This window comes from Erithacus rubecula (genome assembly GCF_903797595.1).
Source record: "Erithacus rubecula genome assembly, chromosome: 5".
NCBI lineage: Eukaryota > Metazoa > Chordata > Aves > Passeriformes > Muscicapidae > Erithacus > Erithacus rubecula.
Window position 1 is genome coordinate 7,014,431 of NC_136687.1, and position 114,280 is coordinate 7,128,710.

Genomic DNA, 114,280 nt, shown 5'->3' on the forward strand with positions numbered 1-114,280 from the left:
TACAGCCTGCCCTGGTAATGGTTTCATGCTTGTGTCTAGACTGTAGCACTGCCAGGGGCTGCATTTTCACAGCCCTGTGCCATAAGAGCACCACTGACCATTCCAAAAGGAAGTGATCTGAAAACCTTGTTTCTCTGTAAGCAAAAATTGAGATCTATCCCAGCACATACTGTGAGGAGGAATGCCTTGGCCTCTGAGCACTAAGTTGTCTGGAAGAGCAGTGGTGGACAGATGGCTCAGATGAAATTTCAAAGAACCTGAGGCAAGAAATCATGATGCACTTAAAGATACACACTGGGAGGGCTGCTCTAAATTGTGGTTCTTCTCTAAATCTCTTGCAGATGCTAAAATTACAAAGCAGGCTTGAGACCTTTCAGTGATGTCCAAGTTCAGTTATCAGAACCAAAGGGTTCAAAACTTTCCCATTCCTTGATTGTGAGAAGCAGACAGAGACTTCCTCAGACTTCTCCATACCTTCTGAATCTTTTCCATGCAGGTTTCCTTCAGACCCAGTTTTTTCTGCTGAATTCTGTCATACCACTAGTTTTTGCAGAAGAGAATCCACATTTCAAGTGAACTGCATATCAAGAAGTATTTCCAAAATTGATTTTTAATCCAATGGCTTTATGAACCAGACAATTTGATGGCTTACTTCCTCATTTCTCCAAGGCAGGAAAAGGAAATATCTGAAGATTAAACACTTAGCCTACAATGTGAGGTCCATGTAGGCAGCAAAAAGATTTAAATTCCACTGTTTCCTCCCTATGAGTAATGTGTTTAAATGAACCACAAACAGGACAATGCTTTAAGCTGGCAGATTTGGAAATTAGAAAAAAAAAAAAAAAAAACCACAACTAAAAAAGGAGCCACTGTTGTTGCTAAGGATGAAGGTCCTCGGAGTAAGGAGTAAAAAAAAAATATTGGCAACTCTTAGGTAGAGAAGTATCAATGAGCAAAAAAAAGCAGGAGGTAGAGTGGGAAGGGGAGTGAATAACACCTGCTGTTAAGATAATTTATTGAAATAACTGAAATAGGATGAATCTAGAAATGAGTTTTAAGGCTAAGACATCACATAAAAATAGATTAAATCCCCACCCTTGAGTCAGAAGATGATGGAGGGGAAGCAGGGACAAGAAAGCACATTCCTGTCTCTGTACCACCAGTGTGGAGCATGAAGAAGGATATGGAGGATCCATAATGCAGGAGTGAAAAAAAAGATGAAAAGCCTTCCAGCCCAAGGGCAAAAGGCAGGGATTTCACTGGGGTGTACCTATGGGCAAAGACATATTTAGAAACTTGAAGCATTACCTGGATTGAAGACTAGAGACAGAGACCAGGCTTTTCTGTGGGATGCAGTAACTTGGAGGCTGGACAGTCATGCCTTTTTTTAAATTTTTTTTTCCTATCTCTCAGAGCAAATATTGATTAGTTCAAATGGAGTGGCCAGCCCCAAGAGGGATCCTCAGCAGAACATCCTGTAATCTGGTGATTTGTGTGTACATTCCTGTGGGTGGTGGATGTTGAAAGCCTTTCAGGGAGAAAGGTTTCCTACACTTTGTAGATAAAAGGTCAGGAGCAGCAGCAATGTCCATTGCTCTGACTGCCTTTTGAAGGAAGGAACAGACTCCTCAGTGGCAGAACAAAAAGCCATGGGTATCAGTCACAGGGGAGTGAATCCCAGAAGCTGGCACTTAAACTCCAGAGGGGCAGAACCAGTTCCCTGTGCACAGGTTTTGGGCTGGTTAGGTGGATATTGAGAGGACTGGCAAGCAAGGCTCAGGTCTTAGGCATTTTGTGGAGTGCTGAGTGTACACCTGCTCCTAAAAATGCTGTGTGAAACCAACAGTCTGCCAGCTCCTGCTACTCCTGTCAGGCTGAGTAATCCTCATGCTAGCAGCTGATGAAAAGAAGGGTCAGAAGTTCATTTGATCCAAGCTGGACTTCCAGATAAGCAAAGATAAAGTGCCCAGCTCAGCAGGTCACTGCTCCCTGCATGGCAAGGATGGACACAGCAAGAGCACGAGCAGGAAATGAAGGGTGGTGGGGTGGGTTGGGGGACACAAACACACTTTTGGCCAGCCTCAAGGGTAAGGTGCACTTGTTACACAAAAGCCAACACATTCCTGATCATGCCTCTCCAGTGCTGAGGCTTTCAAAGGATACATGCTCATGCTTTCCTTTGAGTAAGTCACAGGTGTGTGGTTTCACTATTTTCAAGCTCCCAAATGAACTGACAGTAATAGTTCTGAAGAGAGTGTTCAGTCAGCAAAAATCAAAGTGAGATGCCTCACAGTGATGAGCTCTACTAAATGCACCAGGAGTATTTGGGATTATGAGCCTTTATGCCTATTTTGTGATCTGAGCTTGCAGGTTGCAGAGGCATGTCTTCCTCAAAATTGAAGCAGAGGGGAAAATCACTTCTGAAGTCAAAACTCTGTACCTTAAACATATTATGATATGTGGAAATAATATTTTAAGAAATTCAGTTGTTGCTCAACATTGAAAGAAATCCAGTAATTTCTCATGGAAGACTGATAAATACAAACTTTGGTCAGTCTTGAGCTGTCTGCCAATTGATCTGGGAATAGTATTTTCTGTCTTATGACTTACTGATCTTGTGTGTTGTTTCAGAGAAAAGACCTTAATTTGTACATTGCTGTGTTTAAACAACCACAGAGTTCTGTGTATGTTATATACGTATATATGCATATATGTTTTACACGTATATGTTACATATAAAAAGGGCTACTCTGGGTGAGGAAATGTGTCAAAACCTCCATCAGCTGAGCAGCAAGTCACCTACAAAGACACTGATAAAAGTTGCATCAAGTTTCAATTCACCCAGCAGAAGGTGCCTCCTTAAGAATTATGGAGAGGAGTCCTGTCTCCAGTCCTCAGGCAGGTCCCAATAAAGCTCAGCAGCACATTGATGCAGCTGTTCTTGTGTGTTATCCATAAGGAATTGGCAATGAACAGTCACTGGCAAGTAGGAAGATGTGTGGGGAGATGGTGAAACCATAAAGTCTAGAGAGTTTGAACACTACTATTTTTTTTTTTTTTTGCTTGATCAAAATATCAAGATCCTTGAAAGATCAGGGGCAGGTCAGAATTTAACTATTTTGTTTCAGTTTGAAGAAAAATCCATCTGCACTAGCTGAGACAGATTTCATCAGAAAATCCCAGTTTTCTCCATACCAATAAAAACCCAGTGATTAAAAAACACCATTATGGACTCTTTCTCTAAGGTTAATAAGAACCTGGCACTGTCATCCAGGCAGAGTGCAGAGCTGGACCAGGATTCTAGCTGGGAATGACCCAGCAGAAAACCAGGGTGCTTCACCTCTGCTATTGGTACACACTCACAGAATAATTAAGGTTGGTAAGGATCTGTGCTGGTTCCTTCTACTCCTGTCCCCAGGTGCCAGCTTCAAAGAGAGGAACAGCAGGGAGCTTTATTTTCTGTCACACAGTGCAGAGTCTGCCCAAAGTCTGCCAGAGCTAGTAACACACACTGCACTGGGGTGCAAGCTGAGGGTCTGGTTGCTGGTGTCACTGCAGAGACAGTGGCAGCTTTTCTGTGGCTGTATGTGCATTCTCTGAAGGCAGAAGGTTGAAAATGATCCCAATGAGCTGCTCAGTCTCTGACCCTGGACTGAGGAAGCATAAGTATATTATGGCACGCATTTGTCAATCCCAGAAATGCATAGTAATAAATACCTGAAAGCTCTATTCAAGTCCATCCAAATGTTCAATTATCACTAGCATTCTTTTTAAAGACTTGCTTAACATCTTCCCTAGTTATACTTTGTTGAAATTTAAGTCCCTCTCTTCTCATTCTATCTCCAGGGGACCTGTGGAGCAGTTCACTGACACCTTTATGGCAGCCTGTCTCATACTGGATGAATTATTTTGGATTTCCCCCCAGTCTTCTCAAGCTTAAATGATTTAAATTCCTGCAGCCTTTCCTCACAGGTGATATTGTCTACAGCTCTGATCACTCTTGTTGGTCTCCTATGGATTCCTGTTGCTCCATCTATTTTCTGAAACACACTTCTGAAAATTGGGTAGGGCATTCAACTGAGACCTTGCTGGGGCTGAAGCGAGTGGAGGGATTGGTTATACCACTTTTGATCATTCTACAAACATCTTCAGACCCCCAGGTCCTTTCCTGAAATTGATACCTAACTAGCTGTTCCCTACATTTTAGGGAATATATTGCCTACATTTGGGTAGCAAACAGGTTTGGTTTTTTGTGAAGTTTTGCATTTATCCTCACTTCTTTATATTCATCTTATTCCATTGTGTTAAAATCCTTTTGAATTATAAACTTGTTGGCCAGAAGGATTTAAAGTAAGATTTCAATTCTACAAAAGCAATATAAACAGGGTTCAAGACCTTCCCAGGAAAGAAATGTATGATTCATTGTCAGAAAAATATTTGGTTTGTGTGCAATGATAAATGTCCACCCAGACTGGAGGTGTAGGATGAATTAAAGAGGTTTTTATTAACCTGATTTCCAGGGAATGGAAGGTGTTAAAGGATATAAATAATGCTAGGAGAAGGTTAAATTTTAGGTCAAATATGAGAAGAAGTGAAAGGACCAAAAAAAAATTCAGCTCCAGAAGAAAAATCAAATATATCACAAGCCATAGTATCAGAAGCAGCCAGAGAGTTTGAGTACAGCCCAACATTTACAACACTTTCTTAACCTCATCTGAGACCCACAGAGGCCCCAAGGGAAGATGTTGACTTCTCCCAGCTCATATGTTACAAAAGCTCATTATATTTAAAGGAAAACCTCCCTGGGAAGCTTATTTAATTTAACATCACGGTTCAAGTGAATGGATGGGAAGATAAACAGAGATGGGGATTGCTGGCAGGCGAGTAGGGTGGCTCAGCTTTCAAACTGCTGCAGAATTTATTCATTGTGAAGAAATGAAGTTCTTATAGGTGTCTTTCACAAGCAGTTTGGAGTCAATCATCATCCTGAACCAGCTCTGGGGCAGAGCTTAGAGGGAAAAAATTTCTGGCAGAAGTCCTGAGGACACTTGTCTTCTTCACCTAACCAGATACCAATAAAACATTTAGGATAAATCAGCAATTAACTAATTTCTGGACTCAGCTGGATGTGGACTAATGGATCAGTGCAAAGAGGCCAAGTAACCCAGAGAGATATTTAATTTTGTCTCAATTCTGTAGAGAAAGGCAGTGTAGCTGGCAGCAGCCACTCGTGGGGAGGATGGAGGTTGATTCTCAGGAGCCTGCAAGTACAGTACTCTGCTTAACACACAAATTGGAAAATGGGATTGTAATCTGATGCACCACACTTCTGAATAATTAGATGTGAGAAATTCAGTGTGCACAGCAGATGAAGCTGCCAAAAATGTAGGGGGGAGTGTGGAATCAGAGAGGATTTCTACAGTCAATTTTTGATAACCTAGAAAAGTTGATCATGAAATGAACAACTACAGTAAAAATTTGTTAGCCAGAAAACAGTCTCCAAAATGCCATAAATGCATAAATATCATGCCAAAGGGCAGAGAGGAGTGAACTGAGGACACAAAGATTAGAGGTAAAAGTATAAGTAAATTTTTTTTAAACTTGTGGACAACTAATACTGAGATTTTTACTAGAAATAATAACAGTATCTGTAAAGTGGGATGAAAGGTTAGCAGTGGAAAACTGTCAGTGTAAGAAGAAAAAGTCGAGGAAGAAAAAAGCTAAAAATTGTCCAACTAATTAACCTTGAATGGAGGAGGTGACATGGAAAAGTGCACAAAAAATGTGCAAACGTTGGCTGGAAGCTGGACCTCCACAATTCAAAACACAAGCAGACAGCATAAAACATTAACTGGACTTAGAGCAGATAATAACAACATGCTTGATAACAAAAAAGAGATTTCCAGAAACAGGTGGTAGAAGTGCACTTCAAATATGTCTCAAGAGAACTCCAGAGCTGACCAGTGACAACAGTCTGGCTGTTGTCTCCAGAAGGGATGAGTTGATTATTAGGCTGAGGATGTTTCCCAGCAAGGCAAAGACAGGGCACAATTGAAACTTATTTTAAACCCAGAGATGCACTCTCTACTAAAACCGTTGCAGAATGGCAGAAAAAAAGATTCCTTTCCACTCTCTGAATGTTTCTGACAACTTGCTAATACCAAAAGGAAGGATGCCAGCCAAAAGTGAGCCTGTGAGCCAGGGAATATAGTAAATGCTGGCACAGAATGAAGCAACACAGGTGGGAAGGCAAATCCCAAAACATTTCTGGGGCTTCTTCTGCAATGGCACTATATTCTTAATATGGTGCAGCAGAATGTTTGAAGGGAACGTCTGGTTTGTGTTCCACACAGGTGATGGTTGTTGTGTAACTGAGGAATGACACAGGACCAAAATTCAGGTGGGATGGGACCTCAGGAGGTTTCCAGTCCAACCTCCTGCTCAAACTAGGGTGAGCTATGAGGTCACAAAGAGGTTACTCAGGGATTTGTCCAGTCTGGTCTTCTAATGGTGAAGCAAGAAAAGATGTTTCAGGCCACTGTGGAAATATATCAAGAAACTGTAATACAACTTTCAACCTGTTCTTGAACTTTTAAAAACAGATTAAACAAGAAACGAGAGGAATAGGTTTTGTTGACTCCAACAGAATGAAATTAGTTTCTTTTTAAGGGCTTTTTCTTAATCATTAACAGCAACAAAACTGTCCTGGGTGATCTAGGAGATTGAATCTCTTAATCTACTCTTACTTTTCAAAAGCTCACACCTTTTTTTCCCTTCCCATGTTTCAAATATCTTGCTCACATCAAATCTGAGGCCAGTGTTTGAGCTATGGTTATCATCCAGTTGGACAGCACTGAGGATTAGTCCTGCTATCCCACAGTTGAATGTGGACATTCCAAGATTTGCAGCAGGGAAGTACTGGTCATGCAAACACCAGAAAACAGCTGAGCTGTTCCATTTCCCACAGACACTGACTTAAAGTATTTTCAAATAGTGCTCTTTCCCCACTACTTCACATGACAAACAAAGATTTACAGATGATCTAAATGAAGATTTAGGCATCAAAGACATGCCTGAAATTAAACCCAGACACAAATCGGTTCAAAAGGGTTATTACTGTGTTCAAAGAAACAATTAATGAAACTCCTGCTCATAAAGGATATCTGAAACTAAGTACAACCTCTGCCTGTCTGTTCTGTGATTTCCCATGCTCACTGGTCAGTACTTTTGTAGGGTTCTGTAATTCCAACAGAAAGGTTTTTTCTTGCTCTTCCAGTCCCTTTATGTAGGTTTGAGAGGAAAAGGGAATAATTTTAGAAAGCAAATCGAGAGCTTTAAGGATGTTAAAGTACTCTTATGATTGTTCCTGCTCAAGCTTAACCATGTTTTAAAGCCCCTTTCACACAGAACCAAAATAACCTGACAAGTTATTTATTATAAAAAGGGTCTTGAGTTCTGTGGTGTAAAATCATTGTACACCCAAAGGAATTCGAGGCAGTCATCAAATACTGAATATTTTCAGCTATATTTATTTGAGAGGAAATCTGTGGTCAGGACTGGCCTTGCTTCCTATAATGGCTCTTTAGATTCAGATCTCGACTAAGGTTTGGAAAAACTGCATTTTATGATTGTACATAGATCAGCACACAAGCATGGTAAAACTGATGCCTTGTCCAGAGGACCTTGTTGGGAAATGAATTGCAAACACTACTCTTTCTCAAGTGGAGAAAGATTCTCAGTTCCTTTCCTGGAGAATCTGGAGCACTGGAATGATACCCCAAGTTCATGGATGTATCCTGCAAGTTGGGGGAGGACAAACTTCACCAAGTCTCAAGACTTGGTCAGCAACAATTCTCCAAAATGATGCCATGTTGCCTTTTGCTCTCACACCAGTGAATGAGCACTTAGACATGTGTGATAAAGTGGTGCTTTATTGCTTGGCCTTCTTCCTTCCGTTAGCTGATTCTTTGGGAATTTAAAACCCTGAAGAAATTTTGACACAAGGAGAATAAAATATTAACTTTTTCTGCTTGTATGACAACCTACACAAAGTGCACATGTCTGGGGAACTGTGACTGACAGTCATTTGTGAAGGGTTGTGTTTGAAAATTTGTATGGTGACCTCTGCATTTCTGTAGCTTCATATTTGAACAGATGCCAATTCACACAAGTGGACTGAGGTTCTTTTTGTTCTTAAGCATGTTTTTGGTTTTTGTTAGGCTGAAGGGTATTCCTAGTGCTGTTTGGGGCTTCAAAAATATTCAGCAAAAAGCAGAAGGAAACTTGTGCAACCTCCTCTCTGGAGAGGAGGGATCAGGGCCCCTGCTCACAGGCACCATGGCACAGCCATGCAGGCTGGATCCCCCTGCCAAAAAGCTGACCCCAATTTACATGCAGAACGTTCTGACTTTGATTGCATGATCAATGCCAGTTTTATAAGAATCAATTTTTAGAAACTACTGACTCATGTCAGCTGACAGGTGAAGTATGATTAATAAGCAACATAAGAAAACAATGTTTAATAGTTTAATGGCTGTAAGTGCAAAGTAAAATTATTTAATTTTACAAATTTTAAACGCTGCAAAGTCTTTACACTCATACAGTTCTAGAATTTAAATTGTATTACTATGATAATTTGATGTCTAATGCTGAAACATACTGAACAACTCTTAAAAGTTTTGTGCTTGACTTCAACTTCTGAATAATTAGTAGACTTCAAGGACAATTTCATATTCCCCAAGCATAGAGACAGAATTTGTAAAACAGTAATGAAACAAATTTCATTTGAAGAATAAACTCTACAGAAAAACAAATTAATAATAAAAAATCCAAACATTGAAGTAAAAGCCTGAATCCTAAAAAGGATAAGGCTGAATCCTAAAATGCAACAATATTTGTCATCAGTAATAAAAATAATAGATTAGCCAAAACTGTGATACTTGGTCTAAAGTATGCTAAGGATATAGTGCAAACTAATTTGAAATTAATTGAATGGACAACAATCTCATTATTTTTAATACATTTCGGCTTCTAGTTTTATTTACCTATTTTGCTTCAAAATTCTAGATAAAAATAAAATTCATTAACTCCTTTTCTAAGTCTGAGGAATGGGACATGCAATATATGTGATGAACACCAAGCAGCTACATTCTACTCACAAAATACAAAATAAGCTGAACACAACAGTTTTCTGCCAGCTTTCACTAATTTTTACACAAGTACTTCACAAAATATTTAACATTAAAGTCCAAACATCCATGTAACTCAAATATATTAGTGATGCTCCCAAAGGGTTAATACTGTCTTGTTTCATTTCTTGCATGTAGTAATTTAGCTGTGAACAAAAGCAGCTCCCCGCTGGATACCTTGGCTAAAGGAAACACAATGAACTGGTAAAAACCAGTTTTATCTCACTGCTGTTGCCTAGGGCTACAGACAAAATGAAGTAAAAAAATTCACATGCAGAGTATTAGGTGCTTATGAAAGATCCAGCAGCGCTGTTGCCTAGTGATTCAGCCAGGAATCAGCACAGGCCAATGAGGTGTTTGGGTACTGAATAACATCCCCAGTGACTGCTTTACATCTCCTGCAATTCTGTCATACACCCCCATGATTTCCCAGTGGTGAGAATCACTTTCAAGGGAACCTGTCAGGAAAAAAAAATAAATATTTAAACAAATAAACACATCACATACAGCAAGATTACTATTTTTGCTTTTCCCTTTGGATGTGATGCTGCTCTAGATTACATGCCTATCCAATGTGAAACGTTCTTCATTTTCATTAATACTCAATTATTGCTATATTCTGATAAAAATACTTTAACAATTTTAACTAACCTTTAGTTTTCAAATTGCAAATACATGTTATTGAATTGCAAAGAATACACTAAAAAAAATTCATCTTATGCTTTTAAAAGAGCTACAAATGATGATTTTGATGTTTATCATCAGCAATTTCATCAGCAATGCATAAAAATTCTAGGATTTCTTATCCCATCCCTTTTCAAATTCTGGGGTATTTTATTGTTGCTTTGGTTTAATTTCAGTTTGTTTTGCAGTTCCTGGTTCTCTTGTACACAGTAGATTTGTTGACATGAAAGCTGCCTCATTAGCATGGAATATATTTTGGGGGAAAAAAAGCTACTTCAAAGATAAAGCATCCTTTACCTCAAAGAAGAAAAATAGATCTCTTTCCATTAAGACTATATGTGTGCTCTACTTTAGTGACATATTGTCTCTGTATTAAAAAAAATATTCATATTAACAGAGCACATAATACATATTTAGCTGAAATAAGTCTGCTGAAGGAGAGCAGGAGCATTTCACAAAAATCTTTTCATCTTCAATATCTCTAATCCTAGAAGATATTTTCCTACTTTCCTATAGAAGGGTAAACAACATGAACAAAAAACAGGCTTTTTTTAAAGATCACTCTCAATTTCTTCTCTGAGATCAAACTTTATGTTTTCTATCTGGCCTCTGTCATTGATCTCTTTTTGGTGCTTCAAAGGAAGGTGAAGTATCTTCATGCTGGATGCAGTCTGACATGCTGCACAAGCAAAAGTATGTCAGGACTCCTATGGTAATTTGCTAAGAAAAGGAGACCAAACAAGGGTAATGAAATGTGTATCTCCAAATATTTCTACTGCCTACTAAAAAGTCTTAATCTTAGAAAGCCCCAGGACTTATTGTCCAAGAATGGGTTTCTTTTCACCTATTAAGTTGGTGTTTAATAAAAAACTGTTTTCATGGGAATGATATATCGAATCCATATGTTTAATGCATTGAGATGGATTTGTCAGTGTGTGACAGTAAAACACTTTAGACAGAGGTGAGTAACAAGGTATATGTCCCATTTGTCCATAGGACATTGAAACCTTCTGCCACTTACTGGTTAGTCTGAAAAATGTAACAATAAAATGATATTCTACCCTTGTAACTATGAACACTCTCAGTAACCATGTAAACATTTGTCTTTCTTAGAAACCTATTATAGTGCTCATATTTATTTCATGACCATGACTTCCTCAGACAAAGTATGAAGGTTGTTACCTTTGAAAATGCACTAAAAACTCTCCTAAAACTATCCAGAAGGGACTATAGTGTTGTTATTCACTTTATATGCCACCAATAATACCATATTTGGTTACTTTTAAGAAGCATGAATACCACAAGTATCTAATACAGTGGTTAAAAATATTTAAATGTAATATACCTTGAAAAACACTCTGGTTCTTCTTTTTTTTTCCCCTCCCCAAAGGAGTTTGTAACAAAAGAAGAAAGGCAAACACAGTTGTACAACATAAACAACCTACAGAAATGCAGTTTGCAAAGTCTGGGAGTATCAGTGCAAGAAATTCATAATCCCAGTGTGGTCAAAAAGTCTCACTGAACCATATTTAGTGAACAGGAATGTAAAACCTTACAAGGGTTAAGTGAACAGTGAGGGGGGAAATAAGTATGGGAAGCAGAAAGAGTAATTTAGATCTTGGATACCCTTTACTATCCTTTCTCAATTTTTATGGGAAGGATGGGCTCCCTAAGGACCATAAAGAGTCTTGTAGCTGCAAGACCTCCAGAGAAAGCATCACAAACTGGCTGCAATGCTGCAATAGATACAGAAGATCTGGAGGAAGAAATACAAAACAAATTATCAAGTCTTTTTCATCTGTTTCCATTACTGTGAGTCTTTCAGTTGCAACCATCTCTGAAATAATTAGAATAAAGCTGTTACTGTCCCTGAATCTTGTTGAGTGTTACTGTTGAGTGAGTGACCTGGCAACACCAAGTACTTCATTTGTCAGGAAACTGGAAACCCTTGGGCTGCTGCTCACTGAAGTTTAGGGATTCCCAGGAGCTTTAGTCTTTTACCAAGCAACAAATGCTGAGCAGCAGGCTACAGTGATGGGTACCAGTTTTGTAGAGAGAAAAACATAAATATTTTATAATGTAATTACAATTAGGTCCAATATACATAGCTGTGTAGGTATCTGCTCACTCTTTACAGATGTTGGTCTGGTAGATGATGTCCTCTACCTTTAGCAATGACCAGGAATTTGGCTGCTTTGTATGTCAGGCATCCACACAGAAATGTTAAGTAGACACATTTTGTAAGTGAAAATTACTGAAGAAAGATCTTTTGCAATATTTTTTTCAGCAGTAATGAATGCCTGGCACATCTAGAAAGACTATTAAAGGGACACATTTCTCACTCTACCACACCCAACAGAAGTTTCATGGCAATGAATGAAATAGATTTTTAAATCACCATATGCATTGCTATGACAATCTCACCTTCCAAAAGGGAGTATAATTTCTTACTTACAGTTATTTTCCTTTGGAACTTATATAGTAATTTGAAAAAGCAATTATGGCAAATATGAAAATGAAACTCTTGAAGTGAAAAGCAAAATAGTTGTTTCTAGATTCCTAACACAATGATGATGATGATGTACAAAGCTAAGTATGCCTGAGAAAGAAATGGGAATTCAAAATTGTCCCTACCTTCAGTGGCACTTCCAGGGCTGTGGTTTCCTGCAGGGACTCCATTGTTCTTTTTACCAATGCTGTAAGATAAATTTGAAAATCTATACCTTTATTTTCCATGCTAGAATTATACATACATATATACATGTTATACACATATATCTAAAAAATAGGTTTTTATATTCTGTTATATAATACCTGCATTTCTGCATTAAAAAAATTCCATTTACAACTTTTTCAGATTATTTTAAGTGATATTTTATCTCTTGTGAACAGTTTAATTTTTTTTTTAATTGAATTTTAGGGTAAAATTTGCACAATTATTTAATTTATATAGCTCATATATAAAGAAGTACAGCACTACTATTTGTCATATAAAGGTACATAGAGCATGTGTGAGTGCTCAGTTTTCAACTTCACTACTCATAACTATCTGTTTGATGACATTTTATATATTTTTATTTTCTTGTGCAGCATAAAACACTTTAAAAAATAAGCTAGGAAAAAAGCCCACAAGAATCTGAACTTTTAAAAATATTTTACTTTTCAAAGTAAAAAGATCATAGCCAATTTTTTTTTTTTAAGTCATCCCTGTGGGATAGTGGAGCTATCAAGACTTGAAACAATTAAACTTCAGTATAATTCATGTAACTTAACAACTCATCATACTGTAACACTATGCTCACTATTATTGTGCAAATGCATCTATAATTATGCCAAATCAATCTTTTGGGATCAGATTTGCCATCACTGGTCCTGCTAATTAGTGTTTTGCTTGACAAAGATTGCTGCTTCAACACATACTGTTCCAATAAAAATCAAAGAGAGATTCAATGGATCAACAGCTTTTAAAAAGGAAGACATTTCTGGCTGGTGAAAGTGAAGCAGGAATACCAGGTGGCCCCAGAACCTGCAGTGCCCTGACAGGATGGATGATTAAATAATGTATGTTGTCATGTGCCTCACAGAGCTGAGAAAGAGCAGGGTCTGTGATATGAGCTGGTAACTGCTAGAGTGAAACCCACATGATTACTGAGCAGCTTCCTTTGAAGTTATCCCTCGCTGCACATCACAGCTCTTTGGCAGCTGAGGTTACAGGAAAAGGAGTGACAAGAACTCTAAGAAGCTGAGGATGTTGTTGCTCTGGCTGGTGCCAAAACCTTTTCTAATGATGCCAGCAATGAAGAGCAGTCTGCAATGTTTCATGTCATGTCACTGACACTGAGGCTGGCCTGATAATAATGACGAGGATAACCAGCTTCTGCCTGAACTGTGCTCAGACCATGCTGGCTCACTCAGATTTGTGTGCTAATGAGCTGTCATAAGCTTTTCCATGAAGTCCAAATTATGCAGTGACTCAAAGCACCAGTAGATCAAGTGCCAGAGTTGAGAAAACCAAGACATTTGTGGCATATCTACGTACAGCTACACCTGTAGACTTGGTTCATGTTTGATTTGAAGTAATTCATGGTCTAGTGTGGGACAGAGCAACATTTTTGGAGCACAGAAACAAACATTGCAATCCACAGATTGTGAAAAGAGAAATGTTGGCCTAAATAATTACTCATTTGTAATCCAGTCCAAGTCAACAAGCCTATTAATAGAGAAGGGTTGGACTGCCTCTGTCTTGAGAAACTCACTCTGAATTCCAACAAGCTGTCAGCTCCAGGAGGTCAGCAATGCAGCAGGTGCTGGGGCACCCCAGCCAGGTGGGATGCCTTCAGAAGGCTCAGTGTGTTGCCAGTCAGTACTGGGTAAACATTTTTTCCAAGCTATGACTGCACAAAACTTTTGAGAGGATAGCACCTGAATTCCACACTTTCCGTGCAGAATCACTCAGCTCTGTATGTTCCACCAGACACTTGTGAAGGGCACACTCAACTCTGTGCAGCTTAACATTCTTTGTGTTGTTAGATAAATAAACAGCAATAGAGCATTTGGGCAATGAGAGGAATAGGTCTTCTTGACAAAATGAGTTCCAACAGACACTAAAGATGGAGCATGAGTCAGCAGCATCACTTCCTGGGCTGAAATATGTAAGTGACATGACAAAGACTTCTGCCTGCCTATGCACTGAGTGAGATCTGTTTTCCCCAAGTTCTCTAGACCTCTGAATTTGACTAGCTCTCTGCCATTTAGCTGTTATCCCCAAAAGGGGATTCATGATGGCAGCAATGACTGCAACAGCTTTCTCTGTTGGTTCACACACTTTTCGCTCTAAGGCATCTGGCACAATCAGAATTCTGCTGCATTCTTAAATACTCCTAATTTTAAAATGCACAGATTAACATGACCACATCAGTGAACAAATCCAATGGTTCCTCATTCACTTTGACAACCATTAAAAACCTCTCCATGGATTGCTTCATTTTCTTCTTTCCTTTTTTTCCTGTCAGTTCAGCTCCCTGTTCTCTTTCTCATGTCACACTGACTTCTTCTCTACCCAGAGTTTAGTAAAGCCATTCATTTCAAGTAATCTGAAGTTGTTGTGCCTGTATTTCAGCCTTTTGAAACCATTCCTTTGCAAATATCAAGAAAAAGCAGCTGGATTGCTATTCCTGTTCAGTGGTCTGCTAAGAGTGCAAACAGTGAAGAAGGAAGGATTTAAACTACATTACAGTCTTTGCACAAAAATAAATAGGTATAGTAGCTGAATACATTAATTTAAATTTAAAGTCCTAGATTTTGGAGAGACAAAATTCTGGAATAGTCCTTAGTGGGAGTAATTTTTCATATGAAGATGATAATTTATAAAAGAGACCATATGGCATGGGGGTATGTAATCACAGGAGAGGTCCCTTTTAGTCCCATGTACATAATATCCGATTCTCCCACTACTTTCTCAAATCTCCTTGAAAATTTCCCTCTTTCTCAAGACTTAGAATAAATAGTTAGACTACATCTTCAATATAATCAGACAACTATATCTTCTTTATCTCATATACATTTTAGAGTGTAGTCACTAAAAAAAAAAAGAATTACAGTATTTAAATAGATCTGTCTCTACCATTCTTATTTTTTTGCTTCTTATCCAAGATTTAGACTGGAGACTTTGGGGATAATGATTACTTCTGTTCAGTCAAGAATCTAGTATATCTGGGGCACATAAATTATTAATTTTAAAATGTTCCTTTACAGCCAGCCATATACTGCAATGGCATCTGTAAAATGCAGTTCTCCCAATCTTTGCAAGTTACCTCTCAAAACCCATAGTCAGCAATTAGGAGAATTGTTGATTATACTCATTTTGAAATGCTTTGTAAGTGCTAAATATGCAAGTTAAAATATTACATATTTAAAAAACAGTGACAGCAAAGTTAAAGATTATAGTGGAACTGAAATTTTAACATATGTTTTAACATATATTAGATTTTCTTGATACTGACCAGAAAAAATATGCTTATTGAAAGTGCTGTGAATAGAAACAAAGATAAGACACGCATGCCTGCTGTGGAACAAAAGCTTATTTGTCCCTATCAAACTGAAGACATTTTTCAAGTGCACTCACCTATGAAATTATAACTCCAGAAACATGTCAAAGCTGGCCAGACATATGATCTATGGAACAGGGATTTTTTGCAAATTGAAAGCTATCTAGAGGCATCTTTAGTTTATGCACTAGTGTTTTTCAAGTTAGAAAACAGCAGCTCAGAGGACAGAAAATGTCACTAACTTGTGATGACCAGTTCATTCTTTTGTTCTTCTGTTACTGCAGTCCCCTTTTGAACATGGGCACATTTTTATGCAGCTACCTCAGTACCCAGTAAGCATAAAATTGTAGCAGAATAAAGTGAAATTTCCTGTAATTTGTATGTGAGCCAAAAATGTGTACTGGCAGATGTTAAAAAAAAAAAGTCTAAGATCCTGTTCTTAGCAAGTGATCTTAATACCAACATAAATAGGTTTAATTTATATTGAATTTCGGTGGGTTTTTTGGTTAGGTTTGTTTTGTTTTGGGTTTTTTTGGGGGTTGGTTTTGTTTTTTTTTTTACTGGCTGTTACAGTGTAATTTAAGGCAAGTACTTCAGCTGAAATGTTTTATACCTGGTAAAATATCAGAAAAGCTGTTTCTAATTCTACATTGTACATGTACCAAAAATAAGAACAGATGGAGAAATTCTTTAATTATATCAATACTGTATAATAATAAATGAGTTCTAAAAAAACACCTTTAAAAATTACTCTAATGCACTGTGATATTGAACACAAAGCACTGAAATACACATATTTCTACAAAAAGATGTTATTTCAAGTACCAAGTATCATTAATTTAATTATCACTAATGGATGCAATCAGGCAGACAGAAAGGCATGGAAGAATCTACAGTAATTGCCACTGGCAAAGTTCACCTTTCAAACCCACCAGCTATTTATGGAACACACATTAGAAGCCAAATTCTACAGTTGTAACTACAGGTATCCCTGTACTGTAAAAAAAAAAAAAATATATTTTTGCTTTTCTTCACCATGAAGTGTATTCCCCCCTTTAGCTGTAATGTGTTCAGCATAATCCAAGGGCAAAGAGGCATTTCAAACATGGCATGGAGTGTCAGAAACAGTTCCCAGAAAATGAAAAATTGGGTTCTGCCATTCCTAAATACTCTCCAGAGTCTCTACACAGACTCACAGTCTGATCTGGGGACAGACTGTCTACCTGATTACACAGACTTGAGGACTCAGAGATGCTGAGCCTTCTCAGATCCAAGAACCCAGTTTTTGGCATTCCCACAATATCATCTGCCTTTCTGCTTCCTGGGCTGCTGGAGAGCTACAGATGTGAGGAAGCCAGACAAGCAAGCTGGCCAGAAACCAGGCAGATTATTAATGGTAAAGCTGAGAGTCTTCTGTCCCAAGCCAAATAAATTTCTGCCAAATGTTTTGATTTGAACTTCCCAAGCAACCTCTAATAGGAAATTAGGATTTTAAAAAGCTCTTCTGCTGTCATGTTCTTGCCCTAAACACAGAATTGAGGGAAATAATATGCCATATCTTTGATGAAAATGGGACCATTCAGAGTAGTATGTGCTTCATTGTATTTCAAAGTATGTCAAAGCTTGGGCAGTCAAAACCCTATTATAAATAAATTATGTTCTGCCTTGTCCATTCAGAGTGAGCCATATGTGTACTATAAAATTGTGGGTGATGAATTCTTTTTGAAGAAGGTATTCTAAAATACAGGTAAGACCTTGTGATGATCCACCTCATGCAGTACTTTGTGCAGAAGTAGATCTTGAAAAAAAAGAACACTCATTTGTTTGCCTCTTGTTTATTAGATTCAAAACATTCCAAATCATCTGTGCATTATTAGATGCACTATAAAAAATTTCTCTATATTGAAAATTCTTATTGGAGCATATGAAGTCCTAAGCAAGACTAAAGAAAGTGCCAGTATTATGATTCCTTTTGCTTCTAAGACTCTCCTGAATGGCAATTTTCAGCTGCCATTCAGGAGAGTCTTAGAAGCAAAAGGACATTTTAAAGTTATGAAGCAATTCAAAAGAGACTCTTCCATCAGGGAAATCTGCTGAGAAGGCTTATATCCTGCACTATGATCTAATGAAATAATACTATTTACCTTTATGTTCTTTATTTAAAAACCTTAGAAATATTTTAAGTTTCATGTCCATTCTACAAACAAGAGAAAGGAGGCATATATTTGTTGTTGTTTTCCTGAAAAAGTAGATCAGGAACATGACTGGAATGAGAATGCAAACACACTGAATAGTAGGCCAGTGCTTCTTGGATCACATTAAATGCAGGAGAATAACACAGCACTCCAGTGTAATCCATTAAAACCCTCAAACACTGCTCTTTAGCTTCAAGTCCACGTCTTTCCCTTTACTGAGCTTTGTGACTGTACAACTGAGACTTCTCTCTGGATCATTAAACTGCAGGCTGGAAAATGCAAGTCAGCAGATTCTGTAATTTAAAGTTTCTGAATGGACAAAAGCTCATTAGATATGTAAAAACAAAGCTGACAGCTAAAGAACATTGCCAAATAAAAGTAAGAAGAGTAAGGATTTTTGAAGAAGGTGAAAGAGCTTTAGGTAAAGAGATGAAAACCATACTTGGACTTTCAAAGCACTTAAGTGAATTAGGAGCACACATCCTCCTGACACTTCTTTGGTTTAATGCTCAGGTATCTAATCTGTTATCTCACTTAGCAGATCCTGAAATAATTCGAAAAGATTAGGAGAAAAGAGTGCTCCTATTTAGTTTCATCTGAAAGGAATCTAGGTCAACTGTTCTCAGGCTGTTCTGTGATGTGAACTGAAACCATTCACACCATGGACTGGGACAATACCAAGATCTGCTTCAGTACTACCTCTGCCTGGAAGTGGGATTCCAGTGTGGATACACCCTTTTTCTGCCTATTCACATCAAATGAAATCCTCATTAATGACTGAAGAATGGCCAGCTCTGTACCCTTTTAAGATACCTTGGATTAGCTCTTCTACCAGTAGCAGAACTCTGCAAAACACAGAGTGAGGGAGGTTGAAAGGAGCCTTTGGTGGGTCCAGCCCAGCTGCTCAGAGGGCCCAGCTCGAGCTGGTTGCCCAGGACCTTGTCCAGATGGCTTTTTTAATTCTCCAAGGATGGAGACTCCACAAGGGAAACTTGTGCCAGTGCTCAGTCACCCTCAGTGTTTCCTGACCTTCAGAGGGAACCTTTAGTTTCAGTTTGTGCCCATTGCCTCTGGTCCTGTCACTGGGCAGCACCCCCTCCTCTATGCCCACTCCCTTAAGACATACACATTGGCAGGATCCCCTGAGCCTTCTCTTCTCCAGTGATAAACCAGTCCCAGGTCTATCAGCCTGCCTTCATAGAACAGGTAATACAGATCCTTCATCATCTTTGCTAACCTTTGTTGCACTTGTTTCATTCTTGTATTGGGGAGCCCAGAACCAGATGCAGTACTCCAAGTAAGGCTCTCCCAGTGATGAATAAAGAGGAAGAAAATTAATGCCTCAGGTTGGTCTTCTGTTTTAAGATTAAGACAAATTATCACTCTTCTGTTCTGATGGGAGTGAATCTGAAAGTTCCTGTAATGCAGAATTTTCTTTTTTTTTCTTTGAGTCTTAGGGCAAAGTAAAGACAAATTGAAAACTCAATCTTCAATCAGGAGAATGAAACAAACTTCCATCTTGAACACTCAAGTTTGGCAGCCTGTGCTAAGTGCAATGACAATTTCCAAGGTATCTCAGACATCTAGACTGCCCAGGTCCATTTTCTAAAGGTCATCTTAGCAACTTCAATTACAGGGTGGTAACTTTGAAGTGCAACAAGGAATTTACAGGTATGTTTGTTCTGCATCTTGCAGCTAGACCTGGAGATTAGCAAACTAATTACTGTGCAGTGCATACATTAAACTTGAGTGTTTGAAATGCACACTTTTTGCATTTTCAGAAAAAAGCCTCCAGTCATCATGTTTCCATAGTGGGATAATGTATTGCTATTATTCACATGATACCTAAAGGTTTTTTCTGTTACACTTGAAAAGTACTGACTTTTTCCAATTTGCTACAAACTCAGACTAGTAATGGAGATATGAATTTGACCCAATGGGGGCAGAATCTATGATTTTTTATAAGCATAATCAACCATGAATCATTTTTATCTTTTGGGTATAATATTAGCTCTATACTTTATGCAAATTGATGCAAAATAAGATAATGAAATCCTTCTATGCTGTCCTACAGATGTCTTTCAATACACTACACTTCCCAACTCTGAAATTATGTCACTTTTAGACATTGCCTTTTCTTAACAGATATTGCAAACTCCAATATATTGTATTAAGGTTTTTAAAATTTAAGTCAGAATTGAATTCCTGTATTTAGAGGTCAAATGTTAATATATTAACTTAATTCATTACAATGCCCTGAATATATTGAGCTGAAATATTTCCCAGGTAGTTTGTTTAGATAAGATAAGAGCTTTAATGCTCCAATTTTGAACTAATACTCACAAGAGGGATCAGTGATGAAATGAGACTAATATAGCAAATTGCACTGTTCAAATGAATGCAGCACGGAAAGACAAAATTAATTTTTTATTAAATGATTGTGCTATAATGAAAGATATTTCTTGTATTGGTTCACTTAAAATATTTGTAACATTATACTAATTGGTCTAGCCAAACATATTGTTGGGCTTCAAACTAGACCAAGTTTGTGAATAAACACTTGGTGCCTACAGGAATAAACCCACGACTTACTGGAGAAGAGGCCCAACATCTGCTCTGTGCCCTTGCTTGCTTGCTAAATTTGTACCAGATGCTGAGACAAACTCTGGCTTAGGGAGTAATGTCTGGAAGTAAGCCAGATGAGAGGATAGAAACACAGGCATGAACTTTAACTAACCTTAACCTTGAGAGTCATAGAGGTTTCTTAATATAAAAAAGTAGTAAACTAACTTAGAAATTACAGTATGGTATAATCTTACATGAAGAATTGAATACTTCTTTATGTAATAGCCTCCTATCTAAAGTACTTCAAACTGGTTTATTTCCTTCTAAAACCTTGGAGGAAATATTATTTACTTTTAGAGGATTCACATAGTGGATGATGAAATCTTGATAAAAAAACTAAATACAAATAACCATGGCAATGAATTCCAAATGAGTATATCACATTTTATCTACATATGAACCAGTGGTGGGAAACATGCAGAAAAATCTGCTTAGTATACATTTTCTTAACTGTGAGAATCAATGTGCTTCTTCTCACTACATTAGCTCTCTATTCTCTGAGAAATCACAGGATATAGAGAGCAAAAATGGGTAGGAGGAAAAGAGCAAGAAAGATTGTATTTACCTGAGAATTCCTGGATTTGAGAATCTTCTACCTCAAACAACAATTCATCATGGATCTGGGCAATTAACCTGAAAAATTTCAGAGACATCAGATAACATATGCAAAAAAAAAAAAAAAAAAAAAAAAAATTAACAGTGCTTTTCATTCATGGATAAGTTAAAGTGAAAATAAACATCCAAAGAAAATTTAAAAAATCACTAATGGACTTAAGAATTGCCCTTCCCTATATTATGAAAACAAAAAGGCTATGGCTGTAAACCCAAATTGTGCTTACCAATGTATAAATGTCATTCAGGGATTTGATGACATGACAAGGTATTACTTAAAGCCAACATAATTTGCAGAAAAATGCAAGAAATTATGGAGACAGACTATGTTTTGTTAATATAGTTTGTTTTTTGAATTGGATATAAAGAAGAAAGTCTTCCTCATGAGGGTGGTGAAGCACCAGAGCTAGTTGCTCAGAGAATTTGTGGATACCTCATCCTTGGCAGTGTTCAGGTTAGATGGGGCTCTGGGCAGCCTGGTCTAGTGGAAGGTGTCCCTGCCCAGCTTGAACAAAGTGGTCTTCATGGTCCCCTCCAACCCAAACCATTCCATGATTTAAATTAAATATCACTTGTAGACTTTTCTTAATTCGTTTTCTTAATAATGGCAGTTATTCAAGTAAATAATTCTTTACAAATGACTGAAACATCAGTATGGTTATGACTTATAACTTCTCACAGCTTCTTAAGATAGTTTCACGCTGCCTTAAATTACAATGTGACATTGACTAACAGTGTGGTGAGCTCTAATAATAGATCTTAAATTATTAGTCACTTACAACACAGTCAGAAGCAGAGTGAAACAGATTAACATATTTTTAATAGGAAATTAGGACACAGGACACAAAAAGAAATAGATGAAAAGACCAGGATCATCTATAGCAAGAGAATACAGCTATATGAAAAGCTGTAATTTCTAATTCAGGGAAATTAATTAAAGCAAGAGTGTCCTCATAACCATTGAAATGACATGCAAAAGGTGTAAATCAGAACAGTGAATATTAAGGATGAATAAACAGTCAATCAATGGAGTAAGTGAAAATAATTGTATTTATTAAACCAGTGTAATAAACACACAATAGATTGGTTATTGTTTGTTCCAGAGTAGTGTCTCATGCCTTCAGTCAGGTTTAAAGCACCATATTTCGTAAGGAAAAGTCCTTTCTTAGAAAAACTTACAATCAACATAAAAACTTCATCATAAATTTATCAGGATTTAAGAATGAAAGAATTGGACTTTCAAAAGCTCTCAGCATCATAACAACTGACCACCTTACGTCCATGCTAAAAGTAAAACAAGAGGAGCAGGGTTGGACCAGAATTAAGTGCTACCCTATGTGTGTCTGAAAACCTGTGAAGGCAATGTAAATTAACTGAATCTTCCTGTCTGGACAGCAAAATAGACCTGATACAACTCTACATGCTCCAGCTCCCCTAGTGAATGCAGCCCAGCTGCTTTAGCTTAGCTCCCCATGTGAAGGACCTGCCTCTCATTCACATCACCCTGAACAGCACAGCCCATCAGCTCCACTGCACTGCCAGTTAACTCAGCACCTGCACAGAGCTGCAGCTACACCTGCCCCATCTCACACTTGTAGTGATTAATTCAAAGTTCAGGACCATGTTCTGTCTGCTAAATACAGAACTAGAAGCTGACATTGCTGATTCTCTGTCTAGCTCTGCTGCTCTCCTAACCAATGTCTTCAGATAGAAAATGAGAATAATATTTCTGAGATGTAAGAAATGAGTATTTCTAATACACTCCTATTTTTAAATGGAAGATATCGAGGAAGATTTAATCAACACTAAGCATGATTAGCTAGACTGAAGCCAATAGGTGAAATAGTAAACACTCTTTCCTCCTTAATGTTCATCAAACAAGATAGATATATTTTGATGATGTTTTATCTCTTTTTCTTACATATTTCACAGCAAATAATGACTTCTGATCTTACAGTACAAGGCCACCTGTATTTTTTTCAGGCTTGCTTAACTAATAACACTTACATGCAATATGCTGTTCTACAGAATGAAGCATTCGATTTGACATCAATAAAGATGAAAGAAAAAAATCAAAGCAATTTTTACATTCAAAATATACAGTTTTCACCATTCCTCTCCATGCACACCCAGCCACTGCATAGTCTGAGTGAAAGAAGTTTGAAAAAGCCCCTATACTTTTGCTTAATAGTTTAATTGAATCCCCTTCACTTTGAAGGAATATTGCAATAGCAAGCTCCTGTCATTATCTTGTGCTAAAAGGTAATGCCAACTGGATTAGAAATTGCAAACCAGACAGAGACTAGTATATTTTTAATTCTATTGATGATAAGAATGCCTTTGATTTAGAAACTACTATTTTATTAATTATGTTCTTGCCTAACTAAAAATTATGATGTGTACACATATGATTTCCTTCACTGAGAAACATGACTTGCACCTGAGCATGACAGTGGTGGGGAACTAGAAGCAGTGCTACAGCCTGACCCTTCAAATGCAGAAATAATTCTGTGACTGCCAGTCTGAACATGGCTTTAGACACCACTTTAGTGTGCCCAGCATACAACAGCCATCTTAAATTACTATGCTGCACTATAGAATTTTAAAAAGAAAATATTTTTCATTTTTCTTAACACTACATTGATCATTCTTCCAGTTTCCTATAAAGCAACACAGAGACTAAATTCTCAGGCCTCCAATGGATCCACCCAGCTATTACTATGACATCAGAATCATATTAATGAATTATATATACCAAAACTAATTAAACTGTTCTCAAAAGATTTTTCATAGTATTCTCTTTATGAAGCCATATTGTTAGAGTATACTTTTCCCTAGTACCAGGCCAGTTGTCTAATAAAAGAACTAATAAGGATTTTGTTTGTTTGTTAAATAAATATATTCCAGATCTGGACTCCTCTGTTCCAAAGTACAGAATTGCAAGGTTTTCCATGACTACTTCAAACAGCTAGAAATAATTACAGTGCTGCACTGACCTCAACAAAACATCTGTTACCTTATCAGTGAGCAAATGTATTTTTCTTTATCATTAAAGAAAACAACTTTCTGTCTAAACTCAACAAAGAGCACATGCTGCAGGGTCCACTGTAGGTATATTCATTAGAAGAGGCCAGTGTATGAGAGGGGGAAAAAAGGACAAGATTTCATAGCAGCCTTCATCAGAAGGAGGTTTTAACAGTGACATGCAGTGCTTCAGGATGTTACAATGTGCCAAGAGATGCTCAAACTAATTAAATTCATGCTTCTTCTACAGGCAAGGGACTAAGACTGGTTCTGACCTAGATGTTCTGAATTCACACTTGGAAAACCCCAGCTCTGTGAGTTGACTCTGTGGGAGTGCCACCTCCCAAACAGCCACCTGAATTTTGACAGAGATTAACCCTCTCTACATTTGATACACTTTTTGCATCACCAAGGTAATTTTTACTGCTGTTAACAACACATACAAAGCATAACATGGTTCAACTTTCCAGATTGGTCTGTAGGAAGATAATATGAAATATAAAACACCAACAGTTTAGTGGTGGACTTGGCAATGCCAGGTTAACAGTTGGACTCAATGACCTTAGAGGTATTTTCCAACCTAACTGATTCTATGATTCTCTATTACATTGAGCTGCCTGTTTTAAGAATTTGAATAGAAAATAAATTAAAATAAGGCTTTAAAATGGGCAACTGGAAAAGCTTTTAAAAAAAGGGTTTGATCATCATATATAACATAGCAGGACTCAATGATTTTAAGGGTATTTTCCAACTTAACTGATACTGTAATTGGTTAAGGAATGAAGATTCTGACCAAGAGTCAGGCTGACAGCCCAGACTAAAGTTGAAGATGGCTCCTGTTGCAAACTCCTACATTTTCAGAAAAAAATGGTGCAGGACAAGGTCACAGGTCTGATTCTGACCTAGAGGACATCCATGTAAAATTTCCACAACAAATGATGTATTTTATTTCTGACTTGAAGATATACTGAGAATTAAGCCATATCTGAACAAGAGATTTCCTAAAGCAACAGGACCTTCTTTGGAGAAGGAGCAAAGAAGATGAATTATTTGAAATCCATCAAAACTCAATGGTTTGAGTAAAAATTCTAGTGAAAAAAAATCCTTAATACATCATGAGAATTTAAAACAATGTTAGTAGCTAAGTATTTATATAAGAACATAAAAAATATAAACATTAAAGAGTTACTAAAAGTAACTGCTTTAAATAGGGAATTAATGATCACTTGGTACCATAATAAACTTTGAAATACTTTTTAAAAATATTTTCTAAAATATTTCTTAAATTTTTAAAAAAATATTCCTCATTTTCTATTCCCACAAGGTTATAATCTTATTTTAAAAAGGACTTTGTCTCTGCACTGAAATGAAGGTATCAACAGTATCATATTTTATATCTCAAATATTAATATCCTTGTCTCTCATTCTATGTTATTCCCCTTTTTTGATCTAATAAAACAAATCTATAAAATAATAATCCAACTTGTAACACCATTTGTTTTGAATTTAAAACAAATAAATGCCTAATGGGAGACTTCAAAATTGCAGATACAGGAGTACGCAGTTAAAAGTTTTGCATATAAGGTTTAAAAATAAACCCATAAAGCATAAAAACTGTCAAATGTCTAGGAAAAAAAAGAGATAAAAACAATAAGGTATTTTGAAATCAGACAAATGGGGAAACATGAACAGAAAACAAAACCCAAGCCACCAAAACCAAAAAACAAATGGAAATTTGTTTCAATATGTTTCAATTTTTTTAATGAAAAAAAGAATTTAATCACTTGAAAAACTGACACATTCACACTTAATAAATTAATATTTAATAACATAAAATATTGACTTAAAAGGCACATAATTAAACTTTGCCAGAAAAAGCCAGAATGGCTGCTCATGTAACAAACACTTGCAGGGATTTCAACAACATTTAGAAATGATGACATACAATGATTTTGTGGGATGACTTTTACATTTCAGAACTTAGACTCATCCCTACAAGCAGAGGAAGATAAAAAGACAGACAGGCCACTGTGCTACAAATCTTACACCTCCCTCCTGAAGCATCTGCTACTGGCCACACTCAGTGATAATGGACCAGATGGAAGCTGGATCCAATTCCTCCCAAAAATATCTATGCTCTCTATTCTGAAACACTATTCATTTATTTTCTGGTACTACTAATGCTACCTGTTGTTTAATTGTGCCACAGTTTCCCCACAGAACCTACAGATTCCAGTGGACAGAATGCCTTTTGTCATGTAAGTAATGAACAAGATTATTAGCATATTGCAATATTTTGAAGAATTTACCCTTTTAAAAAAAATTTGCAGCTGCAGCTATGTGGGTTTCTAATGTTGTAATATAAATGTTATAGCTCAGGATACATCATGCCTGAATAGATGTTCCTTGCATTAGCTTTAAGTTACCTTTTTCAGTGTTTTCATGATAAAGATCAAATTATATTAACATTTTATCTATAAAAATTCAGCTAGCCTGTGAAATAGGTTTTCTCAGCAGCTACATCATGAAGAGTAGAAAACTGAACAGATGGCTAATTAAAGATAATAGGATTTTTGCATATGTCCAAAATGTTTGAAAACATACCAATCTAAAAGGTGACCTACAAAGGGGTTTTATAAATGAAATACATTTATTTGTGTTGAATGTCTTACATAAAGGAATAGTGAAAAACCTGCTATATCATGCATGTGCTTTTTGGCTGTGATATTTCAGCATATTAAATATACTTGGTTCTTTCTATAAAGAATAACTTACTCTGACTTGCTCTGGATCACTGAGCATGAAGTGTTCAGGTAACAGCTCACCATCTTGTGGATACTTGCAAAATCCTGCTTTGAGGAAAGGCTGAGGCTGCTTGATGAAAGTGATGATTTTTCTAAGTTACAGCTTGTATAGAAATTCAATGTTATTTGGCTACTTTGGGAAGCAAAGAGCTATACATTGGACAACAGCTATGGAGAGTGCAATATGATCTCAGAAGTTTCCTTCTGCTACAGAAACAAAAGCATTTGCCTGTGAAACAGCAATCTTATTCTCCTCTCAAGCAGAAGCCAAAACTTATTTTTTCCTTGTGATTCAATTTCTCCAGTATAAGGCTAAGGATAAAAGTTAACCATCTTGCTAGAGTTAACACATTAAGGAAGTTTGGGCATATACTGAGTGAAACTGTGTGCAGAGCAAAAATAATTTATTTGAAAATCCTGGTAAACTGCTAGAGAAGAGACATGAGTAAAAACAGTTCTTTAACTCCTGAAGAAACAGATAAGTGGACATAAGATTTAGGCCCAGAATTAAAAAAGATCAACACACATAGCAGCAGCACTAAGAATTTTACTTAATGTATTTGTTTGAAATTATGATGTAATCAGGAAGTTGGGTTTATTAATATGCCCTCTTTTATGGATCTGAGAGAGCACAAGCAGTTTATAAAATAATAGTTATTGAATCCCAACACACCCTATAAACTGCCTCTGGACACTAGTGTAGAGCTAAAACAAGCCACTTTCAAGAAATTAATCATTTGTGATTTATCACATGACTTGTATTTGGAAAAAATCTGGGTCACATAAAACAATACTTGTTGCTGGGACAGTAACAGTTGTTTCTAACTACTTTAGCCATAGAAGTGAGTTGCATTCACAGCTCACCAGCACAGAAAATCATTAGGCTGATTAAGGTGTTCATTCCTTGAGGAAGATACACAAAACTCCAACATCCACTGCTATTGAAAAGCAGCTGGGACCAACCAAGAAAGTAAACCTGTTGCTTTTATCTGCTGCTGGTTTCTCCTTTTCAGATTACTCCTTTATATCTGGCCTGTGGTTGAACCTGTCTCTTTAACTAGGCTCCAAACGTGCTGAGAAATAAAGCTGTGTGTTTGTGGCACAGGTCCAGTGCTGAAGGAACAATAGTTTCATGCAAAAGCAGAATTGGTGGATTCACACCAAATTGCTCAATAGTTCTGTGAACTTGTTAAAGTTCATGTGCAAGTTGTTGAGATATGCAGAAGTCCATATAATAATACCAGGCAAACTCTGGGTAACATCAGTGTTTCTTCAGCTTACAAAATGAAATATGTACAAGCATTGCTAAAGGTAGCAATTCTTCCACAATTCACCAGCATCCTTCTTTCTTATCAAGTTTCCACTGCAGTGATGTTTTAAACACTGAAAATAACTACAACTGTTCATCTGAGTTCACCAAGTTTACCTTTGCACTTTTATCAATTCCATGAATCTTTCTTTCAGCTGCTACTATATGCCTTGATCTCATTTCAGAAGTTTCTCTGCTATCATCTGTCTGCAGGAAACATTGTGTGGAAGTTCTGTGGATTGAATCAGACAGGTAAAAGCTGGCACTTCAATAATTTATGCTAGCAGCATATTTTCAGTGAGCAACTTGGCCAGCAGCAGCAGACAAACATCTTAAAAAAGATCCAGATAGTATGGGAGAAGTCTGAAAATTCTTGATTACTTGTCAGCACCACACAAAATGCAGAGATATTAACACTGATGCCAGTAGTAAACCCATACTAGTATTAGATCTGTATCATATATATTACATTTCATACTACTTTTCCTGATTTGTGTAAAATGCTTTCAAGTAACCTATTTCAAGTAACCTATTGACTTACAACTGCACAAGATGCTAGGCTAGTATTTGAGTTAAAAATTAAAGAAACATAAAGAGAAAAATGAGACTGCTAGTTGACAGAATTGGTCAGTCACAGTGGAATATACTGTTTCATCAAGAATGCCTCTCTGATGAAGCATCATGAAAATGTAACTTCATCACCTTTCCTGACTTCCAAATACAGTACCTTATGTGCAAACAATAACTGAAAATCTACTGACTGCCAGCTACACAAAAAGGAAGCTTCACACTATTGGGTCAGAGCTTGCTCACTGCTGAACAGCCTCCAGCACAGGAACTATGAATGCAGTGTTGTGAGTGAAGATTGCAAACATACCTCCAAAATAACACTAAAAACTGTAAGAGTTTATTTCAAATTATTTTTTTCTTTATTTCTAAGATAAAGAAGACAAAATGTTGAGTGTTAGACAAAACCTAGCAATGCTTAATAGGATACTGTCTTCCAGTGTAAATGTTCATAATCACTTCTAAAGCATGTAAAAATGATATTTCTCTTTGATATGCTGTTCAAAGTGAAAACTCTGTTTCCAAAATTAGAAATTCTAACAGCGAAATAAAAATACTTACAAGGGGATGAAGATAGAAGAAAAGAGAGTAGTGTGCTATCTTTGGAATGAATATGATCTGATGGGATGATAATAGGAGATTGATTCTACTTCTCATTTTGGAAGAGCTACTGTACATTCCCACAGTTACAATAGCACCAAGTATGCCCGTGCTTCCTTACAACAATATTTTTCAAAAGGCTTTATAAAGGATGTTAGAATCATTATCCTGACCTGACTGATAAGAAAATCAAGCAGACCACTGAAAAAATAACTAACTGAATGTCACCTGGCAGACAAGCAGAAACACAATGTTTCAAGTTTCAGTCCCATATTCTTTTGGCAAGATCCTTCTGATGTTTTCAAATGCCACTCTCCAAGCAGGGAAGTGTTCACAGAATTTACAAAGGCATTGACTGTGCTTTTCTGACAAGCCTGGCCTGTAAGTACCTACTAAATATTACAGCAAGAAGCCATTATTGTCCACTAAAACACTCTCCTCTAGCAAAACCATCCAGTTGTTAATGGCTGGCAGAAGTTCAAAACCCCTGTTTAAAGCAGTCTATCCTTTTTAAATGCCCTTGCAGTGTTGGTCTTTCCCAGCTGTGACATTAATGATAGGAACAAGCAGGATAGCCAGTGATATTTTTCTGTTATTTGGTGTAGCCATTCCCCTTTGCTTTCACAACACCAGGAATTTCAACATGTACAGCTCCAATGCCTCTCCATGTCCATTATCTCCTTAGTCATTTGGTGACATTACTTCTTTAAAATAAATCGTTTTGAGAAAGAAAAACCCAAGTAAAATTTTCTGTCGAGAGTAAAAAACATTGACAAGCTTAATCAGACATGACATTAGTAGTAGAAAACTTTGGCTTTCTCAGAATTACAACAAACAGCCAGTTGCTGAACCTGAAGACCTTTGTGCCAGGCAGGAACTACAGAATGCAGTATGTTCTTTGCCCTTGCACCACCTCCACTTGCCTCCTCCACAAAGGCTGTTGGCTGCTCCTCCATCACTCATCTAACTCAGTTATGCCTGCTACTGATGCAGAAATTTTCATCCATGCCACAGCTGACAGATTCTGGGCTCCTCATTCAACTCAGGTAGTAAAATGAATTATAATCAGTGCAGACAATCTGCCTGAAAGTGTACAATGCAATATGTGATAGTGAATCATCCAACATTTAATACATAAATGTATCAATGTGTGAGTGCACACAGGATCTCCACCAAAGAACAATTTCCTTTTTCAGATTTGTAATAGTGGGCTACTTACTTTTCTTTTTTAATAGTACAGTGGTATTTTGCTTAAAAAAGTTACACGAATATTTAAGAGTCACTCAGGAGTTATTTTATTTTTAGCATGAAATGAGTCCAACTACTTTGAATTTAACAAATTGAGCTTTTATTTGTAATTAGAAATTGTATTTTCAAATATTGATCAAATGTTTGATCAAAGACAACACTGCTGTGTGTAAATCATACACACACTAACACACACAAATTACTTATAGGGTTAGATAATAGCTAAAATTGCAAATATATTTGGAAGGACAAACCCTATTTCTTTGTACTGAGCTAAACACCCACGGAAGTCCTCAAAGCATGATTGCTACAGCTAATTATCATCCATCTTCTATTGTAGATGACAACAGAAACATTGATGTTCCGCTCTACTTGCACTACTCTGCTTTGTCTGATCTTTTACTGAACCAATTCATGCTCTATTGGATTGTTTGCTACAAAATCTTTGCATTACCAAAGATGAGAAACCAGTTATTTGGGTTTTTTTCAACATGTTTGACTACAAAGTCTCTTTCTATTGCAGCAAATAATAATTCTCACTGGTTGTCTGGACCAACTTCTCCACAGGAAAAGTAGACTTCATTATTTCTGCAACTGGCAAAAAACTCTTTGAGGACATTCTGTGATCTCCCACCCAACTCTGAGCAGTCATAACAGAAGAGAATCATGATGACCGAGCTTTTCTTTAAAGAAAAGCCATCTATGCAAGAATAAAAAAATGTTCATTTACTTTGCTTGAGCACTGGTTTCCTGATTCCTGTTTTTTTTCCCAGCCCATTGAATGTTCAATTCCCACTGTACAATACACTCAAATACAGGAAGGATATGATCAGTGGGCTTGATTTCAAAGGTTCAGAACCACCACTGAATTAGATCTGACTGAGTTTAAGTGACCCCTGGGGCACTTCAACGCCTTAGGATGCATTTACAGATCCAATCATTTAAGCACAAAGATACAACTTTAAATGTATAAAACCATTCCACATGTCCTTGCTTATGAAAAGATTCAGAGGTACATATGGTAGTTCTAGAGCTGCTTAAAACACCAGACATATTAATTTTGTTTTAAAACCAGTTTTGCAGTCATTCATTACTAACCTGGCTGTTAAAGTTGGAGAAGTGACAACAGAGGCAAAAATCTTCACCATAGCCATTTTACAAAGATCAGCTGCAGAGCCTATGAAAGAAAGTGTTCTGTTTTTAATTTAAAGCATGCAAAAGAAAAATGTTCTTCTTGGGACTATGGCATAGGAACAAAAAACATCAGAAGATTCTGAATTATAAGAATTTTCAAAATTAGCAGATTCAATTAATGGAATATGTGAAACAGATTATAAGATAAATAAATAACAGAGGAAGTAATTACATGTTAATTAAAACTAGAAAATAACAATATGAAATTATGTGCTAATTAAAGGTGAATTTGTCATTCATGGCTATATGTTGAAAAATTGCTTTCTATAAAAAAAGGTATGAAATCATCTATCGCTAAGCTTTAATTAAAATTTACCTATTAATCAATTGAAATTTAATGTCACAAAAGGTCAGAACATTGTTTCAGTGCTGCATTTCAATTTGGAGCTTTAATTTTGCACTTTTTCACATTTCCATGTGTATGTAATGTATATTCATTACATTACAGTGTTAAGAGCAGTGGTGCATAAAACAGTCATCAAGAGGCAGAATAACTCTCCAGGCCTGCATTTTGGTAAAGGGCTTTGTTCTGATCCAAACATTTTACACATAAGGTTTATCTGATAAAATACAGAAACAATCCTTTGAGTACAGGGTGGAAGCCATAATCCTCCTTGTCTCATTAAACATCCTAAATGTCCTAGATCATGTTCCTTTTTACAACCCTGTAACTCAATGATTTCTGAATTTTTTCTTCCAAATGATTCAACTTTCAGAATAGGGGCAGAGAACAGTAGCCAAATGTCAAGAATACTCTGCTGCGAGGTAATCAGAGAATCACAGAATATCTTCAATTGGAAGGGACACACAGATAGCATCAAGTCCAACTCCCCAACTCCCTGCTCCCTGCAGGATTCTAAATCTGAACTATATGATTGAGAGCATTGTCCAAACACTCCTTGAACTCTGTGATCAGTTCCCTGGGGAGCCTGTTCCACTGCCCAACCACCCTCTGGGTGAAGAACCTTTTGCTAATATCCAACCTAAACCTCCCCAACACAGCTTCATGCCACTCCCTCAGGTCCTACAGCTGTCACTGGAGAAAGGAGCTCAGCACCTCACATCACAAGTTCCGATTTAATAGCACTTCACAAAAAGGGACAACTGATTTAAAAAGTAAGAAAGGATGTGTCCTAAATTACAATGTAAAGATGTGCCCAAAGGTAAGCATTCTATCACCATCTGGTGCAACCAGGTGGGGCAGTGATTCTTATCTCTGTGGGAGATATCCTCTGCTAATGGGCCATCTGTTAAAAACCAGATGGGGCAGTGTTCTTTATCTTTCCCAGGACCCATCCTTCCTCCAAGAACAAGAATCTTATGTTAATGGGCCATCGAGTCCCAGTGCATGACTGATAAAATTACATCATCCCACTGGGAGATGCTCCACCCAGGGGGAGGAGCCAAGCCTTTCCTACCCAGATAAAAAATGAAATTTAGAACACCAAAGCAGCCCTTACCCACTGGTTTCCAGAGAACAAGATCTACCAAGATCACTGCCAAGATTTCTACAAGATCACTGCTTTGAGAAGACCACTTAATCTGGATTGCTATCACCACGCTAACTAGCAAAGCGTCAAGTTGTGTTCTGACTCTGTCAGTAGTTTTTCTTTTGTACTTTTGCATGCATTTTATTTTTCTCTTTTTCCCTGACTTAAAGTCTCTCACTAGTTTTAATTTCAAAACCATTACAGGATGTTTCAGCAAAGATCAGATAAATATTTTCTTAGTGATTGAGAGAATAAAACTATACTGAGCATTCAGTCCATCACAAAAGAAATGTTCTAGATATATTCTTTACTAAATATTGTAGAGTAATAAAATTTGAAAGACTTCTCAAAATAATTTTTACTGAAATATGATTTTTAAAAGTATCTTATTTTAAACTTTTAAAAAAGAAAATAATTATAAATAAATAGTTAAAGATAAAATGAACTATTTGCTCTATGGGGATAGGTACAACTGAATAATAAGTGAAGAGTAATATGCTGTACATTGGTTAAAACTATTGAACAGGGAAATATTCAAAAGGAGAAAAACCACTATGAAAGAAGTGTGAGAAACCCAATTGTAGTAATTCAAAGCTACAGTTCTACATTCCTCTCAATACTGTCATGCATCTGAAGTGTTCTGCTATCAGTTGCTGCAACCATAATCAAAATGTAAATTACTTAAATTAATTAGACTATTAGGTTTAACTTAAAAATACATATTAAATGCAGTTTAGTACACTAAATATGATAAAAGGTTTTATCATCACTTAGAAAGCTTTTACAGTCTTCAAATATTATCTCCTAGCTGAAATCTTAAAATTAAAACTTCATGGTAGTCTAAAATGAACTTTTTTATAAAATTTGGGAATACTGAATATTTTAGAGTTTTTAATCCTTGATTTACCACACCTTTAATATTCCATTTTGAGTAACAATGACATTATTTTGCATTAGATTTTTCCTCCAGTATCACTTGAACAGACAGTGAAATCTGACCATTTTATTATTATAGGTACATAGAACTGAATGTTCTATAGTGCTGTCACAGCCTTGCTCCAGCTCTTGGGACAGATGGACACAGCAAATGCTGCTCACAGGGATGTGTCTCTTTATCAGTGCTACACTGTGTGCTCTGCAGGACTCACAGAATGAGAATTAGAATTCTAGATCTGTAGGTTTCTTTGCAGAGACAGTATTTAAGGACTATCAAACACGACATAAATACTTAAGTAATTTTAAAAATTAAACATCAAAATGAATAATATTTGGAGAGGAAAGTGATACTTTCAAAAGGCAAATTCAAATAACTTTAAAAGGAGCATGTCATCACCATGCATGTCTAGAAAGCACTTTTTCCTTGCCTGTAAATTGTACAGTCCAAATTGTACAGTTTTAGGATAACTCAAGGAAAACTCTGTCAGCATCATCCAATTAAAAAAATAATTCTTCTAAGGGACAGCTTGATAGGAGGGATCTCAGTTTTGGGCTGACAGCTCAGGTTTTTATCCCTTTGGGTGGCTAAATTCTGTACACCCCTGAGCCCCAAGTGATTTAAACAGAGTATGTTATTGCATCAGATTAACTAACATGTGAGCACAGAATGCTGACTTTTACATTTCCAATCTATATGTTAAATGTTTTTCTGTGGGAAAAACACCTTTTTTCTTGACCTCCACAGAATTAAATTTGAAAATTTCTTTAAATAATGAGCTGGATTTCAAAACAAATAATAATAATGCACAATTATTGTAACATTCTCTATTTCTGAAACTAAAGCTATCTGGCAAAATAAAAGTTGGAATCTGTAAGAAACAGAATCATAGAAATCCTTCTGGAGTAATAGACTATAAAAATCATAAAGGAAAGAGTTCAAAGAAACAATGCATCTGAAGAACAAAATTCTAGATATTCTCCCTATACATAGTTTGTATCAATACCTACATTTAACTATCACAGAGCACTCCACTGTGCTAAAACATTTATACTGTTACTGTTACTATCATTATTATTATATTATTCTGTTTACTGGTAACTTCAAAGGTAGATGGAAAATATATATAAGAGTAAAACACATGCCTCCAGTGGACCACTGGAATTTTCATTCTGAGATTATCAGAGTTGTTGCCCACTAAAGCCAAGCAGGGATGGAGACAGGTGGGTGGACAGGAAGGTGGGGAGGCAGATCTTTACCTTGAACAACAAAATTGACAGCCTGCCTCTCTGCTTGAGTGCGTAGCTTGTAATCCTGTGCATTGATATTGGCCAGTGGCCTTTTGCGTCCCATTATGGAAACCACATAACCTTGAAGGGTTTAAATAAAGATTACTCTTATGTGATACAGAGAGGTTAAAATTAAATTGCAAAAATTCTTTTTGAAGATAATACAGATATTTGCAATTATGTGCTGCCTAAGTCAATTTAATATTTTGTTCTCTGAAAATGGTCAGAGCTTGTTTAAACCTTCAATGCTTATTGTATTTTTGGTTTAAGAATTATTTCATTCAGAGAGTTGATACATGTTATACAAGGAAAACTTTTGTTCTTTAAGGCTGTTAAATTTTTATTAGGAATGTCTACTGATAAACCAGCAAACTCTCTCTGTGGGAGATTAAACTATAAATACCTAGCAGAATTAGCTATCTATTAGCAGCCGTAATTAGAGCTTTCCACACCATGAACAGTTTACTTGGGAATAGTAAAGAAAAATCAATTTGTAGAGTAATTAAATCAGTAATGAATATTTCCCAGAAATATAAAATAGGTTTTTTGGGGGAAAAGTTGTGGGTTTTTTTCTTCAGTTTTCTTTATGTAGTATTTTTGTGTTTCTTTCACAGCCAAGCTTTCTTAACCATAGTGTGGTAGGATTTTTTAGTTTAAAAGGAACATAAAAACACAGTTAAAGCTTTATGTTAGGCCTAATGATGTATTTTGCTAAAAAACCCCTATTTGGAGGGCATGTGAGAGGAGTTGAGAGAGGAAAAGAGATGTGAGGATCCTCTTGTCAAAATAACACACACAAAACTTAGCTTATCTTCAAAAATAAACGTCTATTCTTATTTTGAGGAGAATGAAAAATCATCCATGTTAAGAATACAACTTGAAAAAAAATTTTATTTGTATTTCTGATCACCTTGACTACCCACAAATTGCCATTAGATATCATGGAAGTTCAGACTGAGCAAGCACAAGTGGTGAGGAGACCTCTTCAAACAAAAACCTTATTATGGACAACATATATCCAGGTTTGTGTGCAGAGGATGAATTAATTCAGCTTTCTGTGAATTAATGCGTTTCCAGGAGCACTGATACCAAAAGTACCAGCTTTGAAACAAGGAACAGAACTATTTGAAGTTAGAGTATTCTTTGGCAATCAGTCTTCCCAATTTAACTAATATTTTCCATGAAGAACAGTATTTAAAGATGGAATTCTTGAAACATTGTATTCTTAGGTAAAATTAGACTTTCTGTAATATCCTTATTCCTGTGAGGTATGACTCCTAACTGAGCAGCATCCCCAAACAAACACCATCATCCATGTAACAATGGCAGAGAAGGTGCCTGGTGCCAATGATTAATCTGAAAATGCATGCCTGAATGAGGTCCTAATGTAGCCTTTTCAATATTTCAATAATTTCATAAAAAACGACAGCAGTATAGTAATATATACTCTAATAAATATCTTCCTCATAAAAGAATTATTTATATCCTCATCATGTCTACATGGAGTATCAGACATCCATAACAAATAATATTAGTCAGGGAGGTGCTCCTCACCTTTGAACTGCAAATAAGTTAAGAAAAATTACCTTCTAATGAGCTCAATAAGTTGGAATGTTTTTGTTGGAACGTTAGAATCCAGGGTGGATTAACAAGAAAAATATTAAATAATATTGATCTGCTTCAGATTTCTAAAGCTTGTACAACCTAAACAGATTGCTCTTCTATCTTTAATGGTTAAAAATGGTTGATAGGCAGGAGTGTAAGAAGGAGTATGAAGTAATTAGACAAGTGTTCTTTGATGACTTTAAAACATTAGTCATGACATTCCTGTTTACTTAACTCATAAACCAGATTCTCTTGCACAGAAGTCTGTTTATTGAAATTAATTCACTTTTAAGAAAAGAATGCTAAATTATTTTAAATATATCATAAACATATCATAAATGTGCAATATTTTACTAGGCATGTTATGCTGGGCTTAATTACAACTAAAAACGGATGTTCGGTAACTTCACTTTTCTTGAGAAATATTAATAAACAAAGGAATGCAAATATGTGACACAATGACAGTTCATACTTCCAGTAGATTTTGAGACCCTACAAAGTACAAAAAATGAATCCTACCAATTTTCATAACTATAAGTGAATTATATGTTTCTGTCATGACACTTACCCACACAGTGATGGATAACATTATATTGCAAATTTACTATTTATTTCTAAAAACTGTCTTAGTACTGCATGCTCTATTAAGAAACAAAATAACTCGATTTTGACAGTTCTGTTAATTAGCTTTTAAAAGACAATATTTCAAGCAGCTAGGTTTTCTCAAATTACTGCACTCCTAGGATTCACTAAATATAAATGAATATGTAGACTAAAAACAAATTTGATGCAAGAAGAGTTTGCAGCTGCTGGCTCCAGAAGGACTCTGCACACATCTGTCACTGCAGCTACCACCTGAACTTCAAGAATATAAAGTCTGATTGATGCAAAGAAAAAATAAGTTTAAAAAACATGCTGTGTAAATTGACTGAACTTCCACAGTCCAGCAGCCATGTACCCAATTTATTAGATAGAGGATTCCTTGGGCTTTTTTTCTGTTGGAGTATATTATATCTCCAAATGATGCAGTGGAACTTGACATTAAGTGGGGTTCATTCTGAGAACAGATGTCTAATTCTGTTAGTATCTTTCTGAGAAAAGGCAGACTTAACCAGCTCTTTCTAGGGCTAAAAAAGAAAAAAAAAAAAATCCAACCCAAACCTGATTCACCAAGAAAGGATATTCCATATTTTTTTGTTGTCCTGTAACTATATGAATTTGGGTCAAGCTGAATCTTGTCTTCACCACTGTCACACAGTGCAGATCAGTAAACAAATGAAGTCACAGACTTTGAGTTACCTTTATTTCGGCACTGTTCAATGGTTTTCTTTGTAAACTCATGTACTTTCTTGTATTTTTCCATAAAACTCTCTATAAATTGACTGGCTTGAACTGGAGTAATTCCCAAGCAGTCAGCGAGACGTTCTTTACCTGGTGATACAGAAATTATCTCTACTATGCAATAAAGCAGAACAGAAAACCAGTACATACAATAGCACTGTTTCATGCACAATTAGTGGAATTAGTTAACTTGACTTACCTCTTATGAAAGAGGATGCATCTGATACACTAAAATCATATTGCAACAAAAAAAAAGTTTAATCCTGATCTTGAATGTTTTACTGAAGTTACTGGATTAAGCATATAATTAATAAGAAGTAAATAAGAAGTATGCAATTAAGAAATTCTTAGTCATAATTTATATCTCTAACATGGTTGAAATCTCTTTTGTTCACAGAGCTGTTGCTTTAAGTATCATTTTACTAGTTCAGTGCTGCAATCTCCAAACTTTGAAGAGCAGAAAACAATTTGAAATTAACTTTAAACAAACACAAATATAATGACAATATAAAAAAGGATGGAGATGTTTGAGGTTGAGTTTAGCTAGAAACTTTAGAGTTTAGCCTGAATTTAGAAAGGATGTTTGGAGTCTGAGTCCCACAGATTTCAGTCTTAGGCTCCTCAATGTCAGTAGAAATCTGGGTACAAGTTTTGAGATAAAAGGGTCAGAAAAAGAAGAAAAATGGAAAAAGAAAAAAACAGCAATAGTGTTTCAACAGAGAGAGAAAGCAATAATAATAACTTTTGGACAGGATATAGGTGCACAATATCTGTTTTGCTGGATCTAAGAGCATTTATAAGAAAAGGCAGAAATAACCTGAAGATACTACAGAGTGTGAAAATATAAACTAAGAGCTACAGTTTAAACTCACTTATAAATCAAACAGTTCCAGTAAAAATAAAACATACATCAATATGGCTAATATGAAGTTTGAAAGACAGATATATTTATGTCTGCTGCACAGCAACACAAAACCAGCACTGTGTCTGTAAAGAACATAAGCTGAGAGGAGACATCTCAAGGCACCAAAGGCACAGAATAGTCATTGTCACGGTAAGGCTGTCAAGAAAAATTGTCTAGCACTTTTAAAAGAGAGAGGATTTCAGCCACCTAAATGCCATCACTGTCAGGCTGATGTGCATTTCAGAACAATTCCTGGAGCATTTTGTTCTCAGTCACGCCAGGATCTGCACTAAGATGCAAGAACACCAGTCTGGACAAGGTGCTGGAGGAAAAAATTCACACAGACATCCAGGATGACATTTGCTGAGCTATTAGAGATCTGTACTCTTCTTTTTTTCTTTTTCTTTTGTTTTTTTCTTTTTTTGACATCTAATTAATTTGGGTTTTCTTCATGGGTCAGCAAATGACAAATCTGTCTGATAAAGCACACATTGCTAACAGCTAGAAGACTGCTGTAGCTTCCTTAGAGAACTGTAACATCTAGGTTTGTCCATGTTATACATTTAAAGAACTATTAATACACAGAACAATTGCATAAAATACTAGGAAAATTAAAGTACAATATTAGCAAGGACGTCTGAAAGGTCCCAGGGAAATGCAGTCCTTGGGAAGCAAAAAGAGGGGAATGAGCAGCCACATAATTGTGTCAGATCATGCTCCACAATGCAGGAGCACAGGACATGCAAGGCAAAGCCCAGGAGCAGATTGAACCTTCTCTGAGCACTCTTCTTGAATTATCTGTGCCAGGGGAATTACTAGCAGCAGCCTATGAGTTTCAGTGTTCTCCATTCTGCAATATCATCTTTCAAAAATGAAAATAGCATTAGTTTCCATTTAAACACTGCAATAGCCCTCTGCATCAGTTCAGGGCCTGAACATACTGCCATTGACTAGAAGGAATTCCACAGTTTACAGATGTTTGAGTTGCCTTGTTTCTGTTCTACAAGATGACTAAGGCAGAAACAAGTCAATTGAACTGCTCCAAAACAACCAAAAACACTTATAGAATGTCCTGAGCTGGAAGGGACCCACATGGATCAATTCCTGGCCCTGCACAGGACACCCCAGGAGCCAAACCATTTGCCTGAGAGTGTTGTCCAAATGCTTTCTTGAACTCCTGCCAGGCTTGGGGTTGTGACCACTGCACTGGGGAGCCTGTTCCAGTGCCCACCACCCCTCTCTGGGTGAAAACGTTTTCCTAATAACCAACCTTCTTCTTTATTATCCTTCAGAATTAAAGAAAAGACTTTGAATACATGAACCAAGTGTAACCTAAAGCTAAGAAAACAAAAAGAAAAAAAAAAAGATTACTATTTACTATATGAAAGGTTTTCATTAACTCCTGTAGGCATAATATAGGCAAGCTCCTCATGAAAGTGTTTTTGTAGTTTTCAATCATAAAAGAAGTATTATTAGCACTCTTCAGTTGTATCAAAATGTCTCCTTAATGAAAAGTGAGCTGTCTTTTGAAGGGAGACAAACAGTGGGTGGAATTCAGTCCATCAATTTCAGGTATTTAACAATTATTTTTTGTCAGCCCAGTTTCCATCTAAGTGGTTTAATGATATCATTTCATGTCTTAATTAGGATCTGATCACATTTCTAATGAACTGGAAATTTCTTATTATCTTTGAGGTGCTTCAGCTGCCCTTGCTTGAGAGAGAGGGACACAAAGCAAACAAGTAAATGGAGACACTTATATCAAGCACTGCTGCACTGAAATCTTTGGTGCCTGGTTCAGAGCAAGTGAGGGAGTGCCAGTACTGTGCTTAAATGTAAACATGGAAGTTCTCTATAGGTGAGTAGACAGACATAGGTTCCACTGAGCCCCAGGAACTGAGACATTTTGGACTATGTACAGAACTACAGGGCATTCAACTGGTGGTGATTCATCTGATTACATCTGGTATCTGCCCGTGCCACCCACACTGAAGGGGAGAGATAGGAAATTTGCATGGACCAAGGGGAAGGGGTGATAATGCTGGCATTCTGTAAAATAACCCAGTGATGAAACCCTTCAGATGAGAAATCAAAGATTTGATTCCAGTCTCAGCACAGGCAGGTCTAAATTTACAGTGCAGGATGTTAGTGCTGGGCTTTTTAAATACAGATTTTAAACACAAAGGTTTTAAATGCAATACAGCTTAATGTAAAAATGCAGGTGTGTATACATATATGTATATACTCTTATAGGTGTGCATACAAACTACACACATACCTAAACATAAAATAGATATTCTGGAGACCTGAATTCGATGCATTTCTTGCAAACTGAATGCCATAAATGATAAATGGAATACCCTGGCTGATTCTGCCTTTGGTTCAAGAATTCAGTGCAAAAGAAAGGCTTAGAAAGCATTAAAAACCAGGAACCCAAGATGCAACATTAAGTGTTTCCAAGTTACATGAAGCCTGCAGCCCAGGGCTCTCACTTCCTAAATGACTTTTTCAAAAACTCATCCTCTGTAGAGAAAGTCAGTCAGCTGCTTACTGAAACCAACCCACAGGAGCTTCAAGGCTGATGACATACATGCATCTATCTCCCCAGAAAAGGCAACTCTAAGCATGTATGAAGCATAAGGAGAGTTGGGCATCATTTAAGAAATCGCAGGCAGTTTTGGAAAGTACAAAGAACATCTTGACTTATCTAGGACCTGGTCAGGACTTAGGCAGAATGGGTAACAGTGGACTTCTGCAAGTTTTCTGCAGTTGTGAAGAAATGGCAGCAAACATTAAGACTCAAAGTAAGAGAACACTTTTACACTGTGAGGGTGAGCAAGCACTGGTACAGGTTGTCCAGGAAGGTGGTGGAGCCTTGCAGAGCCCTTTCTCCAGCCTTGAAGATATTGAAAATGTGGACACAGTCCTGGACAAACAGCTCAAGGTGTCCCTGTTTGAACAGGGGCTTGGATGACCTCTGGAGGTCCCTTCCAATCCCTGCCATTCTCTGATTCTATAAAAGTGTTTTAAAACAATATTGGAGCTTCTTTAATTTCATTGCAGTTATTCTCATCTTTGTCTATATAGTGAGAGAATACAAAGTCGACTCAAAATTAGATAAATGCTTCAGTTGTATCAGCAGTAAATAAACACAAAATCAGATAATCTTTGTACATGGCAATGTACATCAATATAATAATTTTTATTCTGAGTAGCTGATTTAATAATTTGGATAAAAATATGAATGTAATATTCTGAAAAAAATTTTACTCACCTTTAGAAATTCAGTCTACTTATATAAATTATGAATAAAGTATAAAATTACAGCAGCTGAGTTTTTTTCTAAAAATGCCTACCTGCTCCATAAACCACTGAGTAAACTATACGCTTTGCTTGCTCTCTATCAGCATGTTTCACTTGGTCACTTGGAATGCCTTTCCTAAACAAACAAAATTCACACATTTTCAGTTAAAACTAAGTTGTTATCCCCAGAGAAAGCTTATTTTAAGTCAATAATCATTTAATAACTACAAAATTGTAAGATATGAATAGACACACTTAAGGGCTTTTGTTGTCAGCCAGGAATGCACAACTATTTTACAAATTTTCATCATGAAAATTCACAGTAAATGAAATTATTTATTTTAATTTTAATCTTCTCCTTTCCTTTTCAATTAAATTCTTGGTTAGGAAAAATCCTACTACTGTATTACTAGTTTTTCAGATTGAGAAGGATTGAATAGTGGCTCATGAGATAAAAAATCATTATTTCCAGCAACAGCATTTCTTCAAGATGTGAGGGTCTACAGACTCTAAGCATAGGTCTGACCTAAAGCTTGTTTAAATAAGATTATTATCAGGGCTTCAGGAACAGAAATATCCAACCTTTTCAAGAAATGACTGACACAAGCAAGCACTGCTTGCTCCATATGCCTTACAGAGCTCGACAACAGCAAGGCTCCATAAAACAGCAGCAGTGGCTGATTCTGAACTCAAGAGAGAATCCAGATTACTCCCAGCCCAGTGCCCTCCTTCCCAGTTCCCATTCTCTCACCTGACATTAAACAGTCCTACAAAAATGCTAATTGATTTAGCAATGTGAAAAATGAAAAGCTACAACTCTGCAATCATCAAGTACGTGCCACCTATAGTTCTCCTTATCAAGATGCAGCTTCAGAAAGAATACTGACATTATTAACAACTGAAAAGACTGAATATTGATCATTTGGTTTAAATGGAAGGGTGTTGGGGGAAATCATATATTCACACTCTGAAATCAAATACCTACAAAAAATTGTATTTGAAACAGGGAGATTAATTGCTATCAGAGATACTTGATATCTGCAGCATTTGGGAAAAAGTCTCCCCACGAGACTTTCCATTTTTTTAATTAGTCAGGTTGCATTTTTAAAAGCAAAGTTTTCTATGATTTGCAATGAAAGCTTTTTTGTCATGAAAGATGATTCATAGTGAAGGTTTTAGCTGAGAAGCTTTGAGAAAATGGTGTGTTTCTCTGCATTTTCTTCAAGGAAAGTCCTTCACCACTATTACGATACTCAAACTCCTAGAAAATCAGTAGATTTTTGCTTGCTAACCTCATACACTGATTTTAGCCAAGCCTATACTCAGTGCTGGTGTAATTAGGTATTTGGAAAGATAAACAGGCAGACCCTGAATGAAATTAGATTTAAGCAAGCTTTTATGGCAGTACAGATTTTTTGAAGAGGAAAAATAAAACTGAATTTCAAGCCTTCACTGGGCAAAAAGTCTTTGGTTTTGCAGAAGTTCACATTGTTCCTTTGAATACTACTAACCGCTCAAAGATGAAACAAAACTTTTCACTACTCAGTTTAGTTGAGAAACAAGAATAATTTAATAGTGTTTCCACCTATAATGAAGACTGTCCCTACTGAATCATTCTGCTAGTTTGTGACTCTTATAATTTACATTCTTAGCTGTGGCAGGTCAAGAGTTATAGATCCTTTGAACACAGTAGGTTGAGATTCCCAGTTGTACCTGAATACAGGGACAAAGTAGCTATAGGAGCTAATAAGTGCAGAATTAGGAAACTGGACATCATTAAGGATTTCCTGAAACAATCTCCAGCAGAAAGGCTGCAGGAATTTCCTGTAGAACCTGGCAGGGACCCACACAGCCACTTGAGAAAGCATCGATCCCAAGGGAAAATAGAATCTGGTAAGAGAGCAAATATTACCTGAGGACCTTCCTGACACACAAAACTAAGACTGGGCAATGCTGAAACTGGGGAAACCCTAGAAAATGTAATAGTGCTTTCCTAATACTGCACAATTTGACCTAGATGATTAGACAAGACAAGAAGTGGGAGAACAGCAGCAGAATTTACTAGCAGATTTACTAAGTCAGAGGCCAGAGACAACTGAGAGGTGGTGGGTACATCAGCTGCTCACTTCTCTGGAAAAGAAGGGAGACAACAGAAAGGACACAGGGTAAGAATCGTGGAGACCTGCAGAAGAACATAGATATTTATCAGAGCATGGTACTGAGGGAGACACAAGGTGAGACTTGCTGGGAGGGACTGGTGGTTCTAGAGAAGTTTCAGCAGTGAAAGAAGACACTACAACTGGATTATGTGCACAATTAGAATCACTGCTAGAACTTTGATTGTGATTTTGCATTGTACAAGCTTCATTTTGGAGGGCTGACTGGAAAAAACAGAAATGGTCTTACTGCTGTAATCATGACTGGAAGTGTCAGCAATCACTGTATAACCTTGCCTAACACAGTTATTGGTGCAGATGTACAGGCATCATGTATTTGTGGCAATCCAACAGTCACTCAGAATTTTCTGGTCTGTGATTAGTCAAGAAACATATGGACAAAAATAAATTGTAGAGCTTTATCTCAAATATTTTCTTCAATATAATGTTATAAGTAAAATGGTCAGTCAACACCTCCAAGTGTGTCAGTGGGAAATGTGAGCACTGGACAGAGAGGCATTACATCTACCACTCAGAGTATTTGCAAATTTATGTACCACATAAAAGAAAACATAATTATAAGGTATGAAATTGCCATATCAATCAAAACTGCTTGAGCAAACAGAAGTCATTAATCATAACTATTAATTTTTTTTTTCTAATAAATCCTTTTTTTCTGTATTGACAATGATTGGCTTCTACCAGTGTTTGATTTCTTCTGTAATACAGAGAGGCATTCCTGCAGTTTGAGACAAAGGCTGTTTATTCCTTTGAATCACAAAAATAAAGGGGAGGTGTGCAGTTTCTCAGAATTGCAGCAACCATGTTAGAAATCCCCAGTGGGCTTTCTGCTTTATCCTGTTTCCTTTACAAACTAATTTACATTTGTGGTAATTGATTTGTTTAAATGGGTACTGTGAGAACCTATTTCAAGATATAACCTTTGTTTTGCCTTTGGACTCATCATGGATATTGATAAAAAGACATTTTTATCTGCATACTCGCAAAAGAAATTTTTAGCAAGCCATTCAGTGCATGCAAATACTCAGTGCTGAAGTGTGGTAGGATCTTTAGTGGAAATGCCTTTTTCTTTAATAAATTGGAATCTGAAAATGGAAAGTAAATGGGCATAAAGTAGTCTTAGCTGCTGGGCAGTGACACTGAGGCAGCATATCCAGTTCACCCAACACTGTCTGGACAGCTGGAATAATGCAATGTTTTAGAAAACTATGCAGGAAAAGAGCTCAGGAGGAAAAAGAATTTGCTGCAGATTTTTTTTGTGGAAACAGCAAAATTTCTGTAGTCCTGCAGGAAATAAATATGCAGGCACTAGTTCTAGCATGAAACATGTTTTTACATTTTATTCTCCTTCTCATTACTCTCTCTCAAATATGCTGGGAAATGTTCAACTTCATAATCAGTATTTTCACCATCTTTAAATCTCCAAATGTGCAGTATTTCACCTCCTACATTCCTGTCCTTGCCTGCATACTTGTCTCAGATTATTTCCACATCTCTCATTTGTTTGTCCTTTAGTTTAGTACTGATTGCAAGTACTTTGCCTTATAGTACTTTATTTGATAGACATGTCTTAGGTAAAATAAAGAACAGCCCTCAGTGCTGGAAGACATGTTCAGGTTGGCAAATCTCAGTATCCTGGGAAGGAGTTAGCAGATCTAAACAATCTGGAAAGGTCTGTGAGGGCAGCAAACAACTTGCAGCCAAAAACTGTAGGATATCTAACAAACACAGTGAGAGAAGAGATACCTAAAGTCTTTAAAAAGGTGGCTCTACTAAGAACTGGGCTGTGTGTCTAGAAGGGAATAGCTGTCTAATTCTGAGAGCAAAAAACATGGAGAAAAAATTTCTAGCAAACAGTGAAGAAGAATAACATGAAATTATGATTACAAAACAAAGTAGAGATATGAAACAAAAGGAAAAATATATAATTTATTACTTTTGCAGAGAAGAGACTGAATATTATCATAATTTCTCCAAAATTCACTACACATTTTCATTTATTAATGGGGTCTAATAGACATCTCAAAGGGTTTGTACTGAATTAAGTCTGAAGTCTTTAATATATATGAACACAGAATTTCTTTATACCCAAGAAAAATAAAGCAATCATATCTGTAATTTCAACAAAGTTGACTGTAAACTGGAATAACACATTTAATACAGAGTAGACATCTCAATGGATTAATTTTTACCTACAGAATACTAAAAAAAACCCAACATTAATTTTCATATACAGGTATGAGCTCACACAATATAAACACACGTACAAAAAAAAATATTTAAGAGGCCACAGGGCATAACATATGAGCAATGGCAAAATAAAACCTTGAGAACAGGTAGAAATGGGAGGAAATCAGTCCTAAAAGAATGCGATAAGACATTCCAGAATTTCTGGGAAATGCTGTGTGGTGACGGAAGTCAACAGTTTATGCACAGGAAAAGGCAGAACAAACTCCCCAAACACAATATCTGGCAGGAATGCCTTGCCTTGATCTGCATTGCACTCCAGCCAAGCTAAGTTCAGTCATAACAGCCACAAACTCTTGGCTGCTCTCAGGCACCTGCAATTAATCCAAGTCCAAGCTGTGAATTGTTGATGTGGGAAATGAGATGGAGTGGCATTAAATTCATTTTATATGTGGTCATTAATGTCCAATAAATGAGCAAATGTATGAGTGAGTACACATTTGCTCATCTGACAGCTCTCACAGCTTTTTTTATTTTCATCAGTGAACTATATAAATCTCATTTTCCATCACCTGTTGCTGTTTAATAGCAGATGAAAGTTCTATATTCTGTAAGTTTGTGCCTGGAACTTTGTGTTGAGATATAAGACAGGTACAGATAATTTATGTAATCAGTAAAATCAGAAAAGCCTAGTTTTACAGCATTATGACCATTGGGTAAATCATGTAGGAGGCAAATTCTGAAAGCTCACTTTTTCAGTTTAACAGACCTTTTATCTGTGGCAACCAGAATAACTATAGCAATGTACGTATCCAAGACATATGGAAAAAAATTGGCTACCTGTAACCCAGTACATTCACTGCTAATGCAATGAGCAAGAATAAACAATTTTTTTGAAAGCTGCTATTCCATGACTCATGGAAAATGCTGACAAGGCTCAGGCATGCTTTGTCTCAGACATTTGTAAGGTAATATGCAGAAGCAAACTTGGAATTACTTTTGCCTGGCTAATCTCTGTTACAAAATATAGAAAAGGAAGAAGCTGGGAAACAGTTTCCCTGAAAACACTGTCATATCAAAATGTATCACTACTTTTGCCTTGTATCAATCAAGAGCCAGATGTAAGATGCATACAATTAGCCCATCTTTTTATCATACAGAAATTTTAAATGTATGGTTTCTATGCTTTCTATAACCACAAGGTATTTACACAACAATGTTCAAAACAAAAAGCAATGAGATTATCTTTCACATAAGAGCATGAAGACAGCGGGATGAAAAATTAAATTTTTCTAGACTGCCCAGAAGAGTGGAAATACAGTTAATATACATTTGTAAAAATAGGGAAGAAACCTCTCCACAGAGAAGCTGTGTAGTCCCCATTGCTGCAGGTGCTGACAGCCAGGCTGGATGGGCTCTGAGTAACCTGGCCTAGTGAAGGTGTCTCCTGCCCATGGTAGAGGGTTGGAACTATCGAGTCTTTAAGGTCTCTTCCAATACAAAACATTGTAGGATTCTAGGGTTCTATGAAAAAAAGCATCTATAAAGACTAAAATGCAGACTAACATCTTGCTGGGATGAGCAAGAAGCTTTGTTGTGAAGGGAGACAGCAGGTCAAGAGTAACAGAAAGATAAACCTTTCTGATGTAACCTAAGTATATAAAAGTTTGGTGTTGCATTTTTTCATCTACGTCATTTCTAAACACTTCTCATGTCTGACTCAGAGGTTATGTCAAATGCTTGCATTTGCAATTTTATCATGTCCTGGGTTGTGTAAGTGAGATAAAAGGTTACAGAATGACACAGAGGAACTCCTCACACCACAGGAAACCAGAGCCCTCAGGTCTCTTCCTCCTAAGCAGAAGGGCAATACATAGTATTACATATATATATATACACATATATTTTTATCCCTAACCTGGCAAAAGGAGAGGCAGAGCTGTCTTCCAGCAGCCACTGCACATGCTGGAGGATCTCTGGCATTGATCTCCTATGTAAATATAGGTGTCATGTACTTAAACACAGAGAGGGGAGAGTCACAACACATGATTCAGGAGTTTGACATGTTGTTTTATTTAGTAACGAGGTTTTTTAAAAAGTTTTTATTTGTGTTCAACTTCTTTGAATGAAAGAGTACAGCTGTCAGTTGATGTCATCCTTCCCAGACTACAGCCAACTCTAAAACGTTTTTGTCACTGTGTCTCTTTCCCCTTTGGGTATGCCACCTTCTCAAACTGTGTTTTAATTTATTTTATATCTATTTAGCACCAGGAAAATCTTTACAACCTCTACAAAACACTTTTGCAAGAATCCAGAAGCATCCTTTAGTGTTTTAAAGCTCCTTCTAGTAGTTAATTATAAAATAATTTATTTTGTCTGAGTAGCCTCCATAATCCACTGCATGAAGATTTATTTTGGAAGTCCTCAACCCCCTTTTAAAAAGCATGTTATCTAACTTCCATGTATTTTAAAGAAGATAAAGACATGTCTTTGCAGGTTGCTATGACGGTCAAAAGTCTTCTGTTGTTACATTTTAAAGCAGCAGGGAGCCAGATTAAGCAATTGCAACAAGGGTATGTCATAAATTATAGCTATCATCAGTAACAATTTGCTGAGAGATTAATTTGGGACTGAAGTGATCCATTATCTTTATTAAGATATTTACTGGCATCAGGTATCAGATACTGAAGAGATAAATTAGATAGTACTTATTTTCAGTGCCCTTCAACAGAAAAAGGCCACTTTAAAGATTTTTCTAAAAAAATGCACAATTCTGGACATATGTCAGTTGGAACAGAAAGTCCCTGACATTGACATAGGTTTTTAAAAGAACACACCTTATCCTGCAACCTTCACCTTGCCTCTCCTTCACCCCTATAGGAAACAAAAAAAGGGCCTTCACCTGACATATCTATAGTCTTTATTTATTTCTGAGCCACAAGAATAATCTTATTTTAGGGTGTCTGGGTCTGTGAGTACAGAAGATAAGGAAGCCAGAGTAACTAACTCCCCGTGCCAGGTGCAGGTGTGAGCATTGACAGTGATGGGCACCATCACTGAAAGAACAAACAAATGTTAATGCATTAAGGGGTCTATGCAAACTGGAATGGCATAAAATTTCCCAGAGGCTGTTTGTATAACACAAGAGGCATCAAATGCAAATTAATGCTCTTGGAGTTCTTTCTTTACTTATCACAAATACTTTTCAAGCTTTTCTTCAAGCAGATTCAAATAGTTAAGATAAAACAGCAGCCATTTGGGGAGATGACACAGGCAGCTGCAGCACAGCATCAAATAATTATACATCTTGGACCTGTAAAAAGTCTCATAAAGAAGTAGAGGGACCTACAGAGCAGCCCTTAGATAAATACCAGAAAGGAGAATCAGAAAGAAGAGAGTTCTTAGCATAGAATCAAAAGATGATGTAATGCCATGTCAGATATTACACAGAACAAAACATGGAGCTATCACATTGTTCCAACAACAGAGAGTTTGCTCAGGAAAAACAGGCATGGAAGAGAGATGTTTCTCTATATCAAACTGCATCCACTCAATACAGAAAATAAGAGACAGACTGAAATATCTTGGATGGGCAATCAAAAAAGGAAGAAATCAGTCATGCTTTATATAAGGGTCTTGAACAAATTCTGCAGAGAAGGATAGAAAACTTCCTACCCCATCTTTTCCTATCTTTATAAACACCTCTTTCAGCTTAAATTTCTACTATGCCTTGGGTCAACACTGAACTAAAGGCAAAAGTAAAAGTGAAGAAAGAATTTCCGTGACTTGATTCTTGATTTCATCAGAATTTAACTTGACACTAGAGTTGAAGTTGAGTCAAATGAAATAAACGGAAATATTTTATTGAGCTCTGGAGCATTCTAATAAAACAGCATTTTATCAGAGTCACTCTAGAAGGACATGACTGTTTGGAGGTTAGAGTTTCACACAACAAAATCTTTCTATGAAATTAGCAAAGCCAAAAGCTACCAGACACCACAAAACAACTGAGGACTATCCAGCCTCCTCAGGGCTTGCTTTCTCTCTAGTTCCTGTGTTAGTTGTGGTAGTGGCAAGTGTAAAACTTTATTTGTCATTTACTCTAGAAGAATAAGAAAGCTTTAATGTGCAATAATTATAAGCTTCCAATGTGACATAAACTTAAGCTGTCTGCTTAAAGTTCTAGTTAACTGCCTGGTTTATGTAAAGCTTCTATAAACAAAAGCTATTATACTGCCTGAAGACTTTATTCTCTTTGCTTTATATGCCAGTCTAAACTAAAACTACAGCTGCACTTCTACAAGGCAGTGCAAACTGCAAGGTGAAATTTCCACAGGTTGCCATATAGACTGACAGAGTGTGAAGCAAGACAAGCATTAAATTTCATTAATGTCAACTATTGCAAATGAGCTTTCAAAACATGTAGAAATCTCTTTGCAGCAAAAAGTAACACTGTTAAAATATTCCACACCAACACCCATGAGGTGTTGAACTTGGAGCTTAAAATGTTTTAGAACTCTGATTCTGAGAAGACAAACTGAATATCTTCCCTTTTTACTTCATACAGCAGCTGCAGGAGCTGCAGGTGACAGCCTCACTCACAACTTTTTTACTAAACAAGTTATTAAATCCAGATTCATGAATAATACCTGTACATAGCACCTGTCCCTAAATATGTGACTTGATTTGAAAGAGCATGCCTTCCCATTCAAACTGAAATTGTGTCTCTCTTAACTGCATATAAAAAACAAATTACTGATTCCACACTTTTTATCAGTATCACTCTAAATAAAGGTGCAAGATGAGAGACATTTTAGATATTGATCAGAATAGAAATTATATATATATTGCAAAAAATGCTTCTTTAGAATCTATTTCACCAAAGTAAGTAGAAGCCTTGAAACTAACTAAAACTTGTAACAGCATTATAAAACCAGACAAGTAAATGATAATGAAAGAAATGTTTTATTAATCCTTAGTGACTGTCCTAGCAGGCAGCACTGAGCTTAGGACATCCTGATTTATGGTGAATCAATACAGGCTGAGTTACAGAACCAAAGTTCAGAGCTGAAGGATCACAACACAGTCACACATTCTAACAGAGACCTCAGCAGAGATGCTCAGTTACAATTTAAGGGGCTGCCATGTAACACACAGGAAAACTTTTCCCCACTCTCTTCAAAGGATTCTAGAAGTAACCCTAAATACTCCCCCCAGTGAAGAATAGTAGACATGATTATAACTTGTCTTAACACAGAAAAAGTTTCTTTCACCATTTTATATGTGCTCAGTGGCACAGAATGTCTCTTCTTCATTGCAACTCCAAAAATCAAGATTTTGCAATGAATGAAGTGAAATGAATTAACTCGAATTCATTTCAGACTTGACATTAAGGTCATAAAAAGGGGATAAATGAATGAACCCAAGAGATCAAATGTCTTAGAAGATTAGAAGTGTATGAAATAGCCTGGATTATCTAAAAAATCTTTAGACAAACAAGAAGCTCTAAGAATCCTAAACTGGTATAGCTCATTATTGAGACAAAGAACAAAACTAAGAGATCTCTGCTTGGGGGAGAGGGAGCTGTGTAACCCTGTGGCTGCATCTTGTAACAGGGACAGGAGAGCTAAAGCTCTTCCTGCTTCCTTAGTCAAAATCCACCTGGATAAGCATGATTATTTAATTATTCCTTAATCACCTAACAAACACACAGGTGACATCTCTTGATTAATAATGAGTTTGTTCAACCTTGTTGATAATATTTTCATAAAATTAATATAGAAGGACAAATGTTCATATCTGTTTAAAAAACATTCAGCTACAGATGAGGTGCTCACTTCTCAGAAATCTATTTATCTTATCCCTGACTAACTGGCCTTTGTTCTTGCTATTTGACTAGGCAGCCTAACTGAATTCCATAGCCACTATACCATACAGTTATATGATTTAACCTGAAAAAATACTATTTTGTGGAGGATTAATCTTTAATCTATTTAATACAAAGAATGTATTTGAAACAAAGTTGTATAAAATGAATACAGGCAGGTGTATATATATTTAGTCAGCCTACCACCAAGCATTTGTGCATACTTGACCTTATCTTTTTCAAACAGACACAGTTATCTTTTAGTATAATTCAGCCCATGAGGACTTTATTTTGATTAATTTCAGGAATATCCAAAATACCTCTGCTTATTTCCTGTGTTCTTCAGAACTCAGCAGGGTATCAGCAGATAGAGCTATTGTCAGGAAGTATCCTGAATTGCCAAGAGGCTGGAAAAACAAGAGACCCTATTTTGACACAGTTCCTACCAGACCAACTGCCAGTATGCAACAGTTTGGCTCACCTGGCCACCACTGGATATAATAAGCTCTGTGAATCCCCTGCTTGGCAGGTGGTAAAGAAATAAAATTCTACACTTCCTGCAGGAAGACATTCTGTGAAGAACAAATCAAACCTTTCTGCACTGTTGTATTTTTATTCAAGGATGGCTGAACTTATTTTTGATAAAAAAGACAACCCAAAAACATAACAAAAATCCTTTTCTCCTTTCAACATGTTAATTCCAAGTAGATCTGTGCTTTGCTTCTCTCTAGGCTTTTTCTTAAGTAATTTCCAAAATCAGCATTTCAGTTCTGTAATAAAACAGTACAGAACAGACATTACCATAATCCCACAGAAATACCAGCTCAGGAGAGATGAACTTTCTTGTTTAGAACATTTTATAAACAGTCTGCAGTACCCAAGGTAATTGGAAATTAATGCTCCTCTGATTATGGCACAGATAATATAGGTGAAAGACCCTTCCATGTATTAAAAGCATCAACCAACCAAGCCTACACTATAAAAACTGAAATAAATGCTTTTCAAAATGATTGGTGGTAAAGAATTTATAAATCCCTTGGAATTCCAGGATAATTACACACTTCTTTATTTTAGATATAAACTGCCATGGCTACAAAGACATAATGAGATATGTCCTCTTATCTGCAGCCATTTTTTCTTAACTCTCTGAAGAGACACAGACTCAGGTGAACAATTATTAAGTCTACTTACTAGGAGGTGAATTCAATACCTGGAAGAAGCACAGGTATTCATGCTGTTCTCCATCACCACACAAAAGAAAGCATTAATAGCATGAATATGAGAAAACAGATGACAGATGAGAAAGAAGGGAGTATTTTGTGGTTTGGATTTTACAAAACTTAGAGCTCAATGTGAAACAGGAGCAACTAGACCATTATCAAATTCTCCAGCCTTCTTTCAAACACAGCCATGAGTGCAGGCATTGCACACAACTGCCAAAAATTGTCTTTTCACTGGTATAATCAGAGTAAATACCACCCTTAAAGAGTATCCACTAATTACCTTGTTACTTTAATTTACCATCAGTAAACGTGTACAGATTAAATTACAGTTCAGAATAGAAATTGATACTTTAAAAATAATGTTGGAATGGCAGCAATTACCAGATAATTCAGATTATTATACCTTTTAATACACAACACATCAGTATATTGAACAGTATTGGAGCTATTCCTCTACTACATAGTAATATGTATTTTTAATAGAGATTATTTGAACTTCTCCACTCTCCTATTCTTTTAGCTTTTAGCATTTAAGGAAAACTCATTGCATACAGGCAAACTTTTTGTGTGTTCTCTGATTCATACTCTCTGATTTCCATCTGAAAAAGAATTAGAGTACAACTGTCTAACATGTTATCTATTAAAGGCATTTTTCTGAGGCATAGACCAACTTGGATATCATTATGCTGGATCTACAGACAATCTATAACACAGAATATATGACAGAAAATACCCAGGTAATTTATCACTGCATGGGAAAGTTTGTGCACAGGGACAATTATCTTTCTGCTCTCACACAATTGAAAATACACAGTTTATAGTAGTAATAAATGCATGCTTGCAAGTAGATCATTAATTTACTAAATATCTTTCTTAATTTCTCCCCTTCTGAAACAGCAAATATCATCTAAAGAAAAGGCATATTTACCATGAGAAGATAAGACCAAATCAATACAAACAATCTATAAATATTATTAAATCTCAGAGAAGAAATGTGATCAAGAGAATGCTCTTTGTTTCATATGTTAGTATTATCCCTAGAGACTACAAATCATCTGGGTATTCCCCTTCTAAATTTCTGGATATAGGAGTATTGGACTTCCACTTCAATCCATTTGCAACAAATATACTTACAGGATCTTTTCCTCTGAACTTCTTGGTTTATGAGGATATAGAGTCTACATGTTTTACCATCTTAGTTCATAGTTATGATTTAGAAAGGGCAAAATGGTCTCATAAATCTGCTAAGCCATTTATGACAGACACATCAGTGTTCTATTTCAGGCTTGAGAACATAAAACATAGAATATAAATATAATTTGCAGATATGAGGAATATTTGTAGCAAATACTGGATCACAGTGACAACATCTTCAAGCTTAAATTGAGCTTAAAATGAAGCTTGTTCAGAGCCATAAATAACAGAGTTGCATTTGCATGGCCAGGCTGCCCCTGGGACCATTGATGGAGGGCACCACTGTGCTCTGCTGGATGCAGCTGAACTTGTCACTGCTGGGGATCTCCAGCTGTCTGAGACACATTCTAAAGAAACAAAGGAAAGGACTTACCCACATACTTTAAGTAAGGATTATTGCTCCAATCATAGGAACCTTGAAGTAGTACCATCCCAATTCAAAAAAGCACTCAGGCAGGAAAGAAGGCAGAAGTCAGATAGGATGAAACCACATACTATGGTGTGTTTAAGTGCTTAGCTAAATCAAAATACTCCCTGGTTTTTGACTCAATGTGCTCAGCATGGGTATATACTATGATGGAGGAACAACAACCTACTGAGAAGGGTGACAAAAGAACAGTTTGAAAGAGATTGGTAATCATTACACCTCAAATAAAGAAAGTCTGCAAAGAAAGTGCAGACTACCTAAAAGACTAAACTTATTCTTCAAAATCTATTTTTGAAAGTTATTTTAAGATATGCACTTCAACAGCATTTTAAAAACAATGACTTATTTTTCATTTATTTTGTAAAAGCTAAAGAAGTGAGAGAAAGTTCAAGCTGAGGTTTGCTGTCATTTGGATGTCTCATGGCAGTTGGGTCTCTTGGCTGGCCAGACAGCTGCCAGGACAGCTCTCATCACCTTCAGCACCAGGATGATGATTTGGATTTAAAAGGATTATGACTGTCATAGGGCATCAAGGCAACATAGCACAAGGTGAACTTGCAGGTAGCTAGAATCCATTCTATCATGAATTTTTAAAAGTTTAGGCAAGCCTTGAAAAACTTTGCCATGTGTTCAGTTTGTCACTGACATAATGTGCTCTTGGTGTTGTTGTAATAGCACCTGTCTTTAAGGCCTTTTCTTTGTAGAATATAACAGAGGACTCACTGTAGGATAATTCTGGCAATACCTTACAATCATCATCACAGGAGAACAGAAGGAAGCTGAGTTGCTCCTGAAATAAGCTGCCTCTGCAAGCTCACCAGAGCAGCACAAGATCCCAGCTCAGCCTGGCTGGGAGCATTGCCTCTCACTAGGCTTGGTGGTTTGGGTAGTGTGTTGCATATGACTGAATTTTAGCATGAAGTTAATACATCCATTCAGCCCTTTACTACCATGTACAGACAGACAGGGCTCACACACACACATCTCTACCTGCTCTGCTGACCAGGGTAAAGATTCCATACAAATAAGGTTTAACAGAAACATGGATCCAATAGGGTTCCAAGAGAGATGCAGCTCTAAGGCACCAGAGATAGGCTGAGTCACAGCACAGAATAACTAACCAAATTATGAAAGGAAAGCTTTTATACATAGATCTTAATTTAATCAGAAACTCATGGAGTTGACCTCTTTGCAGAAACTGCCCACCCATGTGCATTTCCTGCCCAAAGCTAAAAAAAGCCTGTGGAAGTTTTTAGAAAGGTTGGATTTCAAATAGAAGGCTTTAGTCTGAAGGGCAGCTGAGGAATGGAGTTACGTTTCAGTGAAGAATCCATGAAGTTTAGAAAAAATAAGTGAATAAACTGATATAAAACTTGGCTGGACTCTGGAGTGTGGCTCAGATTTCTACCCAAGATTGTATTTTCTCTATTTATGATTTAATATTCATCAGTCTAAGGATTTTTAGATACAGAAAACCTGCTAAAAGATACCACCTGATATGCATTCAGAAGCTGATATGCTACTAGATATTAACTCTAACTTAATTTTTTGTCTTTGGAGAGGGAGCTTCAGAAACTAATCCATTCTTTATAGATCTCTTAGAGGAAAAAAATATTTTTGTAAAGGTTTTTCCAATTGTACAAAATATGTCAGGAAAGATTTACAAATAGTAACAACATGCAATTCCTTCAAACAGAACAAAACATTTGCTATGCTCATTGGTGTATCATTGCACAGATTTTAAAGGATTAAGACCCAGAGAAAACCAGATGACCAAGAAGAGACAAAAGGTTTGTTGTTAATTTTGTTCTTCTCATAACTCATTCTAATACCAGTGAGTAGAATCAACTACAATAAAGTCAATTGAGTAATTTTTGGCCCTAAAGATTTTATTTATCAATAGCAGTCTATGAGAGACTAATAAATATCCAGAGTGAGAAAGGATTTGTGAAAACTGTAATTTTTTATCTTTTCTTTGGTGCCAAAGAAATTAAGGACAACATTCAAAAATCCAAGATGACTTCAGTACGAACTGCCCCAACAGAAGGAATCCAATTTTTCAGAGCAAATACAGATGTCTACATTTAAGCTGGCCACCCCAGACCTACTTTGTTCTCAATGGTGAGAAGTCAACACTTTTATTGTGTGATTGATCTTATTACACAGGGCATATCAGCACTTGGCCAAATGAATCTCTCCAAGTATGTGACAGATGTCCAAGGTCAGATGAGATTAAATACGCCCCTTGTGTTTCTGTGATTCATAAGTCATCTAACAGACTCAATAGAAAGTTTCTTCCAAGCATTAACTTTACTGAAGCTTAAAAGAGTCAGCAGAATCATTATGTAATAATTTTGTAGACACACCATGACAATTCTGTCTGATAAAAATATTTGCCTGTAATATTTCGTTAAATTTAAAGTTACCGTGTAGCAACTGCAAGAGGTTGACGGCTGCCAAGAGCCATGAGATTGCTGAATAGAATGGTATTTCTGGAGCAATGCCCAGAGCTGAGACAAAATTTGACTCATCTTCATGCATACATTTCCAATAAACCATCAAACTAAAATAAGGATTTAACTCCATCATGAGGCTCTAGCAATATCATGTTAGAGCTAAGAATTTATTACAGGGTCAAGAGAAGCTTCTAAGAAACTCTAAATGAAAGGTGATCTTTCCACAGATGTATTCAATGGAATCTTTGTGGTCTTGAGTTTTGCACATGCCTGGAGCACTGATTCAGTTGTTAGTAGCAGGACAATTACAATGTGAGCTCCATTTTGTTTCTTTGTATGACTTCAGAGAATATTAATAAATATGCCTCAGAGCCAGGCTGGATGGGGCTTGGAGCATGCTGAGACAGAGGAAAGTGTTGCTGCCCATGGAAGGGGGACTGGAACCTAAGGGTCTTTAGGTCCCTTCCAATCCAAACCATTCCAGGATTCTAAGATTCTGTGAACTACGGAAGTGTGTAGGAAATACCATGTTTGGGAAGACTGTGCCTGTAAAAATTTAGAAACTGTAGGATGAGAATTGAGCTCAATCAATCATAGGTATTTTTGTTTTCATTTGCAGCTAGCAATCTTCCAACTAAAATAGAGATAAAAAGATAAAAGAGAGGGAAGACAAAAAAGAAAATAAGCAAATTGCATAATATTTACATGAACTTCAGACTGTTGAAATAGCTTTATGCTACAGTATTTTATTAAATCTTTTTCTGACCTGTCTGTTGAAAACCATAAGTTCCTTGACATTTATCCTGCCACTTACTGAATGCTCATGCACTTTCCAGTACAAGGGAGCCCCAGTCTCAAGTGAGATTTTCAGCCATCACCGTGATACAAACAATATAAAATACCTTCAACAGCTGAGTAAGTAATATTCCATCTTTTTTTGATAATTAATCTTTTAACTGGCATACTGAAGAGATCAGTAAATAATTATATAGATATGGAGATTAAAAAAATCTACCTTTTTAAAAATTATTGGGGTAGCACTTTTTCCAAGTCATTTCAGAATATGGAAACACTGACCCTATTAGTTCAAAAGAAATCCCATAAGCTCTAGCCTCTGTTTCTTAAATATATGTAATTTGATTCCAATACTTGTATTGGATATCTAAGTAAATATCAAAAATGCTTGTACTTTTACTGAGAAAAGCTGTTCTGCATTTTTTTCAGATGGATGACCTCTCTAACTGCTGCTCTGGATTTAAAAAAAAAATTGGTTAAAAATAATACAAGGAGAAACTTATCAGCAACCACTGTTCACAATATATCATTGCATTAGTTTTAGCCACAAGGCTCATGCTGCTCAGTTGGACTGCAGCATTTTGATATGTGGTAATTAACCACAGTGGAGAAGAAAAGGCTCAGAAAGACAGAAGGGAATTCATGGTGTTAAAATAGCATGAACAACAGATACTGTAACAAAATACTGTCTTTTGTTATTATTATGCAGTAATACAATATCTTAGGTTATTCTTACTATTTTGTCTAATTACTATTAAAATATGCAACATTTAATCTTACCACTGAGAAGCCAGTGTAGCAAAGATATCAGTGATTTCAGGTTGTTGGAACAGTTTCAGAAGTTCTGGTTCACATGATAAGTCAGCAAGGATCCTTAACTCAATATGGGAAAAGTCTAGAAAACAGTGTTAGAATGCATCTATTGCTCTAAAATAAAAACATCTGCATTTTAAGCAGACTACCACAAATTAAAATGTAAGCCTGGAGAATTCAATCACTTCTTTATGCTCAAAAAAGACAGATGCCTGTAAGAAGCTCACCCTGAAGATGTTATATTCCAGCTATGGATCACAAAGTGTCTCAATCCTTCATTATCTTCAAGTGCCAGTTAATCTTATTAACTGTTTCTACTCACAAGGCTTAAACATCATCCACTTCCAATGCATAATAAGGAATACACATCATGTAACAATATTAATTGCTACTAAGGGATTTGACAGCCTTGTAAAATATGTCATTAAAAAGAGAGGGGAAAAGACATGACAGAACTGTGAATATTAATATGTATGAGTGCAATAATTTACTCTCTCTCTTACCTGCTGCTAAAAACGTACATCCATTTTTTGAAACAAATAACGTTCTTGGGGAAATAGTTATTATGTCCTCTTCTTTTCCTAGAGAGGAGATACACATTAAACCCCAAACATCAGTTCAGAAACCACAGGAGGTTTTACACCAAATACACTGCTGACACCAAAGAAATGTCAATGTAAGCAAACTAGCAGAGCACCAACTGCCAGCATCACAATTATTTCACCATATCAAATTTACCTCCACCATCCTTGCAGTACTGCTCACTTCCATTCTTAAATCCAAACCCTTCCCTAAACACAAGCTCTCAAATATATACAATAACTAATATTATTTACAGATCACTTAATAAAGGATACATTCATAAAGAAGGGTCTATAAAAATAAGCAAAAATATGCATTTTTGTATCTTTGAAGATGCTGCAGCAATGTGTTAATAACCAAATTCTGAGTTACAGATGGTAGGGGAATATAATATTGAGAACATACAGCTGTCTTAGGAATCCAAATTGTAATGACAGAAATGCCCAACAATATAATTAAACACTAACACAAGGTACTAGAAACTGAGTGCATCCAGGGTATATCACTTGACATAGTGTAGGAAGGGATGGTGGTTTGAAATGCAACAGAATCTGGTCAGCATAAAAGTGAAGAAAATTGAAAAAAATGCATCTTGATACAGAAAAAACTTAGAAATAAATTTTTGAGAAGCATATAAGATAATTAACAAAATCTCCAGAAAGTTTCATGTGCTAGAGTTATGCCCAGCACCTCAGGTTTATGCTGCCCCTGTTGGCACAGTTTTTTATAGCAACTTTTAAAAAATACTTTAAAAATGACTCATGTAGATAAAATAAAACTACTGTCAAAATTTTACATTATATTCCATAGCCTCCTGTTTAATGACCTGTATTATTTCCAACACAGAGAGTGAATAGCTGTGAAAAGGCAAAGCTTGCCCTTAGCAGAGACCCAAGCATCACACTGAGCAGCAGCTGCAGGCACTCGAGAAGGAAAATGTGTGTTCCAAAATCTCCCTTATATTTGAGCCTGCTACTCTGGGTTTCTCTCTTCATCATTTGGCTCATGGTTTTCTAGACTACACTTTGATTCTCTCTGAACCATCTGCCTTAAATCCACTTGCGTTATCAAAAACAACACATCTGACTAACTACTGGTGTTTAGTTGTGAATATGATTAAAATGACCCAGCCTAAACATTGACTCAGGCAGAGCCTTATGAGCTAAACATACACAAAAGCATCCCTAGGATATTTAAGGTATTTAAGATGCATAATTTCATTTGGAAAAAGTGAGGAAAACAAAAACAAAAACAAAAAAAAACAACTAATAGCTTCTAACTATTTAAACCAGTGCTGAAAAACCAAATCTTTTTTCAGGAGCAACCAGAAAAAGTAAATGGCTTAAATGCTAATGTATAACAAAGCATCAGTCATCTGATATTTAATATTGGACCTATCAGTCTGCTTCAAAATACAATACCACTCAGCAAAATAATTAGATGAAACTGCCTTTTCATCTTAATAAAAAACAGTTTACCTTTTATGTACTGTTTCTTTGTAACTGTAACTGGATGTTTAGAGATACCTTGAATGTTCTACAAACAGGAAGAATAAAAATGCTTAGTAAGTGTAAGTTTATGAAAATAAGTTTAGGAACAGTTTATTACCAGCATTAGTGATACTAGTGCCAACAAGTTTTTCCAATATAGTAAGAAAAAGATTAACCACTTTGCTTTCCAAAGGAATCTTCACATTCTGCATCTGCAGATACTTTTTAATATTTGCTCCTCCATGAAAATTAGAAGTTTCTAAGAACATTTACTCACTTGTAGCCATTCCAGAGCCTAATTTCTGGATGCATCATAGAAGATAATTAGTAATCCAATAAAAATAATTTTCTTCTTATTTTAATCTGTGTCTTTTAGATATAGTACATTACTTCTGAGAAAAGAATACATGTGAATCTTGCCTGCAGGCTAAAGGAACTGAATATTCTTCAGCCTCTTGGATTTTTTCTAGTATCTATTCCTGCTTTTTTGAAATGCATGATAAAATATATAAGGAACCCTTTATTGTCTTCAGTGCATCAGTTCAGGTTAAAAACTAGAGCTAATTTTATCAACCAACATCCACGACTAGGTTCAGCAGCAGATTCTTTTTTTCAAGATCTGGGTTCATACACCTCCAGTATAGCATCAAAGATGCACATGACAAATCCTTTCTGTTATTTTGTGTCATTATTCCTCTTTATCTAGAAAAGCAACATATGACAAGAGAATGTATCAAGCCCTGATTTTGTCATTCCATGTAATTAATTTGCAAGTGGTTCAGGAATTAGATGTACATACTAATATTATGCAATACTGAAAGTTCAGAGAGTGGGAATAGTGCTATATAATTTCCAAATCAGAATGATCATTTTCTGTGCAATTTTCAACTCAAAAATTGTTATTTTAAACTTAAGAGGGATGTAATCAGACAGCAAAAGCTATTGAAATTTAAAGCAGAAGCAGAAGAACAAAACCCCCAAACCACAACAGTATCACTCCTAGTCTTAGCACTACCCTTAAAGATGTACAATTAAATGTATTAAAGTTGAACACCTGCCACAGCACCCTAGAGAGAGAGAGAAAACTACCACATAACATGCAGAATATTTTCACAGCATAGATTAAAACTAGAAACTCTGCTCTCAGTCCATCAATACCCAGAATAAACACTTGCCAGCTGGAATATTTTATTCTTTAGCTTCTAGAAACACCTAAAAACACAGTTGTGGCAATGCTTATGGTAATGCATATTTTAAAATAATTTTTTGAAGCAAGTGGTTATTCAATCTGTACACAAAACTAACACTCCTGTTGGCAACTATTGATTTCCACCAATAACAAGCTGGGGAGAAGTAGTGCTCAATTCATATGAAAAATACGCAGTCTAAGTGGCATGGAATCCAGTAGATCCTCAAAAATTCAGAAAATTTTGTCCTTTATTATGTACTTGGACATGAATGAATGTGAAAGCCTAATTTTACACACATTTAAAAAAATAAATTTAATTCTGTCTTACAGAATCATTCTAACAGAGGATGTACAGGGGCTTCTCATTCAGCTCTACACTGGTATTGTGAAATGTACTTAGGTAATTTCCAGCACAGGTGAAAATTGTTCATAGTTACTCTCACTGATATTTTAACTCACTGGTTTCAAAATCCTGAACAAGTGAAATTTTTTTAAAAAAAGTATTGCAGAATCTATCAACAATGTAAAAATCAATCAGTACATTGCTATCTTGTTTTTATTGACAGCATATGTACAAAGTCTACTTTCAATGCAATTTTAAAAGTGTTACTCATAATTCTGGAAAATACCAATAAGTAATTACAAGTGCAAAATGTATTTTCACTTATAAATTAGCTAGCAACTCATAATTTGACTAGATCTTCAGAAAAGAGGTAACTCAAGAAACATGAGAGTTGTAATGCTCATCTTTAAGCTATTAGAATAGTTTAGCACATCCCTCTCATCTAATTTTAGATTAATTAATTTTAGGCAAGTTGTTGGTTGACACAAGCTGTGTAGAATCCCTCCACAGCCAGCCAAGACAGGAATCTGCAGTGGACAGTTCAATCCACCTGTATAAGGCACATACTGACAAGTTGTCCTAAGGTACCCCTGGAAGGGATGTATTCTAACATTTAGATCATCAAATTTGATGAGATAAATTTACTCTAGATATTTAATGGAATAGAGAAATAAGGAGACAATCTCACAAGTGTCTTCCAAATATCAAGTTCTCTGTTGTGTCAGGTGACTGTTTTATTTTATCAGAAGTAGAAAATTAATGTGGCTTGGGCACATGATTATAACCATTTTGGGCTACATAACACAGCCTGCATTTTTGCTTTTATGTGTACATTTCAAGTATTTCTGCAAAACCTTCACAGATCCTATCTGAGATGTGAATCTTATCACTTACTGTTAGAAAAGAGTATTCATATCTTTTGTTGGAAATAATAGAGAAACAAAATTGACTCAAAAATCATGTTCAAACAGACAAGAAGGAATGCTTGAAATAGTATGGTGGAAAAGCTGGTTGTGGAAGTTAACTATTACAATACTTCTGTTCATTGTTTCTGAGTGAAGGTAAAAAAATGGTTAAGCTATTCTAGTAGATGATTAACAAAAAAATCCTAGCATTATTTAAAAAATATAAAAACATATAAAAACACTATCATCATAAAAATGAACTTCCAGAGGTTCCAACTGATAATAAGGGTAGATGAAGCCAAAATCTCAGCTTCAACATGTCTGAAAGACTGTGATGATCAGGGGAGATTTTTGGAGAAAGCAACTGCCACTCCTATCTTCCACAAGGACAAGAAGGAAGAAGTAGAAACTACAGGCCAATGAGCTTCTCCTCAGTTCCCAGGAAGATGACAGCACAAATAATCCTAGAAAACATCTGCAAACATATTAAAGTCAAGTAGATGATCTAGGGTAGTCACCATGGATTTAGAATGGGGAAATCATGTTTAACCAATGACAGCCTTGTGCAATGCAGTAAGCAGCTCTGTGGATGCAGGGAGAGCAGCAGATGTTGTTTACCTTGACTCCAGCAAGGCTTTCAAAACACTCACTCATAAAAGCCTCAGAGAAGCTGATGAAGTACAAGTCAGATAAGAGGACAGTGAGGTGGACTGAAACCCAGCTGAACTGAGGGTCCAAAGGGCTTTGGTGAGTGGCACAAAAGCCAGCTGGGGGTCAGTCACTACTGGAGCAGCCCAGGGGCAAATAAGGCCCAACAGCTCCATCTATGACCTGGAAAACAGGACTGATGTAACCTCAGCAAGATGGCAGGCAATCCAAAATCCTGAGGAGTGCTTGACATGTCAGATGAGTGATTCAGAGGGGCCTCAGGCATCTGGAGAAACGGCCTGTCAGGGTCCCACAGAGTTCACAGTGTGGAAAGCAGCTCTGCAGAAAATGACCTGTGGATCCTGGTGAACATGAGCCAGCCATGAGCCTTTGTACTCGAAAGGCCAACAGCATCCTGGGCTGCATCAGGAAGAGCATCCCAGCAGGCCAGGAGACTGATCTTTGTACTCTACTCAGGATGCCAGATGGGCTCCATCTTTACATGCTCCAGGTTCTTCTCACTGATGTCCAATCACAGGACAAGAGGTGACAATCAGAAATCATTACAGGAAATTCCATTTGAATGTAAGAAAAACTCTTCTGCTGTGTCAGTGGTCAAACAGTGGAACAGCCTGTCCAGACAAGTTCTGAAACCTCAACCCTTGGAGATATAGACAATCTCTAGCAGTCCTGGCAAGGAGGCTCAGAACTGATGGACTCTGGATATCTCTCAAAGATTCACAAACACAGCTTCAAGCCTCAATGTTCTAATCCATAAGGAAAGTCACCCTATGCAAGGAAAGTAGAATTATCAATGAAACAACAGCTAATCAAAATCAAACAAACAGACAGTTCCCTAGTTTTATGAGTTTCTTCTCTGTCAGTTCAACTCTGTAGGGTTTTCTATTTTTGGTATCCAAAATTTTACATCTTCATTTGCCACTGACTTTTTTATTGTTTCCTAGGTTAAAACCAGTTTATTATTTCAGTTCTTTCCAAGGACTATTGTATACAGACACATTGGATCAATTACCTTTAAAGTCAGTGTTGTTAGATTTCACCTAATCACAGAGGCTGCTGATGCATTTTAATTATTTCTTACTCTACATCAAGTAGGGTTGTTGACCATATTTCCTATATTCTGATCCCCCTCTCAGTTTTTTATATAGATTTTATTTTTTATTTTTTTATATAGATTCAGCTAACCTCTAACATCTCTCTTCCTCCCCATTTACATTTTCAGTAGCATAAACTGCTATTTTGAACAAGTAACCTCAGTCAACCCCAGTGACTCTCAGAATAGACATCCATGACTGTATAAAAAAGCATCAATTTTTATAAGCATTTTTTTTACTAGAAAATGGCTCATTAATCTATAAGTACCCAGATCTGCATTTCTAAACCTCTATGGAATATGCTGTTCTGAAGACCTGCAAACTGCAGGGAGGGGAACAAAGCAATATAACAGGTATTTACTAAAATAAATGGGAATGCACAGAGGTGGCTGCTGATTATTCAGTGGGCATTTGATTCTAATTCCCCCACTGTTCCAAGGTCTTACTTAAAAATAAGAACAGAGACAAAACTTACTACTAAGATAAGAATATCCATTCATAAATGTAAACAGGATGGATATGTCATGAGGGAAGTTAAAAACCAATCAAGGAGTTAGACCAAACAGAGAAGGAAGGAATTAAACCAGGTGAAGATATCATGAACCCATCCTTTGATGTGGTGACAAATCCACCTGCTGTTAGTGAGGCACAGTGCCAAACACTAGAGCAAAATAAAAGATTTAATTTTGTTTTACAGTGGCTACCAGTGCCAACAAATAGCAAAATCTAGTTGCATTTCTTGTAACTAATAAAATTTACTGGGACTGTGATCTTGTTAGATTTAATTGCTCTAATAGATGTTACTTCAGGAAACCAATTATTTCCTCATACTCAAGAAATACACAGACTTTTTTTCCATTTGAAAAAAATTCAGAGCATCAAAATTCTAGCTACTCTAATGAAATGTAGCACTTTAGCAAAAACTGAAGCATTATAAGTCAAAAGTTTCTGCAGATTGTCTTAGCAACTTCTTCTCCAGAAAGTTTATTAGAATAATCAGGCCAAGACTATTCACTGTGAACATGAACTCTACACAATAAAACACAAAGTAACCTTTTAAATCCATGGCATTTGTTTGATGACTAGCATTGTAATACTTTTAGAGCAGAATTAAGACTTTGGTCTGTAAGACCAGACTTCATTACAATGCTAATAGATAGGTGGATGACAACTCCTTTGAGCTTTATATTCCAAATTTCTAATTGCATTTTTTTAATTTCTACTTGCTATTTTAAAAAAATTCTTGTTAATCTTCACTGTTCCCTCTGGTTTATGTACTTCTTCAAATTTTTCTCACTTCTTTTCCTTCATTTTCAGTTGTCTTTTCTTGCTCTCTATGGGACCACACCTAGTGACAAATAGTACTCTCACTTCTCATTTAATCAGTTTGAGAAGGCATGTAAGCACAGGCTCAGTGAGCTGCTTTCTTAACCAACACTTTGCTTGCTCCTTTTAAAAAGCCAGAGCTATTGGAGAACTAGCAAGGAAAACTGCACCCTGCCCAGAAGAGCATCTTTGCAATGCAGAATGAGAAGTCTGAGTCCTGAGGGCACTCACAACATCAAACTCACTCAATTTATCTGGCACCTCCAAAGTTAGAGACAAATTACTCATGAGAAATTACACAGCAAAAATAATCAGCAGCATTAATTTATAGTTCTAAAGGAATAAACAGCTATTTTCTGTGACTTCTAGATGAAACAGTTTCAAGACAGTCTGAAGATTTAATTTTTAAAATATGGCATGCCTCTCAATAAACACAGAAAATAGGAAAATGAACAAGGTCACTATAGCAATGCCAGCCTGGTATGGATGTGTACATGCATTCCTTAGCAAATCTTGACTTGTCTGCAATTGCCACCTAGTGGCCTGTGGAAAATAAATGACATCTATTTTCCTTGTCAAAACCACAGAATCATGCAGACCTCTGGAGAAGGATTCCTTCATTTTTACTACTAGTTTCCACTTTTCAGCAGAGAACAATCAACCAAAGCTAAGGCACTCCCCTCTTGCCTTACCCAGCAGCAAATAATTGCCAAGCTTTTAGACATCAGACAAGTAGCAAATTTAGAAGTTATTCATCCCATTCCCACAGGCTTAATCAGCTTGGAAAGATGTGAACACAAGGAAGGAAAGGAGGGCAACCAAAATTCATGACTCCCAACTTCAGAGAGTAGGCCCTAAGAACACTGTGTTTGATTTCCTATAACTAATTCTCTTTCTGCCATATTCCCTGAAATTTAGATCTGGCAATAATCTCAGGTAATAAAGATTTAGCAGCACATGAAAAAGGTTTTGATGAGTGATTTTTAAAATGGAAAAAAAATTTTACTCACTGATTTGATTAAAATCTGTGTTCTGTGACAAATTATTTTGTCAAATCATGGATTCAGCCCAGATTCTTGGCTTTATACTGACAGATTACTCACCTTTACACAGCAAGCAAGTTTGTATAGATACAGCTCTTTACATCTTTCAAGAGAAAAAGATTGGTTTAGTTTCCCATTTATAAACTGACTACATTTTATTACTTATTTAATTTCATTTTCCTGAAAGATTATATATAGAATACTAGCTCTGTTACACTAATATTTATTAATATGGGAGGCTCAAACTCTGGGATGAACTCCAAGGAGATATGACTTTGTTTTGGTGAAAAAAAACCCAATGCTAAGGCATAGAGATAATAGGCCTCTGAGATAGTAAATGATAGTAAATGTAGATGAGATGCATATTATAGCTTTAAAGTAAACAGTGTCAAGGGAATATTGTCCAAAGATACAAATACCAGACCTCTAATCACAAAAATTTAAAAGATCTCCAGGTAGGATGAATTTACTGTAACAGTTGAAACAGGTTTTTTATGAAAAGGGTAAAAATCAGCATCTCAAAAAAGACTGTTCCACATACTGAGCAATTTACTAAGCATATGTTAGAAGGGGATTCATCTTAAAAGGCTGTGAAGGAAACCTAAATAAGTAATGTCTCTTTGCTCCCAATGAGAAAAGGACAGTTCTGGACTTGACAGAAGTGGTCCTTAACAGTTCCCAAGAGTCAGAGACAAGGAATGATCATGCTGGGACGGGAGAACTATGGACAGGGAGGCCACATGGTGTCAGCAAGATGACCTGTGTCCTATTCTGTTCACCTTCAGCAACCCTTACACAAACCATTTTTTTTCCCCACTGTTGTTCCCAGCTTGAGAGAGCACATCCATCTCTAAAACTCTGCACAAAGATTACTGAGGTTTTATGAAATGTTGCTGAGGAAGTGAAGAATGGACAAAGCTTCCACTTATTGAATAGAAAATAAAAATAATTGTCAGCAGAAAAAAATTAATAGGAATGTAGAGCTACTGAGATAATTTTCCTGAGTTTCTTTGGAATGTCAATGACTAAGCTTTGGAAAATCATTACCACATGAAAATTGGTCCATCTAAGACAAGAAGTCTCTTTCAATCTACTTAACTTTTTATCTTCCCCTATAAACCATTTTTTAATCATTCTTCATTTCTGGTATTGTCAGACTTCGCAAATCTTTTAATTTTTTTTTAGATGCAAATTGGGAGAAGGTTGTACAGTAGAAGAACAGTACATAGTAAAATAAACTATTTAAATACTATTGCTATGTTAAAACAATGAAATCTACGCTGAGATTAAGACTATTTTGTCCTTGCAAACAGGAATTGAACCCTCAGAGAACTATAGTGACACTTTCCCCTTTTGAGAGTTTGTAAGACAAGACATTATTTGTGTGTCTGAGACTTTTATTTTAAGTGTCCTGTCAGAACATAAGCTCTGATAGTTGCTAAAGTGTGCATCTAAAACTCCCTCTAATGGAGTGCTTCATATGAAAACAAAAAAACCCACCAGCCACAATTTATAAAATCTTAATCAATTCACAAGAGGCTCCAACAGAAAACTCAGTAACAAATAGACACTGAGATATTTAATATAAGGATCACATATGTATTTGTGCACATTGCTGAAGACTCAGTCTGACCAACTGTCTTATGGATGAGGACAGTAAAAATTACTCCAGCAGGACATGGGTTCCATGAAACTCTTCAGAGCTTCTAGAGGTACAGTGACTGTGACCAGTGGAGACATCAGGGGATGCTGCATATGCCAATCTCAGGCATAGGAAAAGTGCCCAGCCAGGAGGTGAAATGTGGATAAAAGTAGCAGAACAACAACTACAACAGAATATGAGTGAATGTCACTAATTATTTCTTGTAAGCTAAACTCTATGCCAATATTACTCTTAAACTATTCTCAGATTACATGAAATCAGACTTAATAAAATTCCAAGAAACACAACAAAGTGCGTAGACTTACGTAACAGAATACTTCAAGTAATAGATATTACTATAATTACTTCACTCTAAATCACCTTTAAATTTGTAAGGTAGTGAAAGCTACATTAATCAAAACAAGTTTTTTAGCAATCTAATTTTGATTCTTGTTAGCTCTGTGCTCCAATCACATTCATATTATAGTAAAAAATAGCCTGGCAGTAGCAGTAGTTGTATTCCAAGATGAATTTCTAAAACACGATCAGAGCTTTGGTTTTTACCTGGAGCATTCCCAAAAGATTGCTGGCAAAGGCCATTTAAAGGATAAAATGAATCAGCATATAATCAACAACCTTAATAACACCCACTCAATAGCAGTAAATGCTCAAGTGCTGACAATTTAATTTATACATACTGGATTGAAATATATTATCTTCTAATTTTAAAGAAGCAAGTGGAAGTATGCAGTGCTGTCATCTCTCTAGCATGGGAATATTTTAGAGGAATTTTCTTCCCCACATTTCTATAAATCTAAGATTCTCTGAGAATTTCTTTTGCCAGAAAGTAAAGGACAGTGAAGGAGGATTTTAGCCTTTATAGTCAATATTTCATAAGGTGCTAAAATATTTTTCCAAGTCGTATAGAATTTTCATTTTTGAGCTATCAATTTTGATTGCTCTGTTTATCTCTGCGCTTACATTTAGCTTGTAGAAGAAATAATGACAAATCACCTTATCCTGCCTAAATAAAATGCAAGTATCTTTTATGCTGTCACTGCAAGGAAGCAGATTTATACCAGCTGCACATTACCTTTCTTTAAATAACACACTGAACAAATATACAAATATATATAAAGATAATCCCAAACAGAGGAGGACAGGATTGAACTGCTTGTTTTACAGAATTACAGCCCAGATGATGCTTTCCTCTGACAAGCTTTACTGAGCCAAATCCTGCCATAAAATGTCCATGTATTGGATACAATCACTCACCATGAGATAAATCAATCTATACAAATCAGGAGCATTACAGCAGAGAATGTCAAAGATGTGCATATATCATAGAAAAGGACACTGTAGCCCAGATGCTGAGAGAACAAAGGTCTATAATGAAGAAATCTTGTTTCTGTATTTGGGTATTAATCAACATGATGATGGTTCTGGAGCATCACATATGAGTGTTATGATATGAATAACAGTGACTTTTCACACTACAGTTGTCAATCTAATTCCTAAGAACTTCTATTGCAATGTTAAGGTAGCATAAAATTTCATCCTGAAAATGTAATTGGACCAAAGTCTTGTCAACATGCCCATTCACTCACTTTTAAGTACAATTTTCCTGTCATAAAACTTCAACTGTGATGAGTGAGGAAGAGGAAATACAGAACTTCTGTCTCCAACTGCAAATATAGTTTCTTGAAGCCTTCATTAAGATTTTTTAAAAAACTGAGCAGCAACAAGAGACTATAAAAACATCATAACTCTACTCATAAAATGAGATGCTATTTTAGTGCTATTAGTGCAGTCATAATCACCAAATGACTCAAGAGTATTGGAATAAACATACTGAAAAGAAATATGGCCTGAAAATATGTTGTGAATGCAAAAGATGCTCAGAGAACACCAATCAACCACAACAATCAGCAAGCACACTCTGGCTTTCACTAACAGCACATCAGCTCATCTGAGTGACAGGGGTTTGTACTGACTAGAAAACACAGCATTAAATGGCTTTAATTCAAAGGCCCAAGAAAGCACAGATATATTCTCATATCCATTAAGCCAACTCATCCTTGTTATAAGCAAAGCCCACGTTAGGAAAGGCTTACCTAAAAATTATTTTGTTACCCTAGATGATATTTCAGAAGACTTTAGACAAGATGTTTTATATGAACCTGCAATGTGTCTGACATGTTTTTATCCCAAGTGCTTTCTAATAAAGTTACTTTAAAAAAATAATAGAAGACACACTCCAAGATCAATGAAAATGTAAGGCCCATACCATTTCTCCATTTTAAGTAAATAATCTACTCAGCTGGACAGTGTTATGAAAACAAGTTTACCAAAGTCTTATTCCTATCAGTGCAGTTTCAAAAGCAGCCAAGGCCTTGGCTCATTTCTGGGGAGGGGGTTAAAAAAAAAATGCAAAATGCAAGCATATCCCTGCTCCCAGACTTGGTGTCTGACTCCTCACATTGCATCAGCCTCTGCCAAACCTTCTAAAAGCTGTGAAAGAAAGGGGCAGGGATAAAATAAGCCAGTGTAGAATCTCATCACTATTGGAACACCTTGCAGAACATCCTGTTCCTGCTGGAATCCAATTGTGACCACAGACTTCAAACTTTCAGAAAGAATATTCACAGTATCACAAATCAGCCTACAGCCTTAATGAAGCCTTGGACAAAATGCCTGAAGTTTGGAGCTGTCACAACAGCTTTGGTATCATGGTTCTGTCAGACCACCCTGCTGGGAGTGCACATGGAGATGCCAAGATGTAAAACCTCTTGGGATTCTGCTACAAAAGGGAGACAAACAAGCAGCATCCTATCCACACTGTCCAGAAACAATCCCAAAACTATGCCAAAAACCACATTTCCAATTTATCTCAGAGAAAATTAAATTTTTTTTTCATTCCAATAAAACAGTCCAGAGGGGAAATAACATGGATACAGTATGGATAGTCAGAAATACTATCTTTGTTAAATGGGTATTTTACTGTAGGACATACTAACTTTGCTAAGTTAATTGAGAGAACAGACTCATTTTGGATGGCAATTGCTCAGAGGGGCCTCTACTTGAAGGGATTGTTTCTCCCCTTAGAATGAAAACCAGATGGGTAAATTCATTATTCATATTCCAAACACTAATTGCAACACTCATTTTCTAATAAACAAGCATGCAATTCTCTATTGTGTATTCACCATCAGAAAATCTTCTATCTGTTGAAGAGATTAAGATATATGCAATATTTCAGCCTCTTTATGATCCCTCCTTAAGCATACTAACATTCAAAATGTACTAATTAGTTTCTCTTTCAAATTACATTCCTGATTTACAAATTATAGGCTAACATGTTTCTTTGACTTGACAGGTTAAATTATTTTCTTTGCCTTTTTGGACAAGCTGCAAAATCATTTTTCCTGAGGAAAATTTCAGCATTCCTGAGGAATGCTTTTTTTTTTTCCACTTGCTCCAAAAAGGTGAAAATTTTTTATTTATCTTTAGCATAATTTTTTGTTACTAAAAGGAAGGAAATGCCCCCTGAAGCCCACCACTTTATGCTTTTCAGTTTAATGATGCAAACATCTTCTGAAGTAGAGAAGCATAAACTCATTAGCAGCATTTCAGCTCTCTCTGCTGCAGAAGCCTGGAGGAAAGAAATCTTAATACAGAATATCTGATTCTAGCACTGAAATTTACATCTTAAACCAAATTATAACATCTAATTTTATGCAATCTTTATACCTCAAGTTAGGATTTCTCTCTTTTCATTCTGAAAGGGGCTTGATCTTAATTGGGTTTATGCTCTTTCACTTGTGTCTTGACTTATTCCTGCTTTAAAACATGAGAGGCTGGAAAGAGATATTTCCAGGTGGGTTTGGAGAAGATAAACAAGTTTTTATGAATGCCATAAATATATCTAATAGAAAAGATGCCTAAAGCAATAAATTAAAGAGTATCCTAATGTAGACAAGACTAATACATTTATAAAAAAACTATTTGAAAATAACACAGTCAAATAATAAACCTAATTAAATTCCCCAATAGTCATAAGCAATCCATCATAGAGAAAAAAAAAACAACTAGCATATGGATATATTATAAAATAATTTTTAGGGTTTATATTTACTTATAGGTTTCATATACTCAGGTTCTCCAAAAGTAGCAAATAGACATCTACAATGCAATAACAGGAGAATGCAAGATCAAATGTGCCCCTGTTCAGCAATAACACATTAACAGTTATTTGTGAAAACCACATGATTTATACAGCACACATATTGTAGAGGAAGAAACCAAATGAAAAGAAATTAAGTGCACAGTTAAACTAAAATGGAGAGCCACTGAAGTAAAGTGCTGCTAAGAAACTCCCTCCAAGTTGCTACAACACAAAAGTTGCAAAAATTCATGTGAATAAACTCATCTATTGAGAAAAACCCACATAAAGCCAAAAATATACATCATCCATATATCAAATGTGGAACTATCTGAAAGAAGATGAAGTTTATCTGAAAAAGAAATTCTGCTCTGTATCCAATGTATTGTCATTTCCCCTCAAACCTATAAGTTAATCCCTTCTGGACTCCATTAAATGCCTTAAAGAACAGAGGACAGATAGACCCATTACCTTGACAAAGCAAAAGAAAGAAAAAGAAACCTTTTTTGGAACCCCATCTCTCAGAAGCACTGCAGAATATGGGATGTTTTTCCATTTGAATTCTCACAGTATCTGATTCACACTTAATCTTTTGCTTTAATCACTAGTTAAAGCATTTTAAAACAGTTAAAAATAAACTACCTCAGCAAAATTTCAGCTAAAATTTGACATAATATCATAGTAACCACAAAAATATCTCCAATATTTATGATTGCTGGCAAGAATCTTCCCAATCCTTTAACACTTAGCAAAGTGACTGCAGTATATCTTCTATATCAATAAATGATTCAGAAACAGATGGTATAAGTTCCATAAACATTTCAAACAAAAAAAGCCATGCCAATGTTTTTCCTTAGAAGGAAAAGCCAGCCTTAGGCAACCCTGGATGCTAATTCTGGCAGTATTATTTTGAAGAAAAACAACCTTTAAGAAAAATAGATTTCATGTCCTTTTTACTATGATGGGCTAAAGGTAACTTTTTGTTGTATGTGGTTTTTCAAGACATCTGTCTGTTCAGCTCTGACTTGGAAATGCCTGTCCATCACATCAGAGAATTCAACAAACTGTGACCTTCATGATCATCTTTTCCTCTCACTTTCTCCCATCTGGGTGCATGAGAAACAAGAGTGTCAGTAACACTTCCCCATTCTGTTGTTAATTCAGAATCCTAAACACTGATTTTAACTCTGCAAAAAGCATAAGCACTTCCTATAAATTGTTTGATGACAAATTGTGTGGAAATATGTATCATGAGGGTAGGAAGATGCAAATGAAACAAGAACTGTGAAGAAAGGTGAAAGAAGAGCTAAGGAAGTTACCAGTATGGTGAGGGTGAGAACCCCCAAGGACAGTCTTGTGCCAGAATTCCAAAGTCAACATTCCAGGCAGGACTTGCCAGGAACCACACTAGAGCATCCATGCAAAGTGGCCACAGCTGGTAAGGTTTACATCTCTGCTCCCACACAGGGCTGTGGAAGACCATGGCCTTTCTCCCAGACTGAAGAAAACTCCTGATGCCATTTGTACTTCTGAAACTTAAGGTTAAGTCCTGCACAGAGATAAGCAGTACCCAAATCTGCATGGATAGGAACTGACAACACTTTGGAGCCCAAGTTAAAAGGACAACAGCCTCACAGATTCTCTCCAGCCTTTAGGAGACAAGTCCCATCTCTGCATCTGCTCCCAGTCATCCATAGGACCAGAAGCCAGGTCTTTGCTAGAAAAGGCCATGGTCAAACTGTGACAGAGGGGAACACAAAGGTGAATCTGTACAGCCAAAGGTCAGTGGGCATCATAAACACCAAGAGAATAGGATCATAGAATACATTCAAGTAAGCCCTTCAAAGGCTACTTGTGGGGGGAAAAAAAGAAAAAAAAGAGATAAACCAAGCCTGTAGCAGTCCAGAAAGTCAAACATAACATGTTTCAGGCTCAACCTTCTACATGGAGATCACTATAGACAAGAAAAGATGCACAAAGAGCCCAAAGGGCACAGCCATATAAGCAAGACTGCCAGAGCACCAGCACTGCCAGCTCAGCCCTTTACTGCTATGAGGCCTGAAGCCAAATTCCAGAAGAAGAAAGTTTCCTGTTCTGTAATACTCACCTTCCAGGGCTCACTGATCCTTTACAAGGAATGCTTCATAAACACAAAGAATTCATGACAAGGAAGTATTCAAGGTACATGCATGGCTCACAATTGTACTCCTCTACTTCAGATAACAATGTTAATTCTGATCATAGATAATACAAAATATGCCTAAGAACAGATGTCCTACAGTAAAATACCCATTTAACAAATACCCATTTAACAAGCTTCTTCTGTCCACCATTTAGATACAATACAGCAACTGTTAGACTTGCATGAAAACAAACATTTCCTCTGTTAAAAATATTACATATTTTGTACAAGTAATACTAATTTTTCATTTCAATTAAAATGCAAATCTTCAAATATGCTCACTTACAGGATGTTTGGCTGAAAGTCTGCCAGTCACAGTTCCTGTTTGATTCCAAGTAGAGGAAATAAATCCCTGTAATCAAGTAAAGAAAAAAACAAAAAATAAAAAAAGAACAAAGACACACAGCTATATTTTATTTAATATAAGTACCAGTAATAAAAATTCTCTGCAATCAAAACAAGAATATATAAGTACTTTTAAATTTTCCTTGTATAAAAGTACTTAAACTGTAATCACTGCAATAATTTCACATCTTTTTAGGATTTTACACTTTATTTCTACCTTTTTCATGCATGTTCGTAGTCCATCCACATAAGTTGATTTCATCTTATGAACCTAAAATACATGAAATTTTAGATAAATGTTTACTTATAAAAATAAAGTATTCTGCAAATTAAAGACTCTAATTTCCAAATGCACCCTGTTTGTAGACTTTTCTTTTTTAAAGACAGTTTTATCCAAGTAAATAATGGATATATACTCACTGATAGCTTAACCTATTCAGGTAACTCAGGTAAGTGCTTGGTTATAACCTAAATACATGGTTTTGTAGGTACTATTAAATGAACTATTGGAATTTATTATTTTACATCTTATATCCCCAGATCAATAAATTACGTGAAAACTACACACAGCAAAAAACCCACAAACAAATTTTAAAAAATCAAAGCCAAACACAAACCCACACTTTGAAATTTTTTATTTATTTAAATTCTTGGAAGCTCATTCACTGAAAACCTAATGATTAAATGTGGAAGCAGACTAACCAGATAGTTTTGGCTTTTCAGGAGGCTTGTCACCCCAAAATTCCCCATAAACAATTATCTCCTTCAGTTTATGCAAAGCATTTCTTCAGAACTCAAAAAATAGATGTTTTGCCCTAAGTATGTCTTATAGCACTACACTAATTTAAGTGAACTTTCCCAATTGTCTTTGCAATGTTGTACAACTTGCTTGCTAGCTATAATCTAACAGAGTTAAACATTCAAATTTAAAAAGTCTTAAGAATACTGACTTCAAATTAGTATTTGAATGAACTTTTACCAGAGCCAACTTATTTATTTAACTATGAATATGCTATCTATCTTGCTAAAGTTTGCTTCAATGCAGCCACATTCTGTGAAATTATCAGCTCACCTGGCGGTATTCTAAAATTATCTTAGGCAAAGGATGAAGATCTTGCAATTTATTTAGCTGCAAAATCAAGAATGTGAATTACTGACATACTTTTCTTGAAGTTATATGATTAAACAAGCCTTAACAGAATATATCTTTGAGAAAGAAATTTTCCTGACTTGATGACAAGTCAGGAAAAAATACTGGCTGAAGGATGATGTCCTTCAATCAATCCCACCCCAGCCCCAAGGAAGCCTTTGTTAGGAATGCTGGAGATTATTTCTTCCCATTTCATTTTCACTCCTGTCCCAGACAGGGACAAAAAGACACATAGACATAAAACCTTTTCCACAGGAACTTTGAAAACACTGGAGTGTGATGTGTGTGTGTTATTTATGGGCCTTTGTTTTTTGTGCTATACAGAATCAGATCAAGAGAGAACATGATGAAAGTAGACAAAATAATGCATATATGCACACATACATATATATACACACACAGTCCAAGAGGAGAATTTCATCTGATCTTGCATTAATATAAGTTCCAGGAAAACTTCAAGGGAAATTCAAATTGCCAAATTAAATACCAATAAAATAAAGCATGTTTCTGACTACTTGATTTGAAAACTGCCAAAAATTCTGTTGAGAAAAAGAATTAAGTTATTAAAATAGAAATTAGATATTTTTAAGTACAACAAAAAATACCTGTAACTACCATAGTCCAAGATGAAAAACAGATGAAACTGTACTAGACTGTATATCTAAACACACAAGGTTGTGGGGCTTTTTTCTACCAGAGAGAAACAACATCTGAAGATTAATTGTCTACTATTAATCTCCTGGAAGGTTTTATCCTACCTTTCTCTAAATAACCAAGTCTCAGCAGTTTCTGGAAAGAGAATACTGGACTACATAAAAGCATTGCTTTGATTATTGCAACAAATCTTATGTTCCCACAAAAAGGTGACATGAATTCTATTTCACTGATCCCTCCCCTTTCCCAAGGCTCTCTGGCACTGCAAGATTGTGTTTGATCTATGAAACCTCCTTCTCCTTGAGTAGTGCGTGGGTTTTATGGTTATAGTGTTAAAGTTACTGGAGATCATACTTGGTAGTTCAGACTGAAAAGTGGAATTTCCTCCTTAAGAAATAAATATTTCCCTTCTACCTTCTCAAAAGATGTTATGTTCAGCAATGAGTTGTGCACTTAAAACTCCTACATACAGTAGAGCATTTCAATTGTGGTACCAAATTAGAAACAGGTGCAGCTGCAGAGAGGCTTTTTCTCTTCTAAAAAGAATCTCCATTTCTATTATTATCTTCACAAAATGATTTTTTAATGATCTGACAAGAGGATCAAGAGCACCCTCAGTCAGTTTGCAGATGATACCAAGTTGGAAGGATACCAAGGATGGAAGATTTTACCTGCTGGAGGGTGGGAAGGCTCTGCAGAGCAATCTGGACAGGCTGGATCAGTGGGCCAAGGTCAGTGACCTGAGGTTCAACAAAGCCAAGTGCTGGGTCTGCCCCTGGGTCACAACAACCCCTGCAGTGCTACAGGCTGGGGCAGAGGGGCTGGAAAGGGCCCAGTGGAAAAGGACCTGGGGGTGCTGGTGGAGAGTGGCTGAACATGAGCCAGGTGTGCCCAGGTGCCAAGAAGGCCAGTGGCACCTGGCCTGGATCAGCAACAGTGTGGCCAGCAGGACCAGGGCAGAGACTGTCACCCTGTGCTCAGCAGAGAATATTGTGGTCTGTTTCGGACCCTTCATTTCAAAAAGGACATAGAGGTGCTAGAGTGAGTCCAGAGAAGGACAACAGAGCTGGAAAAGGGTCTGGAGCACAAATCTAGTGAGGAACAGCTGATGGAGCTGGGGATGTTTAGCCTGGAGAAAAGGAGGGTCAGGGGAGACCTTCAGTAGTTGGCTTGTTTTTCCCTACCATGGAGTGCAACTTTCTTTTCTGGCACTAGTACAATACAAAAATAAACCAAGATCATTAGAAAAACTTTAGACATATCACAGTTTCACTGGAATATAACTCAAGTTTTCCTAAATCATGCAGCTGGTTTTAAACCCTTCTTTGTCTCACCACAACTTCCGAGGTGGATACGAGCTGTTGGATTTCAGTTCTGTGAAGTTTCTCACACAGCGTATGCAGCTTTAACTTATCAAATAGTACCTAAAGTAAGAAAAAATACAATAAATCTTTCAGTGTTTCAAGTGTTGAAATAGAAAGGAAAATTACTGGGTGCTTAAACTTAAACAGAAAACAGGTTATAAGGAAAATAGAGAATACTGTAGCAAAGAGAACGAACACAGAACTGAAAATCTTAATTTTTGAGCTATTGAAGCAGAGATATATTTACTAAAAAAAAAAAAAAAAGCAGGATTTGTGCACATACATTCAAATACAGATTATTCAACATTGTCATATTTACAAAAAAACTGATATGTCCTTCATATGAAGGAAATAAAATCAGAAGGGATATCAGAGAACAAGATCATTAATATACAAGAAAATAAGTCAGAAGTGGTAAGGATGTGTGTGCTTTACAGTTTTTCTGCACCAATAAATCCATAGAATGGACACCTTAAGTAGAAACAGCAGTACATAAAATACCTCTCGGAGCTGACAGCTGCTGGTCAATAGGAATCGTTCTCCAGCAACCTCGTGAGCCTCCTGCTCCAGCTCTTTGAGCCGCAACTACAAACCAGGACATCAAAATTATTCTGTTCACATCATTATTTTCTTCAATATCTGCTACTTCCAAGGTTAATGAGAATAATTTAAAAATGGAGTACTTGATATTGCATAATCGTTGCTGTCTATCAACATTTGGTTGAGCAGATTGCTTATATACTCCTTAATTTATATTGCTTTATGATCTGGGAAGGGGATTTATTGTAGTAAGAAGCACTAACATTTCTGGTTAAAGAATTTAGGTTACTGAAGCCTATAGAGATCTGTGAGAAACACAGTTATGCAAATTGTTCTGATAAATTAGTGATCTGTCAGACCAGTATGATTATCTAGTCAAGTTTTATGTTATGGAATGGGATTCTCTTGTAGCTATTTTTATCAAGGAACACTCATTTAAAGAGTGTATTGTTCACAAAAAGAAGGAGAGAAATCTATCACTTCTCAGGAAGATGATCACTGACAACTGTAGGTTCAGAAAGAGTCATTGCCATTTTTACTCTGCAATACACAACTCAAAAGGACCTGTGCATTTTGCAATGCAATTTCAGTTCTGGGCAAGGCTGAGGAAGCAAATACCTCTTTTTAACTTGTGCAAATAAATAGGGAAGTATTCTTTATAACAATATACTAAAACCAGCACACTATTACATAAAATGCACAAAAGTTCCTTCTCCTTTTAATCAGCTATCCTCAGTAAAAGCACAAAGATGATGCTATAGAATTTTTAAGGAAAAAAAAGTAATAAAAAATTTACCCCTAGAATCTCTGATGTTTTTTTCAGTTCTTGTTTGTTCACATATATTTTGTGTGTTTCCATCACTGTAAATACAATTTTAGGTTAAGAGCATTTATAATTCATTATTTCAATCTTACATACTTCTTAGACTGCAAAATGGAAACTCAAACTCACACAGATGTTATGAGGCTAAGATAACAACATTTTATATTCTGGGGAATTACATTTCACTTGAGCATAGTCAGCAGCTGTGTAAAAATAGTGGAGATTCATATTTTGAACTGAACTTTCATACCTGCCAGAATTTTGATAAGTGGAAGCTCTAATGTGCAAAATAAGTTCCACAAACCTTGAGCCTGTAAAGTAAGATATAAATCCATTCTTCAGTACCAGCAACTTTGATCTCAAAACATATAGAAGTGTCATTAGGTGAAAGTATTTTCCACTGAGCAGCATTTCACTTTCTGTATATTCCCTTTTTACATGACAACACTGTTTGTGGCATGAAATACTACTTAGTGTAAATTATAGTATCTAAATGCTGTCACTTCTTTGTGTGGGGAATAGGAGTTTTGCAATAGTAACCATTTTGTACAAGAATGCTAATAAAGAAATATATATACACCTCTTTTTTTCTTAACAGTTTATTTTCAAAGCAAGCTTTATTGTAATAGGACACACAGTCATCCCTTCTTTGTTCACTTGAACGATTAAGCAACCATTCATAATTCATAACTTTGTTTTCATTAGGGAGAAAATAAGAGTTGAAAGGTTTATATCCCAAAATTACTCACAGAGAACAGAAATTCTGGGCTTTTTGTAACCACTGAAGCAGTCTGACTTGCCTAAAAACTCCTGTGGGCCAGATTTCAGCATTTCTGTGCCTCTGGTGTTTCCCTGCTGCCTCCCTTCATGGATTGTTTACCATACTGCTGGGCCACTTGGATATCCACATTAACATGGCTCCATTACCTAATGGTCAAAGTCCTGCACCTGCTACCAGCAACTTCAAAGATAATCCCTGGGAAATTATGATGGCCCTTCCACCAGAACCTGGGCATATCCCTAAATTCTGGCACTTTTCCAGGTATATGATCATAGGCAGAAAACAAACACACACCCCCCCAACAGATTTCTGTTTCAGATGCATCTGAACTGCAATAAAGGATAAAATAGAATAAAATAGTTCACATGGAAGATACCTACAATGACTTTCTAGTCCCACTGCCTGGTCAATTCAGGCCTGACTAAAATTTAAAGTATATGATTAAAGGCACTGTCCCATTCTTAAACACTGACAAGCCTGGGCCATCAACCACCTCTCTGGGCAACCTGTCCCAGCATCTGACCAGTGCTTGCTTAACACAAACTGGAACAAAAGATATGCTGAGAGTTTTCATAAATAAGGAAGACATAGAAAGAATATCTATACTATGTTCTACCTCTTTTAGCACTTTTTAGATGGTAATATACAGATTTAAAATATTAAAAGAAAAGTCAGTATTCTGAACCTCTTCTGTTCTCAGAATCTTCATTTAGTTACATGTAGCAAAGGGAAATTTTCTCCTAAAGATTAACCTTGACACCATCTCCTAGAAAAAATGGCAAATTTGATAGGCAATTTATTTTAAATGTTGACTGACAATGTAAACCACTAAGGACTGAAGCATTCTATTATTCTAACTTGAATGAGAAATACATCATTAACTTTCTCTAATTCAATACTTACACAGTTTTTCCTGAGCAAATTCTTTTTGTCTTACCTTTAAACCTTGAGCAAGGTCCATCATTACATTATAAAGCTTCTCCAAGTTCACACCTAAGTTTTGATACTGATATAAATAAATAAAAAATAAATCAATAACTTTATTGCTAACATAAAAATACTTAGAGTATTATCTTTTTTAGAAGCAAAATGTGTTTTTCTGTATACCTTTTGTTAACATTTTAGAAACATTGTTAGGTCTGTCAAACCCAAATCATTAACACAGCCCTGAACATTCCAGATTTTGCCTGTTCCTGTATTTACATTTTGTTTCAAGTACAAAGAAATGCAGTATCAATAAGCAGCCTTTGACACTGAAGTCAGAGTTTCCTTACTAATTGTAAAAGTGAGGAAAAATTCCTTGCATTCTTTTTCTCATGTAATATTGCCACTTTTGTGCCAGAACTGTTCAGTTCCTTCCCTTCTCTTCCAGAGATGTTCCACACAGCACCAGATCACCTCCTCCAACTGGCTAAAAAAATTTTTGAAACATATAAGAATATAACCATTAAAAATAAACTTAATAAAGACTGAGAAACAGCAGGCCCTGGAAGGAAGAATGCAAAGGGCTGTCTTCAAATCTGAAATATGCAGATCCACTGATGATCCTTGTTCTAAAACACTCTAGTCCATACTGCAGTGAAAAGTCACCAACCTGTCTCCAAGAAAGCTTGTCCATACCAACTTGTTGTGGAACAAACGAGCTGTGAAATACAGACAGCTTCCTTGATCCCTTTCTGGAGGTGGAACAGAGCCCAGTAACAGGCTTCAACTGACACCAAAATTCCTCATCAGTAAATTCAGAGATGACATGACTAGCATAATGTTTAGCACCTGTTCCAGCAAATGTTTCAGGGAATATGGACCATGACCACTTTGGCACAGCACCATATATACAGACAAGCAGCACCTCCTCGTGCTAGAGGTGTGTGGGTGAGTTGTGGGCTACAGAATAAACCAGCAGTCATTCCAAAAACTGTGGTGGGTGGACAAGACAAGCACAAGACAGGAAGCTTCACTGAAGTAGTGAGGCACAAGATGATTTAACACTTAGCACAGATCCCTCTGGCAGTACAGACAACTGTTAGGAATCTACCAGTAAAAACAGAGCAAGAAGATTGAAGAGATAAACGTGGCAAAGAGCCAGGAGACACAGGAAGAACTGGGATTCACTGAGCAAAGAGAAAAGCCAAAAAGGAAGTGTGAGAGTGCAGGTGACAATTTAAGGAATAAAGAATGGAAGGGGGAAATAATCACAGGATGTTACAAGGAGGCATTAACTGGGAATTGAGTGAACAAGTCAGCATAAAGACAGCTGGGGCAAGGAAATAAACTAGACCTGAAGTAGGACAGGAAGGAAATAAAATTTCAATATTTAACTCGGAGCTGGGAATCAGAATGATAAAGTTGAGAAATAACTAAGAACAGATGTGATATCTGAAGATCAAAGACTGAGTCAAGCTAAGGGAAGAAACAAGATTAAGGATGCTGACTCACAGCAAGGCCATCACATACAGAAATAACCATAGGTAACTTCAGTCTGTTTGCTTGTCTATTCCCTTACACTAATAACTTAATTCAGAAAGCAGCTTCTGAACAACTGCAGTTTACAGCCAATGCTTTCAAGTAAATTGCCTCTGGTTTTCTCAGAAAAGTCTACACTGATGAGTAGGTGCTAATATAACCAACCTCTGTCTATGCTCTAAGCCCACTTGACATCTGTGGATTTGTATCTTACAAGTCCTATAATCATGGTGCAATACTTACTCTGAATGAGCAAGGCTTCTGAAATGTGAATGGCATCAAAAAACCCACATTATTTAGGTTGCCCTACATCATTTTATCCTTCAAACAACCTCTGAAAGCTAATGTGTCCACAGTAGATCACCACAGCCCAAAACAGATATTTTATATATATTCAGGAAATACATTTCAATAGAAATACAGAAGACATTTGATACAATATAGGAAGAGCTTTCCATAGTGCAGATGATAGCGTCTCAAAAAGTTCATCATGCATTCCCTCACAATGAGAATTAAAATTCACAGATTTTTTCATACATATGCTGAAGGTTCACATTTAGTTTCCTGCTGTTGCTCAGCCCATGATGTGGTGTCTTTACCAGCTGTGAAATTTAGCAAAATTGTTAATAACAATCAACTAAATACAAGCTACAGTGCACAGGAACTGGAGAACAGAGCATTAGACATTTTGGCAAGGACAGCTGGAAATCATTTTGCAGGAAGGTGAAGAGAAAAAATATAAAACTGTATATTAATTAATGTTGTTACTGAACTTCAAATAGAAAATTTTACAGCTCTTCCCGGAGAATGAGCTCCCATCTTGGTAGATGCAGTAAAACCTCCCCTCCTCCCCTTTCTTTAGATTTCCAACATGTAGTATTAATATAATCATTTTCCTCTAATATAAAAGGATTATCTATCTTCTTTTGCAATATTTTTTAAGCAATAGCAAGTCTATCAGAATTTCCTTCCCTTTTTAACCCAACCACAAACAATTGAAAACAAACTACTTACAGATAAATTTCTTAAAGTGCCTGTATCTGTATTTTCTGCTCCCTTTGAAGAAGGCTTTTCAAAATACTTCTGTATTAAACTCTCAAAGGAAGGAACTGTGTCACTGGGGTTTATCAGCCATGCTGCAATCCTTGGATCTAACACGATGCTATTGGCAACTACAAAAACAAGTTGTTCAAAGTACTTCCATTACCTCCCATACTGAAAAATAGCTCTAAAGATCTGCCCATCTTTCCTGCATGCACACATCATAAAACACACAAGCATTTATTCTACAAAAATATTAAACACTGAATTTGCAGCTGTAACACATGGTCAATACCATGACTAGACAGGAGGAAGTTCAGTACTGCATATTTTTGAAGAGGACCACTCTAAAGAGAATTTTAGGAGTTTTGCTTGTTTTTTCATGGCAGAAGTAACGTGTGATGAAGCATCAAGTTTCAAAGTTTGAAAACTCAGGCAAGAATTATTTTGGTTACTAGAAACTTGAGATTCAAATCCCATGGATCAGGTAGGATATAACCTAACAAGTACTTCCTGTGTGTACAAGTTATAAAACTGTTGCCAGTCCCATAACAGCATTACTTTTCCCACCTTTTCCATTCCCAGTGCTGGCTTTTGTACAGATCTTCACACCACATTTTAAATAATCATCAGTTTACTGTGATTTACTGAAACTTTTCAGATGCTGAACACAAGCTGATGATTCTCCATAGAAAGAACCCTTCCTGAAAGGTCATGTGTTCTTTTGTAACTCACTCAGCAGTGATTTGATAATAGGGAACCAAAAAAACCCAACATCCCCTCCACCCCAAAATAAATGACATATTTATATCTTATGCCTGTTGTTTGTAGTTGCTTTTAAATCCATAGAGAAGAGTCTTACTTGTTTCTGTCAAAAGAACATGGGCCCATTTAAGTGATTTCCTAAGTCTGACAACCATGAGCATTTCTGGGATTTATTTTAGCCCTCCCTTTGAGCAGAGCAAGTTATTTTCAAGAGAATATGAAGTAGTTTGACCTTTTCAGTTATAGTCAGGGCTATGTTGAGAGCTTTTGTTTCCACTGGAAGCTATCCTTAAGTTACTCAATGATTTGATTCCTACTCTGAGAAGAAATACATTATCTTGACATGCCAAGCCTCTGGTCACAACCTCCCCCAAGAAGGGTGTTCTTTTTCAGGGTACTGAACTCTGTTTCCACCAATTTAGTTACTTCTACACTTAGAGATTTTAACAGAAACACCAACAGTGCAGAGATTACACGATGAGATCATAAATTCAATACTTGCCTTGTTTCCAGCTGATTTCATTACCATAAACTTGAAGTAGAGTCCTCAGGAAATCTTTTGCATTGAAGCAAATTATTGGAACTTTGCACTGTAGCATTTGAAACAACACTTGCCTGCACAGAAGCAGTTCATTAACACACACTTTACTGCTCTGAGATTTAGTCAATCCTTGTTCTTTTAACTAGCACCTAATATTAAACAGTTAACCCAAGACATTTCCTTATTCCTATAAGAACAGAATACTACATTTGAATATTAAATTCTCAATTCAGCAATACTCAAAGTTATGTTCTATAAGAAATTAAAATATCCTAGCAGATATGCTTTATCACATGTACAAAAAGAAAACAAATCCTTGTTTAACTCTTGAAGTGCAATCTTAATTGAAAACACAAACTGGCATCCCAGTAATACTTCAATGTACTTCATCCCTGTATACTTCAATACTTCAAAATAAGATCACAGAGGCTAAACTGATGTAGCATTATAAAACACTGATTTAAAATTACTAGACAATCTAAATTGCCATAACTGCCATATGTTATATTCTGTTTAAATCCAAAATGCTTCATCTTTGTAATGTATTTTCATACCTCTTGAAAATGTCTATGATTCTCTCATTTGTGATATTTTAAACAGATATAACCAACTAAATATATATTAGTATATAGATTTACCAATTATGTGTGTAATTTTTTTAGTAAATTATATTTTGGGCAATATAGAAAATCAAGTTTTTTATAAAGCATTTTTGATGGTATGAGACCACAACTCCAAGGGTTCAAACATTTTAGAAATCACACAGATCACAAGGTATTGCTGTATGCATTACAGATCCATTCTTAAACAATTGCACTATTCTCACAATAAGTAATTACCCATAGGTTTCATCTAAATGCTAATACTCTTAACCAACTTACCAAATTTTACTGTTTATATGTATATGTTTTACTGATATGTTTTACTGATATGTTTTTCTATCAGCTATATTCAAGATGATAATATGTTATTAAACTACTTGTGTAATCCCAATATGATAGCTGGAAAAGCAAAGTCATTACTTGCTTCAAGACCTGATTTCAAGCAGTGGAAGAGATGCAACCAAGAACCAAGTCCCACATCTTGAAATTAAGTTTTGTAATTTAACAATCCAAATTCAGCAGTTTACAATAAGATAACTATTACTGAAAGTCATAAAATATTCTGATGGAGTTTTAACATGCTAGAGTATTACATCTAGGAATCAGATTCAGTCCTCATTTCCCCCTTTTTGGGATATGATTTTCAAGCTAATAGGAATAAAAATGGACTTTGGTTGTAATAACTGGAAGTTTGAAACACAGCCCAATTTTTATTAAAATTTAGTGCAAGTACTAGGCAATACATAAAGCCTTTACTTCCAAAATTACACTGCATTATTACTGAATATTAGTAAAACTTCATTTGGAATGTCAAAAGTCATTTAAAAAACATGTGCTAAAAAAGACTTTAAATATTAGCTAAGTTCAGAAAGAGTGCTTATCACAATAATGTCCATCAAAAATGTACTAGCTAGGAAATGCAGTTCAGGGAATGGAAGATAAATTACAAGAAAGATAAACCTGGACAAAACATATTCTTTGGTGCTGTCCAGCTTTAACTGCTCATAAATGATTTGCAGGTGAATGTAAACAGCTCCTACCAGAATCCCAACCTAATTCTGCCAGAGCTGCAGTCAGTGACATGCTGAGCCCAAAGGAATTGTCTATTCTTATTTGGTTTATATTAGCCCAGACTTGATAGAGAACTAACAGAGCCAAATTGAAATTCAACAAGCCTGACATGTAAGGAGATTAAACCTGTGGCAAGTAACCAACATCATTACTGCTGAAAGCATATGTAAAGCAAAACAGTATTTTTTCCTACATACTCTCACCAAGAAAATTTCTTGTGAGGCTGTTCTTGTTCCCAGAGAGATGACTGTTCAGTTTTTAAATAAATTAATTTATCATTTTCATTAGCAGCATTCCAAGTATAGCCAGTTGAAGTATGAATGGGAGGACAAGGCTGATCAGTCTGATTCTTCACCAGCACAACAACTCCTTTAACTGATGAGGTAGAGGCCTGTTAAGCATAATTACAATAGTTTTTCCTCTGACAGATTTTGTGCAGTCCTATAAAGAAAAATTCCCCAAAATTTTACAATATGAAATCTATACACTACAGTTACTGCATACACCATTGACAGAGTAGAGAAGCATGCAAGTGTTTCAGCCTTGAAAAAAAAATCTAGTGGTCTCCTTTTCTCTAAGTTTTACTTGGTAGTTGAAAATAAAATGTAATCTAACTGTACATTTTGGAATGACCAATGAGCATGGGTTTATGAATATCAGTCACATGCACATTCAAATGCTTCTACAGAACTGACTCTAAACAAAACCCATCCTTCACTAACCTGCTCTGAGTTGAGCTGTGAAGAACCATCCTGAAATATCATAGTAGTTACAAAAGCTGCTGCCTGTTCAATAGTTGCAAGCAGTTCACTTTTTTCTTCACATGCTAAACTGCTGATATCACGAGGATACTTTCCAGAAGACTTTACTTGTCCAGGAGTAGAGCTGTATCTTCTTTCATGTGAGAACATGCAGGTATTTACAAGCAATCTTCTTGTTTTCTCTGAACAAGATGTAGACACATTCTGCTTTCTTTTAAGAGGAATAACAATTTTCTTTTCCCCATCCTTCAGGTTTTTTTCTTCTACTGAAAGACTCCTTTCTCGATATCCCCATTTTGGGAAATGTGAATCCTGGTAACAACTCAATATTTTGGTGTCTTGACAGCCAAGTATTTTATCCTTATACACTGTCCTGACTATCTGACCAGCAGTTCTTTTTTCAGGGCTGACAGTTGCTTTTAATATTCTGGAATCTGGAATTCTGGCAATTCTGGAATCACAATCCATCTGGGAAAACCAGAAATTTTCAGCAAACCAATTATTTGACATATTAGGAGAAACTGAAATTTGCATGAAATTAATTTAGATAAGCTTTCAAGAAAGCAAAATTCTATGAAAAACTGTTGATAGCAAAAAAACAGAGCCAGTTTAGGGGAAGTACATTACATAAACCAAAACTCAAGTAACTATCAGGACAGATTGTGTTGACGTGTACTGTCCGCATCCACAACCACTTTTTTTAACCTAGTATTAGTCCAATACTAAAAATGTCAAATTAACAACCATAAGATGCATCTAGTCCAGTAGTTTGGCTCCCATAGTGACAAGGCTATTATTGTCTGGAGAGGGAAGAGACCCTTCATCTTTAGCTTCAACATTCAGAGTTGTTTTCATGACAAGAACTACAAGAACAATTTACATGAATCAACTGGATCCCTTCAAGCAACTTACACGATTGCAAGATATAAAAAAAACCCCACATAATAAGAAAGTTGCACTGAAGAATTATTATGAGCTGTATGAATAAGTATTATATTCTAGTCTGTTTAATGCACTATACCCTGAACAGTTTTCCTACTCCAGATAGTCCCCTGAGTAGCAGCATGCTACTTAACAGCATTAAGCAAGATGCTGCATGGTAGTGCTTAAATTCTACTCCTTCATCCTTATTTCCTTCAGAAATTTCCTTGGTATGCTACTGGCCCTAGTACTTTCTTAATAGTTATTTTGCTAGTTTCTTCTACAAACTCCTCAGCTGAAATAGATCCTCTGCCTTGATTTCATGAACAAGGACTCTGGAATGGCAATCAGTGACCTTTCCAAGGTAAATGTGTGTTGAACTATTCACAGATATACAGATTTGCATCTTGCCTCAATACATTTTCTGCCTCAATCACCAATACTCTTTAAAGGAGCTGGCAAGCTTTCTACTCCTTTTAAAAGGAGGCATTTGAAAAAATTATGTATTAGTGATGCATTTGCAAGCTTTACCTCAAAGATATTTTGAACTATACCACTGTGTATTTAATTTAAAATGAGACAAGCACAGAATAATACAAATTCTGCTAAGTTCTCATTTTTGCATGATGACATTTTTAGTAGTCTCTTTCCTACTGTCTCTTAGCCATACTACTTTTTCCAGACACAATTTACTATTCATTTCAAATCTTCAATGTTCTGCTTTGAATAAATCCTTATACAACCTACAAATGTTCTGGGTTTGGAGGGCACTCCCATATAATTTCTTTTAAAGACTTCTTCAATTTTATATAGTTTGTTTTTTGTTGTTTTTTTTAATTAAACATTACTGTCTTACCTATCTTTCAATATCTCCAAAAGATTATAGTCTCTGTAAGAGCACCTGTCAGCAGGGAAGATTTTGGACCTGATCTCACACAGAACCAAATAAAACCAAATTTTTCTTGTGAGTTCTCCAACTGCTCCACAAAGCAGTTGTCTCCTAATTTGCAGCTGGATCATCATGCATTAAGCTTAATGTTCATCAACTCCATGGGAAAGCAACTGAAGTCTCCCATAATTATTCCATTTTGGTCACTTCTAGCCCAGTCTCATTTGCTGTCATCACCACTGCAAAAACAGAGACCACTTCACATCAAAAGAACCACAAGGTCCTGCTGTGCAGGCTCCCTCCAGTTCCCAAGATAAATTTTCATTGATCAAAGGCTACTGTCGACCTCCATACACCTGTATTGACTGAGCAAGCCAGAATGACAAAGCCAGTAATTTTGGGGCTTTTTTATGATTTCACACTGTTCCTCAACCCAGTTCCCATATTCCCAAACCTTGGAACTATAGAGCCAAGTGATGAAAAGAGGCTTCAGACTGCTTTACATCATACTTTACATGATCAACTTGATAGCAAAAGTACAATTACAAGATTCTCAGCAAAGAGGAAAAGGAAGCTAATTCAGCTTCTGCTACTACCAAATTGAATAGTGTCTGCTCTGAATGAAGACAAAATAATTGGACTTATGAAATGCTAATCAAAAGGTGGACACCATAAAGTTAGCAGAAGAGGAAAAATCCTATCACAGAAGGGCCAAATGTTTAAGAGCCATAGAAAGACAACTAATTCACTCAAGTGTATTCTCCAGTCAAATTGCAAGTAATTGTATCATTTAAGACAGCAGAATTTAAATTAGGACATTCTAGTAATTATAGAACCAGGAATAAGCCACGCTCTTTTAAAGGCTCAAAAAATACTAACAAAGCAATTTAATTACCAAGTCAGAATAATACAGCTGGAACTACAAATAACCACAGAGAGAAACAGCAGATTCCATGAAGAACTGTTCTTCTATTAGAAATAATGACATGGCTGTAGAGAAAATGACTCTCAGGATTGTAGTTTCATAATCTATGTCAATGTAGGAAGATCTCATTAGATGCAGTGAGTCAAAATTAGAGGGTCATCATTACAAAAAGGGGTTTCACTCCTATCTATGTGCACCCACAGCTGCATGAGCACCTGTAAGCCAGTGTAATTTGTAGGAAACTATCTTATTCCATCAGGAATAAGGCATCAGTTTTCTGCATCTTGAGCTACTGAATGGAATTGAAATGTGCAACATGCACCAGAGCCAGAATAAGGAAGGCTGTGAAACCTGCAGCTGGTACTGCAGCATCTGCAACTCATCTATCAACTCAATGGATTTTACAAGTAAAGCCTGAGCTGGAGCTGCCACAATTACCTGTTCCCACTGTTGCCCCAGCACGCACTCACACACACATCCAACCAAATTCAGAGATGATTAAACCCAAAATTAAGCTTCCTAATACAAAGTAATTTTTCATGTGAATCAGCTCACTTTATGATTGTTCAGTGACAGGAGTCTGAGAACATTTCTAAACTCTGGTGGCTGCCTGAATGTGGCAACCTCATTTCTGATCAATCTGTCATAAAAGACCAACTTCTTGTAAAAAGGGAACAGTAGTTGGGCCCAGACTCTCATAGGTGAATATAGGCCAAGTGTAAAATAATACAAAGAAAGTTACCTGAACTATGACTCTGCAAAATATATGATAGAACTTGTTATGAAATAACCAGTCTATAACTTCAAACCTGCTACAAAAAGACTGCTTTTAGTGGTTTTCAATCATACAAAATGCTTGCCTTTTCATGTCTCAGATGTGAATCCTTATCACCTAGTACATTTTCCTTTGTCTTCTCTATACCTTCAAAAAAGAAGAAACAATTTACAATACAAATGAATATGCAAGCAGCCCATATAACTTAGGTTTCATACAGGTTTATATTACTGACACTTTTACCAAACCTGAAAGAAGTTTTAAAAAATTTCCCTCGACAACCATTTATCAAGTTTGTATTCATGCTTTGAAGGATCCTGCAGGTTCCAAAATATGCATGTGCAAAAGACTGCTCTGTCATCATAAAGAAAAAATTACTTAAAATTCACTACAAAGCAGAAAAACATTTTCCATGGTATTCATAGGAAGCATTACTGTAATTCCATAATTATGTGAATTTCCATCCTTCAAGAAAACACAACTTATTTTGGTCATAGTAAAGCTGGGGGTATGAGCATGAAGGAAAAAAAGAAAAATACAAACTCTAGAACTTAACACAGCTTAACTGTTTTCTTAGAATTCAGCAGCAGTATTTCACAAAATCTTTGTTCCATAAACCATTACTTGCATTTGAGTTTAGTGTATCATGTTCTACAAACCAACCATGTTTCATCTGCAGGTGATAATTTTTTCACATTATTCATCTTCCAACAGAACAGGCATTTGAAGACCAGGTAAGAGAGAACAAGGAGAATTCAGACCTGACAAACTGACAGGAAAATAAGGTGACACCAGTCCCATGAGGAGCAGGCCAGTCACCAGTGCTGGGTCTGACACAGAGCACAGCAGAGCTGGGAGTCTGGGCCCCACTGAACTGCAAAGACCTTGAGCCCATGGCTCTGAAAGCACAGATGCTGCAGGTCCAAGAAGGCTTTGCAAATGCACCTCAGACTCACAACCATGGCAAATGAAACCATTAGGATATGTTTTGTCCACAGAAGAAAATAGGCTTATTTCTGCATGTTGGTTTAAGTGTATAATCAAACATTTAGCTCAGTTCAAACTTCCTAAACCTAAGCTGTTAGAACAAATGGCACAGCTGTGTTTATAGCTTCAAACATTTTACCTTTGGTTTTCTCAACACTTTCTACAACAATATGATAATAAATTAGGAATTAGGTAGTATCTGAGTTCAGTGCTTTTAATTGTTTCACAGCTAGACACTTCTCCCTGACAAATCCAGCCCCCAGAGAAGACAATGAGGATTACATTTCTCTCCTCCAGCACACAATAATCTGTATGAGAGGTATTGAAGAGATCTGCAACTTGCTGAATTATGGCAAAGTATCACCAGATGGCAGCAGAAACCCATCCTTGCCTTCCAGCTCCTCAAGGCTTGATGGAAAGATTAGAGCTCCACTGGCAGGATAACCACAAAATTTCATCTACGTCAACATTGCAGATATCTGCTCTATTTGAGCCCAGTATTTACCTTCTAAAGACAAACATTTTTTTCCATTAAGTAGAATTAAAAATTTAAAAATCCGTCTATAAAATACAGTTCAATGTATACACACATAGATATATCTATGTACAGGCAATCTCAAAGTAGTGAGAGAAGTAAAATATCAAACTGAGGCTAAAAGCAGATCAAATTTTCTTTAAAATCATCTGGGTTTTGGCCTCAGATGTACCATATACAATGCAATGTTTTAAAATTAACTCATTCCATGTTTCTTTAAATGTGTATCACTGATTTACCAGTCTCCACTGTCCAATACTTTACTTAAAGAGCAGCCTAAATCTTAATTTAGAACAGCAGCTGTAAAAGCCACAATGTACACCAGAATAAATGTTAGATTTAAAGCCCAATGATAAGATAATATTCCAGGATCTAGTTCTCAGGAGAAAATACACAACTGAAATTAAGTAAAACTCTCCTACTTCTTTCCAGAGCTACAATTCAACCATAACTTGCACAGAACTGAGAATAAAACCTGCCCCTTGCAAAACCTCCCTGGTATTCACAATGCTCTAGATCTGCTGAGGCACTTTTAACATTACCTAGTTTTTTTCCTCTCACTGGGACCCTTATTCACTCTTGCCCCTAGAATTTCACAAGGAGCACACTGCTAATGAATGTGTTTTAAGGACAGACATGAGTCTGGGGAGCTCAGAGGTTTCTTGTTAAGTTCCTAGTATCTCCAGTGGTCTTTAAATATCTAGTCCAGAGTCAAGTTAATGTATGCATCTAATTCATGACATTGTAGTACTCAAGTAACAGTTTGAAATTCCCCTGTAATTCTGTACCACATAGCAGGAACAGAGAGAGAAAAAATTAAATTGGTGGTACCATTCTCTCACATAGTATTATTGAATTGGAAAAGCCACAGCAAATGTCACAGTTAGAGCTTAAAATTCTTTTTTTAAACCTGAAAACCTAAAGTCTCACCTTTTTCTCTATTTAAAAACAGGGACTAAAGGTTTGATATTGCTGTGTTTCAGTTTTTCAACACAAAAACACAAATAGGCAATATTTACTCACTCGGGTTATTTTCTTTGTTAGTCTGAACTTCTACAGGAATAGACTGCAAAGCTGTCATAATCCTCTGAGCAATATCAGATAAAGGCACTTCAGAAACCTCACATCCTATGTACTGCTCCATTTTTAAGATTAAACCTAAACACAGAACACACAAATTATGAATTAATCAGGGCCATGAGTAATCTTCTCTTATAATCTGTTGAAATTAAAGACAAAACACAGTGAACACATTTAGTCATTCATTCTCAATGGAAAATTACTTTTGCTCCCAGACATGCCTATTAGTACTGTAGTGGAAATAAAAATATAGTAATTTAGAAAAACTAACTTCTTTGAAATAGTGTTTTAATATATTTATTAAAAAAATCAGGCTCCTAAGTACAGCTAACTTGTACTAAAAAAAAAAATCTGACAAATAAAACAAGTAGTATTTATGTCTGAGATACTTTCCCCCCTCCCAGAATTTTTAATTTGTCTGTATCTAGCACATGCATAAATTTACTGTTACTAGAGCTTGGATTTTATCAGGAAAAACACAATTAATTTTGGCAATTACTTGAAAGTTAAGCCAACACAAGACTAAAGAATCAACCATTACTATCACAATATACAGCCATTAGTTATGTGCTGTTTCAGAAAATACTTATCATTGTAGTATGATACTTTCTCAAATTTTGTATAATTCATGCACTCAAATACTGCTTTATATTGGTAACTTTAAAATGAGTCAATTTAAGAAACTGGTGAGCAGCATCTACAGCCTCTACAAGCTTTAACCCCAGCTACTGTTACTATAAATGTTATACTTTTCTGAAAAGGAGCTGGTTTTCCAGCTGACCTGTCCATATTCTGTAATACCTACAAAATACTTAAAGAATCCCTAGGTACAACACAGACTGGAGAATCACAAGGAACAGTGTCCACACTGATGAATTCTTTTTGTTTCACAGTTAGACCAGAAGAACACAGTTAGAACCAGAAGCTTGACACAAACACAAGAGAAACATCCAACACTTGAAAAAAATACTTAAAGGATCCAAGCTGTACAAATCAATCACTCTAACCCAAACCTGCTGTTGACTCAATTATTCCTACACAAGTGGGTAACTGGAGTTCCATTACTCTGGTCTTCTCCCACTAGGTCCAGTGCATGAGCAGACTGTTAAACTTAACCATCAGCAAACAACAATTCTCAGCCTACATGGAAATATTTTTCTTGGCTCAAGACCACAGGTACATTGCAACTTTTAATACTCACAAGGGCAAATATTTGCATCCAATTCAGAGAGGAACATCCATCACACTGCATTAGCACTGGCTATATCTACCTAGTTCTACTCAGTAACCATATGAAGGAAAGGGTGAGAGATGGAATGGGTTTCTTTTCCCTGACATTCCAGGAGTCAGAAGTACAATCCTTCCCCAAACTCAACTCCTCCTAAATTCTATAACTAAGAGCAACACTTCTTTCCTACACAGGGTTAAAGTGCTCCCTGACTTCTCAGGCTGGGAAGCAACAGGCACAGCCCCAGGGGCAGATCAAAATGAGAACCCATCAGACTAAATATAAACAAGACACCATGCTTGAGAACAGGCCTAGAAAAACCCACACAGATATTCACCATAAATATTAACCACACTGAACTGAATTGATGGACTTTGGCATTTAATAATAAACACAAAGTATAGAGTTAAACAGCATGAAATCCAGACATAAAGACACCCAAAGAGTAAGCTAAAAAAATTGCACATTTCAAAGTAAGTTATAATGACATAGATGTTAAAAGTCTGCCATCAAAACAGTTTTAAGACTACTGTTACTGAATTTAAATTAATAAACTAACCTTCATCAATATGTACAGTGCTTGAAAACAAGCACAGCTGATCCCATTGAAATATAAAAGACTGGAAGTTATCATACCAAAAAAGCCCATTTAGTTCCATTGGTATATTAGGATGCTATATAAAAATTTGATAAACAGGCTAACAATGCACATGAAAGCACAAGTATGAAAACATCAGCACTCTGAATTGAAATGCCTATCATTATAAGGCAGACTCAGAAGTACAAAAGATAAATTTAAAATTCTTGTTCATTGACAAGCCCAGTAGAAGTATGGACTGGTTTCAATGGAGAAGATAGGCCATAAGGTAAACTAAGAGATACTGGAATGGTCTTAAAAAAGATGGTCTTGGTAGCTAAAACAAATTCTGCTACTCCAACACATTTCTAACAAAACCAAGTCCTCTTAGAACAACTGTAAGGGAAGTAATCATAGAATATCTACTGCCTTTGAGAGCTCTTGTCTTCACTATGAATACATTACATTCTTGCTCCAAAATCTGGAATGTCTTCTCCTCATTTATTTTGCAGTTCAGTCTAAAGTTCATAGCACACAAAAATATTTAACTCAAGGGTATGACACATTCCTATTGATGCTATGTTCTGTGCAGCAGAAATGAACACAGAGGCCAGCAGAAGAGCAGTCTGAAAGTACTTCTTTGAAATAATTGACAACTACTTCATATCCAAGAATTCTGACAAAACTGAGATTGAATTCAGTGGGCAGAAGCCATAAAGCAGCAAAATCTCAGCTGGTAACAGTGGCAGTTAATATGCACTGCAGTGACAGGTAAGTATGACAGCCTTGACAACCTAATGCTTATTATTCCTTAAACTCACAGACAGTTTACATTAACATTTTCCTTTCTTAAGAGTACATTATTGCTGTTTAGACATTAAGAACTCCACTGGTTGTGAAATTCTTCTTGTCTTCCAGACCACTGGCTTTAGCCTGCGATTGCTCTTCAAGTTTCTCCACCATCTCTTTCAAGTGCTCTTCATCTTTGAAAAAATACACATACAAGTCTCTTTCCATCTGAAGCAGCCTATTGGATTCTAAAGAGCTTCTCTTCAACTTCAGATCAGCAACCAGATCCTTAAGGAGATTATTTAGTTCATCTAAATCCACTTCCAGTTGGTGAAACTGCTCAGTAAGTTCCTAACAAAAAATAAAAGACAAAAATTTATTACTTTTCTATTGTTTATACACTAGCTGAACTAGAAATATAAAAGAAATTTTGCTTCAGGAAGCCACTTGTTTGTAATCAAAAAGTAATCACAAGAAAAATAAAGATAATAAAAGATTCAATTCCATTTATGCAATTTTTGAGCTCCATGTAACAGAACTCATATTGTATCATACAAATGTAATTTCATTTACTTGTTGACCAGATGAGTTAAGACCATAAGAATATGAACCTGGCCTAGAGAGATGAGTCTAGTCTAACAAGTCTTCATTGCTAGTCAAATCTTTAAAGGAAACAAATAAAAAAAAGCACAACAAAAAAGCCAAATCAATTTTACAGTTAAATCATTAAATACCAACTACAACTTTCCCAACTGGCATTCTTATGATATTTCAATATAAGCAGACTAATAATTTATTCACACATTATTCCCTTATTAAAGGAACTGCTTTTCTTGAGAAACAGTAGCAGTAGAACGAGACATCATATTTTAAGAAATAATTTCAATCAATAGAAAGGTATTTGATTTAAAAATGTGCAATCCCTAATTACAGACTGTTCCAATTACAGTCTCATTTTTAAATACAAACTGTTCTATACGTTGCAAATTCATTTGACAGATGAATGTTAAATATATTTTATGTAATTAACCAGGAAGGTATTATATAACAGAAGATTTCCCTTGATGCATTTTTGAGGTATCTACAATGATTTTAAAACTATAAGGTGCATTTAACAAGCCCTGTTCCCATTTAAAAGATGTTCTAAACACAACACCGGAGGGCTGTTAGCAGGACTGTCCTATTATAACTGTCCCTCAAAATTCTGGTATTTTTATTTTGTCCAAATGACCCACCCATGGCCAGGCTTTTAAGGGGCCAAACTGCATTACTGGGGTCTTGGAGGTAACAGGGAAGGAAAGTCCTTATGAAATGAAGAGCAACTGAAATGAGTTTTCCAGTGACACCCTATCCAGACAAAGAATCTCCCACACCACAAGCTTACAGAATACAGGACTGCACATGCCTTTGAAAGAAATTCAGTTAGATGCAACAGTTTGCTCAGAAACCAAAAAGTTTTTACCTGCCAGTGTTTAAAAAAATCCAGCATTTGCCAAGAACAATGCAAATGTTCAGCATCCAGTATCCAGATGTTAATAAATTCGTTGCTGCTAAGTGGGGACAGTTTGCATGTCTAGAGCCTTCCCAGGACACTTTATCAGTAAAAGAACATGACACACAAGGTAGGAATTTGAAAAGAGTCATTAAGGGCTTACCGGACTCCGGAGCTGTATCTGATTTGTTCCACAACAGAGAGCACCATGAAGGGTTTCCACATCCCTTTCTAGGTTGGACAAAAGGAGAGACTGCTCCTGAGCAGATGCTGCCAGCTGATCTTCTACTGTAGCACAGTCCTCCTTTAACTTCTGAGCCATCTGTTCCAGATTTTTGTACGTTTTAAACAATTGTTGTTTTTTACTTCCTCCTTCCAGGAGCTGATACAGCCTGTAACAAGTGAAGTTAGACACACAAATATTTTAACTTTCCTAAGCACTCAATCATCATTAGTTAAGAGAACATGTGTTGAGAAGTCAAGAGGACAAGTAAGCTAAGTACTGCTGAGGGCACTTTTACAACACTGCTTATCTCCCACTGACTGCAGGATTCCATCTGTATATAGTAGTAATTAATAGGAATCCAAAATATTTCAGAATCAAATTAGCAGCAATGAAATATTGAACTAACAGTTAGTAAGTACATCATGAATGCAAATAGAAGTTGACTGTGTGCTTTTGCCAATTATTTCCTAACATTTCAAAGGCTGCAAAATAAGATTTTTTTTTTAAACTGCTGAATGAAAGCAGACTTCAACAGCCAATGAGAAATAAGAACAATCTTTGTAGTATTTTCAATCTTACTGAAGTATTTTCTGTTTTTTGTCTATGAAGAGACTGCTAAGAAATTCTCCAATTAGTTACAAGTCATGCAAAAGACAGCATTACACACTACAGCAAACTGTCCCCTACACTGCATCAGGAATGGGCCTAATACAATTACAGACCACATTACATAGGCCAAATGTTGCTACCACCTCTGCATAACAAAATCTTCAGGAGCTGATCCCTAATATAAAATCAGACAGGCTTTATTGTGAGCAAGAATTGTATTTCAGAAGTAACTGAATATATTTCAAGTGTCTTCTATTTACAAACCTTATAAGGCTTTTAATTCTTTCAACCTCCCTTCTCTCTTCAAAATAAAAAAAAAGTACCAGAAAAATGCAGTGATTTGGAGACTTTATAATAAGCCTGAACAAAGCTGACACAAATACACAATATGAGTAAAATTAATGCCACCTAATTCTTCCAGTTATTCATTGTGCCAAACCATAGTCAGGTATCAGTTATCTTAAAAAAGCAAACACTTAAAGCACCATTCTAAAGAAGGAGGAAAAATCTGAGAGCAACAAACCTATAATTACACAATATATCTCATCAAAAGGTTTAGTCTTGATGGAAGAGCAACATAGCACACATCTTTAACTGTGCCACCTGAACTTTAAATGGTGAAAAACCAGACTCCTGTATGGGCACCGGGACACTCAAACGAGATGGCAAATCCAGCAGTAAAAGTGAGCTGAACACATCACAGTCCGGAGGAGTCATTCCTCCCTCCTGCCACACGGGGGGCTTTGCCTCAGCTGATGAGGCTCTGCACACAACCTGGAAATCACTGCTATTAACATCTCTACCTCTGGAGTATCAGGAGGTGCTAGATAAGACAAGCTTGGGTTTAAACACTCTTCATGATACGGATATTAATTAGGAATGCTTCGCAAATATTAAAAAGACTGATATTGAACAGCTTTTCCTCAGGCAAATCTGAAAAGAATTTCAAAGGACAAAGAAGAAACAAGTTTCACATCTTGAAGGCTTCAGTTCCTGAAAATTCAAAATTCTAATTAGCTACAGGAAGTAAGAAAGAACTTGGCAGCAGGCAAGGCTTACCTTGCCTGCGCCTTCATCTCCCCAGTATTATTTCAAAGAAGTCCAAGTTCAACAGTGATAATAATACTTACCTGCAATATAAACCATCCTCTGAACTAATGGTGCTCCTTGGCTTTGCCTTTTCAGTTTGTTCAGCTATCACCTGTAGTCTCTGCTGCAACTCATCTGTGCTCTGTTTCAGAGATTCTACCAAATTCTGAAGTTGGCAGCTGATCTCCTGGTGTCTCCTCATCTCCATTTCACAGCCCAGCTGAATAAGTTCAAATGATGTTTTCTGTCTTATCAAATGCCTGCCTACTTTATCTTGAATTGCAGCATAACAGTCCAGCCGAGCAATTTGGTGATTTAAGTATTCTTCCACCACTGGTGCAGTCAGAAGTTGTGCATTCTTCTTAAGAAGGGGAAGCAGCTCTTCATTATTTATCTGAGCTATATCTTGTTTAATTGCTGAAACTTCAGTACTCAAACTAGATATTTTAGCATCAATGTTTTCCTGTTGTCCAATATCCTGAATAAAAGAAAATATTTGTGAATTTCTTCATGGTTCCCACCAAGCCACTTCCCAAACATTTCTTCAGTTCATGTAAAATTCACGTATTTATGTTACATTTAGCTACAAAATTAAATGAAGACTCCACAAGTAGTTTTACAGAATTTTACAAAATAATGCAAATACAGATGAAGAAAGTAGATAATAAATATATTTCAGTAAAAATTTCATGTTATCACAGGGCTAGGAAACAATTTATTGTTTTAATAATAACAGAGCAGCATTTTACCTAGCACCTATTTCAAGCATGTCTAACTGAAATCTCACAGGCAAACAATTTTTTATATACAGCTGGATGATCAACACTGCTGGCAGAATCAATCTTTTTCAAATTACCTTCTAATCAATCAACTCCTATATACTAATCATCCATAAATGAAAATATACAAACTGACATGATGCCTCAAGTTATTCAACAGCTGGCATAAAAATACCTTTTCTTTCATTATAATTTCTTCACTAGCCACATCTGCCTGTCACTCACTTGTTGAGAGATTTCTGGGGTTTCAACTATCAGACCCATTTATTTGGTAGAAATACTTGAGTTTCCAGAGTCAGTGAACTAAAACTTTTTAAACTTATTCTACACAATAAAAACGTCATATTGGCCACCCGATACCACAAAATTGCAAGCAAAGCTAAGATGATGTTTATTGTACAAAGAGCCAATTCTAATTTGAAAATTCAAACTAGAAAAATACTACACATTCTAGAATTTTAAAGGTAGTAATGCTGGAAAGTAGAATTAAAGGTATTGTACGACACTAAAGAATTTCCTCTTATGGAAACTGAAGATATTTCACAAGAGCAGTTTTGTGAGCAAGATTAAAATTTCATAGAAGTGCAATTTCACTACATAAAAATAATTGAAATAACAGTAACTCAGCAATTCCTTTCACTAGATCTGGTGGAACTTGCCTGTCTGTTTAAAACTCCAGTAGCATCCATCACCTTTCATGCCTTACCTTGTCTGAGGACTGCAGCAGGCTCTCTGCACACTTGAGGACTGAATTCATGCCCTCCACTTGAGCTTGCAGCTGAATTCTCTGGTTCTGACCACAAATATATGCTGTCTGGATCCTGGCTATCTCTTTCCACTCTTCACAAACTTCATCAGCCTCATCAAAAGGGACTTGCTTGATAAAATCTTCAAGCTGAAAGCTGCATTCATCTGAATTTTCAGCGCTTCCAGATGCACCTTTATAAAAATACTTTTTTATGTGTGATGCAAGTGCTGCAGTGCTTTCTTCTTCCACAGACAAATATTTGTCCAAAGAAAGCTTGGAAAAAAACACTGGATGTGTATCTGGCCCTTGTTCTGAATCTGAAGCAGTGAAGAAAGAGGCATATTTCTTCACTGCAGCTATAAGAGACTGCAGCTCATTGTCAAGCTTCTTATTTGCTGCAGCAAACACTTCCAGTCCTTCTTTCCAATTCCTATGTGCTTCCTCCTCTCTGCTTTGGAATGTTTGTAACACGTGGCTGTTTGTAGTAACCATCAGTTGAAGCTTATTAAGCCGATGAATTTGAAGGTTTTTTAACTTCTGAAGAGTTTGAAGCTCATCCTCTAATTTCTTCACTTCTTCCTCTTCTTCCCTGTCCTCCTCTTGCCTACTGCTCGTTGAACCCATGGGCTCCAAGGTTTTAAGGACTTCATCCAGTGCATTTCCTTCCAAAACAGGCTTATCTCGGAGAAGATTATCAAAAGCCTGCAGTTCTTCTTCAGATACCACATGTTTCTCATTTATGTTTCCACAAAACCACTCCAAAAATGATTTGTCTTCTGAAGAATCAAACATCCAGTCAAAGTCTTCTCCATTAAGCTCATCAGCCTTTGGATATCCAATTTTTTTAAGAGTTTCCACAAAATCCTTTCCACAGCTCATGATGGCAATATTTTTGTAATCAGAAAAGATCCAAATACATGAAAATTCTGGGGTATAATTCCAGCTTTATTTTTTTGCCATTTAAAATGAATAATCAGTATTTTAATAAAAAGAGTCTGTACAGGAAAAAGGAAGTGTCAGATCTCAAAAAACAACCCCAAACCCTGAACACTGTTTTGGATTAAAGGGGCTATTCAAAGACTATAAACCAATTTTAATTTCAGATATCTTAACATATTTTGTTGATCAAATCAGGACATGTTTTTGTATCAATTACATCCCAGACCACTGCAAGCACTTATGTTTTTCCTTCATTCACATAAGCTTATTATGAAAACAGTATAGTATCATTAATTTAAAATAGGTGCTAATACTGAGCAATTAATTGGTCTGCAAAACTGATTTTACTTACCCATTTTTCTGCATATTCATTTAAAAAGCCACCCACGGTTATTTTAAATCTTTCAAAATTATCAGGGTTTTCAGTTTGTTCTAAAAACAAAACTACAGTGACATTACACTGCATTTCAAGGTCTTCACTATAAAGGTTTTTTTACCTCAACAGCAAGCAGAATCTGGTCTTCTAAACCTTTGTTTTAAAGTTTCCTCTGAAAATGGAACAAGAAATACTTTAACATATAAATACCTCAACATAAAACTGCAGGTTATTTTATCAATAATAAAAAACTAAAATTAAGACCAGTGTAAAAAATACTCTTGTGTAAATGGTCATAACTTACAAGAAAAGGCAGTTTTATGCTTTTCTGTTTCCCAGCAGACAAATAATCAGCTTTGGGATCCTAAAGCACATGTAACAAACAGCAAATGATGTGGGACAAGCTATCAACAGTCAGGAGGCCTCGTCTGCAATACTCTGGTAAATACTAAGGGACGTTTTTTAGCTTGATAATACTTAATAATTTGTTTCTAAAACATACATTTCACCAGAGAACCCCACTGGCAGCCAGCCTGGAGTGCTGAACAAGCAATGCCATTCCTCCAAAGCTCCCCACGTGTCTGACAGCCCGCAGACCGCAGGTGACACAGAATGTTGCGCGGGTTTGTCACAGGGCAGCGCCCCAAGCGCCCTCTGCACATTCTTTTAAGCGGTGCGCACTGACAAGGAGTAATGGCCATAAACTAAAACACAAGTTTGACTTTAGCATGAGGAAGAATTTCACATTGATGGTGGCAGAGCTGGAACAGGCTGCCCGGAGAGGTGGAATCTCCGTCTCTGGAGACATTCCAAAACAACCTGGCCGCGTTCCTGGATAACTTGCTCCAGGTGACCCTGCAGCGGGTTGGACTCGATGGTCTCCAAAGGCCACTTCCAACCTTACTGATACTGTGAAATAATGGGCCACCACGGCACTGCCACTGCCACTGCCACCCAACACCACAAACAAAAACTCCGGAGCCCTGAGGGAGCACCCGCCATGCCCGAACCCGCGCGGGCCCCTCAAGGGCCACGTCCCGCCCTGGGGCAGCCGCTGCCTCCAGCCACACCGCGACCCCGGCCGGGACGAGAGGTCGGAGGGGAGCGGGGGGCTGATGCCGTCCCGCCAGAGCGAGCCCCGAGCCCGCAGCACAGCCCCGTACTCACCCCAGCGCTCTGCCCTGCCGCAGCGCCGGCTCCGGGGGAGGGGAGCGAGGCGAGAAATGGCGGGAAAGCTGCAGGGAGCCTCGGGGAGGGCTGTGGCAAAGGGGCGGGAAGGCGGAGGCGACGCTAAGGGAGGGCTGAGAGGAGGCTTAGGGAGGGTAAGAGGCGGTGGCGGCGGCGAGAAGACCGGGGGAAGGGTGAACGGAGACTCAGGGGGGGCTGAGGGGAGGCTCAGGGAGGGCTCGGGGAGCGCCCACAACTCGAACCGCCCGCCGCGCGCGCGGTGTCCCCGCCCTGCCCCACCCACCGCGCTTGCGCGCGCGCGCGCGCCTGTTCCACCCACGGGGGCCCCCGCGCACGCGCAGCATTGCTTTCGCATGTGACGTCACGTGTGTGGGGCTGGCCTGGCCGGGCCGCGCTTCCCCTCAGGGCGGTTGGGGGGGACCTGGCGGCTCCGTCCCGTCCCCTCAGCCCCGTCAGCCCCTCGGCCCCTCAGCCCCTCGGCCCCTCAGCCCCGTCCCTTCAGCTCTCCGTTTCCTCTGGCCAGCATAAGGGAGGGGGAGGATAGAACAGACGTGCGCACAATTGATGTCGCCCAGCTGTTACCGCTGTGCCCAGCAGCTTCCTTGAAGCCCAGACACGGCTGGCAGCGGGCACTTCGCCATCCGTACCCAGTGGTGCTGTGTTGCTGGTTTTCACCCCTGCTTAGGCCTTTCGGTAATTCGTAGACTTTATGTCCTTGGATTTGCCTGGTGCCTTTTTGAACATGCTGACACATAACTTCACAAGGCAACAAACAACCCAGAACATCACTAAATGCGGCTTGAAAAGGCACTTCCCTAATTGTTTTGTAGCTCTCTCTAAAACCCATCAAATGATTCCTGGCACTAGCATTTCAAGATTTGGTCACTGCCACCTCTGCATGTACCTTACCCATGGTATTCGTAACCACCAGAGCATTTTCCTTCAGCTTTGTCCTCTCCAGATTGGAGAGTCCCAAAATGTGGCCTCTAGAGCCAGTGCTTCATTCCCTGCACAGTTCCCAACATCTTCCTCTGAACCTTTTACAGCGTCGCTGTGCCTTGCCCAGGGTGCAGAGACGAGACTGCACGGAGTCCTCAGGGCATGGGTGAGCCAAGGCTTTCTACAGAATCCTCCAGTGCCTTCCTTACAATGCTCCCTGTTTTCTTGCCTTTTTAGCTGCTGCTGCCGTGAAGTTACCAGAAATCTCTCAACATAGATTTTGGGACCTCTGCATTGCAGAGTCTGGTTCTGGGATCAGCATTGTGTTAGCTTGTCACTAACACTCTGAGCATCCTTTATCAGCCGCTCCTCGAGTTTAGCTGTCTTCACTTCCTCTTCACATTTCACATGCCACGTTTTCCTGGGTTTCCCCATGTGCCTTGTAATAGCCTCCTTAAATTTCTCGTTGAGTCATCGTGCAAGTGGGGGAGGTCTATGCCACATTTTTCTATTCATGTCAGACATTTTACCTTGGCTTCTAGAATTATATTTTTAAGCCAAATTTTGGGTGTTTGCAGGTTTCTTGGTTTGGAACTGCTCATTTAGGGCTTTTTTTTTTTTTTTTTTTTTGCATTTCCCCCATTTTTGCATAGGTCATTTTCTTAAAATTGAGTATCTCTTTGCTTTATTTGTCTTGCATTCATCTTAGTGTAAAGTTTAATTATATTGTGGTTGCTACTATTGAGCAGCTCACCCACTAATAGCTCTTGAATTAGACCCTCTGCACTGCTCAAGACTAAATTCAGAATGGCATTTCTTTTTGTTGTGGTTCATAGGGCCAGTTATTCTAAAAAGAAATAATTTATTGTATCCAGAAATGTTATCTCTACATTTCACCCTGATGGAGCATTGAGCCAGTCTGTATGTGGGTGGCTGAGCTCTCCCACTACTTGTCCTAAATGTGCAACTTCTCTAATCTCACTTAATGCAATTGTTGAAATGAACCAACACAGGGAAATGAGCAATCTTGCAGTTTAGCACAGCTAAGGCAAGCTCACTTTAGGTTTTCTTGATCAAAATCAGCACCTGTATCACTTGCAAAGGGCAGAGTGTTGATTTCTGGTATAATGTAGTCTGTGCAAGACATTTTTAGACTAAAGCCTGACCTGGCAGTGAGTTCTCATGAGCAAAAAGAGCTGTAGTGTTTAATTCCTCCCCATCAGATTACAGCCTGATCTGCAGCTGCAATATAGCCTGGCTGAAGTTTTCAAATCATCTTGCAGATAGTGTGCATTGTGTCTGTCTGACAGGGAAGGAACAAAAGCATTCACCAGCTCATTTCATAATGCTGTTTCAGTTCAGTCAGTTACTTGCACCAAAGTCAACTTCTCCTGCAGTGGTATTTTGCAGACTTGTGCTTCACAGTGTTGTGGTTTGGGGTTTGGGGTTTCTTTTTTGAATATCAGTGTTGCTCATGTTAAAAATGCTTGCATAAAAGCAAATTGTAAACACCTAGAAAAATTCCTAAAATTCTGCTGTCCAAATCAGCTCTGCCAATGAAGTCCACAAATACATCTGATAAAAGTTTGCCCATCTTTTGTCTGTCAAATTGTGTGCCTGGATTGCTGCAACTCAGTTCATTTCCTTCAGTTCCCTGTGTGACTGGTTCCTCTCCCTCTTTCCAGACTCACACAACTGTGATGTCCCACCTCCTTTGTGGCCTTTCCCAAAACCTATGTCCCCATCTGTTTACCTGGGAAAGCAGCACTACACGCTCATTCTGCAGCAGGTTTGGAGTTATGTCCATGCTGGACAGTGGCCACCTCTTGAAAACAGGGAAGAACTCAATGTGGCAGGAAATAATTTCTTTTTCTTTCTACCCAGACATGGAATTTCCATGAAAGTTTTCATCATGGATTATTAATTGCAGGCTCCGTTCTATCTCTGCATTGTTAAATTTGGTGAAAATTAGCCAGAAGGTTCAGAAGTTATCAAGGAAAGGAGGAGGGGAACAGATGGACGAAAGAGGAGTTGACAGACAGCATGATCTCATAGTCCCCGCTGGCATAGCAATTCAGGCTGGAATTGAAATACTTCAGGTCAGAACACTGTGCACTCAAAATTCTCAATTTGGAAGAAAAAGTCTCTAAAGAGAAACAAATTTTCATTTGTTAGACCATCAATCAGCTCTTAGGGCAGAGGTTAAACAACAACCTTCCACAGACATATTGTTAAAATTTCTGACAGCCCTTTTCCCCACCCAACCTCAGACCCGTGTGCTTCAGCATTTGCTTTTGCAGCTCCTTTTAGGTTAAGATTGTTTTCCTCTGATTCATTTTGTTTTTTGGTTGTGTTCAGTCAAAATATAATTAAGGCTTACCTTACCCTTTTTTTCCATTCTAGGACCAGTTGTTTTGCATCTGTTTCCTAGAACTGGAGAGGCTGCTTAGATAGCATATTGCCTTTACAAGCCATTTTATGGCAAATTCCAGCAATTCAAGGCATAAACATTTTTGGAAGGATGTATGCAAGCTCTGCAGTATTCCATCCATACCATGTTGTGTTTGTTCCACTGCAAAATATGACATCATTGTGCCTGACACCTCAGAGAGGAGCTCTCGGTTACCCGTGGTCTGAGGCTGAAACCAACAGCCAAGGAGAGCAGGGACACCACACAGGCACTGCCCAGTCTAAACCCTCCCACTGGGATACATCTGTCACATGGAAAACTCCAAGTCGTTTGCTTGTTACTGCTTTAGAGTTTCGTTTTGGGAAAAAAAAGTCAGCACAGAGGAGGCAAGGAAGTAGGTTTTTAGCTGGTGAACTGTAACTGTACAGAAGCTTTTTGATTTTGCATCATACTGCACATCTGCTCACAGCAGCAGGATTGCAAAGGTTCCTGCTGCAGATTGTTGGAGTAACAAACACTCTTTGGAAACACCCTGCCCTAAAATGTAATTCATTGCTTCAAGCAAATTTGTATTCTGGATTGAGCACAACTTTTGAAGTGCCATGTGAACTTTTACTATAACAAAGTCAGAAGACAGGAATTCGGCACCAGCTTGCTTTCTCTGCCAAGTGCATGTATCTTCTCTCCAGAGGAATGGTAGATTTCATTCTGAGACCTTGTATTCCCAGAAAAGCAAGTCAGAGTGATTAGTTTCCTTCAGCTTTGTTGGATTCAGTGCCATAAATATACAAGAAGCTCCTACACATTTGGGCTACCACTCATAACATATTTAAACATATAATACACAACTTTTCCTAGAAAATTGTTTGTTTACTCTCCTGACCCTGTTTTAAATGAAAACTCCAATCTTCATCCTGACAGGCAAGGCAAACTTCTGGATGTTTAGTATTAAATTTGAAACATCCATCATTAGCGAAATGAGGGAACTTACTGTTTTCATAAACAAATGGTATGATGCAGCAAATGTCATAAACAAAACTTTACAGATCATAAGCTGTACAGGATTTACAAAAAGAGTGCTACCACATTTATAATTTTTTTTTTTTTTTTTTTTTGCCCAGTGGAATTCTTGTGCTGAGAAAACTGGTGCTGTTACAAAGTACAGCACTGCAAAAAATTTATTATAGTTATTTTTTTTCTCTTGGAGATTAATTTATAATAAGTTATTAAGTGCTAGATTGTATTTTATGTTTATTTTGTGATAATGTTAATTTCAAGGAAAACTGTGATAGAAAAATTAGTTTACTATGCTTTGCACATGAGTATCTTACTGGTTCAGCAGCTCAGTTTGTTCAAATCAAATATAAACATATCAACTAGCTACTGGCCATCATTTCAATGTGAAACTACTATTTCTGTATTTTTAAGATATCACTGTATTTAAGACCAACATGCATTGCAAACTGGAACACAAACCAGGGGATGTCACACACTGCAGCTGAGGGTAAACAATGTAATTCACAGAAGGATTTCAGCTCTGTCCCTCCTCTCATCTCTCACAGCTAAAATGCTCAATTTTGTCTGGCTTCACATCACAAGTGATGTGACTTTCATATTTGACAAAATAAACGTGCAGAACTTGTAGGCTGCCTTTTAATGCTTTTTTCCCTGTCTTGTGCAGAGCTGAAATGATTTCAAGTATAATTACTTAGAACAGACACTAATGCATTTCAATTTGCACTTTGCAAACAGGTTAGTTTGTTTTCAGAAATGTAATAGTGGAAATTTATACAGCACTCATGGTTAGACACAAGTAAGATTAATGACTCTTGAGGTTTCAATGGGCCAGTGTGTGTAAAAGAACTCTAAGTAGCACCCCAATCTTCATACCATGCTATTAATTTGAATTGCTAAAACTCTGTGAGCTCCTTATGAAGTAGCTGACATGAAAAAAGCTGACATGTAGATTTGCAACATGTAAAGAACTGCAAAGAGAAGAAACACTGTACACAAAAAACAAGTGATGAAAGTTAAAAAGAAACCTGAGTAACACAACAAAAAGGTATAAAAATTTGTATTTATATTATGAGGAGATAATGATACAACACAATACTCTGTGTGCTACAGAATGTAGCAAGCGCCATGTGTGTACAAATGAATCTGTATAATACAGTAAAATGCATCTCACAGACTATGACCATTCCTTTGGCTCTGGGACCCGGGGGCTCTGGCACAGAACCCACTCACTAACACCTTTAGGGAACAATTTTACCAGTAAGCAGCAGAAGGCTCTCAGTCAGTGCTTCACCTGCACCAACATTTTATCTTAAACATCCACACTGCACAGCCCCTTCCAATGCCATAAATCCTGTGTAACCAGTTTATGCCTCTCGTGCAAAATGATAAAAGGAATTCTGAACTTGGAGCACCTTCGCTCTGCTTTGCCAACAGGCTAGTCACTGGCTGGCCATTCCTCCCCAGGAATCCTTTCCTGGAATTATTTACAATACTTTAGGTGAGAGAATAGCCAAGGTGAACAAATGGTCTTTTCTGTTTCATATATCCCCTGCATTTTAATTCTGGGTAGGTACAGAACACGCTTGGATGTTTTCTTTGCAGCTACCAATTAACAACAGTGCATTTAGACAGTCACCTTAGCAAATTGGCTTGTCTCATTGATGGCGAAGTTAATTTCTGATTTTTTGTCCCATTAATATTTGTAGGGAGTACAACTCTTCCTTAAAGGGTTCCTAAAAGGTTTCAATTATTCTTCTATCAATTTTGGAAAGTGTAAGTTAATGGGTTAAGTATCAGCATTGTTACTGGCTCATACCACACATAACCAATGGCCTTTACCATTTAAAAACAAGTTTAACAGATTTATGAAGGAGTAATTTGTTTTGAAGACATTCATTTACCAGCAGCATCATAAAATGAAATGTATAAAATTAATAATACTTAATTAACAGCTGTGATGATGTGGTTCTTTTCAAAAATGTGTTTCTTTCCACATGGCTGATCTGCAAGGGTGAAAAATTTCACCACTAATTACCAGTCTGCCAAAAAGTTGGTAAAATGGTGAAATAATCACTTGTCCAGAAGCAGAGACTGCTGTAAGTACCTCCAGGAAAAGCCCAGAGCAGGTCTGCAGGCAGAGTCCACATTCATAACTTCGCCTCTTTCTTTTGCCCAGTTCTCCTCTTTTGGCATTTTAAGTTCATCCACTGAAATGGGTTTTGCAAAATGTACAGTCAGATCTCAGAATAGTGATATTTATCACTGTAATTTATTTGTAGATCAATGAGTAGCTTTTTTTCTACTTCTATTATTATATGCATGTGGTATAGTTGAACCCATATTCATCCATGTCAAAAAAATAACACCATTGAAGTCAGAGTCTTAATTCTGGAAGCTAAATCAAGTTAGATGTGTTAGATTTTAAGTAGTTTTTTCCAACTCCAAATCTTATACTAATACATTAGGATTGAAACTCATCTATAAACACCACATGGAAAACTGTCCCTCTCATGGATTTTTGGAAGGCTTTTTTATTCTGTTTTAACCTGCTAAAACTCACTCTGAACCAAGTCTGTTCTTTGCAGAAGACAATACAGGATCCAGTCTCTGGTTAATAATGTGCTGCAGAGCTTCTACTGCCAAACCTGCTCTTTTCAAAAGATAAATAAATCAGCTGCAATGGGCCTGGCAGGGTACAAGCTGGGCAGAGAGAATGGATCTGAAGGAGGATTCATCCTCTGAATTGCAGCAGAGAATATGCAGAAAGAACGACCAATTTTAGGCAGTTTTTCTGTGCCTCCCTCTGGTGATGGCAGTGCAGGCACAGAGCTGGGGAAGAACTAACCCAGGAGCAATGCAGAGGCGTCTGTCCTCCGACACCTGCGTGCTGCAAGGGAAAGCCCTTCCTTTCTTCTCCCCCAGGAAACAGGCCAAACCTCTGCATCTCCAGAAAAAGAACTTGGTGATGACTTCATCTCTCCAGAGCCCCTTCCACAGAGAAGAAGAGCTAGCAGCCCTGTAATCTTGTCCCTGCTCCTTTCCCTCTGCGGCGACTGCAGAGGAAATGGATGAACTGAGCAGTGCCACCTCCTCGCCTGCTAAAAGCGCGGTGACAACACGGCAGAGCTGCCAAGGAGGTGGCAGGATTTAATCTTGCAGAAGTTCGTTTTTTTTTTTTCTGCAAAAAGCAGTTTGCTTTTTGCACTGTGGGCACAGGTTCGCTTGTGCACACGCACGGGGCACACACACAAGTGCCCAGCTGAGGAAAAAAGGATACAAATAACACTGTTTGCATCCCAAGGTGCTGTGGCCACAGGCAGTGAATCTGCCTGTGATCAACAGCAGGATCTGAAGGAATGCCAGAGCCCCACGGGACTGCAGCTCTGCTGCTGGGGACAGCCCAGTCCCCAAACCTGACCCTAGAACTGCTGGGCCATTGCCTCTAACGGGGCTCTGCTGGCCGGGGGCTGCGCCTGAAAATTCCACCTTAAATTGGGCTGTGCTTGAGGGAGAATGACACAGGCAGTATGGTGTCATTTTTCTTTACCAGCGTTAATAGCTCCCAGCTGTAATAACTGAAAAAAGTAAAAACAAATAAGCCCTTTTTATTTCCACTCAAGATTATTCGAGTAATTTTTATTGAAAATATAAGATCTACAAAGCCATGGATACCCAGCGTGGAAGAACTCATTAAGTTAGCACATTCATCTTTAAAAGGAAAATTTCAGGTTGACCTAAGGTACAATAATGTTCAATTTAAAGTCTTGTTTTTCCTTCTGTAAGTTTCAAATCTCTTTTCATTAGGAGGTTCTGTGCAAGAGCTGCTTGTCATGAAAGGAAACACTTTACAATCCATGAATGTGTTCATTATATAATAAATGAACAGCAACAATATACTAGCCTCTTTTTTTTTTTTTCCTGTTAACAGTCGTGTGTTAAAGTAAACTCTTAATTTTTTTTTTTTTTTCCATGATTTGGAAATTAGTTACATATGCACCAAAGGAGCTAGTAATTTCTGCTGCTTGTCAGCTACACACAATGAGTATATTGCTGTGTGCTTTCCCCAACAATGAGGATTTTAGTAATATGCAAGGTGTATAGAATGTAATACCAAAACCTGCATCACAGAGAAG

General features: G+C 36.8%; 2 protein-coding genes across 3 annotated transcripts; both read right to left on the minus strand.

Moving 5' to 3' along the window:
* Positions 1 to 9,200: 9,200 nt before the first annotated feature.
* On the minus strand, positions 9,201 to 106,066 carry POLN (DNA polymerase nu). The gene is made up of 26 exons (XM_079306330.1): positions 105,761 to 106,066; positions 104,715 to 104,765; positions 95,685 to 95,819; positions 93,225 to 93,286; positions 89,591 to 90,097; positions 89,072 to 89,259; positions 87,157 to 87,269; positions 85,863 to 86,020; positions 83,323 to 83,391; positions 81,855 to 81,915; positions 81,578 to 81,642; positions 80,743 to 80,826; positions 80,212 to 80,301; positions 78,146 to 78,202; positions 77,291 to 77,344; positions 77,015 to 77,080; positions 62,162 to 62,219; positions 60,605 to 60,682; positions 60,069 to 60,183; positions 43,017 to 43,099; positions 38,715 to 38,846; positions 35,781 to 35,891; positions 32,002 to 32,080; positions 21,305 to 21,372; positions 12,507 to 12,568; positions 9,201 to 9,646 (listed from the first exon to the last, which is right to left on the minus strand). The coding sequence occupies exons 3-26, from the start codon at positions 95,803 to 95,805 to the stop codon at positions 9,578 to 9,580; spliced, it is 2,550 nt and encodes an 849-aa protein (XP_079162456.1). The 5' UTR covers positions 95,806 to 95,819; positions 104,715 to 104,765; positions 105,761 to 106,066; the 3' UTR covers positions 9,201 to 9,577.
* Positions 97,336 to 105,882, minus strand: HAUS3 (HAUS augmin like complex subunit 3). Of its 2 annotated transcripts, XM_079307014.1 has the most exons (5): positions 105,747 to 105,882; positions 103,237 to 104,746; positions 101,793 to 102,229; positions 99,991 to 100,219; positions 97,336 to 98,686 (listed from the first exon to the last, which is right to left on the minus strand). In XM_079307014.1, the coding sequence occupies exons 2-5, from the start codon at positions 104,155 to 104,157 to the stop codon at positions 98,417 to 98,419; spliced, it is 1,857 nt and encodes a 618-aa protein (XP_079163140.1). In that variant the 5' UTR covers positions 104,158 to 104,746; positions 105,747 to 105,882; the 3' UTR covers positions 97,336 to 98,416. The 2 variants fall into 2 exon arrangements, with proteins under 2 accessions (XP_079163140.1, XP_079163139.1); XM_079307013.1 differs by lacking the exon at positions 105,747 to 105,882 and having other exon boundaries at positions 103,237 to 104,952.
* Positions 106,067 to 114,280: the final 8,214 nt, after the last annotated feature.

Coding starts and splice junctions, on each gene's coding strand:
- POLN (XM_079306330.1), bottom strand. CDS start 95,805: ATGGAGCAGTACATAGGATGTGAGGTTTCTGAAGTGCCTTTATCTGAT. Junction 93,287..95,684: donor TAACAAAGAAAATAACCCGA/GTGAGTAAATAT, acceptor TCTTTTTTGAAG/GTATAGAGAAGACAAAGGAA. Junction 77,081..77,290: donor TACGAACATGCATGAAAAAG/GTAGAAATAAAG, acceptor ACTTGATTACAG/GGATTTATTTCCTCTACTTG.
- HAUS3 (XM_079307014.1), bottom strand. CDS start 104,157: ATGAGCTGTGGAAAGGATTTTGTGGAAACTCTTAAAAAAATTGGATAT. Junction 102,230..103,236: donor TGCTGCAGTCCTCAGACAAG/GTAAGGCATGAA, acceptor TCTTTTATTCAG/GATATTGGACAACAGGAAAA. Junction 100,220..101,792: donor GAGGATGGTTTATATTGCAG/GTAAGTATTATT, acceptor CACTTGTTACAG/GCTGTATCAGCTCCTGGAAG.